At 42.3% G+C, this 142621-nt stretch overlaps 11 protein-coding genes across 17 annotated transcripts in view; 3 read left to right on the top strand and 8 right to left on the bottom strand.

Annotated features, from left to right (window-relative positions):
* Positions 1-6783, bottom strand: part of actn1 (actinin, alpha 1) — a 55746-nt gene extending 48963 nt beyond the window's left edge. For 2 of the 5 annotated variants that reach the window (XM_056426043.1, XM_056426047.1), the window contains exon 1: positions 6343-6782. In XM_056426043.1, coding sequence (XP_056282018.1) covers positions 6343-6453 — 111 coding nt within the window. In that variant the 5' untranslated portion in view covers positions 6454-6782. Of the gene's footprint in view, positions 1-6342 lie in introns of all 5 variants that reach the window. The other 3 variants (XM_056426044.1, XM_056426046.1, XM_056426045.1) reach the window with 3 other exon arrangements.
* Positions 6784-14279: 7496 nt separating this feature from the next.
* dcaf5 (ddb1 and cul4 associated factor 5) lies at positions 14280-28303 on the bottom strand. Its single transcript, XM_056426051.1, is given in 10 exon segments — positions 14280-15880; positions 15882-16187; positions 18209-18336; positions 19105-19171; positions 21700-21913; positions 23579-23708; positions 25798-25937; positions 26060-26096; positions 26680-26823; positions 27893-28303. Coding segments are annotated over 10 exon segments (2322 nt in total). The 5' UTR covers positions 28101-28303; the 3' UTR covers positions 14280-14932.
* A 1444-nt stretch (positions 28304-29747) lies between these two features.
* On the bottom strand, positions 29748-86570 carry pacs2 (phosphofurin acidic cluster sorting protein 2). 2 transcript variants are annotated; one of them, XM_056426048.1, is made up of 25 exons: positions 86202-86570; positions 50768-50855; positions 50254-50343; positions 48942-49067; positions 47056-47218; positions 46703-46776; positions 46445-46525; positions 45456-45515; positions 44846-45000; positions 43838-43928; positions 43357-43428; positions 42789-42913; positions 41749-41881; positions 41399-41503; positions 41075-41181; positions 40792-40946; positions 39941-40051; positions 39010-39118; positions 38306-38338; positions 34734-34776; positions 34556-34598; positions 34255-34390; positions 33685-33905; positions 33266-33379; positions 29748-32121 (listed from the first exon to the last, which is right to left on the bottom strand). In XM_056426048.1, the coding sequence occupies exons 1-25, from the start codon at positions 86318-86320 to the stop codon at positions 32003-32005; spliced, it is 2673 nt and encodes an 890-aa protein (XP_056282023.1). In that variant the 5' UTR covers positions 86321-86570; the 3' UTR covers positions 29748-32002. The 2 variants fall into 2 exon arrangements, with proteins under 2 accessions (XP_056282023.1, XP_056282024.1); XM_056426049.1 differs by lacking the exon at positions 38306-38338.
* Positions 86571-88572: 2002 nt separating this feature from the next.
* srsf5a (serine and arginine rich splicing factor 5a) lies at positions 88573-94291 on the bottom strand. The gene is made up of 8 exons (XM_056426052.1): positions 94195-94291; positions 93100-93231; positions 92941-93011; positions 92497-92661; positions 91819-91897; positions 90394-90467; positions 90199-90303; positions 88573-89754 (listed from the first exon to the last, which is right to left on the bottom strand). Exons 2-8 carry the CDS (start codon positions 93223-93225, stop codon positions 89430-89432), a joined length of 945 nt encoding a protein of 314 aa, XP_056282027.1. The 5' UTR covers positions 93226-93231; positions 94195-94291; the 3' UTR covers positions 88573-89429.
* Positions 94292-96009: 1718 nt separating this feature from the next.
* Positions 96010-103982, bottom strand: LOC130201240 (deubiquitinase DESI2). The gene is made up of 5 exons (XM_056426053.1): positions 103189-103982; positions 100157-100229; positions 98791-98884; positions 98559-98700; positions 96010-97799 (listed from the first exon to the last, which is right to left on the bottom strand). The coding sequence occupies exons 1-5, from the start codon at positions 103225-103227 to the stop codon at positions 97560-97562; spliced, it is 588 nt and encodes a 195-aa protein (XP_056282028.1). The 5' UTR covers positions 103228-103982; the 3' UTR covers positions 96010-97559.
* A 1167-nt stretch (positions 103983-105149) lies between these two features.
* On the bottom strand, positions 105150-110705 carry synj2bp (synaptojanin 2 binding protein). The gene is made up of 4 exons (XM_056426054.1): positions 110533-110705; positions 109722-109858; positions 108670-108765; positions 105150-107151 (listed from the first exon to the last, which is right to left on the bottom strand). Exons 1-4 carry the CDS (start codon positions 110594-110596, stop codon positions 107008-107010), a joined length of 441 nt encoding a protein of 146 aa, XP_056282029.1. The 5' UTR covers positions 110597-110705; the 3' UTR covers positions 105150-107007.
* A 578-nt stretch (positions 110706-111283) lies between these two features.
* On the bottom strand, positions 111284-115622 carry lgals3a (lectin, galactoside binding soluble 3a). The gene is made up of 6 exons (XM_056426280.1): positions 115497-115622; positions 115062-115079; positions 114143-114973; positions 112837-112925; positions 112495-112651; positions 111284-112343 (listed from the first exon to the last, which is right to left on the bottom strand). The coding sequence occupies exons 2-6, from the start codon at positions 115074-115076 to the stop codon at positions 112188-112190; spliced, it is 1248 nt and encodes a 415-aa protein (XP_056282255.1). The 5' UTR covers positions 115077-115079; positions 115497-115622; the 3' UTR covers positions 111284-112187.
* Positions 115623-116349: 727 nt separating this feature from the next.
* On the top strand, positions 116350-122810 carry gmfb (glia maturation factor, beta). 2 transcript variants are annotated; one of them, XM_056427212.1, is made up of 8 exons: positions 116350-116539; positions 118491-118587; positions 119687-119736; positions 119889-119938; positions 120071-120153; positions 120256-120329; positions 121115-121212; positions 121342-122810. In XM_056427212.1, exons 1-7 carry the CDS (start codon positions 116537-116539, stop codon positions 121184-121186), a joined length of 429 nt encoding a protein of 142 aa, XP_056283187.1. In that variant the 5' UTR covers positions 116350-116536; the 3' UTR covers positions 121187-121212; positions 121342-122810. The 2 variants fall into 2 exon arrangements, with proteins under 2 accessions (XP_056283187.1, XP_056283186.1); XM_056427211.1 differs by having other exon boundaries at positions 116356-116539; positions 121115-122810.
* Positions 122811-124883: 2073 nt separating this feature from the next.
* Positions 124884-130844, top strand: cnih1 (cornichon family AMPA receptor auxiliary protein 1). Its single transcript, XM_056426884.1, has 5 exons — positions 124884-125056; positions 126151-126219; positions 128798-128910; positions 129009-129152; positions 129936-130844. Exons 1-5 carry the CDS (start codon positions 124976-124978, stop codon positions 129961-129963), a joined length of 435 nt encoding a protein of 144 aa, XP_056282859.1. The 5' UTR covers positions 124884-124975; the 3' UTR covers positions 129964-130844.
* Positions 130845-131014: 170 nt separating this feature from the next.
* On the bottom strand, positions 131015-136155 carry cdkn3 (cyclin dependent kinase inhibitor 3). Its single transcript, XM_056426883.1, has 8 exons — positions 136084-136155; positions 135099-135195; positions 134757-134812; positions 134598-134642; positions 133644-133866; positions 132614-132645; positions 132404-132507; positions 131015-131669 (listed from the first exon to the last, which is right to left on the bottom strand). The coding sequence occupies exons 1-8, from the start codon at positions 136097-136099 to the stop codon at positions 131580-131582; spliced, it is 663 nt and encodes a 220-aa protein (XP_056282858.1). The 5' UTR covers positions 136100-136155; the 3' UTR covers positions 131015-131579.
* A 907-nt stretch (positions 136156-137062) lies between these two features.
* LOC130200970 (uncharacterized) overlaps positions 137063-142621 on the top strand; it is a 6633-nt gene continuing 1074 nt past the window's right edge. Inside the window, exons 1-13 of the mRNA XM_056425525.1 lie at positions 137063-137186; positions 137514-137628; positions 137928-137972; positions 138721-138885; positions 138973-139067; positions 139743-139876; positions 140438-140558; positions 140675-140813; positions 140919-141023; positions 141109-141198; positions 141316-141458; positions 141621-141701; positions 142049-142621. The exon at positions 142049-142621 is cut by the window's right edge and continues 85 nt beyond it. Of these exons, the coding sequence (XP_056281500.1) occupies positions 137931-137972; positions 138721-138885; positions 138973-139067; positions 139743-139876; positions 140438-140558; positions 140675-140813; positions 140919-141023; positions 141109-141198; positions 141316-141458; positions 141621-141701; positions 142049-142621 (1688 nt within the window). The 5' untranslated portion in view covers positions 137063-137186; positions 137514-137628; positions 137928-137930. The remainder of the gene's footprint in view (positions 137187-137513; positions 137629-137927; positions 137973-138720; positions 138886-138972; positions 139068-139742; positions 139877-140437; positions 140559-140674; positions 140814-140918; positions 141024-141108; positions 141199-141315; positions 141459-141620; positions 141702-142048) is intronic.

Here is a 142621-nt window from a genome sequence, read left to right as displayed (position 1 = left end):
CCCCCCCCCAGAGCTCCACCCACCCCTGAAAGGAAAGGTGTGCATGTTGCCTGCTCTTCTTTTTTTTTCCTGCCACCGGTATCCGTTTACTCAAAGCCGCTTTCGCGTACGTGAGACGCGCCGCAGCTGCTCTCCTGCGAGGAGGCTGAGAGCTCTAATGCACTCCCGCGTTCGCAGACCCTCCAGAGTGCAGAGCGCAGAGCGACCCCTCCTCCTCCTCCTCCTCCTCCTCCTCCTCCTCCTCCTCCTCCTCCTCCTCCTCCCCCCTCCTCCTCTCTGGCTTCAAAGGGAGGCTTCACATGCACTTGAGAATGCGCGCGGCTTGATTAATAGCATTAGCGGGGAGGAAAGCGCCGGCTACATCCTTCCCATATGGTGCGGGAAAATTCCTCGTGAACATGCAGACGGATCCGTCTATAAACCCCCCACCACCCCCACCACCCGGGTCGTAATGCCACTGGAGACATGTGACCAGAAGTGTGTCGCGGCTCCAGACATGTTGGAGCATTAAGAAGTTATTGTTGTTTTTTTCTGCTCCACAGGAAGTGCACCGTGACCCCAACTCCCACGGTGGACGTGAACTTCCCCCGTCTGGAGTCTCAAAGCTGCCACCGAGCGAATATAAAAACACGATGAGACCGACGACGCAAAGCAGTCAAACGTATCCAACGAGTGGTTCGTTTCGTCGCGCCGTGGGCCCGTTTTAATGACCTAGAACTCACTAGGTTTCTAAATGTGGAGCTTGAGCCTGAGAAAATAAGCTATGCAAGAATTTCCATCGGGCCTCCGGCATTTGGGAGCCGCTCAGATAAGAGCCTGGTAATTGCTCACATTTGACTTTTTCAAACAGTGAATGCTAAAGAAAAGAAAACCGATGCTTTGTGCAGCTTGATGAGAAAGAATTAGCCTTCACCTTCTCCAAACAAATAAAGAGGGGGAAACTATTCAGAACGGCCGCTTCGGCGTGGAAATGCTTCCCAGAGCGAGAGCGGGTGAGGAGTTCAACCGCCTCTCTTTGGGCACAAACGGGATCGAGTCGGGACTCTCGTTCTCCATCACTGGCACGGAAACACAAAAAGAGTTGTGGCGCAAAACTCCGGCGGAGGCGCAGTTTACCAAAACTCAACGAGGACCGGAGGGAGAAGTTGCGTCGCGCGCGTTGAAACGTGTTGCACTCGACGATTGAATAGCTGAAGATGGAAAAACAACCTGCAGCCTCAGCGTTTTAGGAGAATCCATTATTCTGCAGATGGAAGATAGCAACCGATCCGATAAAGGTTTGCAAGTGTTCTTTTTCCCCCCTCATTGATCACGATGACATCATCAGGATTGCTGAAAGGTTATCGTGTTTTCTAACGAGACATCGTATCTTCAGTAATAGTCGTGGCTCTGTGGGTGGACTTTGGCCCAGTGGTGGTTTGAGCTAATGTGCTAACGTGCTAACATGCGCTCGATGGCAATAATGTGCTGATGTTTAGAAGGTATAATGTTTAACGTCTTAGTTTAGCATGTTAGCAAAGTAGCATTCGCTAATTGGCACTAAAAATTACAGCTGAGGGTGTTTTGTTTTTTTTGCCCTGATGAAAGGATCAACAAAAAGGTGTTGAAATCCACCCTGAAGGGGACATGAATGTCTCGACCATTTCCATGGCAACCAATAGTTGTTCAGACATTTCACTCAGTCAGGGAAGTCTTTAGGTTACAAAAATCACATGACAATCCAGGGACCGACCGTCACTGCCATCGATGGAGCCAAACGTGGAGCCCGGATAAATAAATACTAATCGAATTAACGTGTAAACACAGAGGGAAAAGCTGGTCGTTTCCCCCCCGAGGGAACTAAAACAACTCCGTGCGAGCGTCCCGTTGAAAGATTCTCACCAGCGAGATGTTTCTGTTGGTCGTGAAACGCGCTCGATCGAAACCATGACGACGGACAGATAGCCGAGGAGGGACCGGATGAGGGGAGAAGGTGTCAAAAAAGCGAGCCGGGCGCAGGTTCGAATCCCAACGGGGACGAATGACGACCACAAAAAACACGTTCAAGTGCTCCAGTCGCCTAGTCGTTCAAGTTTTTGATTGAAATCATTTTATTTATTCGCCGAGGTGGAATAACATCGATTGCATCACTGTGAATCGTGTTAGAAATTACCGATGTATAATTATTTATTTTTTTAACTAAAAAGGCCACATTTTCAGCAGCCGTTACATTTGAGTCTTGAATCACGTGAAAAGGGTTAGATCTCATTTGTTTTATTTAGTTTTAAAGTTGACTTGCTTCCATGTTGCATTCACTTCTATTCGAAACCGGAACATTTCTGGGTGATGACAAACTTTAGAAAGACAGCGGAAGTCCATAACGGTGTCAACTAAATGCCGATTCAGGGTAAATCTGAGTCTCCATTGGACGATTCCAGAGTCGGGCTCCGCCTCCGACCGTGGCCCCCGTGGCCGAGCGGTGAGCACGAAGCTTCCTCCCAGGGGACGGCTGGACGCTCCTGGGCCCGCTCAGCCTCTGACCTCATCAATCAGGACAAACGAGACAGGGCCCTGACCGGGGGGGGGATCGGTCCGCCAGGGAGCTCCTGTTAGGATTTACAGCGCGGCTGTGGACACCAGATTATTTATCAGCACGCGAGACTCTGCATTTTCTTACTATTTCACAGACGACTTCGGCCTCGTATCCTCGTGCATGGATTTGTAGTATATCTCACAACATTTTTTATTATTAATATACGTTTTCCTACAATTGTCCAGCAACACGGGCGATCGATAGGAGACAAAGCTTCTTGGGTCAGGAAGTTACGCGACAAATAAGTCCACATTTACTCTTGGGTTTCACATCGGACGTGTGCCGCCGTCTCCTGGGTGAAAGTCGTGTGCTTCTAGTCCCGCCCAAACCCCCATCTCGTCCTCCATACGCAGACTATGTCGCTCTTTACCTGTCAAACTGCTGGCTCTAAAAGAAGCGAGGTCACCTTCTGGGAACCGTTGCAGCTGAAATAGGGAAGAGGAAGTGTTCCCGGCCCATCTCATTTTTCCCGGGAGACGTGATGACCCGCAGATCACTGCTTCCATCGCGAATACATGCCAAAATGTAATTATAGTGAATGAAAAATAGATAATGGGAGACTAATCAGGGGCTCTATAATAAGGGTAGACGTCACATGACACAGCCAGGCAGTTCAGTTAATTGAACACACACACACACACACACACACACACACACACACACACACACACACACACACACACACACACACACACACACACACACACACACACACACACACACACACACAGCCTTTATCAGGTTCGAGAGCGGAGCCACCTGTCACAAAGAGAGAGAGAGAGAGAGAGAGAGAGGAGAGTCACTCTCCACATTCCCCGCCGCTCTGACGTTACACATCCTATTATGCAATCCGGTAAACAGCCGAGTTCAAAGGGTTCTGAACACAGGAGCGGGGCCACGTCGTCCCCCCCCCCCTCCCCGAGTATTGATACGCGAGCAGATGCAGTACGGGGCGTTTTACTCCCGGAGCGGACGAGGGCGTCACTTTAGACGCCGGTCAGGACGCCCCCATCGTTGGGAGGCACGGCGACAGCCCCGCCCGAAAGGGAGCGCCGATTAGTCAAAGTGTCTCTCAGAGGACGCTTCCTGCTCATCGGTCCTGAACCGGCGTCACGATTCCTTGACATTAATTGACCGACACACTTCTTCTGTTCAACGCCCAGACCTCCACCGGTGTCCGAGAAAAGGAAAAACAATCAGCCATTTCATTAATGTGCTGCTTTTTTTTCTTCTTCTTCTTCTTCTTCCCTCCCTTCGTGTGTCAGAGGGGGAGTGAACTAATTATCAGACGGATCAAGAGTGAGTGGATCTCATCTGTGACCTGACTCGCACAGTCTGAGCAGGGGAATGTGTGTGTGTGTGTGGGGGATGTTTGGGAACACTGTGGTTGTGGTTGTGAGAGATGGGAAGTGGGAGGTTCACATGGGCCTGATCGAAGGTACCGCAGCTCAGATCCTTATAAGGACAAGAATGGACAAATTAGCCACAGCAGTTATCACCTGAACTCCACCTTCCACGTGCGATGCTGCCGCTTTAAGTACCCGAGACACCTGGAGCTGCTAAAGATTCCAAGATAAGAGGACGCCAGCGCCTTCATGCTCGGGGCTCAGGTTAGGACTTGCATCGGACTCGACACATTTTTTTCAAACACCCTCCGACATGCCGGGTTTCCGTGCGTCAAAAAGGGAATTACGAAATGGAGCCAACCCCCCCCCCCCCCCAAATTCCAGGTAGGCAATAAATACTATTCTGATTCTGATTCTGAGCCAACCCCCGCCAAAATAATTCCTCACCTGTGCAATTTATACTTTTCGGTTCTTTCTTTTTTTCATAGTCGTCATTATTTTTGAGAGACCATTCCTCCTCGTGTGACTCAAACAGGATTACTGTGATGTTCAAACATCTGCTGTCGCTCCTTGGCGGATGAACGAAAGTCTTCTAAGGCTGCAGGTAAAGCAACGAGGACACCGACGGAACCAAGAGAACATCGAAAAGGATTCATCGTCACACTGAACGTGTCAGAATTTTAAAAAGTCTCCGTGACAATAACAAGAATGCTTTTCTCGATGGAGAAACAATCAGCGAACGTGAAACGTCTGCGAGGTCATCGGCTCATCAGCAGCAGAGCTGATTGCCGAAGATCGGAGGCATAATGGACGCGTGTGTGTGTGTGTGTGTGTGTTGCTCCTCTCTTAGACTCTGATTGTGTCGTCTAGATCTCAACATAAACACTCATCGCTGCTCTCTCTAAGGAGAGAGATGAATAAAACATCTCCCCTCGCTCTCTGCGGGATGATTAGATCGATGGGGGTCATCAGAGGGAAAGTACACTTCGCTCGTGATGGAAGATGAAATATCATGAGAAGGTCTGTGATCCAGGCGGGAGGAGCGGACGTGCGAGCTTAAATAAAAATACCACGGTTGTCACGTGTGCACACACACAAACACACACACTTTCCCTTCATGGAGCGTTCAAGGCGCTGGAGAAGTAGCAGCCAGCCCCGCCCCTGCTGTCTACACCTGACATCAGGGCTGCATACCTTTCCCTTTAATTCGCCTTCGACCAGTAGCAGCCCGCCGATGACATAATCCAGGAAACTAGAAATGTTGAGAGCTCGCAGAGCAAAAAGGAAGAAAAACTCGGCGGGCGGGGGCAGAAGGGGGAGAAAAGTTTTCCAACGGCAGCTAGAGGGGCCGATTATTACCATTTTTGGGCACGCTTGCTCCCATGCAAGCCCAGCCCAAACCGCAGCGCGGACTCGGATTCCACAGAGCGTTTTATTTTTTTTCAAAAGGAGAGGAAAACGTTTAGGAAGCAAAGAAAAGAAAAAAGAAAAGTAACACCCCTTTTTTTCTCGAAACAGACCATTCATACGCTTGTCTGGAAGTGGAGAGAGTAAAAAGAGCAGCAGCTGTTGGACGCGTGTCGGTGATTCGGGGTTGTTTAAAAAAAAGTCAATATGGGTGTTTCAGCGCTTTATTATGAAGGTGACCCCGGGTTATGGGGCTTTATGTTTATTCGAGGGGGGGGGGGGGGCTATTCCGAATTTTAAAGAAAAATTAACTCCCAGCCTGTGGCCATGATGCATCAGATAACTTCCACGTCATTTACGCACAATCCGCGCGTAAACATTTGGCCCAAAACAGTCCAATTACAAGGAGACGTCAAATGAGTTATTGGGGGTTTAGTGCCCCACCCCCTCAAACACCCAAACACCCACTTCACCCCCCGGATGTTGCTAAGCATGGCCTAATCCACGTCGCATCATGAGCCAGATGACAGGAGGGGCCAGTCACACACACCATATGCAGTCAAGCGCATGGCTGACATCTGTTGCGCTGGAGAAGGTGGGCGTCCTGTCCAGTTTGTAATCGTGTTTCTGACCCCCCCCCCCCCTGTTTTTTTCTTTAACCCCTCCATCTTCTTCTTCTTATCTGTCCCTCCTGCTGCAAGATAGTTCATAACGCTACACAGAGCGAGATCATGGGGGTGAGAAAAGTTGTGGAGCTCACGGGGCTGATGGTAACAAAAAAACAAAAAAAAGTACAGCGGCGGAACCCCCCCAACAGGTGATCACGACGCGATAATGAGCTTAATAAGTAAAGAACCGGTTGGTGCAGTGACGTCGGCTGCCTCTGAACACGCCAATCTACGTTATGTGTGATAATAGGCTACTATGAATCAGCTTTACCAGTATCATCATCACCACAAGCAACAGCCACACTTCCGCACCTCTACACCAGAGCCGTACAGGGAAGTCACGTCTCACCTTTCTCTGCTGCTTCTCCCATGCAGGATCCAGCAGGAGATCCCGATCCCAGTCATCTTCCTGGTGCATATAAGTAATTTCTTCATCATACTCATCCATATTATTATACATCTATCTATAAAAGCTTTATATATATATATATATAAATATCTGTCTTCTTCTCTCGAAGGCTATGTCCACCCGGGTCCTCGGCGCGGTGATGTTTTGCAGCGGAAAACGAGCTCGATCCTCTGTCCGCCACGCATTCAAGACGGTGTGTGGATGAAATTAACGGTCCACCCCCGGCTTCCCTGTCTCTCTCTCTCGTTCGCTCACTCGCTCTCTCTCTCTTTCTCTCGCCCTCCAACTCTGCCTCTTTTCTCTCTCTATCTGCTCTAGTTTTCGCCCGGTGCACCGCGGTAGGCAGGTCTAGCAGAGAGCAGCGACAGACGCAAAAACTTTGCTTCAGACAAATTTAATCGATAACCGACCGAGGGATCTGATTGGACGCTGCGCGGGCCCACATGACCCGCCTCCCCCGGCAGCGGATTGGCTGGTTCGGCTGTCAGTGCGCAGGCTTAATAGCCAAGGTTGCCTGCTTAGGTTGATCCGACTGTTTGAGGATACTGTAACGGTAACGCGTTTCTTAGAAAAAACAAACAAAAATCTACGTTAATATTTGCTGTTTGATTTTTTAAAAGTTCAGTAGTAATTGTTTTTTACTTTAGTAAAAATAACATGTTCTCAAGTACTCTAATGTACAGAGTAATGTATTTTGTATTTAGTTATATTTATTAATACAATGTGTACATCAATTACGTTGAAGCTGGTACGGTAGGGCTAATTTTACTTTTTTTCTTAGTCTAAAATATAACATAATATATTTGTTATATTGTTCATATTTATAACGACGGTTACAAAATAAAAGTACTGGTGTAAAAATTACAATATTTGCATCTGAAATGTAGTATAAGTTGCAGAAAATGTAAATATTCAAATAATGTACTTAAGTTGTTACTTTCCAACACACAGAATCAGATAAATCTCTTTCAGTGGTGGAAAATGAAAGAGTATTCTTAAAATATTATAATTGTATGCTACTTATACAACAATAAATGTCAAAGGCAACTATTTTACTTATTACTCCACTCCATTAATCTGACTGTTGGAGTTACTTTACTGATCAACTGTAACTTTAAGATAAACTAATTTAAAGGGGGCCGTGTGTAGCAGGTGGCGCCATCCAGTGGTGAGGTAGCAGATTGCAACCAACTGAAACTTCTCCGAAGTGTCAAGAGTGGAGAACTATGGTGGCTGACACGAAAACACAATAAAAACACACAAATCCTGATTAGCCCTATCTAGAGCCAGTGTTTGTAGAAACATGGCGGCCGCGCTGTGAAGAGGAACAGCTCCATATGTCGATATTAATGGCTAAATTTTAGGAAACAAAAACACAATTCTCAATTGTAGGTGACATATATTCTATTTATGCCAGTAGATCCCACAAAATGCTACACACTGTACCGTTAAGTACATTCAGCTGTAAATACTTGAAGTGAAGTCTTAAATGTAAGACACTTAGGCCTACTTGCCACATATATATATTTTATTTCGTGGCATCGCTATTTTTACCTCAGTAACGGATACAAGTACTTCCTCTACCTCAGATTTATATATGCACAGGCCATTGAGCTCTTCCATCCTGTGTGAAATGCAGCATTTGCATTGCACATGCTCACAACAGACTTCCAGTCATTCAGAAAAGAAAGGCGAGTCAACGAGGCTCCTGTAAACATGTGAAGGGAATGCCAGGTCCGTCTGCCTTGTAAGGTAAACCGACTCTCTCCCTCTCTCTCTGTCACACACACACACACACACATTTACAGTATCTCTCTCTCTCTCACACACACACGGGATAGCCCCGGCAGTCAGAAGAAAGTGGAGCGCTCTTCCATATATGGACAAACTTGCCAGGGTGAATGTTTGGGAAAGTGACGTCACGGACCGGGAGCAGGCTGCCAGCTCGCCGCCCGCCCAGGTTCCGACAGGCAGCCGGCCGGCGGTGATGCGAGGCGACCGCCGAACAAAAGCAAAAGTAGCTGACTAGCTGACCGCAGCTGCTTCGTAATGGAGCCTGGAGATAATTAGACACTTCATTGTTCTACATTATAATTAAACTGCAGAAATCGGACAAAACAAAGTGATTCAACTTGACATTTAAATTAAAACTAAAAGATGATGCAATGTTCACGATATGCGGCAATTAGTCTTTCCCATTTAAATCGTGTGTCTTTAACCCTTGTGTTGCCTTCGGGTCATTTTGACCCGATTCAATATTTAAATAATGAATGATTTAATTAGCTTAGAAGTGGATTGGCGAAATGCAATGGAACCGCGCGACTACAGCCACGCTAGAAGCTGTCCTGGTACAGAGCATGTGCGTAGCTAACGTCGCAAATTAATCGTTACGGGTTAAAATGACAGAAAGGCGAAGGGAGGGGAACGATTACGATGCAGTTTGAGCTACATGCTAATGTCAGTAAGCTAGCAGCAATGGCCACCGCATGAACCATCTTCTTTTAATGTGTTAGCATGCTAACATTGGCTGGTTAGCCGTAAACAGAGCACACCTGACGATGATTGGGCTGGTTGGGTTGATGGGAATGTCATTATTTTTTCCGGTGTTTTGTCATAAACGTGTGGCGCAGGAATGACTCCTAAAAAACCCGTTAATCAGTCCGGATTTGTGCGCTTCCTGTCCCCTCGCCTTGAAGTTAATGGGTTCCCTGAAACGAGGTCTGTGGTTAACACAAGCTGAGGAGAATTGACGAAGCTGGCGGCGCGAAGCGAAGTAATCGCACCGTCATCTCGAGCAAAAGAACTCAAAGTGACGCAAAGCGGAATTTCCCTGGTTCAGGCCAAAAAAATAAGGTGAATAGCGTCATGTGTTGCTTTGAAGAAGCTTTCGATAGATTCAAAAACATAACTAGAACGGGCACTCGGTAGAGCGCATACCTTCGCATATCACAAGATTGGGCATTGAATTATGAACATGTTGGCATTAGTTGCATGCCAATTGGATAGAAATTGACCGCGCTCTGGTAAAAAGAAGATGTTGACCTTTTCATGACCGTGACCTTGACCTTCGATCGATCCCAAAATCTAATCAAATGGTCCCCGGATAATAACCAATCATCCCACTAAATTTCATGCGATTCGGTTTAATACTTTTTGACTTATGCGAATAACACGCACGCATACAAATAAATAAATACACGCCGATCAAAACATAACCTTCCGCATTTTCAATGCGAAGGTAACAACCCTGATGACGTCAAGAGGTTTTAAAAGTGGGCTTGAACTTGAGATTTCACATTGGTAACTGAAAGCTGGAGGTGTGGGGTTTGAACAAAGGGAACATTTAGGGGAACCAAGACAAGTCACCGCTGAGTGGAATTACACGTAGGATTCAGTGTTTTGGGGGGCGTGACCATATAAGGGACTAAAAGTCCGGATATTTCGGCCCCTGCTGCTTCAATCCTTTAAATCTGTCTTCGAGTTCCCAATTACATGAAAGCACAACACTGAAATGTTGTAGTAAGAGATCCCATATTATTACAATTCATCCCGAGGGAAAAGCAAAAAGACATTTCACGGAAAACCTCACGTTTCAACGTGACGCTGGTGGCACCAGATGAAAACACGAGAGGATCATCAAAGTCAACGTGGAACCCACGAATGTCTGGACACAACATCCGAGGTGATTCATCAAATAGTTGTTGAGGTATGTCAGTGTCCACCAAGGGGGTGGACCAACTGCCATACAGAGCCTGGCCTCGAGCGTGGCTCTAAAAAAAAAGCTTTTAATTGTTACTCATGCATTTAAATTGCTAATGACAGGGTTCTTACACATTTTGACCAATGGATTTCCATGACTTTTCCAGGACTTTAAACCAAATTTCCATGACCAAACTGAAATCTCGATATAAACATGAACATTTTTGAAAATTGTGCGTATTGAGAGCCGGCTTATATTTTGAGCGTCTTTCTTTGAAAAACATATTAATTATTTCAAACTCGGTGTAAATGAACATGTGATCATAACAAGTTTCCATGACTTTTCCCAAACTTTTATGATTTAAGTTTTTTCCATGACTTTTCCAGGCCTGGAAATGACCATTACGAACCCTGTAATGATTTTTTATTTTTATTTTCATTTAAAGCGCACAACAAAAAACTAAAATTAGGTGCAACCCACAGAGCAGAAACAGGATTTCTAATAAAAGAGTCTCTTCCTCTCAACACTGCAAATAGCGGCTCATGTACTGCATCAATGAACTCATTATAGCCACTCAAACGGTTAGAACTATTCTGGTGGCACACTGCAGAGCGGCAGTTGGTTTCGGGGAGATCGGAGCGATTTCGCCCCCGGGTCCAGCTCGTTGACGTCGTCATAATACCATCCAGCAGAATCCCAGAATATCTTGTGAAGAGTCAGCGGTGCAAAGAAACTCTTCTTCTTTCTGGAGGCCCGCGGGTCATGTGAAGGGCCGGTCCACGGAGCTCTGCCGGGTCTCTGGCGAGTTCCCAAGGTATTCCAGTGATGTAGGGAGGGGAATTCTGAAATAGCTGTCCCTGCCGTTACAGCTAAACCATGTATGGGATACTGCGGCACAAACGGGGTAGAATCCCGTGGAGTCGTACATGCGTTTGGGTTTGTGGTCAAACGACATCTGAGACCAAAGAGGAGCCGGCTGCGTGAAGAATGTGAGGACTCGATCTGAAAAGCAGCGGTTCGCTCTCGTTGCCGAAGACGATGCAGCAGTGAACTCAAGCCCCTGGAAGTCAACATTGGCTGGGCCTAAAAAACAAGTTAAAAAAACCAACTCAAATAATCTGTTGGTGTAGAGTTAACCCTCCTGTTACCTTTAGGGTCAATTTGACCCCATTCAATGTTTAACGTCGGTGTTCTTCGGGGTCAATTTGACCCCAGGCTGTTTTTCACTGTGTCAAACATATAAGAAATATCAACTTTTTTATATATTTAAAGGGCTATTTAGGTAGTCAACAAACAAACATAAAGTAGCTCACACTTAAACTTGGGAAACAATATTAATTCTAATAATTTTCTGGAGGTTTTAATTGCTGGGGTCAAATTGACCCCGAGGGTAAAATATGTTAGTAAATGTGAAGGTAACAGGAGGGTTAAAGAAGTGAGCTCAACAACAACTGTGGGTCAAGTTGCATTGTGGGTAATGTAGGCGCTAGGTTTTGACAAAGTAGAAGACTATGGAGTTTAAAAAAAAGTGGATATCTCTGGTTGTTTGGGATTAATTTGGATACTCTGTCCATTGCGAGTCTGTCGATGTTGGGGTGCAATGCGAAAATTCTTTAAGTGTTTTCATGCAACAAAAGCTTTTTAATGACTAAATACGCGTGAATCCGATTGGGATTTCAAACTAAAAGCAACTGCCTTCACATTTTCATTCAAATATCGCTAAATCCTGATTGATGCATGAATGTAATTTGGTCTAAACTGAGCCCCAGAACAAGGTCAAAAACAAATCTCTCGTAAAATAAACAAAACTCCTCTAACTCGGGCAGAGAGCAGTGCGTTTGTGTGAGGTCACAACACTCAAAGTAAGAAGCCGATTGATGAACGTGTTTTTCGGGGCCTTTCAGAAACTTTTTAAAAAAAAGTCTCCTCCCAAACCAATATGGTGTGTTTGACTAAACCCATGCTCGCTCTGGTGGAAACCCTCAAGGTCTGTGGTTGGGCCCCTCCCAGTTGCGAATGTGACCCGTGTGGTAGGGTGTTGCTGCAAAAGAGCACACAGAAGTATAGTTAACCTTCCCTGAATAAATAAAGATTGGTAGTTCACTAATGGGTTCTCTCTTAATGTAACCAATATATTCTTAATTATTTCATGGGATTTGACGAATAAATAAAAATAAACTCTAATTATCCTTTTGATTAATGTTGCGGCCGTGAAACTCTCCGACTCTCTCGTTGTTCACCTCTGCATGTGCAGCCCGTCATCAATCATTAAACTATAAGCAGCCGAGCAGGCGCACTCCGGTCAGAATGTAAACAAGCCCACAGCACACAATATCCCGATTTGAATACGTGTCCCCGGCTGGAAGCGCAGAGGTGAAATGAAGGGTGTCTAAGGAGAGGACATTATTTTTGACAAGAGAGCAGTGCAAACAACTCAATAACCCTCAACTGCATGCGTGCCCGCCCTCAGATTACCGAGAGGCCGGGATGCCATGCGGTCGGTTTTCTTTCTTTGTAATCTTTTCCGACGATCCACCGGAATGCCCTCCGGGAGGCGGCTTCGTCTGGAGGGGGCGGGCCGGCACACGGGACTCCACCGGCGTCGCCGCTTCCTCCGATGGGAATGACGTCATGTTATCTGAAGGACGCACTCGCACCTATGAGGTCAATATCCTGTCTCTTTTTTTTTTTTTTTAGGAATAATGTTTTTCCTTTTTGGTGTACTTTTATTTTGAAATGTACTTGAGATTCTTGACACATTGTGATTTTAAAGTAAACGAAGCCCAAAAGTGGCACAACCATTTTCTCCATAAAATGTATCTGAAGAGAAAATTGCAATTTATTACCTTCGCATTGGAAATGCGGAAAGTTATGTTTTGATCTCTGTGTATTTGTATGCTTGCGTGTTATTCGCATAAGTAAAAAAGTATTAAACCGAATCGCATCAAATTCGGTGGGATGATTGGTTATTATCCGGGGACCATTTGATTAGATTTTGGGATCGATCGGGTCAAAGGTCAAGGTCATGGAAAAGGTCAAAATCTTCTTGAATCGCATGAAATTTGGTGGGATGATTGGTTATTATCCGGGGACCATTTGATTAGATTTTGGGATCGATCGGGTCAACGGTCATGAAAAGGTTAAAATATTTTTACCATTTTATCCAATTGGCATGCGACTAATGCCAACATGTTCATAATTCAATGCCCAATCTTGTGATATGCGAAGGTATGCGCTCTACCGAGTGCCCGTTCTAGTTTGACTTAATATAATCAAATTGGCTTTGAGGTTTATTATTACTACTTTTGTGATATAAATAAATAGAGAGAGGATTTGTAATGCATCCAGCAGAAGTTTCTCTGACTGTGTCGAGAGCTTTTTAACGAGTATTTAGATAAATGTGTTGCTGGATGATATTTACAGAAAATATAATTGATCAGCTGAGAAGTTCCTTTTGTCGTCTGATCAGACATTTAAAGTCGTGGCGACGTCTCTGATTGGGAAATTCACCGAACATTACTGAAAATGATTTGGAGAATAATGTTTTCCTGTATTTCTGACAGCCTCTCCGCCCGAGAGGTCGTCGGGTGCAACGAGCCTCGAGGCCACTTGTTAAAATTATAAACACAAAAACAGGAAAAGAAGCCAGAAGGCAAAAGGAGGTACAAGTTGAAACTGAAGGATCTTTCATCGAACTAAACAGGCTGTTCTGCAGATTTGGATCATAATCACATGATCGTGCCCGGCTTGTTTGGTACTGCAACATTCTCCTTTAAATATAAATTTAAAATCACACATTTCTCCTCAGTAGAGGACATTAACTATTTCTGATATCTGAATCATCCGTTTATTTCTCAGTGATGTTTATGTTTCATCCGGAGTGGCTGGCTGATAATAACCAACACAACTGGTCTCCTTATGAAAGCAAAGAAAGCTTTTCAGATCAGTCAATAAAATATTCTCCTCTGGACGCAATCGCGGCCAGCTGAACGGACTCCTTTCACGGGAGAATTGAAGCTGCGTTGCCGTGGCAACTGTCAAAAGTATTTGGTTTAGTGCCCGAATCTGCGGTGAAATAAACTCAACAAAAAATTTAGACAGCGGCAGAAACGGTCAATATTTCACGGATCAAAAACTCTACTGCGAGTCAGCGGTGCCCCGGGAAGAAGTTGCGGTATTGTCACTGGAGAACAAATTATTCTTTAATTGCAAGGAAACAAAAGCGAGCACTGGCTTGTCATGGTACCCAGAGGCTGGATAGTGAGACAAAAACAAATGGCGGAGACACTGAAAGCATCATTTCAATGCACGGCTTAAACAAACGGCACTCCGGAAGATTTCACACTCAATTCTTTAGACACCCTGAAGCAGTCTGTCAAAAAATCACTTGAAAAAATCTAAAGTGTGACAGTCAAAGTTAAGAAGCTGCAAAGCTTTTGTCCTCCTCCATGTTTGTTGTCGTGTCGGCGGGAGGAGGAGGAGCTTACTGCCGCCAGAGAAAGAGACGCGAATGCCGCATGAAAACAAATGTTACTTTAAACTTAAATTATTAACAATATTTAGCTTTTCATACTTCCATCTTTTATTGTCATCTTTGGTTTGACCAATAGAGCGACGACATTGTCCGATTCATTTGTTTTGGTAAACAACAACTGACCCGCACTTCCAGCTCCTTCAGGTCTCCAGCACGACTTCCTGCGGCGCGTCACATGTCGCCGAGACGCAAAATGAAAAGGCTGAGCTTTAAAAACCCATTAAAAAATTTTAAAAAACCACCTCCTAAATGACGCCCGTTAACAAATTATTTATTTCCGAGATGAGAAAGCAGCCTCATAATATTTTTAACTTCTTCCCCGAGGGGGAGGAGCCTGACTCGACCTCCTCTGACCCCACGCGAGTCCGTTTCAGGGCGCTGGGCGCCGCCGGGCCTTTCTCTCTCTGCGGCCCGGCGCCTCCAGGCGGGACGCCAGTCTCTTCCTCCGATCCGGAGGAGACGTGGAGGTTCCCTCTCACGTAGGGCGCCGCAGTCCGGTGGCGCCCGTTGACTCCGGGGCCGCGTCCGTCTGGAGGATCGCCGTCCAACGCCGCCGAGCTGCCGCAAGCCTCGCCGCCGCCGTCGGCGTGTCCTCCGGTCCTGCGGCGGGCCGCGGCCGGACGTCTCTCCGGCTCAGTCCTGTTCCTCCCGTCCTCGCCGTCGGGGCTCTCGGGGGACATGACGGGGCTCAGGCACACAAAGTCAGACGGGCTGAGGCATTTGTCCTCGTCTCCGGCGCCGGGCCTGAGGGAGTTCTGTGCCTCGGCGGACGAGGAGGAAGACAGCTCGTCGATGAGGATCGACGGGTAGCTGCAGGAGTCCATGGCGGAGAACAGAGCGCGCCCCGACGCGGGTCGGGCCCCGGCTCTGGAGACGACGAGCGCGCGCCGGCGCCTCACGACGTTGCGCCGCCTCACGGCGCTGCGGCGCTCCTCGTCGTCGCTGCTGGAGCTGGAGGAGGAGGAGGAGGAGCTGGACAGCGTGGAGTTGTCCCTGGGGCTCGGGGAGCGGGGCCGCGGCACGGGGTCCAGCCAGAACTCGCTGGAGTCAGAGTCCTCGTTCACCAGGAAGCCGGACTGGTGCCGCTGGAGCCGGCTCCGCCTCCTCGGCCGCTCCTCCTCCGCCTCCTCCTCGGGCCCCGCCGGCTCTTCTCCCCCCGAGGCGTCGGGGCCGGCCAGCGAGGAGGACACCGACGACGAGATGTCGGAGTCGCTCTGATGATCGGCGGCGGCGGCGGCGGCGGGGCGGCGGCGGCGCGGGCCTCACGGTGCGGCGGCCCCGAGCGTGGAGCTGCATGATGGCCTCCTCGCTCAGGTCGCTGTCGGAGTCGGAGCTCCAGCCCTCGATCTCGCGGCGCACGAGCGAGTCGAAGAACGCCATCATGCGCGGGTCCTCCTGGATGGACTGGCTGACGTAGTCGTGCGACAGGCCGCTGCCGCTGTTCAGCACCAGGCTGATGTACTCCTCGTGGGTGTAGAGGCTGCGGGACTTGTCCTCCACGCGGCCCTCCAGGTCGCCGAGGCTCTCGGGCTGCTGGTAGGGACTCCACATCTGAGACGACGACGGAGGGAGAGGATGGAGACAGAGAGGACAGGAAAAGACAGATTTAGAACTGGACGGATGACAAATGGACAGAGGCGTGAAGAAGGAGGCGGAGCCCAGGTGCAGGGTTCTTACACATGTTGACCAATGGATTTCCAGGACTTTTCCAGGACTTTAAACCAAATTTCCACGACCAAACTGAAATCTCGGTATAAACATGAACAATTTAGAGAATTTTGTGTTCAAAAAATGAGAATTCCAAAGCATACAGTTTACCTTAAATGAAACAAACGAATGAGAATAGTTGATTAAAAGAATAAACATTTCTATTCATGTTTATTCCTTTAAACACTTATATAAATGTTTATTCTTTATGTGCAAATCCATCTGTTTATATTAATTATTTCAAAGTTCATGTGAATATACCAACATTTCCATGACTTTTCCAAAACTTTTGTGATTTAAGTATTTTTCATGACTTTTCCAGGCCTGGAAATGACCATTTTAAAATTCCATGACTTTTCCAGGTTTTCCATGACCGTACGCATCCTGCCAGGTGAGTCCGACAGATTCTCTGATATCGATACGCTCTTGTTACAGAACAGCTGGAGCCGGATCGCCTTCCACCGCGGACCGTCAAATGCACCAAGCGCAGCGATTGTGTTACCGTGCAGACAAAGAAGAAGCTGAATCTCATTTTACCGTTCTGAAAATGCTCTCGTGTGGACCGTTTCACCTCCGGACACGTTTTAAATGACGTCAATTAAGCAGGAAACGTTTTTTTCTGATAACATCGACCTCAGAGAGAACGAGAGGGCGTCCGTCTTTATCAGCGCGACAGGAATGACGACGCGATACCCGCGTGACGCATCGGGCTGGTTGCGTCGAGTCATCCATCATGTAGAAACAACGACTGGAAGCTTTTTATTGAATGAATCGGCCCCTTCTCTGTTATTAAGAGGCAAAGAGACGGAAAACCAAAAAGCCATCAATTTAAAATCACAATGTGCAGAAACTTCTTTCCGGTTTATAATATTAATTTTGAAAAATATATGTGGAAAATATTTTAAATGTTTATATTATGCCTGGCAGAGGGAACAATTCATGACCGTAACCATGGCTTTTGCTTTTTTCTAATCACACATTAAAACAGTATTGTTCTTAAATTAACTAACAAGCGAAACAACAAACTGATGAAGTTCAGTCAAAAAACATTGAAACAATCAGGCAACTTAAACTGCTGCCTGGTTTATTCATGCAGGACCCCACAGTGACTCAGTCACTCGGGTGTTTTTGTTCTTTTTAAACGTCAGATTGTTGTTAGTGAAGTCAACAGATCAAAATAAACTGCTTTAATTCATCATTTCTTTTACAAACTACAAAATAAAGCCGATGTTGCAGCCTGTGGTCTGAATTCAGAAACACTGAATCTAATGACCCACTCGTACTTCCCCGTGACCCAGTCTTTGAACACACCGTCATCCGTGACAGACGACAGTCAACATTCGGGGGGGAATCCATCTTTTTTTTTCATTCCTCGCTGCAGCTCAGTCAGTTGCTGTGTCGTGTCACCGGAGATCAATGGCTCACTCAAATATAGTCCGTCCACTCAGACTTAAAGAGACAGGCGCAGAGCGTGAATACGGGCATATTCACACCGACAGTGTGAGAAAAAGAATGTGTCTTCTGAACATTAAAGTTTGTTATATATATATATATATACACACACACATATATATATGTGTGTATATATATTGTTTTTAATTGTTTTTAATTTTCTTTGTTATTTTTTCTTTATTTGATATTAATTTTCTGATTTATTTGATATTAATTTAGGATAGAAATATATAAGCATTTTTTGTTTCTACCTATACATTTTCAGTCTTTCCGTTTTGTATATTATGTAGAATAATATGGTATTGTATTTGATTTGATTGACTGAATAAAATACACAACAACAACAAGATTAAACTCTCTGAAACGGACCTTTAGGGCACCCAGAAACACAGCAAAGATATTCCTTCACTGACCTTGATGACTTTCTCCACGCCCGAGGAGCAGATCATGTAGGTGTGAGGGTTGAAGCGGACCTGGTTCACGATGGAGCGGTGACCCTTCAGGACCATGAACGCCCCGTTGACCACTCGCCCGGCGCCTCCTTGAAGGGAGAAAGCCGGGTTAGTTTGGATGTGACGGTAGCGGAGAAAACACGCGAGCTCAGAGTCAGAGACAACAAGTCCGTGACGAGTTTCCATTCAAACAAACACGCACAGAGAGGATTATTTAACCTGCTTCGGAGGAGCGGAACAGACCGTGCAACGCGTCGGCAATGTAATCCTCATAATGTGCTATTAGCTGACACCAAATAGCCCCGGTGCACATATTTTCAGTGTGAGTAACTCCGGGGGAAAATAAAATCCATAAATGTGTCAGGTGGTGTGCAGCAGAGCTACAAACGGCCACATTCCTGGACGGCTGCATTTTTGGGATTTTCTTCCCAGAGTAAGTAATTTGGTTTCTGTGAGCCGCCGTGGAGCGAACCAGAACCACTCGATGCCGTTTGGAACAAGCAAGAACTTATACACGACTAAGAAGACAACAAAAGAAGAAGGTTGATGTCATATATCCGAGCTGGAAAGTATATTCAAAGCAGTCTGGGCTCAACGGAAGGAGCACGGCGGCATCCATCATTCTTCCTGGAGCGAGAACGTGCAGACGAGAGGTCAGGCGGGTTTGTTTTGCTCTCCCCGGCTGACGCCACGGAAAGCTTCGACCCGGCACGAGTCTCCAAAACGCAGTCCTAAAAACAAGATGCTTAAGACTTCCCGATGAACGGCGTGAACTCAAACAAACAACACAAACACGCCGACGTCAACTCGGCCCACACGGCAGAGTACTTCCACGCGCAGGAGATCCAGTTACTCACCTGCTCCCGGGTCCTTTGGGATCCTCCACATGTAGAGGTTGAAGTCGTCCGACCCAGACAAGATGTACTGAGGGGGGGGCAGAGGGATGTTTAGAGATTTAAGTCTGCGCCATTGCTTATGAGAAAACTCTCCATCAGAGCAGAGGAAATCAAATATACACAGAGACACAAACCCCGGGGGGGTGGGGACTAGATCTCATCGCAGCGCTTCGTCTCTTGACGTGACAGTCCGAGCCGCACACGACTCCTGCTCCTCGTCTGAACTGTGATTAGACTTTAAAAACAGATGGTTCCACTTAAAGCTGTCGTTTAAGGTATGATTTGACAGAGCCAGTGGGGTGGGGTGGTGTGTGTGTGTGTAAGTTTTTCCACTGACAGTAAAATCCGATAGAGGTACCAGGCGGCTGCAGAGCGTCCGTCTCTTCCTACAGGGCTGAGAAACGAGGCTCCCCAGAAGGTTCCTCCTGAAGGGCTGAGGTTCTGCCCAGAACCGTGTTCTTCTAAAGAACCGGTTCTTTTTAAGAACACGGGTTCCTTTAAGAAGCTCTTCGGGGATGTGCGAATGCATGGATGTTAAATGCTCCTCCACTAAAGGGTTCAACAGGTCCACACAGGTGGAATTAGAGCTGGACAAATTATCCCCAATATTAGATCAATATTGCTGATCGCAGATCATAATATTGTTGTGTGGATTAAACGTCGTGTTTTCCTGATTTTTAAGGACAATGTACATTTAAATGAGACTTCATTTTCTCAGCTTTAAGACGATTATTTTTCCTTTACCCACCGAGTCATAATATCCACATGACTGATGGTAATTTACACATTTTGAGAGAGCAAAAAATAAAGATATTTCAAAATAAAAGTCCATCTTTACGTTGATGTCGTAGCGACAGCGAAAGCTTCCCAGACGGAGAGAGTCTGCTGCGGGCTTCACTCGTCCATATACGAGCGTTTGGCCGGATGCTGCGTCTCCACGGGACTTCAAAAGCATCCACAGACAAATATTTAGGTCCAGAATGTTCTCTTCTCTTCAAATACTCATTCTCCTTTCTTTCCTCCTTTTTTATTTACACTCCACTCTCTTCTTTCACCGAGCACATTTAAATGTAACCGGAGTGTCTGCGGTGCCTCACTTTACCATCTGGAGGCACATTTTTTTGGGTCAAATCATATTTCATTTGTGTTTTAAAAGGCCTCGTCGTGGACTTCTGACGAGTTTCGAATAATTTGTTGTGCCGTTGTCGTTTGCCCCCCCCGATTGAAACAAATGTCTTCAATTTCCTCTTCTGTAAACATTCTTCTGGTCTCGGAGGGTTTCAACTTTTTTCGGGGTATTTTTTTTGTTTTTTTTGTGGGTCTTCGTGATGAAGAATCAGAAGATTGTTCCTCGTACGGCGGCGGCTCCGGGGCGCGCGAGAACACTCCACCTGTGTGTGCTCCGCCTCAGGCTCCCAGAGGACACGTCAAGCAGGAATGTTCCACCCACGGCTCCCTCCCTTTCCCCAGTCCGTCGTCTCCGTGCGGCTCGCTGCCGCTCTGCGCCTCTGCCCTCGCGTCTTTCTGAGACAATCCTCTGCCGTCTGTGGCTCTGTGTGAGAAATGATCTGCCAACTGTTGCTCTGTAAAGCTCGTGGTTGACAAGCAAAAACATCTTCTTTTTTTCTAATCGCAGCCTGTGTTACGTTGTGGTTTTTCTTGGGAAACAGTAACCCACCGGCCCCCTTTTCCTTGTCGTCTGCCTCTTGCTTATATTAAATAAGGCGTGCGGTTTCCACGGCGCTTCTCTTCCTCCCCGAAGAGCTCGGAACACGATGGCAGACGAAAGCAATACTTTAGAAGCGTGTGTTTCGCCGCAATTTGAACGTCTCATTTTCATTCATTCATTTTTTAGACCTCCCCGAGGATTCAGCCACCAGACTACTGATCGATTATCACTCTTAAAACCCCAACTGATCCCAATAACTGCACCCCCAAAGCGCCATCAGTGGTGACATCAGTAATCGTTGTCAAAACAGGTTAAACTCTTGAATTATTACCAGTGGAGAGACGCAACAATGCAGATTCCCACCAGCAGCCTTCCTGTGCCGCCCTGACTTCTGTAACCACCTCCTTGTCCAGAGGAACCATTTTATTAGTCTTCATGAGCTCCACTGACACCTGAGAATAATCGTAAACATGGCTGCAGAGTGATGTCACGTCTGAGGAGGACCAACGGGGGGGAACCGTTGGCCCGGTTCAGGGGCTTCTGGCGCTCCTCCAACACGGACTAGACCCAATTACACAGAAGGAACTAATGCGTTCTATTTTTACTGTGATTGGTCCCACATGTTTCCAATATTCTTTCTCCTTGCATTTTTATGAAACCACCAAAGTCAGATTGTGTGCTGTTTGTTACGACACATAAAACCCCTCGAGTCATATTCAATCATATGAAGAGGACTTTGCTTCTTTGGCTGCACATGAATATAAAAATGGAACATTCCAGACATCTTTTCCTGTCAGTGTGGGGGGGCGGTGGGTTTAAAAAAAAAGCCTTTATGAGCCACGTCTCTCTCTCTCTCCTCTCTACTGGCGGTCCGTCGGGTGACCCACCTGATCCTTGTCCCCGGCGAAGCAGCAGCTTTTCATGGTGCAGGAGTTGAAGTAGCCCTGGTTGTCGAACTGGAAGCTGGGCAGGCGCGAGTGCAGCTCGTAGAGGACGGGCGGCAGGCGGCGGCGCAGCGCCAGCAGCTGGGTGCCGGTGCTGTTGAAGCGGACGCTCATGGCGCTCTGCAGGGACATGCTGCCGCCGTACCGGAGCAACGAGCTGGGAGGCGAGAGGGAAGGACGGTCAGGAGACGGGTCATCTACGCAAAAACATCTCAAAGCGATGAGCGGCCCTCATCTCCAAGATAGTCGAGCTTGTTGTTCTCTCCAGATTCCCACATGTGTTCGTATTTGGAAACTTGTACATTGAGACTTTGTGACGACACAGATGTCCAGTTAACAAGAAAACTCAAGTTTCTAGTGGGAGAAAATCATAAACTTTTGGAAAAAAATGAGAGAGAAAAAGGAAAAAACGGACCAAATTAACGTGGCATAAAAAATGAGTGATGAGTTTGATATTACCAAATGATCCTTGAGAGAAGTCAAGTAGAATATTTACCTGATGACTTGAAACTCAAATATTATGATTGATGATACTAAACAGTCATAACCACATGATCACATCGCCAGCCTTTTAATGAACGAGAGAATTACTGAGCGTTTGAAGACGAGTGGGAACGTTCAACCCGACTGGTTTTCTAAAGGGTTTCCATTCAATTTCTCTTCACTATAAATATACAGCTGACACTTTAACGACGTATTTTAACACTCCTAATTTGTTTGTTTTGTTTATTCCAATCGAAATGTTCATATTTTTAAATGATGTCTGACACTAATGCACCGTGTACCAAACACCAATAAATTATAATGATTCATGAAATGGGTATGTCATTAAAATAAATATAAAATAAACTTTAACTGGAAGCTATAGTGAAACTAAATAGTCCAAAAAGAAACACTTATTTAACAGTGTGACCCTTCCATCCCTCTACTACTGGTTTACCCTTGTATTGTCTCTTTTTATGTTTGTCTGTCATGGAAAATCTATAATAAAATAGAAGGAGAAACACGTAATAGTAAATTTAGGGAGTTTCTAAGTAATAACTGTAAACATGTCCATACTGCAGAGAGGCAGAGCAAACAGAGGAGGAGAAATAACTCAGAGCTGACTTTTATTGGACATTTGTGAGCTAGAAACCAGAACCTAACCACACCGGAGTGTGTGTAAACACACACACACATGTAAACACACACTCAGCCCAAGTGTTTTCGCAGTCATTTTACTGGGGGGGGGGGGAGAAAACCATTTGTTTTTTGTGAAGTTGGCAGAAGACCAGTGGCGATTAGTTTAACGGTGTGACAACAGCGCCCCCTGGTGGATATGGACGGGACACACGTGCGTCACAAGAGCTGATGAGGACATTAAATTAGTTTGATTCAACCAATTCATAGACGGACTATTTACAAATCACATACGACACATGTGAAATGACCATTGGAATATACAGTGAAATGGATTAAATGCAGTCTTGATCCCACACGACTAAAGAAAATAACAATGTGACTGAATTCACAAAAACAAATATTTGTATTGCCACTTCCCAAACTACTAAAGTGAAGAGATCTTCAATATATTTAACTCACAATTATGTTGGTCTATTTTACTCCATACTAATTAAATGCGTTTACTGCTTTAATAACTCTGAATAATTATTGTTGTTGTCCTCTGTGCATCATTTCCATTCTTGTAATATTTCTCAGCGACGCTGCAATAAAAAGCTCATTTCCCCACAGGGAAGCGCCCCGTTAAAGCTCCTCTTGAAAACTGGGTGGAGAGATAAAAAACGTAAGAATATGGGAGATGAATAAAGAAAGGAAGTCTAACCTGCGTGGCTTGCGAATGTCCCACAATCCAACTCCCTCCTTGGAGTTGGCCGTGGCGATCAGCCGCGGCTCCACCGGGTTGAACATCACGCTGTGGAAGGCCGAGGGGTAGCTGGCCAGGCAGAAGGGCTCTACGGGAAGAGACGGGGGTTTAATGAATTATGAGCACATGATTATTAACACTCGTGTTATTGTTTTTACAGCTACGGCTCTCGGGATGTCAGCGTCAGCTTATTTTTTGACCGACATTCGTGGAGTCCAGAGGATGTTTCCGAATGACTTTGAGGATCCGGTGACCTTTCATCAATCACCGAATGACAAAACTAATGACTTTCTTATCAGCCTCAGCTGTGCTGTGTTTGTAGTGCTAATTAGGAGACGTTGGTACACAGACACACCAGTGAACATGATGAATATGACCATACATGCCAACACACAAGAAGCTCGCAGAGCTGCGAGCGTGGACGCTTAGTCTCGTTTATCTTTGTGAGTGGCGTAGCGGAACGACATGAAAAGCCTGCTGGCAGACATGGAATACTGATTGCTGCTTAATGTATTATTAGGCCCGCTCGGTCACAAGGACGGCTTCAAAAATAGAAGGATGTAGACTTCATGCAAGATGATCCACTGTATTTTAAGAAAAGTTAGCAACAGGTCTCATTAAGTCTCATCTTGAGGGCACTTTGCACCCTTTTCAGTCCAGCAGTGTCCCTTAACCCTCCTGTTACCTTCACATTTACTGACATATTTTACCCTCGGGGTCAATTTGACCCCAGCAATTAAAACCTCCAGGAAATTATTAGAATTAATATTGTTTCCCAAGTTTAAGTGTGAGGTACTTCATGTTTGTTTGTTGACTACCTAAATATCCCTTTAAATATATTAAAAAGTTGATATTTCTTATATGTTTGACACAGTGAAAAACAGCCTGGGGCCAAATTGACCCCAAAGAACACCGACATTAAACATTGAATGGGGTCAAATTGACCCTAAAGGTAAGAGGAGGGTTAAAAACATCTGGGGCAAAAGCTATAAATTATAAAATATACAGATGTGCGTTATTTTAAAAACAAACATTTTGTGTCCATTTCTCCCATCCACGTTGGCTTTGGGCCTAATAGAATCTCTGGTGTGATTGTGATCCACAGCGATAACTTTATTATGTTATAGATAAAGCAGCTTGAGACTGGGAAGTTTAAACACAACATCTGGATTTATTAGAAAAGTGGCAGACCTGCTACTGTTCATTTTCTGAAAGATCGATTACTTGAAATGTAGGTTAAAAATCCAGATGCATTTTAGGTAAAATCATCAGGTGTAAAAGTGGCATTAACATTCAAACTTCCCCACGAAGGGGCGAATAAAGGATTGTCACATGTTATCTAAACAATATTTCTAATTTGAGGTCAAACGCATTCATGTTGAAGAATAGTATTGTAGAATACAAATAGTTAAGTGCGTAAATGGTAGTAAGCATAGCTTAATCCAGTGGTTCTCAAATGGGGGTACGTGGAACCCTGGGGGTACGTGAGATTTTTTCAAAATATATTTTCAAAATATGTTAAATTAAATTATCCTTTTTTTCCAAAATATATACAAAAATTATTTATATTAATTTATCCTTTAAAAATTGTTATTCAATAAATATTCAATTAAATATAAATGTAAGTTCAGAAACTTAATTGTATATATATATTGGGGTTTTTTCAACCCAAAACGCGCTGGTTTGGGGGTACTTGGCTGTAAAAATAAATCACAGAGGCTACATCACTGAAAACAGGTTGAGAACCACTGGCTTAATCAGTGTTACGATTATAAGGGGGTCTTTGGCAAAAATACCTTTCTGTAAGGAGACAAAAAGTTTGAGAACCCTTTAGAGAAGAGTGTGTGTGTGTGTTTTACCATCACTGAGACCACTAGAGAAGTTCATTTTCATAAAATTAAGCTACATTTACACAATTTATCCAGTGTATTTAATCAATGCGATTAATTTATCCACCAGTGCAGGAAATTTAGGAGGCTGAGGCAACAGAATTTGTATATACAACCACTTCTTAATGCACACGCGCACACACGAAATCCTATCCACGGAGTTATCGGACTCATCTTTTGCAAAGGGCTTAAATCCTACATGCCTTGCAGCCCTGAGCGGGGAAACACAGCATCCCAATATCAAATGATTACTATCGTCACAGGAGCTCACGCGCCTCCTCCGCTTACCCGTGCTCGGCGGCTCGCGGGTGTCCCAGATGAGGACGCGTCCGTCGTCGGACGAGCTGGCAAACACGTTGTCGTTGACCGGACTGACCGACAAGCTGTACACGGCGTCGATGTGCAGAAACACGTTCAGCGTCTCCCTTCTGTGGGAACCACCATCATCCAAACGTCAATTGTTTTGAGGATGTGAAACACAAACACAATGTCAGGCGGCCGCGAGCGCGGCGAAACGTTCCGATGCCGCGGCAACGAGTGTTTTACTCACCTCTCCACATCGTGAAGAATCACCTGCTCATCGTTTCCTGCAAAACAACAGAGAGACAAACGGTTCACACGGTGACGGTGCACAGGATTAAAAAAATGAAGCACAACCAGCTCGGCCTTCGGGTGTGCTTTAAATGCTGTTGGTCAACTAAATCTTGATATAACGTTATTATATAATTTCCTCTCGACTTATTTGCATGACCGATTAGCAGTGAGCAGCATTCCCCACACGACTGCAACGCAGAAGTACTTCGCAACCCGAGCATGAGATGATTCTGATTTTCCCATTAATGTGTCATTAATGTGCAATAAAGTATCTACAACAGTTCTGCGAGCAATTAAATACACAATTTAAAATTTTACCGGATCTAATATTTTGCTTTTTGATGATGTAGAAAGTAATAAGGTTTTTTTCTTGCCCCTTCGTTTATCTTTTTACATTAATTTAACTTGATTTTTAATATTAAGGGAATTCCCTTTGTTGATGCAATCTATTGAAGGTTTCTCATGTCATATCAGATCTACCTTTAACCAACAAGTGACAAGCCACACAAACACCTGCTCAGGTCAAAGGTCAAGGAGGAGGAATAAACCTCATTGTTGTGCAAGTTTTGCTCTTACCGCCAGAGAAGACCCTTGTGTTGCTGCTGTCAAAAGCCAGGCAGAAGATGTTGGACAGGTGCTCGCCTTTCAGTTTCAGAGGCTTGGATCGAGCATGGATGGACTGTTCCATGTGCCACAGGAGCACCCGGCGGTCGTCTCCTCCTGAAGATGAGACGGATCCACAACTTACAAACATGCACAATAGTCCAGAGCCGCGGTTTCCAAACGTGTTGAGCTATGACTCGGTCACGGGTTGCAACGGGTTTGGTTTTATATGGTTATAAACCAGTGGTGGAATGTAACTATACATTTATTTAAGTACAAGTAGATATTTATTCTACTTTAGTCAGTAATATAATATACAGCTGTTATTTTTTCTAATATTGGACAGAATAATGTGCATAATAAATACTTATGTTTGGTCCTTTAAATATACTTTAATGCCAATACTTTTGGCATTTTTAAAAACTTTTAACAGAGTATTGAGAGACTCGCTACTGTGATATTGACACTGAGGACTTATTTTAAAACCAAAATAATCCTTTAGGGCCATCAGTTGGCAAAAACAAGACATTGGAAGGCATCACCTGAGACGGTGGCAAAAGATGATGACATTTCATGGAATAAATGATAATTGATCTAAGAACTATTGCTTAATGTGAATTATTTAGTTGTCGCCCGCACTATAGTCTGTCAATAAAGTTGTTAACAGCTGACATTTAAAGTTAATATATTGTATAAAGAACATGGTGCACATCTTGATCAGGGGGTCATTTTCATGATCATTTTATTGACCTCCCAGTCATGAAAGTGGCTGATGAGCTCCATCTAAACTATGTCACTTAAGTTACCTGGCCAGGTGGAGTCAAGCCCATCAAAAGACATGTATGAAAAGTGAAATGAAAAGCTTCAGGTAACGCGAGTCGTACTAAGCTAGGCCAGATGATGGACATAGCGCTACATGTCTTTGTGGTTCCAGGACTGGCAGCCATGATAACATGCATGTGGTGGGGGGGCAGTGACGAGGCTCTGGAGCCCCCGGACCATGTCAGGGTCCGGGTCTGCTGCCCCTCTGAGCTGCTGGCTTTGTGTGTGTGTGTGTGTGTGTGCGTGCGTGTTGGTTTTGACGTTAGCTAGCTAGCAAGAACGGCTAAGCTAGCTTAGCATGCTAACGCAGCGTAACAGTGTCGGGGTGGGAGGGCGATGGGGGAAGAGGGATTTGTCAACTTACCGGACACGAGCCATTCTCCGCCGTTGTTGGAGAACTCAATGGCGTTGACGCAGCCGAAGTGGCCGAGCATGTCCTTCTTGAAGAGGCTGGTGCAGCCGGCCATCCGCCGCCGCTGGAAGTCGTCCTTCAGGAGCGGCTGCCCGGTGAGCTCCCTGCGGGACAGAAAGCCCACCGAGGAGCGCATACCGCAGCCCTCTTGCTCCTTCATGGTCAGCCGTGGGAAACGACAACGACGCTAATAAATAGAAGGGGAGAACACATATAAAACACACGGCTCTCGTTTCTTGTTGCCGTTATTCGCCGCCGCGCCCTCGACGTCCAGTCGCGTCGTGGTCGGGTCGGAGTGGCACGCGGCTGTCGCTGCTCCGTTTCGGGCTACATGATGGTGGAAACCCCGCAGATGGCGACGTTGTGTTCGTACCTCCTCTCCGTCTTCTCGGCAGTCCCGGGAAGCAGCTTCCTGCTCCGGTGGAGGCTCTCTGTCTCTCTCGCTGCCCGCCTGTCACTCATCACCGGCCAGGACTCCAATCGCTTTATTTTTTTCCTGACACACACATGCTCTCTCTCTCTGTCTCTCTCTGTCTCTCTCTCTCTCACCTTTCACTGAACTCAGAGGATAGGAAATAGCGACTGCCAAAGGTCTGAATGAAAAAAACACCTACATTCACCACCATTATTTGTATTTATGTGGTATAACACTGTATTTAGATCCTGGAATAAAAGTATTAATAGCACACTGTAAACTATTTACAAACCTATACCTATTATAAATAAAAAATAACTGCATTAACAGGTGTGTACAGTAAGTATTGGAAAATTAAGTGTGATTATTGTATATAATGTTATTAGAGTATCATTACTCATACATTCATGCAAAAGCACAGTGTTAATGTTTTTTTAACCATTTTTGTTTTTGGGCTACAACTAATTATTTCCCTCACCATCACAAAATCGAGAAATGCCGTCACAATCACCCCCAAAGTCACACATTGTTTGGTTTGTCTAACTAGATCGTACGGAAAATATTAAAACATTTTAAATTGAGCAAATCTTCATAATTGTAAAGAACAATGTAATGGTGATGCATTAAAACTAACTTAAACAATTACAAAATAGTTCCCAAATTTATGTATCCTCTGTCTTATCGTTTCAGATTTACTTGGATGAACTAGGTTGGGTTGTTTAATTTACATGATGTATTGTAAGTTGTAACATATACTGAAATCTTTTTTTGCACCTTAGCCTTTGTTTCTTAAAAATGTAAGTTCAAAGTTCATTCTTAACCGTATCAACAGTAACTGAGTCCATTTAGTGTGTGTTATGTGGATGAAGATCATGAGATATGACTGACAGCTCAGGACCTTGTGTGGAGATGGTTTTCTCTACATACCTCAGGAAATAAACATTGTTTTTAAAAGTACTTTTTTTAATTGGTTTTCATGCTTATTTTTCTTTACTGACTTTAAATTTACATGTAAACACAGGCGGAAAGAAAAGTACATTTTAGTGTGTATAGTAGTTTTATTACTCCAAGTTTTGGGATTACAGTGGTAGTCTTTAGGGGACTTTCAGTTTCAACACGCCTTTCTCTGAGACAACATGAAAAACCGAAACATCTAAAACATTTTAAACAAATGTCTGCTCAACACAAATGGCCTGGAGTCTCCTTGTAATTGATTCAAAACCATGTTTTGAAAGTCAACTGCAAAATCAATTCACTGTATTTAGATATTTTGTTGTTTTCCGACCAGAATCAGCACCATGTTAGCGAAGAACAAATAATTTCTGTTGATTTGTCAAAATTAAGCAATTTAGGCACTTATCAAGAAATTCATGATGAAACTGCTACTGAAAGGAATTTTACAAGCAAAATACTTTAGTTTTATGCTTAAAAGTAAAACGATTGAGCAAAAATCTACAGGCAGAATTTTTTTTTACAAACACATAACTTTACAGAATATCAAACGAAAATCTAAAATCAAGGAGGCCTCACACTGAGCATAAAGTGATATCACACAGCACAGAGGATACAGACGCTTGTTTTGCTTTGCATATAAACTATGCCATGTCACCGCTGTTTGTGCTGTTGTTTAGCTCAGATATAATGGCAGACACAGTGTCCGTCTATGTGTGTCTGTGAACCAGTCAGACGTACCTGCAGGTTCCCAGGTAGATTTAACACACTAGTCTATCATGGACAAACATTTAAAAGTGCTTTACATTAAGGTACCTTCAATACATTCACCTCTACATTATGAAGTCTTCTATAATACCGCACAGGTAATGAGTGGGCTGCAGTTGATGAGTATTCCTTTGGCAAAAGTAACATTTGCATTTTAGCAAAAGATATGGAGTGTGTCAAAGGAGTGTGGGAAGAAAGGTTCTTTCTAAAATAAACATTGTAGGAGAAACCACTCTGTAAAATGTGTATCATCTTATAAAACAAGCTTCAAGGAACAGTGAGACATTTTGGGTGAAACAATATATTTGCTTTCTAAACAAGAGTTCGATGGGAGGATCTCTCGTAGCTACAGCTACCAGCCGATTAGCTTAGCTTAGCTTAGTTTAGCACAAAGACTGGAAACGGGGGGGAAACAGCTAGCCTGGCTCAGTGTAAAACCACATGTAATTTTAACAAAAGGTGATATAAAGTGTTAATTGGTGAGCTTTACAGATGCTGGTGGTGGATTTTTTTCGAACATAGCTAGGCTAGCTGTTTGTCAGCAGCCAGTTAGCTTAGCTTAGCATGCAGACTGGAAACGAGGGAAGGTCCACAGTTTGGGCCGTCCGGTGTTCACTACATGATTCTCAAGGCCAAAATAATCCACGATCACGATATTATTGCAACAATTACAGAAAATGTAAAAATCTAGTAAAACTATCAATACAATTCATCTTTAACTTGGTTTGTGTGTTTTGTCTCTTTTCTGGATATAAGTGTATAAGGCGACATGTTGTGTTTTTGGGAGGGGTTTTGTGTATTTTCCTTTAAATCCCAACATAAATTAACAACTTGTCTTTATACACTCAAACAAGGCCATTCATGTTTACTGAAATGAGATTAAAGAGGTGCTGGTAGGCCGATTTATATTACCTTTGGACAGAGCCAGGCCAGCTGTCCCCCACTTTTCAGCATTTATGCTAAGCTAAACTAAGCGACTTCTGCTCAGATATTTACTGCAAAAACATTAGGGTGGTAACAATCTTCTCATCTAACTCTCAAGAAAGAAAGCAAAATTCCCGAAATGTCAACGTATTCCTTTCAGTCCGGACTACCATCTAAAAAGTAGTTAATTTTGTGCTGTTTATAATTTCCTTTTTATGTCACTTTTGAGCGAAACTGTTCAAACCTCAAACCAGCTGCAGAAAATAGAGAAGAAAGGGGAGTTGAACATCACGACTATGTGCAGTGTGTAATCCTCCATCAGTGCCAGGTAATTATGAAGACTCACATTCACACGGTTTTCAGTCTATTGCACATAAGACTCATAGTTGAGTGCAGAGAGCCAAAGCTCGGGAGTCGTTTACTTTTAACTTCTTCCGGATTAAAACAACAGTCTCCCAATTTCTTAATCATCTTCAACTTCATTACTATAATATCTACATATCTATAGAAAGATATCTATCTATATAGATATATATTGTTGATTAAATGTCCCAGCCAAGTGATTAAAACCAGTCTCACCAAATGAAAAGAAGAAATGATGGTAGAGGGCGAAAACATGGGCACTAATACAAGTATGTTAAAGATTAAAAGTAATGTATAAATTATTATATAATTTGATTTCCCCCCTCAAACGTCTATAAAAACATCAGCAGGATCTTTTTTTTTTCCTTTTAAAAAGCAGAGTAAAGAAATATTCCCGTGGCAGCTTCGCCTCAAGACATTTTTACCATAAATAGAACATTTTAAAAAAGAACACGCAAATGATTAAATAATCGGACAAATGCAACAGGTTGAAAGAAGGAGCTTAAATCAAAAACAGCAGAATAGAAGAAGTGTGCGGAGGGGAAGTAATAGGGAGAGGTTAAAAGCTGTTGGCACAGGGGAAAGGGGAGATCGGGGAGGGGGGGGGGGTTGTCCTCAGTGTTTCAGTCTCTTAAGTGCTGCTAGTACGGGCCTTTGGTGTGCCCAAAGATTCCGATGGGGAAATGTTTCACGTGTGATGACCACTGAGCCGCCAGCTGGAAAAACTTGACGTCGTTCCATTCGACGCCGTCAATCAGTACTGCAGAGGGGACGCAAAGCAGACGTACAGTTACACTTTCACAACAGTTTACGTTGTTCTGAACAACCCACAGTCCCAACTGAACATCATCCACACATCTTTATGTTTGTTATCCTTTCAGCGGCATGATTGATCAGTTTATTCTTATTTTTTATTAAATCCATGTGTATAAAACAAAAGGTAACTGGTAAAAAAATCTCTAATTTTTTAATAAAAAATACAATATATTCGGATGGAGTGTTTGGATATGCATTATTGCAGATATGATGTAGGAAATAAATAAAACATTATATTGTGCATAATTACATTGATACTGATATTGCACAGGAGTCAATGAGTAATTTGCTGTTTGGTTAGCAGTACTTAGTAACTTACCTTAACTTAAATTACTTCCCAAAGAGTTGTTGATTTATTTTTTTAACTAACCTAACTTTAAGTATGAAGAGCCTTTTTTATGGATAATTATACAACTAAGCACACAAGTACAACGGTACACAATATGCAGGTTAAAGTTAAATACTATTCTTAAACTCGAATTGATTTGTTCTCTTTGTGTACTTTATGTACATATCTGCATCCTGATCCTACCTCTTTGGTCTGTTTCTTGTTCTACTTTTGTGGCCTAGAGATCAAAAAGCTAAAAATAAATAATTAATAAGTAAGTAGTGAATATAAGATATATGAGAAGTATTACTGACACCCGTGTATGTAATAGACTCATTTAGTTTCTAAAAAGTACACTAAAATAGAAAATGAATATTACCCATGATATTGAATATTTAGTAATATTGGCAATGATATTAAAAACAAAAGAAATAATACAGAAAAATAAGTAAATTCAATTATAATATGTTTTAGGTTATTCAGTTTGTGTTTGAACATTTAAGATTCATCAGGTGTCACATTTGAGTTAAAGTGACTCGTTGAGTATGAATTACAGAATTCTCTACAAGGCCAATTACTGTCATGGCCCTGAAAATATGTTACATCTGGTCCAAATCTGACCAGTCGAGACGTTTTTTTATTAGTTTCTCCGTGTGAGAATCCACATTTACTGACATCTTTGGGTAATAATGGAAGCTGCACTGAGCAGAAGAAGCCAGTGAGACCAGTCTGAGGAGGACATGGCACAAGGTCTGTTTACCTCTCAGCATGGTCTGCTGGTGCTTGGCAGTGCAGATGAGCCGGCTGATGCCCTCGATCACTTGACTCTTCGACTCCACCTCCTTGTCTTTGCTCTTTTTTGGCAGGAACATGACTGGCAGAAGGGAACGACAGAGATGCACGCAGCGAGTAAATGAGTGATTGAGAATCTTTCTGGTCTCCGGGGGGATTAGAGTGGAGCGACATTTTGGTGCAACGCTGGAGGTCGGATTGCAAGAGATTTGAATATCCTAAAATATGAGTCTTCCACACTTTTCACCCCTGAGCTCAGCGGCTTTAAAAAGCAACGTAATGCCCTTTTTGAGGTGACCTATTCCTTGACTTCAGGCAGAAAATAACACGTCCACAAAAATATGCACACACCCGTTCACCTTGACAACACAGGCGTGTCCAGCTTACCCTTCTTATTCTTCTCCTTGGTCACCACAGTCATGGACATGATGGGCTGGGTGCTCGGCTCTGCGCCCCCCAGTGGCAGCCGGCTGACCTGCAGCGAGCGGAAATTGCACTTCAGAGTGTTTTTGGAGGAGGTGTCCCGCTTCTCCATGTCTTTCTTTCTCTCTGTGGGAGCCACCCAGTAGTCCACCTGAAGCCCCATCAGCTCCACCTGACCTACAGAACTACAGACAGGCAGGGAGGTGGACATTGTGGAAAGTATCTCTCTTATTTTAATAGAATAACTCACGGGATAGTTCAAGGAGTTAAATCTGAACATGTGAGAAGTAGATAATACTGCAATTTTAAGCATTAGCTGGGCTATCATGATCTTACTATTATTTATAAAAGGAATATCTTAACATGTTAGTAATATATATTTATTTAATGGCCCAAAACATTACAAAAAATATTTTACATCATTAATATTTTGCTCTGGTAGAAAGATACAATTACATGCTTTATCTATTTACTACACATGCATAAGTACTAAAAGAAATAAAAAGACGGACACATGATTTCTTCATGGCGTACCTGTAAGCACAGAAGCTGGTGGTGACGGATGGAGAGGAGGGCGGGGTGGGCGACGCCTCTTTGAGAGCCGGTGATACTTGTGGAGGGGTGGAGGAGAGCAGCGAGGAGAGCAGAGGTGATGCGTCGTCAGAGTCTCCTGAGGGAGGAAATGCTCCAAAATTATTATTTACTTCCAAAATAAAAAAATACTGTGGTGGAGAAATCGGTTTCTTTGTTTGTTTGTTTTTCTCAGATTAATTGTCACTTTTTTCTTTCTGTCAAATGTTTTTTTTTTAAATGCTTCTACAAACTTATTGCTTGCCTGACGTTGCGGATGTTTGCTCCACGAGGCCAACTTTCACCATCTGCAGAATCCAAAAGCACATAAAGGATTATTACGTGTATTACAACAACAAATCACAATTATAAAGACGCTGAAAACATCTAACAGCTGTGTCAGTGTCAAACATGAGCTTATAGCTAATAAAGAAGCTACTTACCCCGATGAAGGGGATGAATTTCTGACACGAGTCCTCATCCGGGCTGTGGAGAGGCAGCACAGGCCAAAAGAGAGTTCACGTGAAAAGGACACAAGGAAAGAATCAACGTGTTGTGAAAAGAAAGGAAACAAATGATGCACATGATGAAAAATGTCATTGAATCAAAGAGGACTGACTCCTACACGCATTTCCAAATGCTTGTGAAAAGAAAAAAGATCATTGAAGAGTTTAAAAAAGAAATCTACAGAGAGCAACACTGAGATCGAGCAATTAGTTCGATCAGGCCGATTTCCAATGTTTCACATGTGGAAATACTGTAGTCTTCCATTGCATAGAAAGATCAGTCCAAACAGAATCGACTGCGCATGCTGAACTCGCCGCGGAGCTTTAAACCTCCACTAAAAACAGATTTAGTCCCCTTGTTGAAGCAGAGAACAAAACATGCAAAGTCAGAGGGGGGGGGGGGCCTCCAACAAAGCCATCCAGTTATTGCAGACGCAGGCTGGATCTACAAAATCAGAAGGGCATTCAAGGGGGAAGCAAGTCCATCAGGGGAACAACGAAACTAAACAATCATAAAAGAAGTGGATGAGAAGGAAGAGCATCAACCATAAAGCCACAACTTCTCCGGCTCCATGCGCTACCTGAGAGCGCTAACGCATGGCGAGACCCTTACAAGCCTTCGCTGAGCTATTTTTCCCTGGCAATGAGTGGGAAAAATAGTCTGAAGAATGTTTAGTTATTTTTTTTTCTTTTTTCTAAATGCAAAAAAAAAAAAAGACGTTGGTGATGATGTGAAAAGGTTGTTGCTCTTGCCTTGAAAAAACCTGCCATCGCCCCCCCAGGGAAGAAACAGACAGACTACAGAGAGAGAAGGAGAGAAGACAGAAGTCTGCAGTGGGTCACAGTTTGCACATGGAGGCCACGTTCTGCTTCCCCAACACAACAACACATCGGTGCTGTCGTCGGGGTTTTACGGAGCAGCCAGGGAGAGAGAGGGGGGGGGGGAGAGAGAGAGAGAGAGAGAGATAGATGTCTGCCTGGTATGTGAGTGTTACACGTTCATCTGGCCTTGCAGGGGATGGGTTATGGCAGAACACATGACTTCTGTCCGACGTGTTTGAGCCACACGTTATCCCAAATATATTGTTAAAAGATGCACATGGATGTGGATCCATGTGGATGGACGTAGAACTATGAACACACATGGGCTTTTCAGTCAAAAAAGGGAAAGAAGTGGTTTTAACCCTCTTGTTACCTTTACATTTACTAACATATTTTACCCTCGGGGTCAATTTGACCCCAGCAATTAAAACCTCCAGAAAATTATTAGAATTAATATTGTTTCCCAAGTTTAAGTGTGAGGTACTTTATGTTTGTTTGTTGACTACCTAAATAGCCCTTTAAATATATAAAAAGTTGGTTTTTAGCTTAGGGTAAGAGGGCCGGCCTCAACCGCAAGGGTCGGTGGGTTCGATCCCTCGCTCCCCATTAGCTGCAAGTCGTAAGTGTTGAGAGCAAGGCTGAACCCCCCTGCTTCCGGGGCGGCGCTTCCAGCCCACTGCTCCTTAATAACTAAGGATGGGTTAAATGCAGAGAACTAATTTCCCCTTGGGGATTAATAAAAGTGTATATTTAAATATTTCTTATATGTTTGACACAGTGAAAAACAGCCTGGGGTCAAATTGACCCCAAAGAACACCGACATTAAATATTGAATGGGGTCAAATTGATCCGAAAGGTAACAGGAGGGTTAAGTGTCTTTTCAACATCTGTATTGTACTTTATTGACGTTATTTTTATCTTCCATTGCATTATTTATTGCATTTCTGTTTAATAAGAGGGGCCTTTTTATGAGTCAGTGGCTCCTTTAAATATCTTCTTAAAACGGACCTTTATTTTCACAGAAAAGTAGTTGATTAGTTAATAGCCGTTCAAGTCATTATCTATGTTTACGTATTGGATTTAAATTATTTTTCATTCCTTATTTTATGACAAGGCACTTTGTAACTTTGTGAAAATGTGATTCCCGATTGTAAATATGTCCATTTATACACCTTCATGGCATGTTTTCATTGAGCAGTTTCTACACACTAGTATTTAGTATGAGCTTTAGTCAAAGAATCTTAACACTAACTTGCAGGTCCAACATTGTCTGTGTATTTTCTTGAAATAACTTTATGTCAGTAATATAGTACTAACTATAGGGGGCACGAGAAAAGCTTAATTTGCTGAAACAAAATACCTAAAATAAAACTTAACCAACAGTTTGTTCCACCTGCTCGAAATAGACATTGAGCATTCAATATTATTCATGAATATATTTAAATATACATATTAATATTTCTATTTAAAGGGCCCTTTGGCACTGAGGTCGGTACAGGTGATGGATGGTGACGTCACTACACGTGTTAATCACAATTTGACGTCGTCATTTCACTGACACTGTGCAGGTTTTCTACTTCTAAGTGAACACCAGCAGACAGGTCAAAAAGCACGATGAGCTCGTGGAGGAGGAGGAGGAGGAGGAGGAGGAGAAGAAGAAGAAGAAGAAGAAGAAGAAGAAGAAGAAGAAGAAGAAGAAGAAGAAGAAGAAGAAGAAGAAGAAGAAGAAGAAGAAGAAGAAGAAGAAGAAGAAGAAGAAGAAGAAGAAGAAGAAGAAGAAGAAGAAGAAGAAGAAGAAGAAGAAGAAGCAGGGAGGAAGAAACCGAGGGAACGCAGAGCTGATGGGATTTGGTCTCTTGCCACTTGACCAGCACATTGTATTCTTCAGTCAGCCCTCTGATATCTTACCAATGATGAACGACATCTTTCTTTGTCGTTCATTAACGACACAAACAATAATGTTGACAACAGGAGGACACAGATGACGGCTTGAGACTAGAAACTCGTCGTTTAGAATATGTGCGTTCGACTTCTGCATGAAGCAATAAAAGGAATTGAGGAGTTCAACATTTTGGGAAAACACTTATTTGCTCTTCCCTGTGAGTCAGAAGACTGATGATTGACTTCATTCACGGGTTTATCATGTAACACCCTTTATTACTCTCCTGTCTGTGCAGTAAATATGAAGCTACACCCAGGAGCTAGCTTAGCCTAGTTTAGGCTATATTCTGCCTAGCTAGGCTAATCTGCCTAGCTTAGGCTAAAACCTCGATGACGTTTTCTTTATTCATACAACATAACATGTTATTCGTGCACTTAACTCAATGTCAACTGGACAAAAAGGACAAAGAGTGTCTTCATAGCTATACAACACTGCGTTGAGGCTGATACATTTATTTTTGTTCCAAATAAAAATTAAATAAATTCAAGAAATCTCAAACTGCGTCTGTGTGCTCGTGTTATTTACAACTGCGACCTTGTGGTATGGATAGCTGATCTTATCTGAGTTTATGGCTCAAGCTGTTAATATATATAACAAATAAAAAAACAAATAAACATTTTAGACAGCTGTTAAAGTGGCAAGCTCCCAGAAAGGCTGAGAAAAGTTCAAGGGGATAAAACAGCGCTAACGCACAGAAAGCACACGAATCACCGGGCTACATGAGAAACTCAATCGACCACAATACCTTACTGCAAAATCAAAATGAAAGCTCTTTTTCCTTCAAAAAAAGAAAAGAAAAAAATACAACAAATATTTCTTTTAAACATGTTATTAACACACGCACACCGTGATGGAAAGACAGCAATGTTTAAACGACAGACACTGCCACGCCCACACAAACCTCACAACGTTAATGACACTTTAACCTCCAGTTTGTTCTTCAAAATGGGTAAAAGAATATATTAATATAAGCGTGAACAGATTGCACCACTGTTGTATTGAATGTACACTTTTAGTATTCCAGATTGTATAAATTATTCTCACAGCAGCAATTGGACGAGTCTGATTTATCCCGTCGAAACGTAAAATCGCATTTCATGCGTTTTGTTTTCCGAAAATCCTGCCGATTAATATTCTTTGGCGAGCAAAATATATGTTGTCTTCTCTGAATTTTGTAAATTACATTTATTTATTTTTGTGTGCAAACTAAACAGTGACTGCATCAGGTGAATTGTTCAAAGAGTCAGCTCAACTTTCAATCCCCTTTTGAAAAACACTTCTGAAAGCTCTGCATTAAGAAGCATTTCCTGTTAGACGACACCCACGGGACTTTACGAAATTCAAGCTTCTTTTCAGTTGAGCTCACAAAGAACCTGTTCAAAGTCCCGCTGCTGTACAGCTCAGTGTGAACATGTTCTCAGGTTACTAAAGCGAGGGATGACAACATACCTCTTCTGTTTGTAAGTGAGCATGGCCTCTGCGATGGGGAGCTGGTGAGCGCCGTTGGCTCCCACCATGTACTGAGTGACCCTCGACACCACGTCTGGGTTCTGCTGGGCTGCACAGGACGCAGAGATTCATTAACTCTCTACGGCCGACAGTAAACATTGACAAATACTCAGAAACAAAAATGAAGATGTTCAAATTCATTCCTAAAAATGACCACTTTTCCTTATTGTAGGTGTGCTCTCTTAAAAAGGAACCATGTGTAGGATTTGGGGGTACATATTGGTAAAAATGTAATAGAATATTCATGTTGTATATTTTCGTTACCTTAGAATGAGGCATTTATATCCAAACATAAGGAGCCCTCCAGGTTGCACCGCCATGTTTCTACGGTACTTTCTTTTACCAAAGACTTTATTTAAGAGGACAGAGTCGTGGAGCCGTCATCCATTAGTTTTTTTAAGCCTTTAGTTTGGCATTTTGGCCGTCGGCCATCTTGTTGTTATGCAACCAGTCAACAGAAGGACCATATTTGGAGAGGGGGTCAATCACAAGGTAGCCCCGCCCTAAATCATACCTACCGTATGGTCTATTTTACTCTAAAAGGGACCAGAACTTAGTAAATGAACATCATGTGGTATTAAAGAAGAAGTAAAGAAGTGAAGTCATTTTCTCATAGACTTCCATACGATCTGACACACAACAGAGGAGTTGCCCCCTGGTGGCCATTAGAGAGAATACAAGTTTGAGGCACTTCCACCACAGGCCGGCATTTGGTCTTTTTAACAGTATCTGAAGGCCACTGTAGTTCTCCGGGTATTCAGGTGGTTGCAATCTGCAACCTCACCACGAGATGCCACTAAATCCAACACTGCACCTTTAAGACTTAATAAAAACTGTAATAATTCAAAAGGTCAGTAAGATTAAAGCCCACCAATAACCGGAGCCTCCGGCTTGTGAAACAGCTCCCTCCAAGCAGCATCTTGGAACAAACTGTTGTATCGATAGTCAATAGTGCCGAGATATTTGGAGACTGGATGTGCACCTAAACCAATCAAAGACAAAGAGTTGCAGATGCATCGTTAAAGATTTAAAGCACGAATACCACAAGAGTCTACTAGAAGTCTCCATCATTATCTGATATACTACCGTTCAAAAGTTTGGGGTCACTTTGAAATGTCTTTATTTTTCAAAGAAAAGCACTGTTTTTTCAATAAAGATAACATTAATCAAAAATACACACTATACATTGTTAATGTGGTAAATGACTATTCTAGGTGGAAACGTCTGGTTTCTAATGAAATATCTCCAGAGGTGTATAGAGGCCCATTTCCATCAACTATCACTCCAGTGTTCTAATGGTACATTGTGTTTGCTAATCGCCTTAGAAGACTAATGTCTGATTAGAAAACCCTTGTGCAATTATGTTAGCACAGCTGAAAACAGTTATGCTGGTGATATAAGCTATACAACTGGCCTTCCTTTGAGCTTGAAGTTTGAAGAACAAAATTAATACTTCAAATATTAATCATTATTTCTAACCTTGTCAATGTCTTGACTATATTTTCTATTCAATTTTCAATTCATTTGATAAATAAAAGTGAGTTTTCATGGAAGACACGAAATTGTCTGGATGACCCCAAACTTTTGAACGGTAGTGTACATTTTGAGTAATTACAGCATTTTAATTTCATACGCTCTTCTTTGAACATATGTATAACCTTTAAATATAGCAACAACAACAACAACAACAAAATATAGCATTACGGTTAGGCTGCGACAAACCTAGAGGGATGATGAGGAACCTGATGTAGCCGAGCCAGTCAGGGGTCTTATGGGAAAGGTGTTCCACAAACAGCCTCAGAACAACACTGAGGTAGTGCTGCGCTCCAGCCACTGCGATCTTTATGGGAATGGGCGTCTGGGAGTTACAGTTGCAACTAGGAAAGATAATAAATAGACGGCGTAAAGTTTCACGATCAATAAGACCACATTTGCTCAACGGCCTGTGTGTGAAAAAGTGCAAAAAGACAGACAAACAAATTCAGCGTGTGAGAGGTTGACTTACAATCTCTGTATGCGGGAGACGATAGTGTTGAACGCAGCTTGTATGTCGGCTGTGGTGCAGGTGCAGACCACTGGGAGGTGGTGGTTTTGCAGCATGTCTGAGAGATACTGAGAGGGAAGGAGAAAAATAATCAGATGTTGTATTTTATAGGTGGATTTGCTTGTTTTCATGTATAACTACTAAAGTGCTGTATCTGTATCTTCCCGTTTCAGCCGACCTCAAGGTTCAGGATCGTCACAAAAATCACAAATCCCACTAAATTGTACGAGGCAAGTGTTGAGACCAGAGCAGCCATGTTCAGCTTGTCGCGCAGGTGTTTCTCACCTGGCCCTGCCAGTCTGACGTGTTGATGAGGATGATGCTGTCGGGGAGGTGGTTATCAGACACCAGGATGTGGTTGAGTTGGTCATACACCGTCTTTCTCGGAATCTAGGCAGGAAAATTAAGAAACCTCTGAGTTAAAATGAAGACCTATATCTTTTTCATTTAGAGGCCATAAAATATAATTTAAAAATTGTGAACAAAGAGTGAACAATACTTTAAAGTGACCGAGTTGTTTTTTAAGATAAATATATAAATACATAATGGAGTGTGGGGAGGCTACGTTCAAGTATTTTATGTTGCATATAAAAGGACTGTATTTTGTGGATTCCCCTGCAGTGCCCTCCTCCTACCTGTAGGTGGCAGCGCGTGTCCAGGGACCTCTCGTTGTCCAGGCTGTTGGCCCTCTCGTTCTGCGGCCTGCTGGGCTGCCGCTCCTTCAGAGATGTGCTCCGGCCTCGTCTTCCTGCCAACTTCGGTTCCTGCCTGAAAACGAAAAAACAGCAGAAGAAGAGAGGTGGAGGACTGGAGTGCCAGAAGCAGAGGCAGTGACATAATGGACACGACTCGAAGCATAAAGCCTGTTCTGATCTGGAGGAAGCACACATCCACTCATATATATGTATATATATATATATATAGAATGATAACAATATTTATATATATTAATATATATTTATATACAAAAAAAACAAAAAAATCATTTCATTACAACATCTCACAAATCAAAAATAGCCTTTTAAATTTTTAATATTATTGATTATAGCTTACAGCTACAGAAAACTCTAAAATCCTATCTCATATAAAAATTAGTATTTCCAGAGACAAAGTAAAAAAAGAAAATAAGCTGCTGAGTGTTTGTTTGCTCAGGGAAACCCTTGCAGGTGTTTGAGTTAATTAGACAATTCAAGTGATTTGTTTAATACCCTACTAGTATACTTTTTCATGATATTCTAATATTTTCCTGTTAAGCCATAATCAGCAAAATAAAAATAAAGGGCTGCAAAATTTCAGTTGATTTGTAATGAAGAATGAATGAATTTTTTTTTTTTTTTTTGCATTGCAGAAAGAAAAGACTCATCTCATCATAATAATCTTCTTTTTCAGAGTCAGTGTATATTAATAAATATATATTTATATATACACATATAAATATATATTTTTTATCATTTTACATATATATATAAATATATATTGTTATCATTCTATATATATATAGAAAATTTGTTTTTACTATTTTGCCCTTTGAAAAGACAATATTGATGCAGCGGTCATGTTCTTCCCTGTGACTTTCTTTTCCATAATAACGATTTATGTCAGTATTGATTTACATCCTGCAGATGTAAGTCAATGATGTATAAGGAGTGTATTACTGATGTTTATGTGTTTCTACCGGTTGGATGAAATGATGAGGGACTCTGTCTTGGTCATTTTGCCAATCGGTGGCAGTCGCTCTAGAAATGTGTCCATGTTGTCCATCTCCAGCTCGGTGGTGGGAGTCACCGCCTCGGGCTGCTCCTGAGAGGAAACCGGCAGCAGGGTTTACGACCGGCTGGCAGACGTGTTTACGCAGCTATGCTTTTCAAATCAAACACATTTTCACACAGTAAATGTTTCAACTGTCATATACAGTGTATATATAACTATATATATACATACATACATATATATACTGTATAGAGAGAGAGAGAGAGAGACTAGTGTGAAAGAGGGAGATATTATTTATATATATATATATGTGTATATATATATAATAATTCAATAATTTTATATGTAAAATAATTCTATAATTTTAATTATATTATTTAATTATATATATGTATAATAATTCTATAATTTATTTTCTTTCTTTTTTTATAAAAAAAAGAAGTAATATTTAATAGTCACCCTGATATATATACACACACATGGTGTATGTGACTGAATTGTCGATAGCAACAAAAAAAAGAGTTGATACTCACAAAGGAGACGTTATCACACACACCGTCATCTGGAAACTTGGCCCCGACACACTTGGTTTTCTCCAGGTCGATCTGGAGTGAGGCGGTGAGAAGGATAATAAACATTACCTGGTTTTGATGGAGCCCCAGGAACTTTGATTTCACATGGAGAATCGTTTCCATTTCAACATCTCGTGATGGATTATTGGTTCAACGGAAGCCCAACAGGTTCACAAATAAACTCACTCTGCAGCCGGTTTGAACCTGCAGACTGATGGGAAAATCTTACTTCTACCCCTCCGTCTACCTCACTAAAAGACGCTCTTGAGAAGAGCGATTGGCGTCTTTCTGCTCATCGGCTATCGGTGCAATTCAGTACACTGATCGGCTCCGGATGTTTCCTCGTGGTATCAGTGACCCAGATTGTTTGAGTATACGTAGAGTGAGGCAAACAAAGCGTGAGGTCGTGCGAAAGGAACTGAAGTGGCACGTCGGCTCTCACCGGGCTCGGAGGCTCCCGGTGGCTCCGGCTGCTGTGGATGCTGCCGATCTCCGTTTGAGAGCTGGAGATGGAGAGACCCTCGAAATATGGCCTGAAACACAGCAAACAATCCCGACTGAAGTGAAGGAAACCGATCGGTTTGTGTTAACATGACTGTTGACTGGCGTGAGGAGTCTCCTCAAGGTCAATAAATGACATGTGCAGCCAACGACAGAAGACCCCGGCACCCTGCGTTGAACATTCATGCATCATGACTTCTGCAACAAACAATTCTTGGTATAAAGAAAGGCACAAAGACCGGAAGATTAATTAGATAAGATTATTCAAAGAATTGAAGAGCTTCATTTGATCTTTTTATAGATTAAAATGTGTGTCAGATGAAGTCTGATTATCTAAAAGTGTCCTCCACTGCAGTAAGTATTAGAACCAAAAGAAAAATATTTTTAAACAGTGACATTGAAATGTCATTGCCACAGAACATTAGTGCAACATATTGACTGAAAACAGTTTCAATAACTAAGATAACATTTAAAAGGAAAGCCGCCTGTGGTTCTGACATGCGACCGCCTGCTGCAGGTTAAAGGGACGCTTCACCCCAAAATCAAAAATACACATTTCACCTCTCACCTGGGGTGCTTTATATCATTCTCGATTGTTTTAGTGTGAGTGTTAGAAATACCGTCTGTATAGAGGTCACCCTTCTCTCCAATATAAAAGGGACCACATGGTACGAGTACGAAATGAGACCGAAATGTCTCTTTCCATAAATCATGACCCGGTTACTAGACATAATCAACCTGGTTATGCGACGATTCATGCAGGAACTACAGCTGAAAGGTAATAGGTAAATAAATCTAAATAAATAGGAAGTCCTACTTTTAGGAATTTTAGCGTTACAATACAATTCCGAAGCAATTTGACCTCATCATCACCATCATTTTCTGACCTGCTGCGATACGGTCTGAATTAAGTGTCTCACAAATACACACAAACACGGGAAACGCTCACTTGAGTTTGGGTTTCGGCGTGCTGAGGACGCTGTCGTCGTCGTCCAGCTCCGGGCCGCTGTCGCTCGGGTTCTCGAACTCCACGCTGTCCAGGTCCAGGTCCTCCTCCTCCACCTCAGGGGTCGGCTCTGCAGGGTCCTGCTCCGAGTCCAGCACCTTCACACACACACACACAGTTACACACAGTGGCTCAGCTCTGTCAGTTGTTGTCTGTCTGTTGTCCGGTCTCTGTATGTCTTGACTTGCTGGTCGGCCGTTTACTCCACCTGCGTGTCTTCTCTTGTCGTTCACCTGTTTGCAGTTATATATCACATTTAGTCTGTATGCTTTTACGTGGTATCTCTGACATTATGTTTTTATTCTGTCCATTTTAACATTGTTCACCCTTATTTTATTTGCTTTATCTGTGGATTGTATTTGTAATCTTATGTTTTTAGGTTTGTTCTTAACATCAGCAACATTGGGACTACAGATGAAAAATAGCCTCTTGGCTAACTCTGGCACATTTACTGCAATGTTTTTATCAATGTGCACTGTCCCTTATTAAATAAACCATAAAAAAAATAAAAAGCAGCTCCACAGCAGACACAGCACGAGACAGAAACACTCACCTCATCTGAAACCCTGAAGCGCTTGAGAAGAGCCACCACGCGCTGCTTGAAGTTCTGCTGCTAAAACACAGGAGAGCAAACACACAACCAGTCAGTCAGTCTGGGAACCAGTTGGGATTTACTTCAGAGATTTACTCCAGAGCTGTCGGGCAATCCAATACAGAGAAAACAGCTCCTTCCACTTTAGTCATTTTACCGGCAGCAGATGCACTCGCAGTTTTGGGCTGGGTATCGATTTTGCGCGTGAGCTCGCAGGGATCAATAGTCAAGCAACCTGACGCGTCACGTGCTTTCTGGGGCTATCGTCTCGCGCTCCGGTGTACTGCGCTCGATGAAACCATGACACCCACGAGCAACAACACATTGAAACTGTTGCACTGAAGCTCATTGAAAGTGACCATCTGCGAATGAATGAATGTATATGAGGGTGGTGTTTATTTCAGAAGGAGTTAAATATATATATTTAAATATTTCATTCTTAAGATTGTGGAAAGCTAACCAAAGAACGGAAACATTTCTGAAGCACTGGCAAAAGTGGTGCAACTATGTCACAGATAAATGGCCTGACTGTATACTCTATGGAAAATTATTTCTCCCTGATTTATTTATAGTTTTGTTACTATGGTGGTGTTTTTGTTTCTTTATTTGTATTTTTTTTTACATTGAATCTAAAAAACTGAAATATGTGTATGTGAGATTCTGAACACTACTAAAATATAAATTCAAAAAAAAAAATTTAAGATTGTGGAAAGCTATTGAGTATTTTGAGTTAAAATCCAAGTCTAGGTGCAGAGTCTTCAATGATTTTGTCAAGTCGAGTCTAAAGTCGTCGTCATATTTGTGTCCAAGTCATACGAGTCCACGCCCCAAGGAGCAGCTTTCCCTGGACACAAGGTTTCCCAAAAGCAGCAGGAATACTACCGCGAAGCTGGAGGTCCCTGAAGTAACTAAACACTTTCTTTATCTTAGAATTGGGCCTTGTCTCTTACTCGGGTGATGGAGGCGGTCCTCACAATGGACCTCCTCTGCTTCTTTAGCTTTCTCACATCGTACTCGTCATCCTCCAGATCCTAAAAACAAAAACAGATGCAATTTGAAGTGTGAATTCAGCCTCCAGTGAAAAAATTCAAGAAATGTAAATGATAAAAAAATTCAATGCATTATCTACACTCGTCTCTCTTGAAATTCTACTAAGGAGGTTAATCGAGTCGCTTTGCATCCCGCCCCCTGAAGGTCACCTGACTCACCTGAACCTGCACGGCGTCGTCGCTGGCCTCCTGCTCCGAGGAGAAGCTCTCATACTCCTCCTCCGAGTAGTTATCTAAAGCGGCGGACAAGTCGGGGGATTAAAAGGCGTGAGGAAGACGCCTCGTACAGATGTCAACGAGTCTTTTAAATACGACACGCAGCCGGGATTCAGATGAACAGACAGCGCTCTCTGCGTGCGACCTGCACGTGAATCGCTTTCTACACACTTAGAGAGAGAAGAACGGCCTGAACCCTGCGATCCCTGGAGCGCATCGAGCCGGGTGATTACGACGGCTTCCTGCCGCGTTAACCTCGGAGCACGGCGCGGGAGAAAATGAGAGGCAAAGTGTACCGGAGCATTTGATCTTCTGTCCTCCCTGCAGGGCGGCGTCCTCGTGGTCGATCGGCTGGCTGGACAGAGAAAAGATCCAGATCTCGGCCACTTTGCCCAGCAGCTCTTTCTGGTTGCTGCAGAGAGGCAGAACCTGGCCGCCGTCCGTCGGGTGTTGCATCACCTGGAGGAGAGGAAGAAGAGAGGAGAGGAAGAAGCATGAGAGAGAGGAAGAAACGAAAGGAGAGGATTTTTTTTCTCACTTCTCAGTTGTTTTATTTCTTCATCACCCAAAAAAATACACAAAATATCCACCTTTTAGGGGCATTAATACTGTCGACGGACCATATGTCACACATGAAAGGTCAAGGTCTCCTCCCACCTTAAGCCCTATAAACCCATCATTGATCGCAGGTGCAGAGATCGTTGAACGTTGAACAATCAGATGTTACCGTTTCGCTATTCACGCGGTTTTAAAACCACGTAACGGCTTGAAATCAAATGTCAATGTATTTTTGGAAGCAAAAAATCCTATCATGTCTAAATAATGTGAATATTTTGTCATCCCGATTCATTTCATTGGGTAGTTTCTTTCCCTCGTCCGCTGCTCCCGAAACGTTTCTTGATTTTCCCTCACCTCACCTCTCTGAAACGAGAAGTTTGTGATATTAAGCTAGAAAAGTGAAATGCACTCGACTGCAGGCTGCTTCTTTCATCTCATCGACACAAACATGCCCGCTCACACCCGGGGAGCCGCTCGGCTTACCCACCCGCCGCTTCACCGCCATTTGAAACCGAGGCTCCACTGAAGATGTATTTCTGTTGTAGGAGTCCAATTATGGAATAATGTTGAAAGGGATGTAAGAATGGTGAACTCCTTTTTGGTTTTCAAGGGAATTATTTATAAAACAATTCTTGAGAGTTATAAATGTCATTAAAAACGTATTAATATGGAAGATGTATGTGGTAGTATATATAAAAGTATTTTTTTATTATTTTTATTGTTGTTGTTTTTTGTTTTGTTTTTTTCTTCTTTATTTTATATTAATTTTCTGATTTATTTTGATTTCAATTTAGGATAGGAATTTATAAGCATTTTTTACTTCTACCTATACCTTTTCAGTCTTTCTCTTTTGTATAATATATAGGATAATATTGTATTGTATTTGATTTGATTGACTGAATAAAAAATATAAACAAAAAATACAAACAAACAAGCAGGTGGGTGTATTCGCTCAACAGCATCCGCGTAATGTCTTTCATCCTGGACACACGTTACACTCCAGGTGAAGAGTCGTGTTGTGTGAGAGCCTCTTTGTATCCTTGAGTTGATAAAGTAGCTACAGCTCTGTATATTCTTCCTTTTCCTCACAGGCGCAGAGATGTTTTATTTCTTCTCGTAGCTCGGCTGCTGAGATGCGACCTTGAAGAGCTCCACTGAGCTTTATATGCGAAAATCCTGAGTGCATCAGCGTCATGTGCATGGACACTTTGATACTCGTCTGAAGGAAGACTTCACAGGAGGTTTTCTTTTCTCCACTCCATAAAAAACTAAAAGCACGGTTTGGACCGAGATAAAGTGAAATCATCTGAAGCCTTTCAAAGGCAGAGGGATTATTTTCCAGACTAATTAAAGGGCAAAGGGACTTTTTGAGGCACGGCCAATCCCCCACTGGTGAAGATGAGGAGGACAAAGTCTCCTGATGTCAACCTGCAGCTTCATCATCCACCATTTTCTCATTATATTTCCACTAACAGCGCGTTACCGCCGATGCACCTTTGTGCTCCCTTCTCTCCCGAGACTTCAAGACTCAACAGAAAGGTACGACTGAAGTGACCCCGTTATCCTACCCACACACACACACACACACACACACGCAGGATGCTGCAGCGTGCTAAAACGGTACCTCGGCCATATCGATGGTTCCCACTGCCAGAGTCTTGTAGCCCAAGATAGTCCGGTTTTTGTATCTCTTCCGCCTTTGCAGCATGATCTGCAGCTTGTTTCCTTCTCGTTTTAGGAAGTGAGGATACTGAGGAAGAGGAAACAGGGAAGAACAAAACAGAACAAATCATATAAAAAGACCAAAACCATCAACTAATTGAGACTTTTACAAATATTTACATATATAAATATCGTATTCCTTTTCCCGGTTGAGTTCTATTGTTACACAAAAACAAATAATATTACAAACACACAAGTGAGCCACACTGTTAGATGTTGCTTCATTATAATAAACTGCAGGATATTTTTGACTGCCACTGTAAATAATAATAACCGGAGCACCAAATCAGGGGCTGAAATAGTCCTAAAACTAGAATGGGCACTCGGTAGAGCGCATACCTTCGCATATCACAAGATTGGGCATTGAATTATGAACATGTTGGCATTAGTTGCATGCCAATAGGATAAAAATTGACCATGCTATGGTAAAAAGAAGATTTTGACCTTTTCATGACCTTGACCTTTGACCCGATCGATCCCAACGTCTAATCAAATGGTCCCCGGATAATAACCAATCATCCCACTAAATTTCATGCGATTCGGTTTACAACTTTTTTTGTTACGCGAATAACACGCATACAAATAAATAAATAAATAAATAAATACACGGCGATCAAAACATAACCTTCCGCATTTTCAATGCGAAGGTAAAAAGGTATTTCTCTTACACCTTGAATATCAATGACTAAAGAACAATAGAGTAAGTAAACTCAACAACAACAAAAACAAGACTGTGTCGCTGTGTTTTACTATTGAGTGAAAACATAAGCACCCCACCCCTCATGTCTGTTTTTTTTTAGTGCAGCTAACTATGTGACATCACCTTTTCAAAACTGAGCCACGACCACGAAAACCGCCGTTCGTCTGCCAGTTTGAGGAAATTACTTCCTTCTCTAAAAATGAAAGGAACTTTTTGGGACCTCTTCAATGGGAATGAGGTTAGGGAATTTGGCAGAGCGACGAGCACTTTGTTTGTTTCGATTTTTGTCATGAATTTTTTGACAATAACAAAAAATCTTTTGACACTGAATCCTTTGTGCACGCACAAGAGGAGACGCACCTCCAGTTTATCAGCAAAATACAAAAAGAGCATCACATCTTATTGATATGTAACTTTGAGCAGTTGCCATAGTAACATGTGTAATGCAACTCATCCCACACATACTTTACTCTATAAGGTCTCATCCAAATGAATAATTTTTGTATTTATTTACCTGCAGCGAAAAGGTGAGAGCCAGATCGGTCTCCACAGACCCACTGGGGGGCAGCACGATCTCATGGGACCTCAAGATCCGTTTGGAGCCCTGTGAAATGAATGGTTGGCGTTTAATTCAGCGGGAGCTCTTCTTCCCCGGGACGTACAATACATCTCTACTGCTGTGTTTCACTCTGCAGTCACAGTGAAGAAACTCAACAGGAATCACGCATATTAAATAAAATATGTGGAACATTAAATGTAAAACACATGTGCTTCACAGAGATGATAGAATTTCACAAAGCAAACTATTTTACAGTACGTTTGACCTTTTTTTTGTAATAACGGATTTGATTCTTGTCAAAGTTGCATGGGAACATATCTTAAACAAAAAAATGTACGATATGATGTTGAGTATACTGGATTAAGTGTCCCTGACTCAGCGACTGAGATTTAAAGGGCCGGAGTACGCGTTATATCTACTGTTTGTTTGTGCACACCTGTTGTGTTGTGTCCGTCTGTGTGCAACATACCTGGATTTTAACTGCTATGACCACAGAGATCAGCTCTTTATCAAGTTCCCTCATAACAACCAGCTTCTTCAGAGTCAGACTGCACAATCTGAAGTGAGAGAGAGAGAGATGGAGGAGAAAAAAACCTTTAGATGAGCTCCGCTGGAGTGCTTTTTAAAATGCACAAACTGTTGATTCATTAAACTGTTCACAGCGAAGCAAACGTGGCATCAGTCATCAGTCAATCAACAGATTTAATGGTCTGGTGTGATAACTTCACGAAGACAGCAGGTGTTAATGTAACGCTCCTATGCTGAGGTCAGTGTTTTACCAGAGTCGACCAATAGATAGATAGATAGATAGATAGATAGATATATACTTTATTAATCCCCAAGGGGAAATTTGTCGTAACAGTAGCAGCACCAATAAACTAAACACACGAGAATAAAAAATAAAATATAAATATAAAAAACAGGGATGAAAGATATAGATGTATACAAGTGAAAGATATAGATGTATACAAGAAGTATACAAAGTAAAATATAAAATAAAATATATATGTATATATACAACATATATGCATACACAATACAATACTAATGACTGCAGTGTAAAATTAAATTAAATATAAAAATATTAAAAATAATGCATTAGCTCGGCTGATATTGTTAGCTTATAACGGGTGTATTGATATCTGTGCAGGCTGATATGTCAGAAGAAATGACAGGAAATAAATGCCTCAAGTATGTTTGAGGTAATGCAGATGTTCCATCCTGCAGTTTGTCCAACAGAGAGCACTGACGCGTGTAAAATGTCTGTGGTTTTATTCGTAAACAAACAGAAAGACTTCCCGTCACCTCTACATTTCGGTTTGTGTATTAAAGGAAATACAAAATATATCAAATATTTCAATGGTTAAAGTAAAGAAAGGTACTAGTGGGTGGGTTTGTCTATCTTTTTGCCAGAGCCAGACCGACCAACGCATTAGCGAGGTGCCGACAGTCTTTATATGCTAGGCTACCTTACGCTACGCTAAGCTAACCAAACGATGTCCGGGCTCAAGCTTACGTAAAGATACAGGGAAGTCAAGTTAGTAAGTCATTTTAAGCTGTTTACCTTTCTGTGGTCATCTGTTTCATTTTTAGCGAACCCCACAAAAATACACTTGATTGTTAGCTGGCTCGCAATAGCTAGCAGAGCAATATCATATCCGGAGGTCTGAGAAACTTTGTTTAGGTTTTTTCAAAAGAGCTCAAAGGACTGTGGAGGCCAACAGCAATATGATTTAAATCACTCTGATAACTGTATAATGACCCCATACTGCTCCATGCATCACCATGGGGAGGCTAAAGTAAAAAAATAGAAGCGGGATATCAATCTATTTTCAAAAATGTCAAAGTACATCCTTTTAAAAAGTTGTTTTCGTAACAAATATACGTTAACTTTCGCAAATGTATTGTGTCCTTGAGGTTATGTTCCTCATAAAAAACATTTCCATGCCTACTACTCATTATTCATACATTTCTTCTGTCATATTCATTGAATGTTGTAACTCTGTAACGCTGTTCATCTGTCCACATGACATCTATTGCTTCTGTCCATCCGGTCCTGGGGCAGGGATGTCGTTTGTGTACAGATTTTAAAACACAGGAATTTTTTTTATTCGTGATCGTGGGCTATACAAAATAAACAGAATTGAATTTAGTAAGTCTCATCCAGTAACGAATACTGGATGAGTCAGCCGCAAGAAAAACTCCAAAGAGTACCTTTAAAAAACAAATATTCACCAATATTAATTAGAATCGGCCTCAAAAGTCATGGGGGTGAACCAGGCTCTTTATTTCTATTTAAAAAATGTAATTAAACATTATGACCTTTCGTTTATGAGGCAGCCAATTTTCTAAATAAAAAAAGTCCTCCACTTGTTAGCCTGCCTTAAAGTGACAGGCCGAGCTAAACCCTGTGACCATCAGTCTGTCTGAGTGGTCCAGCAGACGGGCCACTGTGAAGAGACACTGAAGCTGGATGGTGGCGGGGCAGCAAGGGGGGGGGGGGGTCATTGTTAGCACAACATGGTGGTTAAATGGGGGGGGGGGGCAACTTTAACAAGCCTGTCACGATTTTTTTAAGACACTACCTCAAAAGACGAAATTGAAAAAGAAACTTTTGTCTTTCGAGGCGCTCTTTGGTTCTTTTGACAAACAATCAGGAGAGCCGCTCTGAACAGGCTCACGGTCTGAAAGGCCGAGTTACTCCAGTCGTTTATCATCCAGCTCCGCTTCATTAACGTTGGAATGACATCACTCCGCAATTATTTCGGGGGGGCGCAACGACGCGGCTTCGGCAGCAAAAGTTTCTCGCGAGACGGAGAAAGAGACGTGGGTCAAAGCCACCGCGAGTGACGGGAGGAGAGGGAGATGTGCTCGCCGCATCAACACGCCGATATCGCGTGTCACTTCGTGAACGGACTGAGGGGATGACCTTGCCTGGAACCCAACTCCTCGGCGACTCTCCTATTTTGAGATCCGGAGGCAAAACACTGGCGGCTCGGTGGGGCCTGAAAACCAGGAAAAGCAGCAGCGCGACCAAGTCGAGGGCCTTCAGTGACAGAACGCTGCACGTCTCCGTAGCAGACGGGCATCAATCGGCCTCGAGAGACGGCGAAACGTCGCGACGCAGGGAGGAGAAGCGTCGACAATGGCAGGTTTGAAGACCCCCCCCCCCCCCACCCGGCAGGCTGAATGAAGACCTTTCTCCTCTTCAGCCGAGCCCAAGAAATCTCAAGCACAATGCACACAAGCCAATGAATGTCCGGCATTGTTTTCTGCTCTCGCGCAGACAATACGCAGCATTCTCTGACTGCCGTTCCGTATTCGGAGCCCACAGCACCATCTATTTCAGTTATGCTAGGTGGCTGGATGTTGGTTTGCGCCGGCGGCCCAATGATATCTGCCACACAGACTGCTCTGCCAGTAAGTCAAATGTTTTTATCCCCCCCACAATGGATTTGTCATAGTAGTGCTGTGTGTGTGAGCGCTCCAGCAGCGCATCTGCCTAAAAGAAACGGCACGGAAATGATATTTCTTATGAAAACATCACTTCATTTGTAAGAGGATCTGTGCTGACCCTTTTCTCTTTGGTGAGTAGCAAAATTCCTGATATGGTGGGAGGGGATTTTTGATTTTTATGGACACAGCAGTAACATTTCCCCACTAAATGTTCCGTCTCATAAAAAAGATTTGCCCTACTTTAAAAGCGTCGGTACACTTCGAACAAAGCACTGCTTTTCATCTGCTGGTACAGGTGGGGCCCGTGTCAGTCTAATAGTTTTCAGACTTTATATTTGTATAACTTTTTTAAACAAAAAATGACAAAAAAAATAGACAGGGTTTGAATTCCTCTCTCAAACGCTCTCATTTTTCTCAAATGACTTCAAATAAGAGAAATGCCTTGAACGAGAGATTGCGAAATGCTGTGGCTATGAAAAACCTTTCCTTTCAGATATTTACAGAACAAACTCAATCACACACATCCAGAGCTTACTCAAGTTACATTTTCTCTGAACAAATGTAAAGTGAGGCCGGCGAAAATCCCCAAGCAGAATAATAACTTGTGCTTAAAAAACGAGATGGGATGATAATGCACCAAGAGATGGGATGATAATGCACCCAGAAGTAGGATGAGAATGCACCAAGAGATGGGATGATAATGCACAGAGAGATTGAATGATAATCCACCCAGAAATGTGATGATAATGCACCCAGAGATGGGATGATAATGCACCAAGAGATGGGATGATAATGCACCAAGAGATGGGATGATAATGCACCAAGAGATGGGATGATAATGCACCCAGAGATGGGATGATAATGCACCCAGAGATGGGATGATAATGCACCCAGAGATGGGATGATAATGCACCCAGAGATGGGATGATAATGCACCCAGAGATGGGATGATAATGCACCCAGAGATGGGATGATAATGCACCCAGAGATGGGATGATAATGCACCCAGAGATGGGATGATAATGCACCCAGAGATGAGGTGATAATGCACAGAGAGATGGGATGATAATGCACCCAGAGATGGGATGATAATGCACCAAGCGATGGGATGATAATGCACCCAGAGATGAGATGATAATGCACCCAGAGATGGGATGATAATGCACCAAGAGATGGGATGATAATGCACCAAGAGATGGGATGATAATGCACCCAGAGATGGGATGATAATGCACCAAGAGATGGGATGATAATGCACCAAGAGATGGGATGATAATGCACCCAGAGATGGGATGATAATGCACCAAGAGATGGGATGATAATGCACCAAGAGATGGGATGATAATGCACCCAGAGATGGGATGATAATGCACCAAGAGATGGGATAATAATGCACCAAGAGATGGGATGATAATGCACCAAGAGATGAGGTGATAATGCACCCAGAGATGGGATGATAATGCACACATAGATGGGATGATAATGCACACATAGATGGGATGATAATCCACCCAGAAATGTGATGATAATGCACACATAGATTGGATGATAATGCACCCAGCGATGGGATGATAATGCACCAAGAGATGGGATGATAATGCACCAAGAGATGGGGTGATAATACACCCAGAGATGGGGTGATAATGCACCAAGAGATGGGATGATAATGCACCCAGAGATGGGATGATAATGCACCAAGAGATGGGATGATAATGCACCCAGAGATGGGATGATAATGCACCCAGAGATGGGATGATAATGCACCCAGAGATGGGATGATAATGCACCAAGAGATGGGATGATAATGCACCCAGAGATGGGATGACAATGCACCAAGAGATGGGATGATAATGCACCCAGAGATGGGATGATAATGCACCCAGAGATGGGATGATAATGCACCAAGAGATGGGATGATAATGCACCCAGAGATGGGATGACAATGCACCAAGAGATGGGATGATAATGCACCCAGAGATGGGATGATAATGCACCCAGAGATGGGATGATAATGCACCAAGAGATGGGATGATAATGCACCCTGAGATGGGATGATAATGCACCCAGAGATGGGATGATAATGCACCCAGAGATGGGATGATAATGCACCCAGAGATGGGATGATAATGCACCCAGAGATGGGGTGATAATGCACCCAGAGATGGGATGATAATGCACCAAGAGATGGGATGATAATGCACCCAGAGATGGGATGATAATGCACCCAGAGATGGGATGATAATGCACCCAGAGATGGGATGATAATGCACCAAGAGATGGGATGATAATGCACCCAGAGATGGGATGATAATGCACCCAGAGATGGGATGATAATGCACCCAGAGATGGGATGATAATGCACCAAGAGATGGGATGATAATGCACCCAGAGATGGGGACTCGAGGCTGCGACCTGGATGGATTGAAAAGCCCTGAGGCTAATTTGTGATTTGGGGCTATACAAAATAAACTGAATTAAATAGTTGTACAACTTTTGTAGAAAAATGCCTAATATTGTTAGCAATATTTCCCATTTTCCCTGTGTAAGTACCCAGGGTGTACCTGTATATTCAACATTACAAGGGAAAATACTGATGGAAAACTTTCTTACAAAGTTAAGAGACTTGTAAAATATAACTTGTGGGCATCTCTGTATGCAGACTAGAACTGAACATCAAGGATCCTCTCAACCGAGAAGATTGCACATATGCAAAGAGAGAAAAGTCGCCTTTCATCTTTTCAACATCTGGAATGTGACATCAGATAACTATCACCCATGAGGCAGGAAGCATCTTAGACTCATTGGATTTAAAAAGACAAGATCTACAAGGATATTAACCCTCCTGTTGCCTTAGGGTCATTTTGACCCGATTAAATATTACACCCTCCCGCCGCCTTAGGGTCATTTTGACCCGATTCAATGTTTCACCCTCCTGTTACCTTTATATTTACTAACATATTTTACCCTTTGGGTTCAATTTGATGCCAGCAATTAAAACCTCCAGAAAATTATTAGAATTAATATTGTTTTCCAAGTTTAAGTGTGAGGTACTTAATGTTTGTTTGTTGACTACCGAAAGAACACCGACATTAAACATTGAATTAACCCTAAGGCGGCAGGAGGGTGTAATATTGATTCGGGTCAAATTGACCCTCAGGCAACACAAGGGTTAAACCGATTAAAACCATGAATTAGAAAGTTTTTTTCCCCCGACGCAACGACACACCTTATTAAAATGTTATCTCATCAAAAAGTTGTTCAAGCCGAGAGAAGTAATCAGCAGTAAGTGAAGCCTCGATGTCCTCTCTTAAACCACAAACAATCACATACATCACACACCACGTGCTGCGGTTTCACTCGACATCTGCCGCTGCACTTTTACTCTCGGAGCTGAAGTCGAGGACTCGCTCACTGAACCAGCTCATGCGTTCGTGCACTGAGCTTCTGTCTGTGTGTTCGTGGACACGCATGCAACACACGGCGGCTGCAGGTTTGTTTCCCGAGGTTCTGACCCCTCGCTGCAGCGGCCAAATCCTGATCCAGTGGCACAGATGCGCTGGCAAAGTCTGGGTGTAGTGTCGGGGGGCAATAGGCCCAGTAGGACACTGCGATAGCGCCGTCACAATAACTTTGTCTGCCAAGAACAACAAACCAACAGCGATTTCGTTTTGGTGTCACTGATGCAGAGCCGTGTCCACAGAGGACAGCAAACACAAAGCGGAGGGACAACTGGGTGTGGACTGTAGCTTACGATCTAAACGCAGGTGAGTTCTGTAAGTTAAGTTCTGCTGTGGAAGTTCATTGGAAAGAAAAACGCTGCCAATTATCACTCAACATAAAGTACTGCAGAAGTTGATGAGGATATAATTAGGAAGTCTGCGCCAAATATTATGGCAATCCATCAAACAGTCGGGTTCGGGTTCAATCAATTAAGTTTTAATTATATTATTCAAATGCAATTAAATGTGCTTTGCAAATGATTGAGAAGAAGAAAATGAAGTTGAAGAGACTAATCATGCTCACAAAATACTGAAGTGAAATCATGGCAAAGGCATTTCTGAGAGGTTCTCTGTTCCAAGGCTGTGTAGCTTCTTATGAAATAACATCATCTGAGAGCCACGATCAGCAGAGAAGAGGAGGCGCGAGCTGGAGTTACAAGAGATGACACTCGACACCCAAATTAACGCGAGCATTTTCCGCTCATTGATTTGATTGTTCCTTGACATGCTGACACTCGAGGAACACAGATATTTACAGGATATTTCATGACCGACAAGATCTGAAAACAAGTTTGACATCATTCGGGGTGCTAGAAAAAAAAATACTGTTTTTAATATTTAAATTACACATTTAGAATAGTTTTTCGGGAGGATGCAAGAGAGTGAAGTCAGTGAGGAGAAAAGAGATGTCGACACTGAGGAGGTCAGATAACATAAATATCCGAGGTTCGGTTTCAACTTCTGGATTTGCTCCTACTGTTGATAAGAGTTGGCCAACCGAACCCTGGGGGGTCCGCCGCGCCGAGCCGCCTCCGTAATGAGATTTACATACTTTACATTGCCACTTCCTGCTCAGGACCACAGACACAAACACACACACACACACACACACACACGCCCTTAAAATAGATGCTTGGACACGATGCAAGAATTGAGTTGATATCAGATATCATCCTGAGATCATTAGAGGAGCGATCGTAAAGCTTCCATTAGATACTCGCCCGGACGTCGACTATTCCACCTGAAGACGGAGACACTTTCAAGACTTTTAGCTCGGAAGCTTTTTTTTTTAAACGCATAAAAAAACGTAATTATTAAGATGGCCGAAAAGCAAATCCTCCCATCTAAAAAAATCATATTTTTTGAGGATAATAAAAGAAATATATATATTTTCTTGTAGAATGCTTTTTGTTTAGGATACGCACAAATATTACCAAAAAAATACAAAAAAGAAAAAAATACAGAAAATAAAAATGCCCCAAGTGCAGATGGGACATTTTGCGCTCTGGCCATCAAAATGCATTATTTTGTAGTTTGTCACAGACAAGCTGGGACACAGTTTAAAGGTGTTATTTAAAGTCCCATCATCCCTCAACTGTAGTGCTCCGTAGTAGAATTGAGGGACAGTCAGTGCGCTGGTTTAGTGCAGGCAAAAGGGCATGTTGAAGGAAACTGAAATTCAGTGATAAAAAAATGGAGAAAAAAACCATTCAATATCACCTCCAGAGATTGGATACGTCTTTGAAAGAAAATCAAATTTTCGAAATTGGATTCAGGCCGACACGGCAACCTTCAACAACACTTCAGAGCAGAGCAACAGAAGAAGAAGAAGAAAACCATTTCAAAGCACAGCAGTCATGACTCTCCTGACCTCCTGACCTCCGTCTGGCGGAGCTAATCTTCTGTGCCAGCTCATCCAGACTGAGGCAACTTCATTGTTATTATTCTGTCCTGAATCTCATCGCGTTCATTAGCGCTTCACAAAAAACGTGTCAGTGATGTCTCCTCGGAGATTGATATAAAACGTCTGATCCAACTTTATACGTTTATTTCCCAAAAATGTCTCCTGCATATCTTTAAGCAGAGCAACCTTCTGTTTTCTGGCTCTAAACTTTTACTCTCATGGATTCACACCGGAGAACGTCGGGTCGCTCCGACATTACCACACCGGCCGGCCGAGTCCGGATCAAACCAAGAGGAGCAGGAGGATCCGATTACCTCGAATATTTGAAACACAAGACGAGCAGTAAAATCGACAGATGCTGCACATGAAGCGCACACACACACACACACACACACACGATGGGAAAGGCTTGGGGTTCCTTGGGATTTGATGATGTGAAGAAAGTAAATGAATGGGTCCAAACTGACCACTATTGTTTGCTGCTCACACACACTGCCTGAATTTCCAGGGTTGCCATGGAAATCTTTTTTTCTTCTTCTCCTTTTCAGATGTAGGTTAAACATCAGTTATGTATAAAGCAGAGCGTATTCACACCGTGTGTGTGTGTGTGTGTGTGTGTGGCTGATCTCCTGAATGCATTAAGGAGAGCTGCAGCATTGAGGGCTCAGCAGACACGTCTCGCTGCCTCATTTATTCGTCACGGGTTCTTTTTTGTTTCTCTTTTGCAGTCCAACTGCGACTAACTGACATCCAGCGACAACGTCATTTAGTGGGAAACCTAGAAATGTTTTCCGTCTGCGTTCACAATGAATATGGCGGCCTCCCAAAAGCTCTCCGATTGCAAACACACTAATACAGCACGTCTTTGGGCTGGCTGCGGCCCTGATAACGGACACACGCCGCGACAGTGACTCGACAAAGCGGCCCCACGTCGGTGCTTCTGCTTCCTTCCCAAAGCGGTTCAAAGCTGTGTTCGGCGTGTAATTATTGACATTTCCCTTTAATGTTCCTCGAACTCTGACTGGATGACTCCGGCACCGTGACGAGGGCAAAATGGTGCAGCGAGTAACCCGTCCCCTGGACTCCCTCCAGCCTGCACATTTGTAAACGAGTCCAGTCCCGGTTGCATCATCTCGTGTCGTTTGTACCGCGCTCGGACGGCTGAGACCTCCCGCTGTGATGCATTCAATGCTGGGATTCCTGAGAGCAGACAAACGGTGTCCAAATACAAAACGGTGCCGCTGTAACGCTTCTGTTAATGTTTTCAAGACTCAGCTAGTGGTCATTAACCAGGACTGGAAACGTTCTCTGTTGTTATTACCCCCCCTGGAGCGGGAAACCACCATCGTATAAAAGTTATAATTGCGGTGTCGTGGCAACCAGTGACCACCCGAGTCCCTGGTGTCACGACACCACGGTTATAACTTTGATACGATACCTGCCGTAAATATCATGATGCCCGATACTTACGATAAGATACCAGAAATCGATACGATACTACAAATACGATACCTGTGTATTTATTACCATCGCATTGAAAATGCGGAAGGTTATGTTTTGATCGCCGTGTATTTTTTATTTTTTATTTTTTTATTTATTTGTATGCGTGTTACTCGCATAACACAAAAAGTATTAAACCGAATCGCATGAAATTTGGTGGGATGATTGGTTATTATCCGGGGACCATTTGATTAGATTTTGGGATCAATCGGGTCAAAGGTCAAGGTCATGAAAAGGTCATCATCTTCTTTTTACCATAGCGCGGTCAATTTATATCCAATTGGCATGCAACTAATGCCAAAATGTTCATAATTCAATGCCCAATCTTGTGATATGCGAAGGTATGCGCTCTACCGAGTGCCCGTTCTAGTTTATAATAGTAATACATAAAATGTCTGTATGGATCCCTTTTTTCAACAAGACGCGTAACAATAACAAAAGGCACAAAAGGCTCAGCAGCTATAAAGTCTCGGTCTCTAAATCGCTCCCCGTCTCAGGTTGTGCCATTTTAACACATATCGGGCAGCAAGATATGCCTCGTCATCTTCTTCTGGATTATTGGGTTCATTAAACTCTGTGAAATCAGGGATTACAGAGTTGCATATGTGAAAAATAGTGTGCCTTATTTCACTTAGTTCGTCTTTATTTAGATTATAATTTGATGACTCGGCAGTATTGTTAATATAGACCATTACTATGGTGACCAGCATTCATGTATTCCATGCCCACTGATTTCCAGGGTACAACAGTACTGATGCCATTCGTTACAGGTCCCATATTGCAAAACTTTAAAATAAAATAAAAACACAGGTGGAGGTGCTCGATTAAAAACTGTGAAAGTATAAAAACATATAATATATGTAGGAGAACACGGCGTCCCCATTCAGACAGTGTGGATGTCACGACTATACAGTAAATGAGCCCCAGTTTATGTGAATGACGTCAGATGACCGCAAGTAAAAACATGGACCCAAGCTGTTGCCTAGCAACACAATCCCATTTAATACAGAGCGTTTTACACGGAGGGTAAAGGTATAATATATGCTTACGCACAAACTGAGAATAACATGTCTCCTCATTGTAATGTTGATCAGCACTTTGAGTGCTTTCAGTAGTTATTGCATCATTGAAAATGAAAGCAAGTTGAACATGATTCTAACGCATTTTGAGGATGACTTAATATTTCAGTTTGACAATCTGTTTTTGCACGTTTGAACACCTTCGTCTATCTGGGAGAAAATGGGATGTTTTTTATTGTCTATATGCATTTAAATACGACATCCGTCGTGTGCATTCATCTATTCTCGGACATTTGAATATAATCATGTTTAGTATTCGACATCGTCTCGCTGACACCCGCCTCTCATGCAGCGCCGATGTTTTCCCAGTTGCATGAATGTTGGACGAGTTGAAGTGACCTACATTCTCACATCTCCTGGGCCTCTCTCTCTCTCTCTCGCTCCCTCTCTCTCTCTCGCTCTCTCTCTCCCTCTCTCTCTCGCTCTCTCTCGCTCTCTCTCTCTCGCTCTCTCTCCATCTTCCACAAAAACAAGAAAACCTTCTGCGACACGTTGAAAACAACTCCTCACCTGCAGAAAGTTTATTGTATTTAAAGAGATGTCATTTCCTGATAGACGAAGAGGAAACTAGGAGCATGTCTGCAGTATCGTTCCAGATCCTGTCAGTGAATTAAATATGTCACATGGGCACATAAAGCTTCGAGGAGACTTCTTTCCTGCAAATAGTTTAGGGTATTTAACCAAATATTTCAGAACTGAGGTTAAAAAAAAAAATTAAGAAAAAGCGCAAATGACACATATGTAGAAGACAAATGAAAGCTAAACGATTCGTCCACTTCGATAGATCACCGGTGTGGACAGATTGTTTTTCTGGGTGTGGAGGAGAGCTGCTGCTGCGGACGTCCAGTTCATATTCATCCTTCTGGCAGGCGACGGGACAACCTACGACCTTTAAGCCCTTAATTTAGCTTTTAATCACTTTGCTGTGGCAGTTTATATCTCCATCAACTGTTGAGTTGTTAATTGTTAATTAAAGTGAACCCACCTTATCACTAGATTGCTTTGAATGACTAAGTCTCACACACACACACGCACGATCAGCTTCATAATCGTTTCTCCGGCGACCTGCCGAGCGTTTAAGAAGTGATTGTAATTGCTGCGTGTTTCTCTCTCATCGCGGCGGCAGGCTGCTCACACACACCTGCGCCCCCCCCCCCCCTCTGTGGCGAGGCAACACGACCTCTTCGTCGAGATGTTGGCGAAAAAACATCTATCCGCACCTGTCGCACAGTGCGGACACACGGGGCAACGGTCACTATGGCAACCGGTGTCACACATGCTGCAGCTTACTGTGCACAAAATACTGAAAGGAGATCTTTTTGCATGCTTTGGAGAAGAAGAAGAAGAAGACATAGGGAGAAGGAAAGAGAAGAAGAAAGGAGAAGGAAACAGAAGTAGAAGAAGGAAACAGAAGAAGAAGAAAGGAGGAGAAGGAAACAGAAGAAGACATAAGGAGAAAGAAACAGAAGAAGAAAGGAGAAGGAAACAGAAGAAGAAAGGAGGAGAAAGAAACAAAAGAAGAAAGGAGGAGAAGGAAACAGAAGAAGAAAGAAGGAGAAGGAAACAGAAGAAGAAAGGAGGAGAAAGAAACAAAAGAAGACATAAGGAGAAAGAAACAGAAGAAGAAAGGAGGAGAAGGAAACAGAAGAAGAAGAAAGGAGGAGAAGGAAACAGAAGGAGGAAATAGAAGAAGGAAAAGGAAACAGAAGAAGAATACACTGCATAACAGCTATTTACACACACACACACACACACACACACACACACACACACACACACACACACACACACACACACACACACACACACACACACACACACACACACACACACACACACACACACACACACACACACACACACACACACACACACACACACACACACACACTCCCGCCCAGCTGGACTGAGCAACATGCCATCCCAACACCTCCTGGACCCCCGCAGCCAGAGGATGAGGTTATAGAACGAGACGCGAGGGGATTCTCTCTTCCAGACGTTTCTGCTTTGTCAAGCATTTCAGAGAGAAGAGAGGTGGAAGAAGAAGAGAGAGAGAAGAGAAGCACCCTGCCCCGTGGTTTAGTCTCAACGGCATTCTGATGGGACACGCGCGAGTCTACAGGAGTTGACGAGCATTATTTCTCGTGAAAATATCAAAACTGCAACGTCAAAATACTTCAAAAGAAAAAGTTGGGCGTTCAAAATCCGACTTGAATCTTAAACAACTGTTTGTTTCTTTGGCTGCGTGGGTGAAGCAGGAAGAAGCCTTGACAACAACACTACATATGACCACCTCTTAAGTTCACAACCTGTTGGATAATATCCATTGTTGAATAAAGAAATATTGATTATTGCAAATCCTAGAAACGTAACCCAGTTCTTAAATTGTTATTTTCTTGGGTAATAACACAGATTTTGGAAGAGAACTTGCCCGATTGACCTCAACATACATTTGTATCAGCTATTAGCGTTTCCCAACACTGAGGTCATGACCTTTTGACCTCTGTTGAAATCAAACCTCAGTGTTGAGACATTCCTGCTCTTAACAAGGGCAACATAATAGGCCACTGCACAAAAGACATTGCTCTGTAAATGTCATCTAAGCACACCGTACATTAATTTAGAGTTGGATGAGACACAATAAAAACATACAGTATGTCATTGCTTTGTTGTTGTTATTACTTTCCCTCAGGCTGAGGAACCCATATGTACACTAAAATGTAATTGTTATTCTGTATTCCTAAAATAAATGACGAGGCCAAAAGTGCTGAATTTGGAAAAGTTGGAAAATGAATCGATTCCTGTGGAAAGGCTTGAGTGATGACGAGGCGCTTTTCTTGTTGTTCTTCTCTCCTGAGTTAGTATTATCCTGAAGGAGAGAGGTCAGCAAGCCGTAGGATGGACACACACACACACACACACACATCTAAACCGGCGGTCCTACATCCCCAAGCTCAGCTTCAATCCACGAGGTTGCAAGTTTTTCGGGTGAGAAGAAAGAGACGCGGGCGGAAAACAAAGCAGAAAGTCACGAGAGCGTGAGTAAGACCAAGAAAGTGAAAGCCACATAATGAAAGAGCGTGAGAGCGTCGAAAGAGAAAAGAGAGAGAGAGAGAGAAGCGTTTGCACGGTCACAGCCCGATGCAGCGATTTATTTTAGACGGCGCAACAAAACAAAAAACAGATCCGACAGCCAGACATTTCTTTGTCCAGGACTTCGGGTTTCAGGAGCTGAAATCTGTCAGCTTTCGACTCCCAATTACCGGCCTGGAGGAGCAACCTCACAGCGGGAGACGCGCTCCGGCAGGAGAACGCTTGTTTTTATTCACCGATGGACTTTATTTTGTTCTGGATCACTCTCCCCACTGTAGTCGTGGCACTGAGGAGTTAAAGAAGGACAACAGAGCACAACACAACCTAATGGCAATGTGAAGTTAGTGTGTATTATAAAAAAATTATTTAAAAAGGTATAACTAGAATGGGCACTCTGTAGAACACATACCTTCGCATATCACTAGATTGGGCATTGAATTATGAACATGTTGGCATTAGTTGCATGCCAATTGGATATAAATTGACCGTACTATGGTAAAAAGAAGATGTTGACCTTTCCATGACCTTGACCTTGACCTTTGACCCGATCGATCCCAAAATCTAATCAAATGGTCCCCGGATAAAAACCAATCATCCCACCAAATTTCATGCGATTCGGTTTAATACTTTTTACCTTCGCATTGAAAATGCGGAAGGTTATGTTTTGATCGCCGTGTATTTATTTATTTATTTATTTGTATGCGTGTTACTCGCATAACTCAAAAAATATTGAACCGAATCGCATGAAATTTGGTGGGATGATTGGTTATTATCCGGGGACCAGTTGATTAGATTTTGGGATCGATCGGGTCAAAGTTCAAGGTCAAAGGTCATGAACAGGTCAAAATCTTCTTGAATCGCATGAAATTTGGTGGGATGATTGGTTATTATCCCGGGACCATTTGATTAGATTTTGGGATCAATCGGGTCAAGGTCAAGGTCATGGAAAGGTCAACATCTTTTTTTACCATAGCACGAGACATTTTTGTCCAATTGGCATGCAACTAATGCCAAAATGTTCATAATAACTAGAATTGGCACTCGGTAGAGCGCATACCTTCGCATATCACAAGTTTGGGCATTGAATTATGAACATTTTGGCATTAGTTGCATGCCATTTGGATAGAAATTGACCACACTATGGTAAAAAGAAGATTTTGACCTTTTCATGACCTTTGGCCTTGACCTTTGACCCGATCGATCCCAAAATCTAATCAAATAGTCCCCGGATAATAACCAATCATCCCACCAAATTTCATGCGATTTGGTTTAATACTTTTTTAGTTATGCGAGTAACACGCATACAAATAAATAAATAAATACACGGCGATCAAAACATTACCTTCCGCATTTTCAATGCGAAGGTAATAAAGAAAATACAGAAAGGGACAGGAGGAAAACTAAATTACTAAAGTAAGAATACAAAACTTTACACAATAGAGGAACACATTGCATTTACTTTGCTACATTTTATGTTGATTTACTTCCATTTATGCTAATTTATACTTCCACTTCCAGAGATGATGTACTTTTCTCTGTATTTAAGAGCTTTGTTTTTTGGATGTAGCAATCGATCCTCGAGAATGACCTGGCCCCGCCCTCCATATCACTAAAGCAGACATCTGGATCTGTTAGTTAGAAGAAAGCCAAGAGTCAGAATGGAACAGGAGGGCGACCGGCTCCCGGCTCCTAACAAGAGGAGCACTTCTCCTTCTTCTTCTTGTTCCTCGACGAGCGCAATAAGGAAGTCACCGGACTCTCGTTTATCACACGGTGAGAGGTCCAGAGGTCCATCATCGCCACACACGGAGAACGTCGGCCACGGAGGGACGAGAGACTCGAATGACTCCTGTCCTCCTTTTATTTTACATACAAAGTATACAATCAACTAAAAGAATGTGATTCGCTGTTAGACATTACACTACCAAAAATATAGGAAGTAGTTCAAATGAGCTCCACCGTGACCAGCGACAACATTAAAGTGACTCCGCTATATTAATTCATCAATTATTAGAACGATAGCCGGAGTTATTTCCCTTGTTTATATTTCCATTCTTGTTAATATCTTCTATATTTATTTCCTTTTTTCTACTTTACGATCAACTTATTTTTCAGACATACACAAATTGCAGGAATGAAAAAAGTATGAAAAACGTACATATAGATAGATAAAATAGATTAGACAGATAAGAAATAGAGATAAAACATGGATAAAAATTGATAAAAATACGGATAAAACTGCTGATCCAAAAAACACGGATAAAAAATGATGATCCAATTTAACAATTAATTACAACACTGAAAGAAACATTTTGTTGCTGATACTTTTAAATACAGGACTTAATGTTGTCATGCAATATTTATATACTGCCATATATTCTAGTATTGCTACTTGTCCTCCACTGCTCATCCATATATTCAATATTAACAAGAGTTCTGCGATGAATCCGACCTTGAGGAAGGTCATAATGTTCAGACGGCGCGAGGCGTCGATTCTGTCCGACTGATTGGTATGAAATGTTGAACTCGCTCTTTAAGACGCGTGCGGCCTCACGGTGGCCGCGCGGTTCAGTCGAAAATGAGCTCATTAGCATAAAGTTGGGAGTTGACCCTCATCCACGGCGGTACCGGTACCAGGATCCAATCACCGAGCGGCACCCGACAGGCCCGCTAACAGCCCGGTGACTACGTGTCGGAATGCGTTCAAGTTGGAGCGGGGGGGGAAAAGGTCCAATGCTGTGGTAGTCACACACACACACACACACACACACACACACGCGTCTGCCGTGGTTCCTTCCCATTATTCAGACGTGTGCCAGGGGCTCTGCAGCGCTCAGCTGCTCATGCAATATTCAGCTATGGGATTTACCGGCTGGCTATGGAGACGGTGTAGTGGAGTGACAGAGCAGAGCTCTGTGTGTGTGTGTGTGTGTGTGTGTGTGTGTGTGTGTGTGTGTGTGTCGTCATGAGCCCTAAAATAGATTTCAGTTGAACCTGTCAAGTGAGGGCGGCTTTGACAGGAAGAGAGTGAATGAAAATGTGTTGAAACACACACACACACACACACACACACACGCACCCAAATGGACATTATTTATCTCGCTCCCATTGATATTTAAACTGCGAGGCTCGCCTCCTAAAGCGACGCTCATTATAAATGCATAAACCTGAGAATCGTCGCGTTCACTTGACGGTGACGGCCGTCTGTGCGGCGATGGGTACGTCGCCAACAGCTGATTCTGCATCGTTAGAATTGTGTTCATTCAAGAGCATTTCACTAAATGCTAAATCCTGAACCTTCAACATGCTGCTGCGACCGACCTTTGACCTTCCACCTTCCTCATGTCTGCTTCTCAGAAAGAGGAGACAAATGATCCTGACCTCCTCCCCCCAAAGCTTCTCATGTTCGGTGCGTGAAGGTCACAAGAGGTCACGCGACTACGGCAAAGCGCTCGGGCGTGAACACGCACATGCAGTCACTCACGCGCGCGTACGTAGAGCGCGTCCCTCCAGTCGCTTATGAATAATAAGCGACTGGAGGCAAAGTCTAAACGCCGCTCCGAGCGGTGGCCTCGCTTCCTATAAATCACGCTCGTGTTTGCTCGTTGGACGTGTGTCAGTAGATCATTAATGAGCTCCGAAGGCCAACTGAGCGATGGGAGATAGAAGCCGCTCCGCTCCACGCCGCTTCACGCCTCTCCCACAACTCCTTCACAACAGACAGGCTTTCATCATGCTGGGAGGTGAGGGGGTGAGAGGGGGGGGCAGGAATCCCATAACTTGTTGGGCGAGAGGAATACAGACGGGGAAAAAAAAGATGCTTCAGTGTTTTATCTTTGGCGCGCAGACGGACGACCGTAAGCTGAGATTTCTCACACACACACACGCGGTATTTCCTAATTGGCCTTAAAGGAAGGAAATAGATGCATGAAAGGAAGCCAAATAATGAATGTGTGCAGATGAAGGAGCAGAAAAGAGAAAGACGTACGACATCACATTTGTTCAGATGCAATTTGCATGTATTAATTCAAGAAGAAGAAGAAGAAGAAATCAGCTGTATTTTAACATTGTTTGGTGGTGACAACATGCAGTTGTGTGCATGTGTGGGTGCATCTTTGTTTGTTTGTTTGTTTGTGGATGAGACTGTCAAATAATTTACAGAATTGTTTTGCTCCGCAAGATAATAACGAGCAATTGTGCAAGCTTAAAAAAAAGGAAAAGGCCTGGGGGGGGTGTAACATAAAAGGAGTCTGAAAATGAAACCACAAAAGGAAAGACGAAAACAGCTGAAGTACACAATGAAACTCAAATTGGGTTGCACGGAGACTAAAGGATCTCAACCTGAACCCAAACTCAATGTTTTGGCAGCAGGTGAACACAAAAGTTTCTCCTCAACAAATGGAAAGAGGAAAGCTTGCAGGTCGATTGAAGGATGACGTTTCACCGGCTCATACTTTGTGTTTTTTCCACAAGAAATGGAGAAGAAAAAAGGAAAAAAAGGGATGGACAGATAAAGAGGAAACAGGGGATGACAAGGTGAATTATAGATGGAGGGATAAAGATAATAAAAGGTGAATTGGATGGGGGCGGTCAGGTTCTCCTGGGGAACATCTCGACCCCGAGGGTACGGGGCGTCCCTCCTCCACTGAAACTCAACCGTGAAATTCCTCACAGCGACACGCCTCCTCGACTCCCCCTCCACCCCCTCCCGCCCTCCGCCCTCCGCCCTCCGCCCTCGACGTCGCTTTGACGGCTCAATAATTGACTGCTTATCTTTTATTAATAGAGGGAGCCATTAAGCCCGGATGGGGGTCTGGGGTTGGGCCCGCGTTGGCTCCGAGACAAAGCGCTGCCGGGCCCTCGTGCCGGACGCCTCCCCGTTATCTTTGTCTCGTGCATCACGGCTTCACCCGCGATGAGCCAGGTACACGGCGGAGGTGTCCCGTGTCCCGTGTCGCGTGGCCACGTTACGCGGGAGGAAGTTGCTTCCAATCGGCAAGCAGGAAACGAGGGTGTTCTTTTAAAAAATGGCTACTTCTGGACCATTTCAGTACCCTGTGTGTTTTTTTGGACGTACCAGACATTCATACCGTCATAAGTTTGGTTCTCCAAAAGACATTTATGACGCCTGTGTGTCTCTGGGGGTGAAAAGGAACAAAATGATTTGCCACAATTCGGGGGAGCAGGGCTTAATATTACAAACTGACATTATTGGGGAGGAGGGGGGGGGGGGGAGGTGCTTTCATCTTACATGTTGCAGCGGATGAGAGGCCACTGGCGTCTTCAAAGAGACTCGATATGTCAAACCACAACAAAGAGTTTTCACATCGAGGGGAAGAAAAAAAAAACGTCTCCAGAGATGCAAACGTGATTGGCTCTGTGATGTTGCGACACTTTTAGTCCCACAAAGACAGCAATTGATCAAAAGACTCAAGAGGTCAGCGCTGCCGACAGGAGAGATCAGACCTCTAGTTTGAGGGATGAACCGCTCTCTTAATAATGTGGTTTGTTGAAACGACGCCTCCTTCATGATGAAGACGACAACATGTCTTCTCTGACTAAACAAAGCTGCTTTGAGCTCGATGCCAACATCGACACGCTGATTTGGAGCACTTTCCTCTTAGTTATCGTTTATCGCGTTAGCATGTTAACATGATCATGAGCACTAAACACAAAGTACGGATGAGGCTGGTGGGAATGTCATTAGTTCGGTCAGAAGCCAACGGACTGAAGATATAACTTCTTGACCCGATGATGCGGAGGAGAACATGAATGTGTGCTTTATGTTGATCAAACTCTTGAGATATTTCACAAAGAAAACAAAAAAATTGAACCTCTTGGTAATGTTGGTTGAAAATTCTGAGAATTATTAAAGTTGGTTATTTTTAATGTCTTGCATTCTCTCTGCTGACCAGCAGGGGGCGACTCCTCTGGTTGGAAAAATAATTCCGATTGTATTGAAGTCTACGAGAAAATGTCTTAATCACCAGTTTCAAGTCTTCTTCAATACAGCGTGATGTTTCTATAAATGATGGTCCATTACTGGTCAACTAGACCATAAAGCAGAGGATGTTTAAGGGGCGGGCTTCCTGTGATCGACAGGTCGCTACGACCAGAGCCGCACAGACGTCTTCCGTTTACTGGTTACACAAAGTCAAGATGGAGACAAATATAATCCTGAATATTATATTCCAGTTCTGCTAATAGATCTCCCGTATTGCTACACACGCTATCTTTAAAAACAACAAATGTGTATAATGAGACATTATGAACCCATAAATAGATTAGAGATGAAAGATGTGCAGCAGCTGAGAGGTGGACTAATGCATAATATTAGACCCAAATTGACTAGTTTCCCAACTGACCAGCAGAAGCCAATACACTTCTGTTTATTAGTCAATCTAAACTACAGTGGTAAGTACTTTCTCAAGACCAATACCAGTCTCCCTCACTATCTCCCAGTCTGTGTGAACTGGAGTTGAGGCTGGTGGCTGTGGTTTATGGACTTTACTGCTGCTGAATGACATCTAAAGCAGTGAAGTGAGAGATAAGAGCGATTCAAGGTGAACTTGTGCAAACACAAACCTTCAGCTTTGTGTTTCTAGACGTTTTCTTTCCTGCAGAGACGTCCTCGACCTTCTGCGGCGGGCTTCAAATAAAGGCTTTAATCTTACGTTTGATGTATGAATTCTGAGGAAGTGCTGCAACGTAATATTCAATGTCGACGGTTGTTTTATAATATATCAACTTGACTTGTTTAATTGGCTCGATGGTGGCACAGTCGGCCACACACTCGGGTCCAAAGTGAAGTAAGTTGACGACTATTGGACGGACCGCCGTGACATTCGGGACGTTTCACAGATGCATCGTCACCGCGTCAAACCTGATGTGTCCAAAACTTGTCTCTGTGCCAAACATCTGCAAAACTAAAACATCCCAGCAGCCGGTACTTTGTGTGCTGTAGGAAGGAGTCCTCAAACCAGGAAATGAGTCACAATTTCTACACTTCCGTTTCCCTTTTTCCGGAAGTCAATGAGACGACTAAACGAAGTACAGTGGATGAATCCCATTGGTTTTTGGTCTATATGCTAACTTCCTGTTGGGCACAGCACATCAACAACCATAATCATGATAACAATAACTACGGTATAGTTGAAAGTGGAAATGGAAAGTAAAAGGGAAAAAAGGAAAAGCCAGAAAGGTGCTTCACACATGTCCTTTCTAAAAATGTTACGGACGGGTCCTCGATCTCACCAAACACATCTCCTCATGATAAAGTCCCTCCAGATGAAATGCATTTGACATTTCTTTCAACCACAAATCATACCTAGAGAGTCCATCTTCCACCCGGAGAGATTCACTTTTGTTTTGCAATCACCGTTCCAATCAAAACAGCCATTTTTATTGTTCTTGTTGGCAAAACATAAGGAGCGTGTTGAGTTCCTCCAACGCTTCCCAAATGCTTTTTTTCAATGCGTCTAAAATTGATAAAAAGACCAGAAAGACTGAACAGTGGCGTTGTTTTGAGGCACTTCTACATTCCAGAAAAGCCACACACAGTCAACATGACACGACGCCAGCAACTCATCGGTATTGTTCCATTTCTGCAGGGTCGAAGGAAATCAACTCCAGAAAATCATACATTTTCGTCACAAGGCTACTCGACTACTACTGTCTCCAGTGAGCTTTTTGCAAAGCTCACTGGAGACAGCAAACTGTTCTCTGTACGCACAAACACACACGGAGAGCCGTTGAAGGCTGAACGTCATCCACAAAGAGACTTTAAGAATGAAAAGTCTGCACTTCCTCCCGGGGCCAGGTATTTATGTGTGGCGGGAGGAGAGGTAAAAGGGGAGAAAGCACTGAGACGTAGAGCGACATGCACGAAACCAGGAGAAGAAATCTTCTTTTATTATGTATAATGAATGCAACCATTAAAAATGCATGACAGGGAGACGTGCATTACATTTCCCTCATCAGCTCAGAGTTACAGTGACCTAGAAACAATTACAAAACCACAATGGGCCCTGAAATGATTCATCTCCAGGGAGACTTGTATGCATCTGCAGTGACACACACACACATATATATATAATATATACATATATATTTATACACATATATATACACACACACATATATATATATATACACACAAACATATATATATACACACAAACATATATACAGGACTGTCTCAGAAAATTAGAATATTGTGATAAAGTTCTTTATTTTCTGTAAAAAAAACAAAATGCATTCATTACACAAATCATAAAACATTATCAACTGAACTTTTTTTTTTTTTTTTTTATTTGATTATATGGCTTTACAGTTTAAAAACTCAAATATATCTATCTCAAAATATTAGAATATCATGAAAAGTATACTAGTAGGGTATTAAACAAATCACTTGAATCGTCTAATTAACTCGAAACACCTGGAAACACATTTTCAAATGTTTGATTTTGTTTTGCTGTTATAAATCTTTTTTTTTTTACTTGGTCTGAGGAAATATTCAAATTTTATGAGATAGGTTTTTAGAGTTTTCTTAAGCTGTAAGCCATAATCAGCAATATTAAAAGAATAAAAGGCTTGCAATATTTCAGTTGATTTGTAATGAATCCAGAATGCATGACATTTTTGTTTTTTTAATTGCATTACAGAAAATAAAGAACTTTATCACAATATTCTAATTTTCTGAGACAGTCCTGTATATACATATATATATATATACACACACATACATATATATATACATATACACACATATATATATATATACACACATACATATATATATACACACATACATAAATATATATATATATATATATACAGTATATACACACATATATATATATATATACATACGAGAGGCGGACGCCGTAAAAAGAAAGATACTACTGCAGATAGTGTTGTGAGTCAGCAGCGAGGTCTGCGGTTAAACCAGCTGACGCAGAACAAAGAGACATCGCGCAGCAGCCGGCCGCGAGCGGAGCTGTTGCTTTATGTTTCTGAGAGCGACGAGTCTTGAGCACCAAAGAACTCAAAATGATGCGTGCGCTCGGAGAGCCGCGGGGGGTCCGCAGCCCGAACCGGAATACAAATGAGAGCTTTGTACGCAGCGATCTGCAGTGCACCGCCGCCGCTCCACCCATGATGCACCGCTGCACTCACCCCCCCCACACACACACACACACACGCTTTAAATCAACTCGAGGACAAAGACAATTCATTTTCTTTCTTTTTTATATCAAGGACCTTCGAAATAACTACGAAGCGAGATGTTCACCTGTGGTCACTTTTGTGGAAGCGGAAAACATTTAAACCGCCCGATGGAAATACTGATGTACTTCTGCATGTTTGTTCCTGAACCGGCGGATACAGGAGTGTCTGACTAAAGGAGAGAAAGTGATATGAATGAATATTTACTACATTGCCCAACTTTGGGTGGCGTTATATTTGCTCCCATTCAGCGACACGAGCATCAGCGAGGCCCGACTCGCAGCTCATCCCACGTTTTAGAGGTCAGAGCTCTGTGCTCTGGTTTAACTTCGCCCACCAAACCCAAAAGAAAATGTCTAAAATATGATCGGATGCTGTCGCAATAATATTTCCCTTAATTTGAATCTAAGCAGACAAGTCCCGACTATGACAAACATTTTGTGAGAAAAGGCCGACAAAGTTCCGTCTTTCAAGAGTCATAAAAACTTGTTTTCGCGAACAATTTCAGGCAAATTTCAAATAAAACATTTAATTCAATTTTTAAAGAGCAGGTTTTGCTGCTGAATTGCTTTAAAGTTTGAGAGAAAGACATTTTAAGACGTCATCACTGTTTTTTTAAGGACATTTTAGAATAAGTTGCGGCCCTAAAATCGACCTCAGTCGGGCCAATCAGTCCATTTCTTACATTTAGACTAAAGGTGGCTGAAACAAGCAGCTTACGCTTCAGATCTCATGACAGCAGGATCAGAAGTGTCCTACATCAATTTTAAAGAAAAATGACTGTAATTGCGAAACAAAAAGAACGCCGTCATCGCTCTTTTGTCCGACTAATTATAGAGCGGTGTGCAAATTAACTCTGCAGTCATCATAACAGTGAAACCACACGTAGGTCTGTCAGGTTTCTGCTCAAAATGGACACGCAGAGCACTCTGTCCATTTAGAAAAGTATGTACTGATTGAAGTGTCTGAAAGGGTCACATGTCAGCCTCCCACAACCGTTTTAATCCCACTGTTCAAGCTCTTTATGAATGAAATGCCGGTCTGAATGTTGTGGTTTAAGTGGATTAAAGTCAGTAAAGCCCCATTTTAAAAAGGACGACTTCATCATCAACTACTCACCACCTGGAGCCTCAAACGGTGGCTCTGAAACACGTGTAGCTCCTTTAAGAAGGACGGCAGCTTCGGAAGCATTCACGTCATCACGGAAAAAGAGTGTCAGTTTGTAAACACCTTTAAAAACCAGAGCAGTCTGTAGGTTCGCCGTAAGTTCAAAGTCAAGGGAGAAAAAATAAGAATGAACCCTTTTAATGTAGTAGAGCTGCAGCTAAGGTGACCAGATGAGAATAGATCCAATTTGGGGGTGTGGTGTCAAATTTGGGGGTGTGGTATCAAATTTGGGGGTGTGGCCTCCAGTACATTACACTGAGTGTAAACAAACAGTAGTAGTATTAACATCAGAATAATTCTTCCCTGCAGTCGTGCTTTTGCTCTCTGGCGGGACGTTGAGGTCTCCATATCAGTGACGGATGGTTTAATCTCCCTCTGTAAACATCAACAGCGTCACAGCTATGTGACACCGCTATGCGTAGTACACGGGGGGGAAAAGACCACAATAATTCATGGAAGCGATCAGGAGGCCCGTTTGATATTTTATGAGGCTTCAACAAATCAAAGCTGTGGTTTAGATTCATGTTCAGGAAAAACAGGATTCTGAGTGAAGGACAAATGCTCGAAGCTCGGGACTTCTGCAACGATAGTCGCCTGATCCATTAGCGCATCACCGGAAACATATTCCGGAACTATTTTTAGAACCTGTTAATCAAATTACTTTTTCATGCAAAAATAGAGGAATTATTGTTTTAAACCTCTCAGATATGGAGATTTGCTGCTTTTCTCCGTTTTAAGTCACAATAAGATGATTATCTTTGGGTTTGGGACTGACGAGACATTTAGAGACATTGGATTTTGAGAAACTTGGATGAATATTGTTCCCTATTTTCTGACATTTTCCAGAGCAAACCATTGATGTATTCTAAAAAAAATGAAATAAATACTAGTTTTATTTATGAATAATGACCAGAAAACCATTCATTCTCTCGTCTCAAAACACCCACAATGCTTTACAGATATGCATGGACTTCTGTTGAAGATCTTCTGTGATAACACTTCAGAGAAACAAGCTGTTTTACTCGAGTGGCCATCTGTAGAGCGCTGGGATTCACAACACTTTGATTCAGATAGTGTCGCTTCACGGATCTTCATAGCAGAACCTCCAGAAACCTTCTTTTGTTAATGATATTTCAACCTCGTCCACAGCTGTTGGAGCTTTTTTTAATAAGGGTCACACATCACATGGGAACCCATTCCGCCCGACTATTCTCTTAGCTGGAAGCGGAGCTTTTAAATATCCGCTTTCTGCTAAAACAATTATGGATTAAAGTGACGGTGAAGCTGCATTTTAAAAAGACGGCACAGATACCAAACCTCCCTCCCGTCTGGATCAAATCGGTGCACTACCGGAGATTTAAGCACCCGTCTCGACTGAATGAGCGGTCTGTCTCGACGAGTCGCTTTTCATTTTGAAAAGGTCCACATCTATTCGTCTGGACCACCACGCTGCCGCGGCCTGCTCGCCATCTGGGAGGCCGCGGAGGTTACACGCTCGCCGGCTTTGAGAGCGGTGCCGATAACGGGCGCTCATCTCGACATCCAGGAGGCAGAGATAATAAAGACGTCGGCCGGCGACGGCAACCTCGGCATTTTCTCCCCTCGTGTCCGGCCGAGACATCGAGGAGGAGTCCGGAGGAAGCGTGGAAGAGGGTCATGTGACTCAGCCACCGAGGAGCGAGATGTGGCACGGCGGCTTTCCTAATTACTACAATATGTGAGAGCTTCTATAAGCTCTCCTCCCGGCCGCAACTTTTCTAAAAAGGAAGCTGACCTACATTTCTCCTCCATGCCCTGAATGCAGAAACAGTTCTTTAAGCCTCAGCGAGGGGAAGAAGTGAAACAGAGTCTCTCTCTTCACACCTGCAGTCGCCAGCCGGCGATGAACCGATTCTACCAGAATGAATAAAAGGTGTTTTCACAGGAGAAACGAGGAGATGAGTGATTTGGAAACAGATGAAGACATGAGATATCAAAATATGTAATAAACGGCGCCCAATATTAATAATCGACGCCCGCCGTCAGGTAGACCGGATGTTTTTTGGACTTCACCACCTCGCCACGGTGCAACGCAAACACAAGCACCGTTGCTATGGAAACCAGTCGCTGATGTCTTGCGAGGATTTCCCTGGATGGAAGTCGATGTTTTGCACACACACACACACACAAATCAACGCCACGGTGGCAATATGACTGCCTCCAGCCACAAATTACTCTACTCTGCGCAGGAAATTCCCATTTCCACCAGCCAGGAGAATCAATGCGAGCGCATAGGCACAAATCAAGATGTCCGGAAATAAATAAAAACACGGCACTCTAGGTCACAAGGAATAATACGGCGAGCAATACGCCTCGAGTGCCAAATGGAGAATGGAAGGAAAGTGACAGAATTACTTACCCACCCCCATTTGAGGTTGGATAATTCAGCAGCTCCATCTCTAGGGAGGCAGAACATTTCATTTAGGACCGAGACGATCATCGAGGAGGAGTTAGTTCCCGTCATTAACTTGGTTCACTCCATCCACAAGGATTTAGATCTTTTACTGATGTAAAAGTAGCTTTATGACACTGTGAAAGTGCTGTGTAACAAGTAAAGAGTCCTGCTTTCATATTTTACTGAAATATTAGGAAGAAGTTAACTTTAAGTCCTCATATCGGCAACAGATAATCCCTTTTCCTTAATTAATGTTAGTTGTATGTACTATTATCAGATTATTATTACCGTACCACTACTATTAATGTTGTACCCTGTTAATTACAATACTTTATAAGTCACTATTTGGTCGTTAAATTCTATATTCACCCATTTTATAAACTCATTATAGGTTTCCTGTGTCTGAAAAGGTTTTTAGATAAATAAATTGTCGTATTTTTCCCTGTGAAATGTAGAGGAGTGGAAATTTAAATGGAAAAAAAAAGGTATGTTGTTACTTTACTCAACTTTGTCCTACCTATGAAAGATGGAAAATGACACAATTGAGTTTAAAGTGAAGAGAAGAACCGTTCCCCAGAACTCATTATAAAGCATTCTCCTTTCATACGTGAGTCACTGGACTAGACATCAGGGACATTTTATTCAGGGACGGATGATTCAATGAGGAAACGTCACATTTCCTTTTCACTAAACCTCCAGATATAATCTCATGTGCATCTGGCACAAAGTTTTGACAAATCTCTTTATTTTTTTATTTTTTTCAGCCCTCTAACCACATCTATAGCTGTATAGACCCACTCGGAGACGCCGGAACAATTGAACAAAGTAAACAGGAGCCCAGGGTCACGGAGCTATTTCCATCTTTTGAACTACTTTTGAAAAGAAGGTTCGCAGCTTCACACACGACGCTCTTCACAAAGGGATTCTCTCCATTAGAGAAAGAGACGGAGCGGACATTAATCCATTTTTGCCATTTATGTCGACGGTTATATTATTGATGAAAGTAATTAGCAGTTCAGATGTGGTAAATTGAACGAATGTAGGAGAATAAAGTTCATTCTTTACCTTTTTGAGCATTAATTCATGCTTGTTTTCTTCTTTTGAGCCTCGACAAAGTGAAAAGAAACACTAGAAAAGTGCACTCGGGGATTAATTAAGTATTATTAGTATCGAGCCTGACTTGAGTGAATCATTTCATATCAGGTATGGAATTAATCTGCAGAAGCTCCCGTCCTAAATAAAGTTAAAATACAGTTTTCTATTGATGTGACTTGTTGAGCCGACATGCAACGCACGGTGGGGCTCGTTGTTGGACCGAGTCGATAGCTGGAAATAACTTTTTCTACTGAAGACGTTATTAATCACCTGTCAGTCAAAAACGTATAAACCACCACTCACACGTTTATTTTAGGGCCACAATTAAGGTTTTTTTCATCAATACTTCATGATGAATCAATGAATTGTTTACTCTATAAAACAAACGCAGCAAAACATGTCCATCAGAATTATCTCGAGTCCAGCGTGACCTCGACAATGTCCGCGTTGACTAACTATCCCCAAATTATAAAATTACAAACAAGGAATCGTAACACATCCTCACATTTACGAGGCTGCAACCAGTGAATGTTTGATATTTTTGCTCGATAAATGAGTTAAAATAACTTGTTCTACTACTAATGAGCAACGGGTCAAGCTGTAAACACAACACTGACATCTTGTCACTGTTTACACATGACAAAATTAACGCGCAAACATTCATTCAGACATTCACTGTCTCCGTTTTCGACTCCTAAATGAAATATCTGGCTCTTAACCCTCCTGTTACCTTCACATTTACTAACATATTTGACCCTCGGGGTCAATTTGACCCCAGCAATTAAAACCTCCAGAAAATTATTAGAATTAATATTGTTTCCCAAGTTTAAGTGTGAGGTACTTTATGTTTGTTTGTTGACTACCTAAATAGCCCTTTAAATATATAAAAATGTTGATATTTCTTATATGTTTGACAGTGAAAAACAGCCTGGGGTCAAATTGACCCCAAAGAACACCGACATTAAACATTGAATGGGGTCAAATTGACCCTAAAGGTAACAGGAGGGTTAAGACGCTAAGATGCTACTTTTTAAGGGAAAATAAAAGCGCTGACGAGAGCGGTGGGAGTGAATCAAAACAGGAAAAGGTGCATAAGACCAAACGATGAGCTGAAAGACGCGAAAATCCTGAAAAATAAATCTGTTTTTGTCCCTGCAGACATGCGGCTGAAGCTCCTTCTGGAGACCCGAGCCGAGTTTACGCCTCACTATCCGCTGTCGTCCTGCGTGTCTGCTCCCCGTCTCCCGGAGGTCCATTTAGACCGGAGGACCCTCTGAAGACGGCGTTCTTCCCTCCGGACCGAACACTCAAGTGACTTGTGCACCGGCCGAGCTCGGTTCAGCTTTGCTGCACCTGAACTGGCATCTTCCCTCCCAGGAGTGAGCGTGCTGAAACAAACGTTCTCGGCTCCGCATCTCAAGCGGCGCATGTGCTCGTCCCATTTTCCAATTTGGGCAACGTATGCCAAGAAAGAAAAAGAAAAAAAAAACTCGGCGCTGATGATCCGTGTCGGATATTTCACAGTAATACTGTTTTAGCTCCTGAGCCCAGAGGTATTCAAACGCCTCAGACACAAAAACAGGTCTTTCAGCAGATTTCACAATCTTTATTCATCCGTAAGAAGATTCACTCCTCCCTCTGTGCTGTTTCCTGGTAGCTGCTCAGGCACACCTGAATGCATCCACGACGTCACAGTTTGGGGTTAAACGTGGCTATTTATAGTAATCTGGTGTTTTTCCTCGATAATACATTGGCTGCATGATATCCGTCGGACTTCTGGCCGCCTCCAGCCGAAAAGCATAGCGCACGTAAACCAGTTGAACTGGATGTTAATGATCTCTGTTGGGTTTGTTCAGTATTTCAGGTTTCTGTGAACATATACAGGCTCTCCTCCAGCAGCATGTATTCCGAAAAGTATACTGCAGAGAGACATTGGATTAAAACCAAAAGCTGAACAGATATCATCAAAGATGGTTCTTTAAAAAAAATCTAATATTGTCTGTGGGGAAACAATAGCAGAAAACAAGAAGCAGGCGGTCGGGCGCGACGCAGAGCGCTGGAGTCAGCTGGAGGCTGAATTGATCGGCATACAGAGTCAAAAAGCATCTCAAATGTGTGTGTGTGTGTGTGTGTGTGTGTGTGTGTGTGTGTGATTGCCCTTTCTCGTCCTGCCCCGTCTGTCCTCCAGAAAGCGCTGCATCAGCAAGATGGAGGATATCTGGATATCTTACATAAGGCCTTCACTTCAGAGAACAAAGTGAACACAGACGAACACCAGTGGGACCGTGAGCAGCTGCAGTGGTCCACCGCGTATGAACTGGTGGACACCCGGATGGCTTTTCTCCCATCAACCTTCGAACCAACTGTCTTCAACGGTTTCTACTCCTAAACCGTCGACCCGTCTCTTGGACCCCGTCCCGACGAGGCTGCTTAAAGACGTTCTGCCTTAAATTGGCAGCTCTCTATGAGATATGATCGACGTGTCTCTGCTACCACATTCCTTCAAAGTAGCTGTAATTAAACCTCTCCTGAAGAAGCCCACACTCATGGACCCGATGAGACGTGAAGTGGAGAGGAAGTAGAGTCAGTAATGTGCGATGGAGAGCTGTAAATTCATCCTTAAGGAGAGAGAGAAGAGGAGAGAGGTGCTCAGTGTATACTATAACGCCCCCCAGCAGCCTGTCAGCCTATAGCAGCATCTCTAGGGGCCGGACCAGGTGACCCTGATTCAGCCCCAACTAGATAGATAGATAGATATATACTTTATTAATCCCCAAGGGGAAATTCGTCGTGACAGTAGCAGCAACACACAAGAGTAAAAACAAAACACAAAATATAAGAAACAGGGATGAAAGATATAGAAGTATACAAGTAAAACAAAAGTAAAATACAAAACAAAATATATATGTAAATATACAACACACATGCATACACAACACACAACAACACTGACAAATCAAATACACAAAATATTAAATATAGACAGAGTGCAAAAAGCAAAGTGTGTGTATGAGTGCAGAGCAAATGAAATGAAATGTGTGTGTATGTGTGTAGTGCAAACAAATGAGATGTGTGAGACTAAAGAGGAAAGTCTTCAGTCTCCTCCAACATGAGGTGACGGTGAAGAAACTAGCGATTGAGGCCATAAAGCCACGTTCACATCGTTTACCGAGGTAATACGTCGAGTGAGAGGTAGAGTCATTTGCTCCTAGAGGTCTCTACTTCTTTTTGAGGACACAGCCTCACGGAGCTCTTCGTCTCGCCAGAACGTCATCGGCACAGAGCAGTCGCCGAGTGCAGGACAACAAGAACAACAAGGACAACAAGAACAACAAGGAGGACTCGGGACAACGAGAGGCTTTGACCCGCCTCTCGTTCATCCTACTCTAAATTCCCGCAGTGCGAGCGTCCCGGGCAGCCGGGGGGGGGGGGGGGGGGGACAAAGGAGCGAGTGTGTCTCTCTGCTGCTCGAAGCGACGTCTCAGCACTCTCGCCTCCAACGGGCCCAAATATGACATCCTACCGGGTCCAGCTGCCACTCGAGGGGCCTCGTTCAATCACGCCTCTGTCTCGGAGATTCCCCCCCCCCCCCTTCTATCTCTCGCGGCACTTATCCTCACACCTCTGGGCCGATGTGCAGAAATGTAGAAATGTGACCGAGATGTCCCACTTAAAAAAAAAAAAAATACCGGAGATGAAACGCGGCTCCTCGGCCCGTCAGGAGGCCGAGGCGTCCCGCGGTCGGCCCCCCGGCGTGGTTCATTCTGAATGCGGGTTAGGGAGGTGCAGAAGTGGATCTTTGAAGACGCGACCGTCTTTTGAAATAAGTGCGCAATTATTGAAGAAAAGGCATTCCAGAGTGGCTGAAGAGAATGAAAAGAAGAACGAGGCGCTCATTCAAAATGGCTCTCGCGGTGACGTGGCAGAACGTGAGAGTGCGTCCTCCACGTACTTTACATCAGCAGCCACCTTCTCATAAACCCTCGAGGGGGGGGGGGATACATGTACATGACATTTGCATTTCCAGTTCCTGAATCCGACGACTGGATTTCCAGACCGCAGGTAATTATCATTCGAGCACCTTCTTCAATGCGATTCAAAGCCCCTCCCTCACCTGTGGTTGGTGATTATGAAGCGTGTCCTGAAGCGACTCTGTGGGAAACGTGAGATCAGCGCCGAGGCAGCACTTCTATCCGCCTCTCCGCCTCTCCGCCTCTCCGCCTCTGGGCTTCAGAGACCTCCGAGTGATGTGCGGAGGACACGTTTATACATTCAGAAGAGGAACACGGTGCCATTCGGCTTTAACAGAAAAATGCTACTTGGTGCCCGATGACGTACATTTAAGATTGTTTGCTGAAATGTTTTAACTCAAGCGAAGAAAATAAATACAACAAAACCATACTTTCCACCTTGGCTGCATCGCCCCACGTCTTCACATCTCATCATACCGGAGCCTTAAAACACTCGCTTCCATCTCGCGTTTAATCAAATCGCCTCCCTGCCGAGAGAAAGCCGACAGCACTCTCACGTCCGCGGAGTTGACCACGAGGCGAGATTAGCTTCAGTTAGCTTAGCATAAAGACACACGTGGAGTTAGTCTTTGAACACAACAGTCGGGCCGCTGCTCAATGACTTCATGAATCACGTGTATTGCGGACAATGTGCTTTTGATGAGCGTGTGACTCAGAAACTAAATGAAATCTTCATTACTGATTTCTAATGTTTTGCCAGAATCTGCAAAAAAACACATTACCAACGCATCTCTCCTCTCTTTTTTTAAAAAGGTGCCCTCAGGAGTATTTCCTGTTAACAAAGAAATACATTATATTCAGCGTTACTCGCCACACACATCACGTGTATCCCCGAGGTCTGATGAACATGTGGGATGAAGCTTCCTGCTGGACTATCTCTGCTTATTGCACATCGTCTTTATGCTCAGATCTTTTGCACATGACAGCATCTTTGATTGAACACTGTACAGTTCTTATTTATGTATCTTATATATTTATCCCTGCACTTCTCGCACTCTCCACGTCTTCTTGCACTACTGTTTCACAGCTACTGTATATAGCCATTCCGCCTTGTATTTACTTTCTTAAGTCACTTTCTTAAACTTCCAACACCGTTGCACTGTTTGTTTTGTACTGCACCGTTTTGTTTTTGTTTTGTATTGTATTGTGTTGTAATGTAAGCTGGGTTGTGTTGACTTGAGTCTTAGTTTTGGTTTTATTCATGCTGTGATTTTGTTTTTTGTCTTTTATTTGTCGGTCACTGTTTTATGTTGTATTGTATGGAACTTTGTGTGACGTGCTACTGCTGCTGTCTTGGCCAGGACACTCTTGTAAAGGAGACTTTTAATCTCAATGAGGCATTTCCTGGTTAAATAAATTTAAAATTTAAATTTAAATTAAAATAAATGTATATTTTGTGTTAGAACAGAGTCACTTTACCAAGCCAAATTCCTTATTTGTGCAAACTTACTTGGCCAATAAAACCTGATTCTGATTTAAAATATATATACTCAGCACGTTTGTTGCTCTATTACACTTAAATGATTCTTTCCTTTTGCATTTTTGTCTCTTCTTTTCTCCGACTAGATGTTTTCTTTACACCAAAATATGAACGCAAACTCCTTGAATGTGAAAAATGACAACTAAATTCTGAATCGTCCAAAAATACATAAAAATAATAAAAAAAGATATATATATCATTTACGTCCATATTTGCTATCTGGCAGTCTTCTTCTGCAGAAACTGAGGGGCCCGCTTGTGTAAAAGTGCTCTGTAGCGCTACTGGAGGTCAGAGAGTCCACAGGGCACCTTTAAAAGAAGCAAACAGCACACGGAAAAAAGAACAGACTGACGGCGGTCCGAGTGTTCATCCGCCCTGAGAGGCTGAAGGAGACGGTCCGTTTGACATCTAGCTAACAAGCGGAGTGCCTCCCCCCGTCTGGACTCTGATGAACGGCGGTCAATGGAGAGCTTCAGTGATCTGGATTGACTCGGCGGGATTGAACCCGCCACCGGAAGAAAAAAAACTCTCCGTCTGCTGCGTAACAATCACAGTTACGCTATTCCTGGAAATGAGTTAGTCTTATTTCAAGCTAAAAGCCGCATAATGCCCACCGATGGTAATAACTTAAGAGGATATCGAGAGGCCAAGGAGAGTCATCACTTTAAAATAAATAAATTAAAAACACACAACCCCCCCCCCCCCCTACCAGTGCTCATTAATTACAGCTATTTCTGCCTCCGTTGTCCGCCGGCTGACAGCTGCTGAGCAAAGAGGGACAGCAGGTATTAGTCAAATGGAGTTTAGACCACTAACTCTCTCAAATGTATTTACACCATTACATCACAGTAGAAACGGGCTTCTACTTTGTCCATGACGTCAAGAGGCTTTCATCACATCTCCAGAAACACGGACAGTAAAACTGGTCGATAAGAAGAAGTTCTAAGAACATCACGCCGACTCCAAACCACAAGTTCATTTACGTGGATAAAGTTTGTGGATCTTTACGTCGGGTTTGTTTTCAATTCTCCGTGGAGACGGTTTCCAGCCCCCTTCATGTTTTTATTGAAAGTATTTCACAGTGAAACTTTTCTCATCCACACTCTTCTTTCACAATAAACTATAACAGTACTTCTATGCAAATGAAACCGGTTTTTTTTAACAATAGAAAATCTCAAATAAAGTCAATAAATAAACAAACAAAAGAAAAGAGGTACAAAAGAAGGACAGGTAGAGATGTGCTGGGAACAGACTGGAATCGACAGTGAGCTTTTCAAATGTGGAGATTTGCTGCTTATCGGTTTTAAATGGATTTCGTCCTGTTGTTGTGGCAAAACGAGTCCTTTAAAGACTCGATCTCTGGGAGAAGAGGAGGACCACGATGAAGCCTTCATCAATAGATGAATCCATAATGAAGATAATAAGTTGTGTGGCAGCAGGGGAACACCTGCCACGCTCACATGGTGAACCAACAGCCGTGACGTCATGATGGAGGCCATGCGTGTCTCAAACGCCTTGGAGAGGAACCCAACGTTTTTGGATTGTTTTTGTTAAGATGAATCAGAACCAATCAGAGCCGAGCAGTGGACTCACAACACGACCTGCAGCCGTGGTTATCCCTCTATATGCTGAGCGGATGAGTATGAGCACTTTCAACACACACACGCAATTTGTTCACGAGTTGTTTGTGTTGATAACCACCTCCAACGACACACTTAATTAAAGAACTTGATTAAAAATTATATTACATTTCAATGAAATACATGCCGGTGTCTGCGCCCCGCTGCAGGGAGGAGGGGGGGAGGGGGAGCCTCCCCGGCCTCCCCCCCCCTCCTCCTCCCTGCAGCGGGGCTCCCACTTGGCATGAGGATGATCTCACACAGCCTCTCATGGCGCATCGGAGCCGCTGCAAAGTTGACGCCGCCTTTGGAGCGCCTTACCTCGGGATGCAGTTCGGGGAGGATCCGTCTATCTCCCATGTGGCGAACAGATTCATGGGCACCGGTCTGTTGAGCGCTCCGCTCCCGGGGAAGCTCAACCGGCCGCTTCTCTCCGCCATGGCGCGGGGGGCTGCGGCTGGGACCGTCCGACACCGAGCTGGTGGGGTGGGGTGTGTGGGGTGTCTGTAAACGGCAGACCGGTGCACGCGCGCGGTGCGTGTGTCCGTTGAATAAAATAAAAAAGGCGTGACACGCTCACGTTCGTGCGATGTGGACGCCGGAGGACGAGCTCATGTCCCCCCGTCCTTGTCGACGGAGCCGGGGGCAGGTCGGTGAGGTCCGTGTGCGCCGCGGAGGAACTGCAGTGGAGCAGCGAGCCGACCGACCGCTGAGCTTGTTGTGCCAACCACGCTGCTCCGGCAGTATGACAGGTGATTAGTGCCGCGCAGAGAGAGGCGGAGGACAGGCATGAAAAACCAGCATAGCCACAATAATCTGGGTTAGAGTAGGTTTTCCAGTGGTTTCTGATCTATAATGTCATTCTTCATTTTCTCCTCTTGATTTATTAGTATTATTTGTTTTATACTTTCAGGAAATAGTGTTGTTTACTTGAACACGAATATTAATACCACCAATGTAGAAGCGTGCATGCATTCAAAGCTTTATGTAAGTAAAAGTTCAAAAGTATTAGCTTTAAATCAGTGGAGAACAGTTATTGATCTGTTAATGTAACAATCCCTCATGTAGCAGCTGGAATGGTGAGGATTAATTTAACTACTGGACTCCAGGAGGACTTAATAATAAATGAATCATATTTGTTTATGATAATCAGACTCTGATGCTGTAGTAAAAACTTAAATAGCCTCCAAAATGTGAGTGGAAGTATCAGATGGCACAGTATGGACATATTAAACTAGGTAAACAAAACAGGCAAAACTAGAGCAAATGTGTCAGAAAAGCCTCCTCTTATAATAACTGTCACATTATAATAACAAACTGAGCTGATTTCTTTCTCACGGCGGCACTAGTAGTGACACTGTCCTCAGCCTTGTCGGGCACTAACCACCTTTCATACACCCCAAGGAAAGACAACGTCATTGACGGTCTCTCCAAACTGCATTTTACCCATTTCTTTGGCAGGTGCAGCGGGTCTGGGCGGATCCATGGACACGAGCCGTGTCACCAGATCGATTCCCACATGTGTGGTTTCACTGCACATTCCTCAGGCACGTACTGCAAAATCACCCTCCTGTGATTGAGCAATGTGGTGTTTATTTATTTATTTAGAAATGTATATTATATATGTGTTCAGAATCTCACACACACATATTTCAATTTTTCAGATTCTATTTATAAAGAGAAGTACAATAAATAAATTTTAAAAAAAACACATACAAATAAAGATACAAAAACACTACCATAGTAACACAACTATAAATAAAGCGGGGAGAAATAATGTTCCATAGAGTAAAGAAATAGTCAGGCCATTTATCTGTGACATAGTTGCACCACTTTTGCCAGTGCTTAGCAATGTGGTGTTTATAATGACGTACTTTCCTAAAGTATACTGTTTCCACACCAGACAACAGTTTTCAAATTATGAATGGAGTAAATTAATAGGAATTACAAAAATTAAAAGCGATCGCTCATATTTCATAAGCACACACAGCCGTGTATTCTGTGGTTTGAGGGCCAGCCGCTGCTGCCACCGTGTGGTGTTCAGGGTCGTAGACTCCTTTGTTCTTAACACAACTTCACATAACATAATTAAACCTGCAACATGTTTAAAACTCTATCTTTTTGGATTCACCGTCCAGGTCTACGGGCACTGCGTGACATGGACTTTATCACTTTAAGGATTATTATGAGCTGTTTGATAAGCTGTTATCATATTAAACAGCAGATAGCTCGTTATAAGTATCTTTATACGAGCCACTCCTCTTATCCTGCCTGTAATCTCCTTGGGTTACTTGTTCTTAGTCACATAAGAGGTTGATCACGTCATGTTCACCATACAGTCTAAATACAAGAAAGAATACTGATCCATCTCCAGTGGTGGAGTAAGTTATGCTTTGAAAATGTCTTTTATGCAAGAAAGGAAGTGAATGCAGAACATGTGACAGATTAAAATACACAGTCAGTCATCTTAATCAATCTATTGTTTCAGCTCTGATTTAGTTAAATTGGTTAATATTTAATTGGTAACTTACGGTTTTGTTTGCAAAAATCTAGTGAAGGCTGTCAAGACGGAGTGTAAAATGAATCAATTTACAGCTAGAAATCTCAGAAAATACAATCTTTATAGCCGATGGATTCCTTGAGCAAACAAAGTGTATTTGATTGTGTCGGCAAGAAATAAATCAACAATATCTCATAGTTAACAGTTTGTGAAAGTTTTATTTGGTTGACTTTACTGTGAGTCTCGACCTGTATTCACAAAACATTTTAAAAAATCAGTTCTTTCTGAACATTACTAAAAAAAATAAATGACAATATGCAGTGAGAGTTTTATTAGTATCAAATGAATAAACTTATTTTGAGACACTTCTTCCTGCTGGAACAGACACTAGAGTTCAAGACCACAACGCGCTTCAGGCCGAAGCTGCAGGCAAAGTTAATAAAAAGCAACGAAAGAATCACAACACGAGGTCCTGATGCAACAATTGAACGAAATGAATGCCAGATTCCAACATAATTACACAAGAAAGCTGAAATACCAACCGAGATACTTGGTTTTTTTTTTCGATTTACATATCAGGGCAGTGAATGCAACTCGTGTAGAAGCAGAAACATACCGTTTGACACTTTGGGGAACCAGTAGCATTCCCACCTAACCAGTAACTGTTGTGGAAACTCTCGGAGCACAGGGGAGTGATGTAATCGAAACATGGCAGACGGCGAGGACGGGCTGCAGGATGCGATGAGGATCGTCACCGATCAAAAGGGGTTCTGTCGCTCAGCATTTCAGCAAAATATAAAGGGAGTTGATGAGGGGGGCAAAAGAAATTAAAATTAGAAAAAAACATTTCCCGGTGGAAGCACATCCAAAGTAAAAAAAGAAAGACAGCCAATGAGGGCACATTAATGACTTATGATCTTATTTCAAAAGAAGCCATGTAAATGGAGATTTCCTCCCCTTCATTAAAATGAAACAATAAATCATATGTCACCATACAGGCCCGTGGTGAGCAACTATCAGTCTATTTTATGGCCGACAGTGCCCCGGTCTCAGTGCTTGCTGTCTGCAGAGGCGGAGCGGGAGCGTGAACGAGACCGGGAGCGAGACCGTGAACGGGACTGCTTGTTCTGAGCAGGGGCAGGTGAGCGGGAGCGAGACCTGGAACGGGACTTGGACCTGGACCGGGACTTTGAGCGAGACTTGGACCTGGACCTGGACCTGGATCTGGAGGGGGATCTGCCCGACGCTCTGCCCCCTCCGGACGTCTTCTTCTCCGGGGTGCGACTCAGGGACCTGGAGCGGCTCCTGGAGCGGTTGCGGCTCCTGGAACGACTCTTTGAGCGGGAGTAGCTGCGGGAGCGAGAGCGGCTCTTGCTGTGGATGTCGAAACAGAAAAGTCACTGAAAAAATGCTTCCTGTGCGTAAAATTGTAACATAATAATATACCAAACTGTACAGATGAGGAATTTTACAATAAGAGTTTGGAATTGACCATCCTAAACTAGGTCAGGTTCTGTTTGATCACAAAATAATGTGAGGGAATGCCCAGCGAACTTTACATTACACGTCATTTAGCTGACGCTTTTATCCAAAGCGACTTACAATCCTGTTCCATTCATCCACTGTAGACGCAGCTACAGGGAGCAATTCAGGGTTAAGTGTCTTGCTCAAGGACACATCGACTTGAGCGGGGATTGAACCTCCAACCCCCGGATTGAAAGACGGACCTGGTAACCACTGACCCATAGAACTCGTTTTAGGATTCAAGGTAATGCCACACGAGTGCAACAAAACACGTTGCAGTTTTTAACAACTCACCTTCTGCTGTCCTCAAAGATCTTAAGCTTGCGTCCATTCAACTCTGAACCGTCGAGCTTGGAGATGGCATTCTTCAGGTCACTGCGGGATGCAAACTCAACCACTCTGTTGTATAAAAACAGAAACATTCATTAGGCCCAAAACACAGAGGAACACAATTATTTGAATAGTTGCACGAACGGGAAAGAAACTCACCCTTCATTTTTGTTAGGCCTGTGTGCGTCCACAAAGGTAACTTCGCCTGCTTTTCTCATCAGGTCTTTCAGGTCCTGTTTTCAAAGCATAATGTGAGATTAGTGACAATGAACAAAACATGAGATGCCGGTGAAAGCCTTTTCAGACCTGGGGGGAGATAAACGAGCAGGCAGCAAAAAAACCAGCACACTGAAACTTGAGTTATCTAATGATGACTTTTGTCCATGTGATAAGCTCAAATTTCAGTGGCGGGCATGTAAACAAAAGAGCTACTGCAAGTGTTGTGTGGACAAGTGTTGCCTTTACTTAAACAATTTAAATATGCCCATTAATCTGCAAACAAAATCAACTCCATAGTGGAACGCCTGACAGGTTACAACATAGGATTGTGTGTATTAAATTTGATACGTGACGCATTTTTTCCGAGTATGTGTGATTAACCTGTGGTCGGATATCAATAGTACTCTGGGTAAGTGAACAAGAATGTTGTTCATGTGACTTACAAATTAAGTGTTTACATAGTAAAACTGCCTCCTTCCCATTTGAGACTAACTCTACACCCCTTTACCACCCGACACTAAACAAACCCAATCACATGAGTTTTATGCTACTTACCGCTCCATACCCAGGAAGATATTATCATAGAGCCACTTGTCCAAATAGCAAATGGGAACCAATGCAGTGTTAAGCCCTTGAGAAACGACCTCGGCCTTGACCAGCATCCGGCCTCCACAAGTAAGGAACCACCAGAGAGCAAGTAGGAGGGGTGTGCGCCCGATTCAACACCTCCCCCAGCTCCATCAGCAACAGAAAAAGACCCAAACGGGAGCGTAGGAACCATGGATTTGAGGAGTTACAGCAGTCGGGGGTGCCAGCCCACAGAACCTCCAGACTCTCCAGACTGTGGCTACGGACCTCCTAAGGCTACCGTATCCTGCGCTAGACCACTTTCACCCGCTACGGGGCCCAGCCAAGACCTTAGACCGGCGGCAACTGCGTGTAAGGAGAGGCACCAAATGGACACTATTCAGAAAAACAACCAGTAGAGGGCGCTACACACTTTGACACCTCCGTGGAGGATGTGAATTTACCTGATTTAAAGGAAACCATATCAGAGCAGCTGTTAAAAACAGTTAAATGTTTTTTGTTGAGATTGCCTATCAGCAAAAGTTAGGTGCTTTTGTCTGAAAAAAGAATTTGGAAGGAAAATAAACAAACTAAAACACTAGGGGCTTTCTATTGTAATTGGTCAATTACCTATTGAGTTTGTATTCAAGTAATATGAATAGACAAAAATGGACCCGGGCCTGATCAAATGAATGCTGCTCCATTAAAAAATTTATTTAAAAAACAGGTCCTTTAAAAAAAGTGATATCTACATAAAATGTGTTATAAGATAATTAAGAAAGTGTAGTTATTGCTTACCTGCCAGCTGATTCGTGAAGAGAGGTTCTCCACAATGAGTCTGTGATCTGTCCGCACAGGTGGGCCATACCTGTCCAGTCTACGCAAAACCAACAAAAAAAGCCTTCAATACCAATCTTTAAGTTACAATATGGGACCAATGTATCCTCGCATAACAATCCGTTTAGCTTTATGTTCACCTGTTGTATTTACACTACTACTCAATATTGTAATTAGATACGGTAGAACAGGTTCACACTATATACCTGATGTTAGTTTTAAACCTGCACATCTTTTGTACATACAAACTTAACAAATTAAGTTTTACGAGTTTTGTACCTGCCCAGTTACACTTCACCAGGCTGTATTCTGGAGTTTGGCAAAACCAGATGCAACGAAAGATACATATACGCCCTCACTTGTGGAATGTATGATGAATATTCAGAAATGAATGGAATGTTCATTTAAAATGGGGCAAAATATGTCTTTTAAGAGATGTAATCATTATATTAACATTTTTAGATACATGCCTGCTACTCAATTTGGCTGGGTGATGTTTTCTCATGAAAGTTCTAGAAACAGACACTAGATTTGCTATTTAGAGACTAAACATATTCAAACAATAGGGAGCAGTTTGACTGAAACACAATCAAGTAGAAGCTTCAACTAACTAGTAAAGGTTTCTTAAGGCAAATTTACCTGGAACCACTGCTGCGAGATGGACGATAGCCACCGCCTCCACTGCTGCTGCTTCCGCCGCCGCCGCCTCCACCCCCACCACCTCCTCCGCCACTGAAACGTCCTCCCATTCCTCCGGGGCCACCACCTCTCCCTCTTCTGGAGCGAGCATGCTCAATAGTGACCCTGAAAAGAGAGAAATTATTTTATTTGCTATGTTATCGTACTTGATATTGCGCTTTTATAGACACTTAAAGACACTCATTTCATATGACGCTATTATTTGTGTGCCGGCAAAATAAATAATAGATTCGAGTAGTTTTAAGTGGACAATGTCATATTAAATACATCAGGCAAAAAAATTGCCATCTCATTGTGTGACAGTCACAATAGTCAAACCTTTAATATCACTATCAATGTGTTTGTTAGAAGCTATATTTGACTTTTCCCACATAGGATCCTTACCTTTCACTGCACAATTCTTTGCCATTCAACTCGTACACGGCATCATCTGCATCTCTGTGGTCATCAAATTCCTAATAAAATATATATAATCAAAAGGTGACTCTCTAAACAAAAACAAAATGGTAATTCACACAAAGTAATCACTAGTCAGCCACTCACCACAAAGCCAAATCCATTCTTCAAGTTGATTTCCCTAATCCGGCCATAGCCCTTGAAGAACTTCTCCACGTCCCTCTCCCTGGCATGCGGGCTCAAGCGGCCAATGAAGACGCGACAACCACTCATTGTAATCTGAGGAAAGAAAAACACGGTAAACATTAAACCAGCCCAAGAGGCAGAGTGAAGGAGCTCAGTATGTTGACTTCATGAGCCAAAGGTTAATTATGGACATTCACTTACAGTACAGGGTCCACGTTTAATCAGTAATTGGTTCAAGACGTTTGATTTTGAGCATTTACATTTCTATTGATAGTCCTCGCTACTATTTTTTTCGTGAAACTAAGCAATTCGGATCAAGCGCAAACAAGTTTCACTGCAATTAGTCAAACACCGTTTGTTCTCAAAGACAGAACTGTGCACACGCTAATACTTCAACGGTTAAACAGAAAAATATGTGTGCAACGGTTGTAGACTATTTTAAGAAAGACAGTAAGACATTTAACGTTAGGTTTTAAATAGCTATATGTACTGAGGGAAAATGACTTGTTCATAATGACTAAACCCAGATTAATAAGAAATGGGTATTTTTTTCAAACATCTCACTAAACAATGAACACGAACTATTTACAACTCCCGGGTATCGTTCACGTGGATCAATGACCAACAAGTTATTTTTAATACAGCTAACGTTAGCCAGCTAGCTCGGTTGAAATAATAGATTTGGGCCTAGCTAAAGCGTGCTAGCAGTGCATCCTCCACGACGACACCGCGCTAAGCTAGCGTCTAAACGCTTGAATTAAACATTACGCGCAATGTGTCGCTGGAAAAAAAGACCACAAGCGGTTAAAATTATACGAACCATAATTTAGCACTGTAATATGGGACAACTGTGATCGTGTACTGGCTTTAAGATAATTTAGCTTCTAGCTCGGCGCTTTTCTTAACGCTAGTTCGCTGCCTCGAGGTCGCCTCCTGTTAGCTTAGGCGAACTCGCGACAAAGACGTAGGCTAACTATCCGTTCAGAAAACGACATTCCCGCAGTTAGTTCGTAAATAAAATACAAGTATTTAACGCCATGTTTATCCAAGTCTCACCTTTTCTTTCAATCAAAGCGTCGCTGGTTTCGGCGTGACTTCGATGGAACGCTGCAGCGATGTGGCGTGTGGACTCAGCCCTGCTCGACTATATCAAAATGGCGAGTTGGTCTCACGCCAGAGCCGCGAACCGGAAATGCTGCTGCCGCCTTCACGTTGCCAGTTCGGGGGTTGATCATTAACCCGCTCAGTTAATCCGGTTGGTTAAAGTTAACGGTTTGGGCTCCTTTTTGTCAATCACACAAGTAATGTCTCAGCTGTGTTAACGTATCACGATGAAGTAAAAAAATCGCTTTATATATAATATATAATATACTTTTATTTTTAGGTTTTTGGAATCCTCAAAGGGGGATAAAACACGGATATGGCAACAACAGGCTGAAAAGACGCGAGGAATCCAGTTGACTCATTCGTTCACATCATTGCTTTTCGTGATATATAATATAGTATAGAATAATATTAATACGTATATGTTGTTCGTATTTTACAATGTAGTCACAGGGATGCTTTCTGCTTCGTCAAATCAATTGTCTCTTTGATCTCAGCATTATATTATTTTCTACATATTTCATTTTTTACCAAAAAACTATTACTTTTTCGTCCTTTACTAAATCACACCTTTAACATCCTTTATAAGATTACATTAAATTTGCAGAGACAGTGTCTTAGATATGTACCAAGCCATACGTTTTACAGTTGAATAATACAATTGTCAGTGCTCTTTGATTGGCAAAGCTACTTTGAATGTACTTTAAATACATCTTTAAAATGGGTCTTCTGCAATGTATTCTTAGTTATTGGCCAACATATACAATGACATGGTACTGTCTGTTATTATTTATCTGATATATTGGCCCAGTTGATTTATCGGTCGAGTTATATTTTGAGATCTGGAATCTAGAAATAGTTGACTATAAACTAAAATGGTTGTACTTTAGGCATTTTAGGTCAAGTTAAATACAAAATCAAAGAACTTAAAATAACTCATATAATCTGTTTACTCAAATTACCTACCCCCAGCCATGGGCTATCGAAGAACCCAAACATATCTTTGTTATTCTGTTTCTTTATTCTAGAACTATATAATCATTATTGAAATCGTCCTGGGATAATATAAATTAAAAAATTTAAAAAATCGTCCTGGGTTAGGAAAAGGAAAACACAGGGTTACAGTTGGTAGATAACGGAAACATTCCTGTCTGGTCTGCTTTTTATAAAGTGCCAAAGACATCTGAGCGTAGATAAGTGATCACTGCAGAGCTCCTGTTGACTCAAAATGTACTAAAAAAAGTCTGAACACAATACATTTGGTGAAATGCTAGACTACATCAAAAATAAATATGATTATAGCTTATTCAAGAGCATGGAGAAGAAGTCCAACTTGCACTTAGTTTTAACCCGATTTAATTAACAAGGTCAGCGGGAATGAGATGACTGCCACTGTTACAAGTAATGTGATTTCCTTCCTGAAAGGATATATCCAGTCCATGAAAGCACTGCATGAGGAGAGACAAGACTAGAATCACATGTGGCCGCCGGGTTCACTGAGCTTTTGCATTTAAAAAAAAGCAAGCTACATGAATTTAAATAAGCAAAACTACCGGGAGCCGATGTTTCTCATCATCATTATCATCATTATAATCACCACCGTCATCACTATCAGAGGTGTGTGTGTGGTTGGTATGGTTTACTTTAATGTATGCTAATTACAAAAAAATGAATGACATCATCTTCTCCCTGCAACAAACCACAGCAGTTTGTAGACTATGATTAAAATGCTTTGTGTCTGTAAAAATGTCACAGTTCAGTTCACAGTTGAAATAAATCAAACACAAAATGATTTTATATTTTGGGAAGTACACTTATCTTCTTGCAGTGTTAGATAATACATTTGTTACCATATCACCATGTCTGTAGGATAAATATGACGTTTCATGTAGCATTCAGTTATCTTATAAAGTCTTGAAACAGGGGAAACAGCTAGCAGGGTAACACACAAAAAAACTTGTCAAATTTTAATTTAAAAACTTTGTTTGCTTTGTTCGGGTTAAACAAACAAGATGTGATGCGTTCAGTGGGGAGTTTACAGTCTGCTGGTGGAAGGATTTTTCCGTCTTTAAACAAGACCAGGCTATCTATTTCTCCCTGCTTCAAGTATGCTAAGCTAAGCTAACCAGCTTCTGGCGGCAGATTCATATTTACAAACCCCACATGACAACGGTATTCATTTTCTCATCTAACTCTCGGGCGAGAAGGCAAATAAGCATATTTCCCAAAATGTAGAACCTGTTTCTTCCAGGACTTTTGTAACTTAAAGGCGAATACTGATTCTCTGCTTTTCCCTGTTCGTGGCTGCTTCTTCAACATTGGTTCAATGGTGAACAAGGCGATGAAACCAGTATCACAGAGGACTTCTCTGGGTTTAAATGTACATTTTCCTTGCCTCGAAGTGTCGAAGTGTCGCACTGTTTTTATATATAAAGATTATTTGTATATAAAAGCGTGGACACAAATTGTACTGGATCACAAAGTCAACTGTCGGTGTAGCAGCTCGACTTCCTTTGTGTCTCTGAGATGTTCACAGATAGTGACGGCATGGGCTGCATAAACAGCGACATTTAAAACTGAACAGTATTTGCCCTTGATTGTTTACAACTGTCCACCAACTGGTTACACTGGCAGCTCACTGCCCGGTTTATTGATTAAAACGAGCTTCATTCGTTTTTACAAAAGGAAAAAAAGGAGAAGAAATACTTGATATGATTAGAACGGTTTAGTCCCGGTCTTTCAACATGCAATATTTGTTCACGAGTTCAGACTGAACTGGAGGAACAATCAAATCCTCTTTTAACCCTCTAAAATGGCCAACGTTAACTACTGAGGTTCCTCACGATGATAGCAGAGTCAACGATATCAACTGAAGGCCACATAGAGGTTATTGAACGAGAACTTGTTGAAATTGAGCTAATAAGCAGTTTCCTGGTAACGCCACGATGAGTAGCCTCAGGTGTCTATATAGTTATTCTACAAAAGCAGCTCTGAAGGCAGGGCAGGGAACAAGGCTGACAAAGGTTTTAAAAGTTCATGGAAAAGACGAATAACAATGTTCTACAAACTTCAGCTCTACAAGTGGTTGTGGTGGAGCTTCAGGGCTCAAAGTCAAAGTTTGTCCTCCTGCCTGCAGGACGGACCGGGTCTCTGCAGGTCGGAAGTCTCTTTTCATGAAGAGGGGACTCTTCTTTTCCCGCCTCTTCACTCCGAGGACAAACAGGATGAGGTCAGCTGGTTGTTTAAGCTTACTCATGCCACGGTCACGGAGCAGAGGTGGCAGGGTGTGGTCCAGAGGTCAGCCGATGTTGGGCAGGTCACACCCTCGTGTGGCGACAGCTGTGGGAGGAGCTGGCGGCGGCGTCTCCGGACGGGGACGGGGGGTCGTCGTCGCTCGACTCGTTGTGCTCCTCTTTGTGGAGGCCGAGGCTGATGTGGCTCTGCAGGGCGGCCGGGGTTAACCACTCCTTGGGGAGGCAGCTCTGCAGGAAGGGGATGCAGGAGCTGAAGTACGCCAGTCTGTTGACCCAGCGAGGGATCTCATGTCCACACAGCAACTGAAAAAAGTCGGAATACGTTGGTGTGAAACTTATCGTCTTTATTTTATTCGCATCATTTAAAAAAATAAGTTGACCAGAAATAAACAGCGAAATAAACCAGAAGATGTGATGAATTTGTGGATATTTGTATAAACAGGAAATGAATATTTCACACTTCAATTCAGTTGAGACTCTACAGTCCCGAACAAGCTTGATCCTACATTTCCCATTCTTTAATTTCAGGCAAAATGTTAACACAGTTCATCATCTTCGTTCAGGATGTTAACATGCCAAACATTTAAGTGCTGCTGAGGCTGATGGGAATGTAACTCGTCTTACAGGTATTATGTTGTGAAGAATGGAGCAAGAGAAACAAGTTAAGCTTATGCAACCCTGATGACATCAACAGTTAGTTTTCACACCTACATAGTGAATGTCAATGGCACCTGAATAGCCCTTACTTATGGTATTTTTGCAGTTTGGCTTTCCCTGAAGATATGCTACTTTCTTGATTCTTGTTGTTCTGAGTTTGTACTCACGGTTGAATTCACTTATTGTAAGTCACTTTGGATAAAAGCATCTGCTAAATGACATGTTATGTAATGTAATGAATGTGGTGGAGTGCCCCTTTAAGTCTCTGGACAAACTTTCACATCAAAGTATATTTATGTCGAACTTATATTTAGCTACATCAGCACTGCTCTGTATCTTATGTTTTCTGTAGAATACGTACATGTAGGAACAGAAGAAAACACTTAGACACAGTATCAGACTGACCTCAGACAGCGAGGAGGAGAAGTGGTTGCAGTTTTTGTGCATTAGATGGTAGGCGTTGCCTTTGAAATCTTTACCCAGCTCCTCCATGATTTTATCAATGTCCTCCTCTGTAAAGTCGGTGGTGCCCAACACAATGGCCTCCCTGTTTCCAAAGCAGAAAAAGACCCATCAGCACACATTAACATTAATAACCGCTGAAAGCACTGTATGCTAAAACGAAGCAGGCACTCACTTGAATTTGAATGTCTCTCCCAGTTCGGGGGCGTTCCCCGGAGTGATCTCAAAGATGCCACTGAAAGGGTACGGGTGACCCCCGTATGCAAATTCTGTGAGGGCAAAGATGCAAAATACACATTAAGTCCTTCGAAAATAAGCACCAAACGACTGTAATCACACATGTAATCACACATGTAATCACATGTAATCACACATGTTTAAATCATTAGGTCGGGCTAATCACAGAGCGCTCTGCTCTGTGATTACAGAAGCACAACAGAAAACAGAGGTGCGCTCTGGGGCACATTGAAGAGAGCCCTGTGCATTGTGAGCTCACTATATTCTGAATTACATTTGAATCCATAGATTTTGACAACAAACCAACATATGGGAAATCCTCAAAAAAACAAGGATGAAATAAACACAGTGATTTGATAAATCATATGTTTAAGCTCGTCTTCTATTTAGATGTATGAAGATGTCACTGTTGGAAAATAACATTTAGACATCTACTGTTCTCAAACTGGAGATATTTCTATTTTACTGGAATATTCCCAAAAGTATGTCTTCTTTTCCACTCCAGTTCCAAGGGAAATATTGCACTTTCTACTCCACATTTGTCTGATAATTGTACTTACTTTACATATTAACAATTGATGATCTAATACAATATGATGTACTGTTACAGATTGAACTAGTTGACAGTATATAAATATGTTTTTTAAAAAATCCAATTTCACCATTCAACAGTAAAATGCTATTCACAAGTATCGAAAATGATAATGCATAATAATACACAGTTAACACTCACAAGGGCAATTTTTCAGCATAATGAGTATTTTACTTTCATACTTTATGTACATTTCGCAAAAAAGACGTAAAGATGGGAGACCTTTGTGCTTTTAGCTCTCATATAGAGTCTTGTGATGGTATTCTAAATTCAACATGATTAAATCCATGCAGTTATTCTGCAACAAAAAAAATGCTGCAAGGACAAAATCATTTGCTAAAATTAAAAGGAGAAGTGATTTCTGGCATCGAAAAGGAATGCATTTTCACAATCATCATATTTCACAGAGCGCAGAGGATATATTTCTGGTCGCATAACAGGATTCCCAGAGATCTAGTTTCACGGTGGTTTCTGCTTCCCATTTTTCACACCCACACACACACGATAACTAGTGAGCCTATGGTGACACAACCCAGAACAATGAGGTAATGTAATCAGGAACAATTTTCCAAATTCCATTTTTAAACCCGGACTTCATTTGCCTCGTACAAACCTCCCAATCAGAGGCGGAGCAGGTCTGAGATCAGCCAGCTGTGCTGCTCTGGCGAGCTGTAAGGGGATTATAAAAAGAGAAACTAAGGAAAGGTCTTACCTCTGCCATAGATCTCAATGCCTGAGTGGAAGACTCCAATACCCAGATTGGAAGTGTATTCATTTATCCAGTACTGCAGAGAAAGAGAGGGACAGGTAGAGAGAGTTCATGTAGGATCAATACCAAGAGTTATTTGTGTTGTATCAGGATCAACAACACAGCAGCGCTACAGGAAACACTGGCCGTGGGTCAATTCAGTCATCATTTAATTATATATAAAGAAACAAAACAGCAGTTCTATAGGAAACTATGGCCTTCCGACATCAATCAATTCAGTCTCAGAAAAATACTTGATTGTTAATGAAATTGTATATAATACATATGATCATAATATAATACTTGAACATATTAGGCTGTGCAAATAGGGGGTTACAACATTATTTTACCCCTCTTTTGATATAACAACTTGGCTTTAAAGGAATAGTTTATTTGTCTTCAGGGATCACGTAGCTTCTTTCAGGTGCTATTTTAGGTTGTTGTACTCAAATTAGCATTTTGTTTTATTCAGATTTCGTGAGGCGGCTGTAGCTCACTCTATGGAGCAGGTTGACTCTTTATTGGGAGGTTGGTCATGTGACCCACCAGCTCCTCCTGAGAACACTGAGGATGACTATCATGTATCTTCTTCTTCTTCTTCTTCTTCTTCTTCTTCTTCATTCTTTGTGTTGTGTTGTTTTCAAACTCATTGTTCTTCAGTGCAGAAAAACAAGGGTTTTCCTGGTTGAATAGATTCTAAATCAAATACTAATTCACTTGTTTCCTCGACTCATGGCGTCCCAGCATGCACTGGGCAAAAAAGACAATCAAAACAAGGGAAACACCCAGAACTGATCCATCGAGAGGGCAGACGAACAATCGACCACACAATGGGTCTCTGATCTGTTCGACCTCCTTTGATTGCCGGGGGAAGATTCACACGTGAGGAACGCCCGAGGTGATGCGTGAGCCACCTCGTCGGCCTTCACTGCAGACACTCCAGACATAATTCATGGCGGGACCACAGCTCCTCAAACCACCAGCGCCCCCCGCCGACACGAGACACCCCTGAGGAAACGCGCTAAGAGCTCTGCACGCGGCCCCATATTAATAATAGAGCACATGTCAGAGCGATAGAATAAAAGCATATCCAGCTCTTTACTCTGTGTCAACAGTCAAAACCTCGACGGTGACTCCCACCCACTTCTCTCACCGGGGAACACGATAATGGAAATCTCAGTTTCCTGGTGAGAAAGAACAATGCACGAGAACAAAAGGCTCCCAGAGAAGTGAAATGAGATTGAGCTGACTCTCAAATGATGATGTGACTTTTGCCCGGTAAAAAAATCACACTTCTCTGATGATGATGACTCGTTGCCGCGCCGACCAACTGCTGCAACAGTCTCCCCCCCCCCCCCCCATCATGTGGACATCCTCTTAAGAATACGAAGCTAACAGGTGCAGGGCATTTGTTGAGAATACTTCAGGTGAGCAAAAGAAAAGCGCCGATGATTCTGCTTCATGAAAATTATTCAATTGTCATCTGCACAATTTCTATAATTCTATTCATTGTACTTTTAACACGGTCCACGCACCCTTTACAGCGTGGTTGGAAGCACGTATTAGCATATTTTCGACGTTAACAACTCGAACTGCTCTGCTGAAGCCGGTGTGCAAACAAGATCATGTTTTGCAAATATAACACATTTGTGATCATGTAAACTGAGGAAGATGGTGTTTGTTAAAGGCTGATAAAACATAAATACTGAATAAACAACTATGTTAGACAGGCAATTTTTTTTTTTTTACAAATACTATCCTTATCAAACAAAGGAATCGAGCCAAACAGCATATTGCGGGAGAGGCTATATTATAGTCATTACAAAAGTTAATGGGCTTTTGAAAGAGGTTTTTTACTTTTGAAACAGATCCAATAGCCATTAAATGTATTTACAATCATTAGTTTCCTCTATATCGTTTTCACTGTGGCGGGGTTCGCCATTCCCACACGATTCAAGTTGTGACCACACAAAGTACCTCTGCATTCGAAGTACTTCACCATAATAACCAGCTCAGCATGTCTCTTGTACACTTTTCAACCCACGTGTCGGTGATTAGTACATATATGTATACATAACAGCTTAATACACGTGTTATAGTCGAGGTGTGTCATCATGTATCATTAAATACGATTACAGATGTTATAAGACACTTATTTTTACAGATAGAGGTTATAATTGTTGACAAATACATTAAAAAAGCAGTTATAACTTCTGTTTATCTGCGTAAAACTACATTAGACTGTTTTAATGTATTACATTGATATGTGCAATGAAAACATTCAAAATCTGGGGAGTTGAAGTAAAGTGTCAAAACAATATCACAACCGTGTCGGTGTAAATGGATTAATTCTGGACATGTTGCATCATATTCACTCTGGAGGCTGTTCAGTGAAGAGACCAGGCACATGTCTGAATGAAGACTCTTGTCCTTTAATGGGATGTGTGTGTGTGTGTGTGTGTGTGTGTGTGTGTGTGTGTGTGTGTGTGTGTGTGTGTCCTGTGAGCTGTGGGTACAGTGACAGAGAGGTTGAGTGAATGTCTTGTTTCAAAGGAATTACCTACTTTCTCATCTTTTTATGTTTTTAAAGTCCACTTGACATTCCTGTTGATACTCAGATCAGGACATTGTCACTGGACACATCACCGCTTTTCTTCAGTCTTTGAATTTATTTTGAATTTAACAATCTTCAGACGTCCGTGGGAGTAGAATGAAAGCAGCATTGGAAGATGATTGACGCCCAACTGTGGATTTATACAAACAGTCTCGTGCTGCAGGCAAATCACGAGCTACCTGTCCTTCGTGTTCTGTTCAAGACTTCTTCCAGCATTCAAATGTAGCTGTGGAGTGCACTGTGAAGTGCACTTGAGTGGACCTGCTATTTCTGGTGGTGCATTCACTTACTCTGCTGGTGTCAGATGACCCAACTGCTACACACACACACTGGAAGAAAACATTTGAATATAAAAATTAAGCAAGTTGAGATGGGTTCTTACCATATCGTAAACGTTAAGGATGACAGGTGCATTGGCCATCGTATGGCTGTCGGGACCTCCACACCCCTCTGAAGTCACACGGTCACCCCGCGGACAGCGGTCTGCTGGAGGGGTGGAGGCTGCTCGTTCCCCCCCCAAGCGAGACAAAATGTCCCGAAAGAAACCGGACAACTGCAGCGGGCAGAACCGGAGCCACTACGGCATGTTCGGTTTTTTTGGGGGGGGGGGGCGGAAGCGTGAAAGTCGAAATACCCGGGTCCCTAAAAACACCCGTGTGTCAGGAGAACCGACGCCGGTAAGAAAAAGTGTTTGAGAAACGTGTTTCTTTAAAAAAATTAAAAAATTGATTAAAAAAAGCAACCACAAACAGCTCAAAATGTCATGTCACAAAAAAAAGAAAAGAAGATTTTAAAAAACCGCGTTAGAGGTGCAAACATGATCCACGACGGACACGAAGGGGCCTGCGAGTGTTGCGGCGCGAGGCGGGCGCCCTCCCGTCGCCACGGGCGGGAAGGCGACAGCTAGGGCGGACCGACGTCGACGATGGAGACGGGGAGCGGGACATCGTTCACCCGGTGGATGTCGGTGTAGCTGCGGGAGAGGACTCCTTCGCCATGGCGGTGAACTACAGTTGATGTGGAGACCGGAGCAGGAGGAAGAGGAGGAGGAGGTGGAGGAGGAGGGGGGTCAAGTTCAGCAGCAGCATCCCCGGCCGGTGCTGCTCCCGCGGACCGTCCGCATCCAGCAGCCTCTTCTTCGTCGCGAGGAGGGGACGAACCTCCGCGGCATGCCTCCTCCACTCAAACTGCTGCGATGGAGAGGCTTTTTTCTTCTTCTTCTTCCCCCCACCCCCCCCTTTAAAAATGTAATTAATTAGAAAGTGCCAAAGCAGCCGATACCCACCCGCGTGGTGCGGCTTGTTGCGCAACTCTGCCTCCGTCTCTCTCTCCCTCCTGTCGGGACGGAAGCTTTTAGATTACATCATATGCCTCCGAGGGAGACGGAGCTGCTGGTGGGTGGACAGTCATAAAAACACTGCACTGCTTCTGCGAGCCGGGGCCCTGGTGAGATGTGCTGACGAGGCACCTCCGTGCTCAGTCTTTCGCCCCTGAAACCCTCCGTTAGACATCATGTCACGTTCAACACCGGCATTGTTATTTATTTGTGTTTGTGTTTGTTTCGTTTGTCAAAGTTTTTTTTGTTTTTGTTATGAGTACAAATGGTAAATAAATATATAAAAAATTAAGTATAATGCGACAACAGCTTTCCAGGTATATTGTGTGATATCAAATTAGGAGAAGAAATAAATTCTTCACCACAATTAATTTTAGTCGTTTAGTTGTTTATATTGCATTTATGCCCCCCCCCATTGAATATTGATACTATTAAGCAGTCGTACGTATACATGATGTGGTATTATATACTGTATACACGAAATACTTTGTCGAAATTGTCTACATTTATTTTGAAGGTAAAGTGCAACATCCGGTTGTATGCTATAGTTTGCTAACTTTACAGATTTATGAGTGACTTGAACATTTTTTATTTAGTATTAATCGGAGTTATGAGATGTATTGAATCACAACTACTGTCATTCTTAGGAGAATATGTTTCTTATCTAATAAAGTTGACTTCTATATTACTATTTACACTCTTAATTTTGATTAAAAACTTCCTTTTTTGAAGAAGTGCATTTCAAATCTTATCTTATCACTTTTTAATACATTTCTAATGTGGGTCAGTTGAAATAATATCAACATGGTCAAATTTGACTTTCATCATTTCTATTAATCGTCTTTCTAATATTGCGACTTGCTATCAATATTTTGACCTCATATATCTGAATATTTTTATTTTTCCTAAATTGTCATATTTGATAAAAAAACATATTTAAAAACATGTAATAATGTCAAATATTCTCTATTCTCTGAAACTAAATAAAAAAGAAGCCTCAAGCAGGATAATGGAATAACTTTTAATACAGTAGGTGCTTGGATGTAAAACACAATATTTTACATCATTCATTAGTGCCTCGGATCTGCTTTCTTCTGGTATCCTGCACATATTTCACAATCCTAATCAGCAGAGCGACGAGAAATGTATTTACAGACATCAAGAGCCACATAGAGTCACACAATTTGGTTCTACGGAAGTTCGAAGATTGTGGCTAGTGCAAAAAGTAAAAAAAGAACAAAAAAACATTGCTGACAGCAACTTATTTCTTTAAAGAAAACTTCCCGTTACATTGAACTGGCACAAAACAGATTTTCAGTATAAAACTGTTGATCTGTGGCACAATTGAACTAAATTATAACATACTCCAATTCCTTAGCAGAAGGTGCGATGTGACGATGAACACTGGCCTCGATGCACGATGAGAAGAACGTCTTCAAGGCTGCGACATACAACCATAACATGGCAGCGTCTCCCAACGCAGTCTTTGGCGGCGGTTAAGAAACAAGCCGCTCACCACATGATAATTATCTGAGTAATGACTTGTTTTAGATTTAATGGATCACCCCGAGTGACCCTGTGACTCTTAGAATAAACCCTTCAAAGTGAAGTTAATTTAGTTCAAAATACACTTTGAACAAGCGTATTTTGCTTTAAATGGATACATCGGATGATAAGCACATTCCATTTAAAGACCCAAACCAACAAAATAATAAGTAGCGAATGATATATTGGCGCAACAGAGCTCCACTGTTGTCTAAATAAATATATTTAAAACATTACTGAGCCACAAGGTTGCACTGGGTGACATGTTTCTTCATTACAACGCTGGCACTGAAGTCTGCTGCCCAAACGACTCACTAAAGCAACGAATATGTATTAATTCGCAGCTGTAGTCCAACAAATGCACTTTATTTCCTTCCCTTTGAGTAACGTCTGCTAAACACAACGGTGCCAAGCTATTTTAGGATTTTTTTCATAATGAAACTACATATTTGTGATTTGTTTTTTTTAAAGGATTCACATGTTTAAATAAATGGGAATGAACAGGAAGTCGTAAAGTGTCGAGAAACTGAGTAACTCACTGTCGGTTTCTGGCTTTTTAATGTCATTGTTTGACAAGAAAATAGAGATTATTGCCAGCAACATCCTTTAATTTAACGTATTAATAGACGTATCGGGTTGATTTGAATTTTGATCACAATTGAGGACCAACAAGAACCAAGCCTTTACTTGGAATAGACAGAAAAAAGGCACTCCGAAGTCAATGACAAGACACAATTTTACACATTATCATTTACCACTCCTCTCACGATTCTGTGCAACGAGGTGCAAAAAAATATGAAATGAAAAAAAATTAAACCCCTCGGTCACCTTCACATTTAAAAACACTAGAGGAACTGAAAGTAAAGTGGGTTCCCCTCACGTCGACGCTCAAGACAGGTCTGCCATTCAGGGATGGAGGTGCGCAGAGGCCGGCGAGTGACTGACCACAAACGCCGTCTTTCAGTTCGCAAATGGACCCTGAAGCTCGAGCCAGTCTGACCCGACCCGAGGATTTAACAGTATTCTGTGTACGAGCCGCCGTTGGTTTCTGCCCGGGCTCAGCCCCGCAGCAGGAATATACACATCCTTCTTGTTCTCCAGACGATCACACAGTTATCTATTAAGAGAGCATCCTTTTGCATAGGAAGGGTGTCAAAAGCTGCCATTAAATCACATTATACATGTGAAAATGGAGAATCTCATCAGTGACACCTGAACCTACTGATAAAAAAATAATAATAGTAATAGCGTCTGCTGATCCCCACCCTCTTTCTTTGGCCTTTAGCAAAGTTTTTGATCTTAAAACAGACGTCGGCTTCGTTAAAAGTGCTTCCTCGGGAGCCGCATGTAAATATACGCACAGAGCGCTGCGACTCCGGCTAAAGCGACCAGTATTTCCAGAAGAGACACGGAAGATTTGGGCTCGGGTTGTGAGCCCGTCGGTCCGTTCCCGTGATTAGGAAACTGCAAGACACAGATATGAAAACAAGAATAAACATGACAGCTGAACTGGAGGTGATCTTTATGCAGAGATGCACCCGTTATCCGTTTAAATCACAAATGCAGACGGAGAGAGACGTCGCCCGGTTGTCTACATTACATTCTGGTGTCGGTCACATTGTAGTTTTAATAAATAGTCCAAGAAGTGAGAAATCAAATTTTAAAAAACGACTTGATGTTTATCGTTTGACTCAATTTAAACCTAAAACACTTCACATTTAGTTGGATCTAGTTGTTGTTAAAGATAATGGAGCAATTTTATAACATTTAAGATCACCATCTATTAGCAACGAGTAAAGGCTGAAGTATACTAAACATTTTTATGAAATATCATCCACCGTATCAGTCATACGGAGGGGGTGAGAGAACAACTGTTAAAATGGGGATAACCACGCAGTTGTTTCTTAAGTACACTCAAAAAAACGATTCAAGCCCTTCTTAGAGGTGACACATTTAAATATTGTTTGATACATTTAAATAAATCAATTACAAAACGAAGATATTTATATTGAATGGGTGTAACACAAAATGTATGAATACTTTCATTTATTAGATTTATTTAGGTTACACTCACAAAAACAATTCAAGCCCTTCTTCGAGGTGACACATTTAAATATTGTTTGATACATTTAAATAAATCAATTACAAAAATAGATATTTATATTTAATGGGTGTAATACAAAATGTATGAATACTTTCATTTATTAGATTTATTTAGGTTAGATGGTGTGCATATCAACTCAAAATGAATGTGTTTCATTGAGGACTACCCTTTGCGCATGCGCTTTCTGAAAATCAGTTGTTTACAAGGTGAAGACACTTTCAGGGCTGTACGGTGGTGTAGTGGCTAGCACTATCGCCTCACAGCCAGAGGGCCGTGGGTTCAATTCCCAGTCGGGGTGTTCCTTCTGTGTGGAGTTTGCATATTTTGTTAGTTAGTTTATATTTTGAGTTGGACAAACATAAATTAATTTAATGAATATCGTTATTTTATTTTAGATGTATTTGATACAAATGAGTTGGACTAACTTAATTACATTTTATTGCACTGATGTGCTAAATTTGAGTTGGAGTTGCATATAATTATTGGATGGAAAACCTGCCAACAATTTAATTGAGTTCATCCAATGAGTCATTTCTTTGAGTGTAGGACTTTGCTCACTGATATGACGTTATGTCACCATCTCAAGGCTCAAGTAAGACCTCCAACAACAGCATAAAAATCACTTTGGTGAAATAACACATCAGAAGTACAGAGGTGCTACTAGTTCGGTGCTCGGGTATTTATTTACTATTGTGCTGAGCTGTATCTGCTTTTATGTTCTGGTGACAATTTTCCATTGTGGTGGACAATAGGGCTAAAATATTTTTTTGGAAATCCCCAAGTGCTTAACAAAATGAATACAAAAGCACAAAAATCAACAAACCACTCAAACATTTGAACACAATGAAGCGGTCCTTTTAAAGCACCATGGTTCATACCCTTTTCAGAACACGGAGCTCCACGTCCTCCCCTGCAGCCCTGAACAGATCCACGATAACTTGGTGCGTCAGATCCTCAAGTTTGGCTCCGTTGATCTACACATCCCACAAGAAGAAGAAAAAACATGTGGTTTTTGATTTACCTTCACTCTAAATTAAAATGACTTTATTGACTTTGAGTATATAAAGACATTAAACTCTTACTCGCTGCACCATTAAAGTTTTCACCCCTCTGTAAATCAAATTGTGCAATTGAATAGTGTACTTCTGCACACTTATCTACAAAAGGCCACAGAGATGACATACACCAGTTTCTTTTTTTTTTAGTTCTTTTACTGGTTTAGAAGGCTCTTTATGCTCTGGAACCAGTCTGCATTACTGTTTCGTTGTCATTTTGTAATCTTTCACAGTCTTTTAGATCCTCAGCTGCTTGTAAATAGACAGCTCCTTAATAATGAGGGGTTAAATGCAGAGAAAACATTTCGTTGCCTGTGTACCTGTACAATGACAATAAATTGAATCCAATATATATATATATATATACACACACACACACACACACAGACACACTCACTATCTAAAACGTATTTAATCAGGACAGCAGGTCTCTACATCTTCCGTTGGAAAGTAAAAACACATCTTTTCCAACTTTACCTTGAATAAAAACAGATTAGCACTTTATTGGCACCTAATTATGGTATTTTTGTAGTTTTGCTTTCATGAGGAAATGTTACTTTCTTGATTCTTGTTGCTCTGAGTTTGTACGCATGGTTGAATGCACTTATTGTAAGTCACTTTGGATAAAAGAGTCAGCTAAATGTATTTATTCAGCCTTTACCTACTCGTGCTTCATTTTATTCTACATCTTTTAATGTTTTATTGTTCCCATGTTTTACATATTCCGTTGTTCCTACATGACCCTGTTCTTACTATATGTGCTGCCTCTTTTCTGTCGTGTATTATCACACAGTCTGTGGACGTTTCCTTCACTTCATTGCTTCACTTCCCTCCTCTGCATCCTTCACCCCCGATAAGAAGAGCACATGCTTTACCGCCAGGATCTTGTCCCCTTCGTGGAGTCTTCCGTCCAATCCTGCAGCTCCATCTTCTTTAATTTTGCTCACGTAGACGCCATTGTCGTTAATTAAGTACTGCTGGTCCACGCCCCCGACGATATTAAAGCCCAGGCCTAAAAAAACAACAACAACAGACACGAGATATGAGAGTAACAATGGACGCCATTTGTTTACCAAAGGAAAAGTTGCTGATTCAATCCCAACATTGATCTCAATGGCTCAAAGTGCACGACAGAACTGCTCCTCGGACACCTCTCACCTGCCACACAATAAGAGTGAAATCAGACACAACGTGTGTCTCATGAAGCTCAAATAAAGTTCCCAGGAGTCAGAGGTCAGTCTGTGGGAATCTTCCTGAATCCTCTCGGCATGTCATCTTCTAACAGACCACTGTGTCCTTATTGAAGTTTATAAACAGATTAATATGTAACGCCATTCAAGGGGAAGATTTTAATAAATTACTGTGTCATTATTAAAGTGTATAACAGACTCGCCGTTAAAGGGGACGTTAAATCTGACAGGCCGAGAAGTAACGTAGCTTTTAAGACTCGGACACCGGCAAAGAGCTTAAATGTCATAAAAATCAATTAAACAGTTTTTTTTGGAGCTCGGCGGGCTGTCACAGCCCCCCAAAAGCCCTTCTTGCGCTCCGTGAACACACACAGAGAGCCGGGGGAGGTTCGGTTATTTTTGATACGCAGGATTTAGCCGTTAGCTTCCAAAATGCACACGAGATTGACACGTCGCTAGCTAACCGAGCTACCGTTAAGTCAACCGGTCCTCTTACCGGCTGAGCCCCGCTTCAGTTTGATGTCCACCACGTTGGGCGAAGAGTGCAGCGAACCATTCATTTTTGTCGAGGCGACGAAACGATAAAAAAAAAAATAGGTCTCTCGAGGCGAACGGACAAACTATTTTATGTGAAGGTGAACCTCATTGAGGAGTTTGGATTTGCTTCCTTTCGACGCAGTTGACGGTCTGTGGTTGTTGCCGCCCCCTGGAGGCCCGAGGCGGTACTGCATGCCGACCTATGCTCACAGGACAGGAAGGCTAATCAGACATGACGTCAGGTACTTTTACTTTTAGTGGTACACTCAGCTGCACGTCTTATACAGGTTTCTAGACTGGATTATTTTTATTTTCAACATGTGTCATATCAGTTATTATTATGATTCTTCTCTCTGGAACAAGGTCTGCTGCAACTATGTCTTCTTTTTTTAAAAAGCCGAATATTTTACCGTATCGAGCGTTTTCTCAAATAATGTATTAATCCATCATATTTTGTAAACTTTATCAAACATTGGAAACTATCGTCAAAGAATGAATTGTAATTAAAAATCTACAAATGTGTCTTTTTTGTTTTCTCCAAAATTTCAGCGAAAGTCCAAGAATAAATTGTGATATAAAAAAAAATGACGACGATATACATTCTACCACTGTGATCAACAAACGCACAGAAGTACATCCTATAAAAATCTGATGTTTGACTGCTTTGATTAACGTTCTCCCCTTTAGGGTAAATAAAGAAACATAATGGGAACAGGGAAACTATATTTATTATGTGCACAGGCAGAAAAGTGTACAATATTCTGAATCAAACAGCATTTTCAGTCATTATTTGTTTGTTGCCCTTTATTTATAAGCATATAATCTCAAAATATTGTACCACTGTTATCTTTGGCAACAAATCAGAGATCTCATCCTTCTCCTATCCAACGATCAACTTCAAATGAGACTCACTTTTCACCATTTCTCTCCATTTGACTTCAACATGAAATCATAATTTGTAAGACACGACCTTCCAGTCTAAGAGCTCGGGAGGATTCACACTAAAGAAAGGAGGAGCTCAAAGTCTGTATATTAACACATTTTAAGAAACTTCATCATGCGCCTATGATTGTTAACAGGCCAGTGAGCTTTTTGGGGGGTTGGGAGGCTCAACCAGCACTGAAGAAAGAAGGGGAAAAGGAAACCAAGTTGATTTTCAGCATCACACTCATGCATTGCAAAGGTTTATCAAGATATTGATGACAGGATAATAAACAGACACGCACTGTAAACAAATTACAGCATACTAGTGAAAAATCTGTTTCACTTGGCCTACAATCTTATCATTAGGTATAAATTAGTATTTCCTTTAAACGCCTGTTTAAGATGCATTCGCTATTGTTAGGTCCTTAAATATTTTGTATTGTGAGTGGCAACAAAAAAAATAGATCTCATTCAGCAAAAAAAGAGAAAAGGATTATAATGTGCTGACTCTGGGTTAATTTGCCATTTGTTCTGTGATAAATGACAAAGTGCCACGTGGGCAAAGATTGCACTTGACTGACTATTATTGTGCCTCAGAAGCTCCACCGAGGTTTTGCGAAAGGACGTCACACACGGTGGTAAAGTGTGATGCCGGGTCTCCTGTCCAGCCCGGGGTTTGGTAGCCGAGCTTCAGATCATGTTCGGGGCCACGCTGTAAAGGATGACGTCTCCGGTCACCCGCAGCAGGTTCACTTCCTCGAGCCCTCCGACTCGGTGCTCGTACTCCAGCAGGTGGTTGCCGTCCACCGCCACTTTAAACGAGTCCTCCTCCACGAGGATCTTCAGCTGCAGGAAGGGGGAGGGGCAAAAGAAAGTTGATGCACAACATGCTCCGCGTTGACCCCAACGACGGCTTCAGACTGCAAAACATCCGCTCGACGACAAGTCGACCCGACGGGAACACAAAACAGTTACGTCGCTGAAATAAACACGTTACCTCAAAGCGGCGTCCGTGAACAAATGGGAAATGTCCTTCCCGCTCCTCCGGCCCCCAACAGCCACCGAGGTTGGAGTTCCTGACGACGGTTTGCTCATGAACGCGAGGGTTCAGGTGAAAGACGACATCTGGACCTTTGAAGAAGTCCACTTGGAATCTGAAAGAGAAAGATAAGGACGGACAACTAATCATTTGTTACAGTGTCGAATTATTACAAGATATATGCGGCTAAAAAAAAAAAAAAAAAAAGGTAATACTATTGGTAATTCATGAAGTACATTGCGATATGAGGCCTCCGGTTGTGTTCCTCAAACAGGAAGCAGAATTAGAGGACGAGTGTACCTGTCTGCACCGGGAACAAGCTCCCCCTCTATCGTGATTACAAGTTGTGGCATAATTCCAGCATCAAGTTGGAGATCATACGGCACCATCTGTGAGAAATTAATACAAACAATGTTTGGAATTGTGGCAAAACATTTACCATGCTCTGTTGAAATATGTACAAAAGTAATTTTAAAAAAGTAAAAATCAAAGCATAATGAGAAATTGTGATTTACTGTGTTTATTAGGGAAAAACACACAAAAAGCAACATTGTTTATCATGTTTATAATATCCCCAGTAACAGAAGTAGAATGACTCACATATGATCACTAATACTCCGAACTAAATATCACAAACTATCGAGGGGACTTTTAGTTAAACATTATTCAAAACTTTGACCCGGTCCACAATCCTAAAGAAACACCCCGATGAGTCATCCCCACCTTTTAGTTCACAAAGACTCATCGTGACAAGAAGAGAAAAGTACAAAACAAAAAGAAATATGAAATCAGTTTTCAACAGTTTTACCACAACAACAGTACAAAGTGTCTTCTGAGCAAAATCAGAGAAGACAAAAAAACACTTTTGAGACTTGTACATGTACAAAAGTGATCATACAAGATTTAATCAAACTGGAATTCCATCAGAGAATATAAATGTGTATTCATACATTAAACATGAGTTCCGGGTAAATGTGTAATTTTAAATCATATTGCACTTAATTAACTTAATACATTGTCCAGGCAGGTTGAACATATATCCTCACGGTGTACTGTGTATATAATCTTTCCACATGTTCACGTTGGCTAGTCAAACCATGTGTTGAATCTGGAAGTGATGTCCTTGTCCGACTGAAAAGTTGAGTTCATTGCTTTCAATTATATGGTGGATTATATCTGGGCTGAAAGACAAGAATACATTTTTGATAACTACTTCTGAATATTTCTTGATTCTGCTTCATGTTTTGCTTTGCGACCCAGCAGAGCCCACGAGACAGAAATGATCCCAATGCAGCCCTCGCTGAACATGTACCATCATGCAGTAAATCCCAACAAGGCAGGACACCAGCTGTCTTTGGATCAGCAGCAGTAGGATGACACCACAGCAGACACACGCAGCATTCTACAAGAAACCCTGTGCTAGAATATCCATGTAAGCCGGAGACCTGCTAAGGTGGCCGGCGGTGTAGCTGGTGGTCAATTCCAAAATCCCACTGACACCGCCACCCCCAGAGAGATGCCCCACTGCCCACCGGAGCAAAAACACAGCAAAGAAATGCAGAAAGCAAGCAGCACAATGTTATCTGTGAAGAGTGTTGGTACTCACCATCATGCCTCCCGGAGCGGACGGCCCACCGTACGGACCCATAGGCCCAGGGCCTGGACCCATAGGCCCAGGACCCATAGGCCCAGGGCCTGGACCAAAGGATCCAGGGGCCGGAGGGAAGCCCCCCCCTGCAGGTGGTCCCCATGACCCAGTGGGAATTGGGGGGAAGCCTCCAGCAGCAGGGTATGCAGGGAACGCACCAGGGCCAGGAGGAGAGAATGCACCTGGACCACCAGGTCCGTACATCCCGTTGCCTCCTCCTGGCTGACTTCCTGGGTAAGGCACATTTGGATAAGGACCAGGGGGAGCTCCGGGGCCAGAAGGAAATGGTCCAGTTGGGTAAGGACCGGGGCCTCCAGGTAGTTGTCCTGGAGCTCCTTCAGGAGTGTACTGCCCAGGGAACTGCCCAGGGAACTGCCCTGGATGCTGCCCAGGGGCTCCGGGGAACTGCCCGGGGGCTCCGGGGAACTGCCCGGGGTTCTGCCCAGGGGCTCCAGGGCTGGAGGGAAACTGCCCTGGAGCTCCTGGTGCAGGTGGGAATTGTCCAGGTATTCCAGGACCAGGGGGGAACCCGCCAGGTGCTGAAGGAGGTCCAGGGTATTGCCCTGGTGCCCCAGGACCCGAGGTATATGGGAATTGCCCTGGGGCCCCAGGGCCAGATGATCCACCAGCAAAGCCACCCGGAGCGTTGGGCTGGGTGGGAGCTCCTGGGGCTGCAGCCGGCCACCCTGGATTTGCCGGATGTGCAGGGTTACCGGCGGGAGCAGTCGGGTTTGTGTTTCCTATTTTCTTTGCCTTGCTCGGAGAGCTGTCGCCTAAGGCATCTGACAGCTGAGGGAGAACAGAATGGGAAAGTGACTCACTGAACACATCTGAAAATCTGTTTCACCACTAAAACTGCGCGATCCTTTGAACTCACCGAGAAATCTGACATGATCTGAAAAAGAGAGGAAAAAGACAAGACACAACTTTCAGTATTTCTACATCAGGAAGTTTACAGCAAGCTGTCATTAAGCACAGAGGGCTCGTCGCATGGAGGCTCTGAGTAATAGCACGGTAAATATTTCCATCCCCGACTGGTGACTAACAAAATCCATTTTGGGCAGAGTCGAAATCTCTGGATCAAACTTAAATAGCATTACGAGCAGTTGTGACTTCAGCTGCATTATTCACGGAGTCGTTACTTCTCACAGTTTCCAGTTCACCGCTGTTACCGAGTTGGCCGCCGACCGAGCTAGCAGCAGCTAGCTAACTGTTAGTCGGCGTTCAGATGGTTCACTTAGCTCGCTTGTTTTAGCTCCTCTGTGTCAAACAGGAATAAGTAGGAAACAAGTGACGTGTCACGCGACCTCACCAGAAGATGAACTCCTCTCAAATGATATGTGGGGTGACGGAGATAATGAATCCAGCAGTTGAAGCCAGTTAGCCAGTTAATCTAGCCTGCCGAGGCACACAACTACAAGCTAACGTTGGATCTGCTCTCGCGACTACAACTCTGGGCAAGGGAGGAAGGAAGGTGCGCGCGCATCGATGATGACGTTTTCCGGAAGACACACGGGCAAAATATGGAAGCGCACATAACATACACACAATCTAAAACCGATTTATATAGAAGTATAAATAAAATAAGACCGTGACGACCTGTGACAAATGTGTTTTGAAAATCATACATTTCAAAAAAATATAACTTTTACGATAATTGTAATTTTTTTAAAGATTAGACCGAGGATCTTATTATGATGTTATTCTACCAGGTGACATTTCTGTTTATTTTAGATGTAGGTACCTGACTTTATGCAACAGCTATAGGGAACGTGATTAAATAGAAATTAATTCAGGATCATACACCACTGTAGGCAGATTACCAGCTGACGTCATAAAATCGAAATAAGATCTGATGTGTTGCTCTTTGTCTCTCTAAAATACAATGTAGGAACAAAATGGGTGCTCATTAGTTCACGTGCAACCACTACACCTTAATTTAAAAAAGTAGATGAAATATTTGGCAGTCAAATCGAACATGTTTCATCTTAAGAGTTTTGTTTGGGATTGTTTTGTCCTCTTTTTTTAGAGGTGATAATATTCTTTCAATAATCCTTTACTTTGGTATGGTCTGCGACCCACCAAAAAAGCTGATTTAAAATCATTTTTTTCGGGTAATCTTATACCGTGAATATAAACCTTCTCTGCAAAGTAACTAGAAAGTTAGCAGTAACTAAAGTTTTCGTCTCGAGTAATTTCTGTGTATGTGTGTTTTGGAAGAGAAGGGCTCGTGTTTGATTGGTCCAACCAGTCACAAGATGATGGTAAGGAAGAAAAAAAATATTGTTGGCGTTTCTACCATTCAGAACAGCAGCTGCAGCTTCAGGGATTTTTAGTTGTAACTCTACGACAATGGTAAGTTGTGAGCTGAGCTTTTCCTCACTCGCCGTTCTGCTTTTTAATCGTGTGCTTCGAACAAACGTGAACTTCCGGAACAATATGGAGGAAAAAGTGAGACTGCAGATAGATTGGCAGCGTTTGCCTGCTAGCTTAGCATGAGTTCCACCCTCAGTCCATTGTGTCAGTGTCAAGCTAGTCACAATATAACGTCGGGCTTATCCGGTTATCGATTTCACAATAAAATAACTTTGGAAAATTCCATAATATTGTTTTGTAGATTTGCTGTGAATCACGAGTTCCAGCTCAATTATATTGTAATATTATATTATTTTTAAATTATATTAGACACACAACATCTGATAAGATAAAAGCATATATAATATTTCATGTAATAGTTTCCATTCATGTTATTAGATTGTCACAACATATATGTCTGTCATTGCATTCTAGTTATAGTTACTTTTTCAGACAAAATTTAAATAAATTAATGCTGTTAATTGAGAGGTAATTCTCTTCTCTTCGTGGCTTAAGTTGAAACAACAGTCCAAACCTAAATATATTAAATTGGCTATTGACTTTGATAGATACAAGCAACACATCATCTCACTGGAAACTCTTCAACCCAATATGTCGCTGATAACTTTTCTTCTAATGGATTTATCATTTCAGATCTAATATGATTCTTGCTCCACTTTTAAAAAAAAAGACGTCCATTGGTGTATGCTTTTATTTTGAAGCCCAAGCTTGCGGACTTCCTCGATCAGTGTAGCTAAGTCTCGTTAGCTAATCGTCGCAGGGGTGATGGGGTTTAATGTCTGGGTTTGGGGAGCTGTCTCATCGCAAGCTCGCTCATTGTGATGAACAATCATTTCCTCCGTTTTTAAAAACTTGACGGATCAACTGTCTTCAGTAACAAACACCATGTGTCTAATAAGATAGTAAGATGCATTCAATTAAATGTGAAGTTAAAGTCAGCTGACTCCTATTTCCTGGATGAACTGTGAGCAGAAACCAGCGAGCTAAGCTGTCAGTGGCAGAGACATTTAGAATTGAGAGCAGAATAAAACCTGTGGCCTTTTTTATTGTCGTGTCTGTTTCCACATTGTCTTCCTTTGCATCCTGTTTTTCCAACTCTCTCATTCTCCACCACAGACACTTAATCTTGAAAGATTTCTCTCTGAGCTCAGTGAAATCCTGACTCCCACCAGTGTGTGTGTGTGTGTGTGTGTGTGTGTGTGTGTGTGTGTGTGTGTGTGTGTGTGTGTGTGTGTGTGTGTGTGTGTGTGTGTGTGTGTGTGTGTGTGTGTGTGTGTGTGTGTGTGTGTGTGTGTGTGTGTGTGTGTGTGTGTGTGTGTGTGTGTGTGTGTGTGTGTGTGTGTGTGTGTGTGATATTCAGGCGAATACAATCCTGTTCCTACTGGTTTATGTTTTAAGTCTTTGTGTCAGAATGGACTTCTGAAGAAAGATGGTAAAAAGCAGGGTATTAAAATGTTGCTTTACAGCTTAGCAATAAAAAAATATGCATGAAAATCACTTGAAGCTGCAGTCTGTGACTATTTGTCTTTATTTGTAACCACAATTAATTTTGTTGGAGGGTATAACTGCATGCTCCATTTCTAACAAGTCCATATATATATATATTTCCACAAATGCAGATGTATTGCTTTACATTCTCAACTTTCTTTTTTTGATGACATATGAAGATGTACTGGATGGATTGTGAACATTTAACTTGGATCAAATCAATATGACATCAATGATATTAATTTAAACGACGTTAGATACGTTCTGTGTAGAGATGAATACATTTTAAAGGGTGATGATGAGGACAAAAATAACGAAATGAATGAATTCCTCTTAAATCCAAACATCCAGGCTTTGGTGTGTGAGCTCTGTTCAGTCTAATCTGTGTACTGATTGTAATTTATACATATGAGTCGATGTTTCTCCTGTCTTTTTTACCCAGAGTGAATCACTGGTGGTGTGTGATGTGGACGAGGAGCTGGTTAAAATGGTGAAGAAGTTCCGCTTGCGGAAGGAGACCAATAACGCGGCCATCGTCAGTGAGTATTTCAATTAGATGTTTAAATAATGTGTTTGTGAAAGAATGAGTCTCAACAAAACGTATCCAGTTCCCTCGATGTGTTGCTTATGCCTGAAATAAAGTCTTAAGAGATATTAACATCTTGTTCCACGATGTGGAATAAATCCGTTGACACTCCTCTCGTGAACTCTGAAGCTTGTATGTGTCTTAAAGGCAGTGATGTGTGTGTATATGTATATCTATGTATATATGAGACTACAAAGCGCCACCATGCCGCCGTTACAGCCTCGTTCTGTATTTTTATTTACAGCCTCGTGTTGGCTTTTTGCTTCTGGCGATTGCATTCAGGCTGCACAAAGTGGTTTTCATCTGGGAGGATTATCTTGCCGAGTGTCCTAAACATTTGCCACAGAGTTTATCTTCTGCAAAAATCCAAAGTCCAATGGAAAATTCCCAACCGGCTATCTATTCACGTCGTCCTTTAAACAAATAGCAAAAGGCATTTGTCCCATAACATACATTTCCAGCTTTTTTACAAACTCTTATGACATTTTTTTAAACGTATGTTTAGTTTAGCGCATTAGACGCACATTGTGCTGCTGGCAATCCGTTTGATATGGAGAGCGTAGGATATATGCTCTGTTTACATGGACCTCTCAGATCCTTACGCCTGCTTTTAGGGAAGCACTTCAAGCTATCAAATGCAGGGAGGATAAAGTAGATCCTGATTATTAGTATTACTTAACTCTGTGTTATGTTCACACATGGTGGTAGATCCAAAGAGAAACGTCTTCCGAACGCAAACAAATAAAAAATGTTGTGGTCGTCTCGTCATGGCGATTCAAATTGTAATCCTTGACTTTTAATACTCAACAACACGAAAGCAACTTTGTGCAAAAACATGGGGAAAGTGTTGAGTTTGCTGACTCTTAAGGTCACACACACTTTTTACACAAGTAAAATATATGAGCCGAACTATCACAACTTTTTGTTGTTGTATTTTTCCTCTTATATTTGGTTGATTTTCTATATTAAAAACATCTTAAAATGTGCTACTAAACTCATGCGATGGTTTAATATTTCTTTTTTCCTTTTCTTTTCTTTTTCTACCCCCTCAGTGAAGATTGATAAAGAGAAGCAGCTGGTTATTCTTGAAAAGGAGCATTCGGTAAAAAATAGTTCTTAAACCTGTCATTATAACGTGCCGTACTTTATTTATTCTTGTTCACGGTCAACTTTCACTTTAAAAAATGTTCATGCACCAAATGGAATTCTGCGATGATGAATTTGTCAAATGTATTTTTGTGTCTTTCTCTTCAGGATATTTCTCTTGACGACCTGAGTGACATACTGCCCGAGAGACAGCCCAGATATCCTTTTGAATAAGTCAACGTCTTATTTTAATAGTTGTAGTGACGTTTTTTTTGGTGTTGATTTCCAATCATTGGGTTTTGTATTCCTGTCCGACGTGAACGATGTTTACCGTCCTTAGCGCCGCCAACGTTTATCGTCTACAGTTACAAATACGTCCACGACGACGGGCGCATCTCCTACCCGCTCTGCTTCATCTTCTCCAGCCCCGTGGGTGAGAACACACACGGACTCGCTGCCCAGCGAGCGCATATGTTGTTTACTCCGCCGCTCCGTCCCTCATCCTCACGCTGCCGTCTGCGTTTGTGTCCGACAGGCTGCAAACCGGAGCAGCAGATGATGTACGCGGGAAGCAAAAACCAGCTGGTGACGACTGTCGGAATGTCCAAGGTCAGTGAGCGGCCGCCGACACTGAGCTGGTTTAATTCACGGGTCGAATTGTTTAATTATTCTAGATGTTTGCTGTAGATTTTAGTTCGTCGTTAAGTTGAATTCATTTTGTGTTTTTTTACTATACTTAGTTTTTTGGTTTGTTTGTTTATTATTTGGGTAACACCATATATATATATATATATTATAAATTTAAAAAATATATTTTTATATATATATATAATAAATCAAATATAAATGTAAAAAAATAAATATATATATAATAAATCAAATATAAATGTAAAAAATATATTTTTTATATATATATAGATATATAATAAATCAAATATAAATTTAAAACAAATATATATATATATGTGTGTGTGTGTGTATATATATATAAATTAATTAATAAAGAAGGCATGTAGAGGACCAGAATGCAGTGGGGTGGCCCAGGAGAGGGATTCTTTCTCTGCTCTTTTAATTTGCTCAAATCAAAACACACACAGACGTGTTGCATGGATAATGAACTGAACCACAGTGGATTTAGACTTTCAGAAAAATTGCCCCATTCATTGAGGTCAGCATGGAGCTCAAAGCACCGCTGTGCACAAGTGCTGCGAGCATTGGCTGTAGATGTGTATGAATGTGGCATTCATATACCAGATATTTGTATTATATTATCTACCATCTATTCCAGCTCGTACCACGCTTTACACTGAACTGCATCCTAAGACTTTTCCCTTTTTTAAATTGTATTAAAAGAAAATGCTACATCTTTTCCTTTTTTTGGTATGCTTTTACAGGTGTTTGAGATCAGAAACACGGAGGACCTGACGGAGGAATGGCTGAAAGAGAAACTCGTGATCTTCGGCTAAAGTAATCTCGTCCGGTGGTCTGGGATGTGAGGAGGATCCCGATTGCACAACCTCTTAGGGGAAGAACACACACACACACACACCACAGTTAATGTTTCCCTCCTCTCTGTACCAGACTGGATTTAGATATTGTTTGAAATACCTTCTGTGCTCAGTTTTAGGCCTCTTTGGTGAAAACCCAGTTTGAGGCGGGTCTGCTGTCGTCTCCCTTGAAAACCAATCAGCGTGCCAGTGTTGTGTCTGTAGTGAAGTAACACTCCGACAGCTCTTCAAGAAGACAGACATCCATTGGTGTCATCCACCCTTCCTCAGCATGTTCGTCGGGGAGAATTTAAAGACATTGACACAATAGTTTACACTTCTTTAGTTTAACCTTTTTTATGTTTAAAAAAAAAAAAAGATCTTAATTTGAGGGACTCTTTTTGTTTTTATTCCTGGTGTATGTAGGGTCGTGTGAGCATATACTTTTTATAGCAGTCATTTTCTTTTGTGGTGAAAAATAAACAACCGTAGTTGCAACTCGGAGAACAATACAGAGTGCAGCTTTAGTCAAGTCTTCCCTTTGGTTTTAATTTACTAGCATATGATTTAAGGTAAATAAAACCCTGTAATCACTCCAGTCCACAGAGGAGAATAACACAAAGACCTCAGGCCTCTATGAGATGTGTTGTTCCTTCTGCTGTGCACAATACAAGCTGGCAGATGTTCCCGCCGGTCCATCCTCAGATCTCCATCTGTTGAGAGAAATCAGGGTGACTTATGGGTAAAGCTGCATTCTGCCTTTTTTGGGCATTTGTCACAATGAGATTCCACTCCTAGAAATGATATTTCCACAGAAACATTCCAGACAGAGCAATTTATTATGACTTGCAACAAACGACTGTCTTGAAAACACTTCTCACTTTTTAATCTACCGGGCATCTCTGTTTAAGTGGGTCACCTGTTGGCTAATATTGTGCATCGCATTGCTGTTATTAGCGATTATGAATGCTGTGCTTCAGTCTGATTGCTTATTGCTGGTCGCAGCGTGACAATATTGGCTGTGACGTCTCCATAAATGCCAGTTGTGCTTAACATTCAGACTTGATAGGTACTGTACATTTCCATCTTCCATACACAACAGTGTAGCTTGTTGAAGGCTGATATTGATATTTGCATATTGAATGCGTTAGCAGAACATAATAACTATTTATACAATTACATTTCAAGTTTGCAATGAAGCACAGACTGAAGTTAACGTGACAATTTTTTTGTTGCTTTTTTACATTTCAAATCCAATGTGTTGGAGTGCAGAGATAAAACAGCGGCATGTGTCACATACACACGTGTTTTATGGGTATTTGGCTATTTTTCACGCCCCAAAGTACCAGGTCTTCCATGTTGTCCATGCTGATCCTCAACAACAGCATTTAAACCAATCGAACGCTCTAAAACGTCAAACCAGTTTCTGAGACTTTAAGGATTAGTGGCGACCAGCCTCGGATACTTAAAGCTACACAAACATGCACTTAAAAAACTGCAAAGAAATGATTGTATTGCTGGCGCTGCATGCTGTTTTTGTTGTGCGCGCTGAGAGAGAAACTTCCATTTCCTTGATCTGATCCTCAATAAAAGCTTAATATCAGCTCTGTTTATTGGTCTGACCTTAATAAAGAGTAATGGGCACACAAATCCACATTTGACACGATTTTTATTGAGAAACTCGTACTTTGTGAAGCATAAGGAAGTGTTGTGGATGATTTAAAGCCCCCTACCTACAGTCATTGATGATGTCATACTAGTCGACCATACCAATGTTGTATCTTAACTTTTGATTTTGTCGTATAAACATCTAAATAAAATTATGAGGCCAAAATATAAACGGGACACAAATAGATTTTGGGGGGAATAGAGGGTGATTGGACAAGCTTTGTTTGACTATATAGAATTCAATTAAAAAATTAAAAAATTGTAAATTCATTCTGGATTCAAAAAAAAAAAAACTCAAATATTATTCTTATTTTATTCTGGAGCTGATTATGAACAAAAACAGAAAACTCTAAAATCCTATCTTTTTTTAATATTTATTTATTTCCAAAAAAAAAAAGAAAAAAATTTATATGATAACAGCTGAGTGTTTGTCAACCACCCAGAAAGTTTGAGTGAGTGTTCTTATTCAAATTAGACAATTTGTATTAACTATAATTAGTATTTTTTACTTGATTATTTTATATTATAATAATGAGATTTTTGATTTTAAGCTTTCTGTAACATAATCCAATAAATCAATAAAAAAAGAATAATATTTCGCTGATTTGTAATGAATTGTAAAATGATGCATTTTTGTTTTTTTTTTTTTTGCACATTACAGAAAATAAAGAACTTCATCACAATATTCTAATTTTCTGAGACAGTCCTGTATATTATTTATTTAATTTTTTCGAACTGTCTGATCTGGATCATAGATTCAACTCAAATATCTGTATCCACAATGACACAATTTCATATAAATACTATATGATTATGAATAATGTATCATTACTGATTTGCATGTCGGAGCAGGAACGACAATCATTGATATATTCAGAGCTGAGATTGACACTGTCAACTTGATGGTCAGTATTATGCTGCTGTGGCAGAAAAACATTACTCCAACGTGGATAATAATATATTAATAAAGTTCATAGTTCTCCGATATCCTTTATGGCTAAAGAAAGTTTTATTTTAAATGTTGAAACATGCAATGAACTGATTTTGAAATTCTTAAAACCTCTCAAATGTGACCATATACTTTAAAAATAAAATTTTACAAAATACAACTTCTGCTTCTGCTCTTTATCATAGGGTTGTCATGAACTGTCCATTGATCATGTATGAATCAGAATCAACCCCCTCCTTATATGGTATAATCACTAAATGTTTATCTGTATCTGGTTTTGTCCTGTGTAGTCCAGCAGACTATGTGGTGAACCGTTGTATATTTTACTTTAAACTTGCAAATGTATCCTTCGGATTTTGTATAATCAAATTCTGTTTTCTTTCCTTTTTAACGAAAACACAACTGCCTCATGGCATCAATAAAACTTGATATTTGTATTTTCCCATACTTTATAAAGTGTCTATTATCCTATTGTTCAAATAAAAGTACAGTATTGTTTACCCCTCTGATTTCAGCAGACTGCTGTTTTAAAACAGACATGTATGGTGTCTGTCTGTGTGCTTATGTGTGTGTGTGTGTGTGTGTGTGTGTGTGTGTGTTTAGCTATATGCATTGACCAAATGTTGCAAAAGCAACACCATTTTTTTCAGAGTAAATACATAATATCTAATTCATGCACATCAGTGTTGCTTAAATTTACAGCCTGCTTTTAATTATTATATTGAACTATAATTTGTAAGAGCAGTAGATATTTTGGGATAAGGGACATAATCCAATATGCTGTTAATATTGTAGTCACAGGAGTGCCATAATTAATCGGTAAAAAAATGAAGTAAGTAAGTGTAGACCTAACGTTTATAGATATGTTTGATTTTTGATCTTTTCTGATTAACTGAGCAGCTTTCAGATCAATTAGATTACAACATGTTAAAGCCTTTGAGTTCATTATGAGCGTTTTAAAAACCAAGACTCGCTGAAGCAAGTACATTCCTCCACAGGGTGGCAGTAATGCAACAAAAAGGACACCAGTTAGCGAAACACCCATTGAAGAAGAAGAAGAAGACTAGCTGACAAATCTCAAATCTGTTGCGAAGCTGCCTGCATCATCTTCCAAGCGAGCCAGAAACCGACTCAGAACCCAAGGAACAAAAATGGCGTTCACATTCGCGGCCTTTTGTTACATGCTCGCGCTGCTGCTCACGGCGGCGCTTATCTTCTTCGCTATCTGGCACGTAAGTACACATTTGAACCGCCACGGATGAGACGCAGGGCCTGTCGCTCCGACGGCGCTGATGAAAGCAGGCGTTAAGGGTGACGCGAAGGCTGGCTAAAACCCGGGCTAAGACCCGGGCTAACGCTAGGCCAGCTTTGTGGCAGACTAGTATCCGGGACGTTTTAACGTCTGGACGGAATGTATCCATGACAACGCCATAGAATGCCGCGCGCGCAGTCCTCTGCGTATGTAACATTGGACGCATCCGTTGTTGAATGAATGGCACACACCGCGAGCCGTGGCTCGCAGCTACAGTTGGCTAACGATATCATCACAATCACTCACAGCAAATACTATTACGCCGTGTTATCATAATCACTCTAATATTATTCAACTGTATTTACCGTAGTCTGATTATAAATCATTACAATCTATCCTGCTTTTCAAAATACTCGAGTCCAGCCATTAGCGGACCAGCTTGTTAGCATGTTTAGCTCGCTTCCGGAGCGACCAGCCGCTCTGTGACGCGGCTGTCACCCGTTGTCACATGCCACGTTGCTTCGTTTTTATTCACGTTAGTTCTAATAGTCAAACTGTCAACGTTATGAGTGCAGATTGTACACTTGTAGGTGTTGTATCCATGACCCCCAAAGCGTTCGCTTCATCGTTACTCGTGTTTACCCCGCAGTCACGGGATCGATGTACTATTCAGAAGAATAGATGGAATAAAGTGGAAAGATAATATAAATATAAGTCCGTTGGTGTATCAGGAACAAACTATTCACACACGCACACATATTTTATCACGTTTATATCACATGGGAAACACCATAAAGGGGGCATCGCTTTGACAGTTTAACACTAAAAGATTAATCAATAAGTCAATTGTGATAATTCCTTCCAAGCATTCTCTGAAAAAAATGAGGATTTTCTTCTTCGAGCTGGTTTGTGTCATTCTGCAATTAGCCGGGACTGTTGGTCAAACTAAACATACATTTTGAAGGCTGTGGGAACTTGTATGGAACATTTCTTGTGTCATATGCTGCATTGCATTTAAACTGAACATCGCCATTGATCTGCTCGGTGTACATTGTGCTCGTCTTGTTCCCCCAGATAATAGCATTTGATGAGCTGAAGACTGACTACAAGAATCCTATAGATCAGTGTAACACTTTAAATCCGGTAAGTGACACCATCGTCCTTGACACACTTCACTACCTTGCCTCTTTGACTGCATGCAGAACAGCGTTGTCGAAAGTTCTCTCATTTACTTTTAGGATAACTTTGTCCGCCGATCTGTCTTTTTTCAATCATTTCTCTGCACTGTTATGCTAAATAACCTGCCTGTTATTAATTCAGAGATCTTATCAGCTGTCAAATTCTAACGCCTTTTTTTTTGTTTTTCCTAATCTGCTTCTGTTTTTATTTTTTTATTTTTTTACACTTTGTTAATGGCAAAAAGACAGTTGTAAAGGTCAAAAAGATTAGAAGGGTCAAAATTGCAATAAAGGTTTGTACCAATCTTTAAAATGCCCACTCAGTCTGCAGTCTTGTCATTTTGCATGGAGAAGTGTTTGCAAACGTCTTTTCAGTTAACTCATCTCAAGAGATGAAGCCAGAGTTCAGCCTGGGATTAGACAACATGCCACCTGTGCTTTGAGGCTTTTACTGTCATCTAGTGTATTGTTTTCTAAAGACAGCTTTTAAAAATACCTTTTGTGTACATTATTTTTTGACTGTTGTGAAATTAGTAAGTTTTTTACTTTCTTGGTGACCTTTTTTAGCGTGCAGAGCATCAACGGGAATATTAGTGTTTGCCTCATATTTTCCTTTTTTATAACCCATCTAACCAATTTAAATGGACTGTTAAGCTGTTTTATTTCAGTGTAGGAGCCACGGCGTGTCTAGTCGTGGACAATATCAGCTCGGATGAGATGTCCAACGTTACCAAGTAGAGATAAAGTGTAGTTGTTAACTGAAAAGACTTGCAAATGCTCGAAACATGCATGATCTTTATTACAACCTACCCTTCGTTTGCAAATAGTGTCAAAGTTACTGGTACGGTAGATTCTCAGTAAATTCGGGAGTGTCAGAAAACGAATCTAAAGTGTAATACAACAGTAACGCGACACCTTGCACTGTCCTGAAAAGCTTTCACACAACAGTCCGCAGAGTAATCATGCAAAGTCCCATCAGGTAACTGGTAGCTTTGAGTAGCGGGTGCTTTGATCGTCGAAGGGCGTGATGCTCGATCGGTGATGCGGGACATATATTTAATGTTCCAGCTTTTAAATCAACCTGGCATTCTGACACAGTTGCTCTATTCCTATGGAGGCACGAGCTGCAGTTTCAGATTCCGCCGTGAGCAGGAGTGAGCTCGGCGTTGCCTCCCGCCGACATCACCTGCGGTTCAGGCCAGATGGCTGCAGCGTCCCGACGCAATCCAACCTCAGCGATATTTTGGGACCACCGATTGGCTCGTGATTTCCGTGGCAGGAGGAGTTCTTTGTGCGACTAGAGAAGAGAGATTCCTCGTGATGCACTCCATAGTACTACGTGCAGTTTTGACCACGGGCTGGTATTTATTTATTTTTGCCGGCGGCTCAGTTGGCGCGTTTAGTGCTGCGCTCAGTTGTTTTTGTATTTGGCAGCACAGTGCAGGGTTTCAACACATTTATAGCCCCCCCCCCCCCCCACACCATCCTCTTCCAACATGCCCCCTCACCTTTCCATCTGTGGGCTGTTGGTCGCCCCCCCCCCTCCCTACCCTTTCCGCCCTCCGCTCTTTTTGAATGCATGGCTTCCATGTGGTGCCTCCATCTGCCCCCTCCCCCTTTGTACCCCCGCACCACACACTGCTCGCGCTCGCAGCATGGTCCTCCTCCGGCGTCTCCCCCGTGTGTCAGGAGGCGGTACGATCGTCCGCAAAAGACGCCGTGACTCGCGACTGTTCTCCAGCGCGAGTTGTTGATGGGTTGCCCCTTTTTTTTTTTTTTTTCCAGACGTTTGCATGACTCATAAACAGGGTGGGAAATTAACCTTTTCTATCCACTTGCAACAATGTCGATTTAAAAAAATAATAATAATAATTCTAAATTTCCTACAGCGCCCCACATGATTTACGGCCGTTCTGAGTCGATGGTTAAAGACTAAATACGATGCGTGACTTGGCCGCATCGCTAAAAAACAGTCTTGCATTGTTTTGCCACATTAGACAGAGTACATCTGAAGGTATTGCGTAACCCTCACAGTGGGGGGGATTTTAAGTCGGCCAAGAGGGGAGGGGTCTTTTTCTCCTGCGCGTTGAAAATTCACTGCAATTTTTCTGCTTAATTTCCCCCCTGTTCATCGTTCCGCTGTGTCGGTGCATGACGAGGCCCCGCTACGGGACATTTCTCTGCCCGTGTGATAATGTGCAGTAATTTGACATTTAAAACTGGGCCTGGAAGTTTGCCACAATAAGCTTAATGTTTTGTGTTTTTAGTAAATGCATTTATAAAATAAGCATCTCACTGTCACTAGTTAGTATTTCACTCTTGTCTTTGACTCTCTGTGTGGAGCTTTAGGCCATTTTTAGATGTCTGGCTCTTTAAATAGCTCTTTGAAAAAAAGGCTTAATTATTGATTTTTTGAGGCTCTGTAAGCGGCTTTAACTTCTACATGTATCCCATGTGGCGCCTCGCTTGGTAACAATGAAGTCTGACTTTTTTTACTGTGTGGATTCTGACATTTTCTCTCCACCTTTTTTTGTTCTTTCCAGCTGGTTCTCCCGGAATACCTCATCCATTTCTTCTTCTGCGTGATGTTCTTCTGTGCGGCCGAGTGGCTCACCCTCAGTCTCAACCTGCCGCTGCTGGCTTATCACGTCTGGAGGCGAGTACCTCAGCACACAAAAAGAAACGACACGCCGTCGCGCTTGTTCCATCGAGTGTTGTTCGATTTCAACGCGCCACTCTGGTTCTGTGACGCAGGTACATGAGCAGGCCTGTGATGAGCGGTCCGGGACTGTACGACCCGACAACCATCATGAACGCGGACGTCCTGGCGTTCTGTCAAAAGGAAGGCTGGTGCAAACTGGCTTTCTACCTCCTCTCATTCTTCTACTATCTCTATGGGTACGGATGCTTTTTTTCTATTTTTTTTTTATGCTTTGTTTTCTTTGTTGTGAACATTCATGTTTTGGTTGTACGTTTAAAAGACAAATGTGCACAGGACTTTCAACGTATAGTCTGTGAATAACCGCTTTGTAACAGTTCAGCCCGATGCCACATTCGTAAAGTAAGAAGAAAGAAAAGAGCAAATTAGCTATTCTAATTCTGGAAGCTGGTTCGAGATTAAGATACGTGTTAATTAGGTAGATTCTGTTCCCTTAACCCTTGTGTTGCCTTAGGGTCATTTTGACCCGAATCAATATTACACCCTCCCCCCGCCTTTGGGTCATTTTGACCCGATTCAATGTTTAACCCTCCTGTTACCTTTATATTTACTAACATATTTTACCCTTTGGGTTCAATTTGACGCCAGCAATTAAAACCTCCAGAAAATTATTAGAATTAATATTGTTTTCCAAGTTTAAGTGTGAGGCACTTTATGTTTGTTTGTTGACTACCGAAAGAACACCGACATTAAACATTGAATGGGGTCAAATTAATCCTAAGGCGGGGGGAGGGTGTAATATTGATTCGGGTCAAAATGACCCTAAGGCAACACAAGGGTTAAGGTCAGAGCCAAGCTAGCTGCTTCACCCCCAGTCTGAATGGAACTTATATTAGCAAGAAAGTAAATTCATTTTTTTCTTTAAGGAAGACTCAAAATCCAACGTGGCGCTGCGTGACATTACTGCTTAAACAGCGACAGTATTTAACTCATCCCACTTTCTCCTCTTCCTCTAAAAACAGGATGATTTATGTTCTGGTGAGCTCTTAAGCCGGAGGGCGGAGGACAAGGACCTGCCTGCATGTACAGTAGACGACCAGACGCTAAGTTCTTGGTGCTGGAACACTGGACCTGCTGGAGACCCGTTCAGCAACAAGACGCCATTTCAAGCGGACGAACCCCCCCCCCCCCATCCCCCATTTAGCCCGTATTAAGAGAATATCTCGTCCGCTGCGTTCCTCACAGCACTATAGTTTAAATGCGGACAAACCTGAATGGACCTTTATTTTATTTTATAAATTGTGTGATTTTTGAATGCTTGGAATTTAAATCCTTTTTTTCCCTCTCCCCCCCCCCCCCCCCTTGCCTCCAAACTTCTGCATCATCACACATGTAGGTAGACATTTCCAGGTGTGAGAATCTGAGCCGTGTTGCCGAACTGCATTTAGTTTTACCCGTGAATTTAGATTCTCTGGCTTTTTTGACGGCTAACGCATCACCTGCAGCGTGATTCATCATCATCATCACGAAGACGTACTCCACCTCCATTACGGCTCGCGGTCTTTAAAGTGGCGGGCGAGGGCTGAAGTGTGCGTGGGTTGTTTTCACCGAGTGAAAACGTGTTGCACGGGGAACAATCGGCCGGTCGTCATGTTGGGTTTCTAGAACCGTCTGATGGACTCGCTCCATACTTCAGATGCATCCATCATCGCAGCTGCACCACGTAATCCCTGTTGAACTCAATGGCAATATTTAAGTGTGACCCCGGAGTAGCCAGCAACGTGTAACCTGTACTCCTGTAGAATCGCTCTCGCGGCAATCAATAAAACTAGAAGGTAGACTCAACGGTACAATAATGTAGGAGAGCATTAGGAAGCAGAATATGCCATACTGTTGAATGTACCTTTAAAAAAAAAAAATCTTAACATTGATATTTGTGCATCTTGTTTCACTTCAGCACCAAATCTCCAACAGCATTAGGAACGCCAGTATTTGTTTATTCCATGTTTTTTTCAATTTGACTTCTCGTGTTTCCAAGATATCAAGCGCTCCGCAGTGTCGGGTCTTTTCCAGTCATCACATGAAGGCCGTTAAACAAACATGTTCATAAACACCAGAGTATTTATTGCCATTTAAGTGTATATTTATCAGGGAAAGCGATTGGTAATTTGTCACAGATAACATCAACATTTTTAATGTATTAGATTCCATCATTCCGCATCTAGGAAACAACTTTAGTTTATTTGAATCTAAATAAAACTCTCCCACTGTTATAATGGACTGGAATGTTGTTTTAGCTCATGTTCACGAGTGGCATAAATACATATTCTTATTTACCGTGCTGGTAGAGTCGCTAATAAACGGTGTTATGAGAACTAATGGAGCAGAAAAGTCGTGATTAATGCTGCTACAGCGTGAGAGGAAAGACTCGATGGACATAAACACACATACACAGAGCAGGAGACCTTTTCCCAGTTGACATCTTCAGCAATTCCAACACTTATGTAATATTAATGCCAACATGTAAATTTGCCAAGAGGAACTTCCTCAAGTCTATAATTGGATTCTAAGACGAAAACAAAGCAATATATTCAGAGTATTCCGTTAAAGTGCAGACATTAGAGAATACCATTACATATCGCACACACACGGGGGGGGGGGCGTGATCACCGGGACACCGAGCGCTCGATGGAAGCCTCTCGGCTCTCAAGGTACGTCGCGTACTTTTCCCGAAACTCGTGGAGGAAGTTGTATTGCTGCGGGGAAAAAAGTTGAATTACGCTGTTAGTTTTACATTTTAATTACATTTCTAAACAGTTGAAACTAGCTTGCTTGACATCACACTGGGTGGAATATTGTCACTTGTATTTTTATGATTGCATTAATGTTCAAGCCGTCTGGGTCCTTTTCAATCGGGACCCAGACCTCATCAGTCTCATCAATACTAGATTCAATACGCTTGTATTTGTTATGCAACAAACAAAGTAAGGTTTTTAACAGGACAACTTAATGTGTAGGATTTGGTAGCTTCTAGCAGATAAAGATTCATCTGGAATGCAATAGTATTATTCAGTTAGTCTTAAATGTCACTTTTCTCACAATACTTAATCTCTCTAATCTCATGTCGGAGCTTGTCACAGGGAAATCAATTACGGTATTTTTCAAACTTGTTTTCATAATTACTGAAAAAAATTAGACACTTGGACATAAATAATATGAGGAGGAAGAACAAATTCAAGAAAACCAACTGGCTGGTTATCAAGAGACTATTTGGAGGTCACTTATAGCATTAAGATCAAGAATATACTGACAAACTAAATTAAATGGAAGAATTTAAAATAGTCCCCGCTTATAACTTCATAATTTTTTTATATATATATCTTGACTTGAGCAAGTTTTCAGTGAGTGAATAAAAGGTTATGAAATCAACAACCCGTATGATATGCCATCTGCATTAATGCTATTCCTCGACATGTTTTGAAGCGCTCACCTTCACGGTCTGGATGGCTCCTCCTCCGCGGTGCTCCCGCAGGATTTCGATGGCTTTGTTTGCCGTCATCGTGAGAGAGAGCAGGAGCAGCAGGCAGGCAGCGACTGAGGAGCATGACACATCAGGCTTTACAAAACAAAACACTGATCTGGGTTATGAAAAATGACACAAGACAAACTTTCAAACAAAGGATAAGTCAAATATTCGTACTTAATCCGGAGCGCCCCAGGCCTCCATAGCAGCTGAAGGAGGAAAAAAAGAAGCAAATCACTCAGTTGTGTAAAGAGACTTTGACAGAAGTCTTTGTGGCGAGTCGTGCTACAGGGTTGTTTCATTAAAAATACGTTAAATAGGACAAAACACAAAGGGTAGAACTGTTGCAGGACGTCTCTAGAACCTCCCCTGACACGGTTTCTACGTGGGCATGCTTGGGTAGCAACGGCCCAGTACCCAGTCGGTTGCCTGAGGAGCAGCTCCATCAGCTCGGGGACCCGGGAGCCTCTCGGGGCCCTCAGCAGGTTTTACAAAGTCACACATGAACCGGCAGCTTTCCTCTGGCTGTAGTTGTTGCCACACAAAAAACATTTGACCATTTTCTCATTAAATCTGTGAAAAGATCTTGATGGAGCACATAGATTGATATCAAATTATTACATTTGTACAGGAACATTATTGTAAAATCAGAACGTTATGTTGTTATATCACAACATTTCTAAATGCTACTTAAAACCTCGTAAAAAGAAAACAACATTTCTTGTTGTCCAATAAGAACAAGGAGGACCAGTTTGTCACGTAATCTCTCTTTTTCATTACTTTCTACTTCATGACTCCTCTTGTTCATGTAGATCAGCTGAGTTCAGCTTGTTTATGGTTTATGAATGCTCTTATCCCCCAGGAAACCCCCATCGTTTGAACTTAAAATACAAACAGAAGTAACTTCTGTTCAATAGTTTAATTGAGGTGCTATGGTGTATATATATATATACGTATATATATACATATATATACACATACATATACACAAATATATATATACACAAATATACATACATATAAATATACATACATATATAAATACACATATATATTCACAAATATACATACATACACACAGAAGAAAAAGGAAGATAAATTGGGAAATGTAAAATCTGCTATGTGATTACAAAGTATTTTTTTGTGAATGTTTTGTTGCTTTTGAGAGACATTTTTATGAAAGTCTGAATCTCAAGCGGGGACTCACTGGATCACAGACCTCCTGTTGTTCTCGAGGCCGACCTGCAGCTCCTCGAGGATCTGGCAGCACTGCGGCAGCTCCGGAGCGTCTCCGTCGGGGAACGGCGTGTGGTGCACCGTGAAGCCCCGCTGCCGGTAGACCTCCAGCAGGGAGGGCACCCGGTACTTGTTGAGCTCTCCTCTGGTGCAGAAAACAAACACGTCCTGCACCCCTTGGTTTTGGAGCTCATCTGTTTACCGGCAGGAAAAACAGGTTCTTCAAGTTATCGCCTTTTTCCTCCAACGAGGCTCGTTAAAAATAAAATAGTTTTAACATGTAAAGGGCTGAGAACATATTCCCAGTAGAGCAGAGGGCTCACTCTCTGCACACTCCCATATGCATCTTCATAAACACAATGAGTTGAAGGGCTACTTTGGCCTCGAGACTTAGAAGCTTGATAATCCAACTGAAATATCATTGAAGTTCATTTTCACTCCTAAAATCTGAGAGCGAACGTGATGTCTGGAACATTATATCAGACATTTGCTCAACACGCACACTTAAAAACTGCTTTTTTGGTTTATTTATTAATGGTTGTAGCACATTTTCAAGCAAAAAATACAACAAAATTCCAGTTCTTGCTTCTTAAATGTGAATATTTTCTGACTATCTTCATTTTATGTGACACCAAATTATTAATTTGTTTTGACTTTTAGACAAAACAAGCGATTTGTAAGAGCTTCATTTGCCTTAAAGAAACTGATTGTGACAAATAAGACTTTTTAACTCAAATTAATTGTCAATAAAAACAGTTATTAGTGGCACCCTTCAGTGACAGTGTGTCATCTTCTTAAATGTCCTGCTCACACACACACACAACATGTTCCCAAATCCAATGCATTTCAAAATAAAGATATAATAAAAGATCTAACTGCAAATGTTAAAATGGTTTTATCCTGAGCATTGTACACGTTGTCTTACCAACATCCCTTTCCAGACTCCTGCGGATGTCCTTGTATTTGCAACCTGAAGTCAAATGAGGAAAACATTGTTTTATTTTCAGTTGCACAACAATCTTTCAATAAAGTAAAAACAGCAACATGTAGAAATAGAAAAAAATATGATAAACTAGAGTTTTACCTGGTAGTGCACATATCCCAAGAAATTGCGAGCACTCCACCATGGACAGAGGTAACCTAAAAGACAATCATTAGAACAAATATATATATATATTATTATATATAAATAATATATATATATATTATATATATATAAATAAATATAGAAATATGTAAATATATAATAATATATATATATATGTAAATATATTTATAAATATATATATAAATATATATATGTAAATGTAATATAATATATATATAAATAATAATATATATATAAATATATTTATTTACATGTCACCATTTACAAGCAAACTGATGCACACACTTTTTAGCAAAGGGAAAACTGCTAAAAAAGTACCAGGAAACTTGAAAAGGGGTCAGCTGCTCCTCTCCAACCTCCTCCTCTTCCGATGAAGAGTCAAACTCACTTGTCCTAATGGCTCCCGGCCAGCTGACTGTTGAGACAGGAGGAACGGGCGACATATTTTCTGTGAGGGATTCTTGTCAATCAAGTTCAGAGTCTCTGCTCCTCTGCTTGAGGCGATGACATTTTTTTTTTGGATCACGACTGAAAATAGTAGCATTTGTTTGTGTTGAGTTGTGGAGCACTGTTGCAGCAGCTACCGTTGCATTCGGAGGAAAGAATAAATGATGGATTTATCTTTAGCCGTTGTCGGCGTATTTATTTAGCACGCTTCTGACACATCAGTCTCACGGTCAGAGCTACTTCAACTGAACAATTTAACATATGGCACATTGGCCTTTATAGCCTGAGCCCTAGCGCCACCCTGTGGTGTAACCATATATACATACCAGAGTACAGCATTACATTACATATACATCTGAGTACATATCTCAACAGTTTGAGGACTTTTGTTACATCGTGCAAGTCTTAATTTCATTGTATGCTAGCTGTTACCCTGAACTGCACACTGCGATTTTAGTTTGTACGGGGGCTAAAACATGCGAGAACATGCTAAAACATGCTAAAACATGCTAACTATGTGTATGGTCTTTTAAATACGCGACCACGTCAGCGAGCAGCTAGGCTACACACCGACCTATAAACTATGAATTAAACACGCTATAGTCCGGATAGCAGATACATTTCTCTCCACTACCGAGGTATTAAGACTCAGATAAAGACAACATATGAATTAGAGTCATCCATGAATATGAATGTTGCTTGAAGAGACATTTGTTGCTGCTAGTAGCTAACGCTAACGTTAGCTGTACAACTTATCAGTCAGACCGATGTCGCGATACGGAAGACAATTACCACAAATATGTGTGTAACCTCTATTTGAAATAAGATAGATCAGTGCATAGTATTAAATAGGTACCTATATTTGGCTTCATTTGTGGGGCGTCTTTGTCGTATTCCTCAACAGTCTCGTCCTCCTGCTGTCGGCTGTTTTGACAGCTCCGTCAGCTGCTGCTCCGATTTTGAAAACTCATTGAGGCCACCAGCCAATCAGATCCGAGTACTGTCCCTTAACCACGCCCCTGTGCAAAACAAATAAGGCACGTGTGCGCTCGATTTATGCTGCGGACAGATATACACGGGCGGAGTGAAGAAAATGCTTTCTTTTATTGGGGGGGGGCTTGATTTTTTAAAATCGGACATTAAGTCAAAGTATAAAATTAAATTAAATTAAAATGTAAAATATATATATATATATATATATGTATATGCATGTAGTCATGTGTCACCTTCTTATATTTTGTGTTTATTTTTATTTTTTATTCTTGTGTGTTGCTGCTACTGTCTCGACAAATTTCCCCTTGGGGATTAATAAAGTATATATCTATCTATCTATCTAAACCCTGTGTGTTACCATACATTTAAAGTTTAAATATATATGGAAAATGTATGTGTTATAAACTTCTGAATATATATTTACATTATATTGTAAGTGTGTATTTCTGTATATATTTTCTAACATTATTCCCTTCATCATTCAGATAATCGAAGGCATTGCTCTGTGTATAAACGCATCTCTTATCTATAGTTTCTTTCTTGAAGTCAAATTATTATTTCACTCAAGTGTGATCAAATAAAATAAAAAAATAATAATAAAACGTGTTGGAAAAATAACAGCAGAGTGAATATAATATAGAAATGAATTATTTAAATATATATATAATAACTATCATAAAGCGATACTTCCATTGGGGCATCGACATGGTTCCTATGAGCCGGACTTCCTCTCCTCCTCACAGAGCAGCTCCCGGAGCGTCATCCGGGACATCTGCTGCCGCACAGAGCAGCGCGAGCTCAGCGCGAGACGTTCCGCCTTCAAACGCCGCAAATGACTGAAACCAAGTTTCTCCGGAGAAAAGGAAACAGCGGACATCTGAAGTCTTTTGAGATTCAGCTGCTTTTCTTTCCACACGTCCGGAGACATTAGCGAGCTTTAGCGAGCTTTAGAGAGCTGTCACCGAGGTGAGTCCTCCCGCTTTCTTTTATACCTCAGGGATTTTCATGTGTTTTTAAAAATATATTTGGAAAAATCACTTCATGTTAGGATTTGGTTTTGTAAATATTATAATATGCGTATAGTTAGTTATGACGTCATAATCTTGCAAACCGACAGAAAAAATGAGATTTCTGCATATTTTAAAAGTGTCATAAAATGATGTCATCTTGGTTTATAACTGTATTTTATCGGCTGAGTTTGCAGTGTGAAATATGACTGTCCAAATATTCAATGTTCCTTTTATTTGTTTTCTATTTTTTTTTGCTGATCCATGCCTGCCCTTCTGTCAACAGACTTAGAAGGAAGGGTTTTGGCTCCTGCAGCCTTTTCCCCTGCAGGGCTGAGCTCTTTGGCTGGCTCTCCACTTCCTTAGCAGAGAGGCTGCTGGCAGGGGCCACATCTGAGCAGGTAACCACAATACGGACATACCGTCTTTAAATCTGGTTAACAACGTTATTCAAACTCTCCTTGTAAATGATAAATAGGGTGAAATAAATGATATGCATTTGGTTAAAGATTTACTCTACGGAACAAAAACAGGTTGACTTTCCTGCTTTGTGTGAATGAATGAATGAATTACTCAGGATTGTGTGGTGGCGTTCACTGCATGGTGGAAATACCAAAACTTTAACTGTTCATCAGCTCGAACAATTTGTGCAGATTACTAACGGTGTGTTTGCAATGTTTGTGTGTGTCTCTCTGGACAGGTCATGAAGCCTCAAGAGGCCGAGCTCGTCTCTGAAATCTCAAAGGTACTCAGCACCTCATTAAAATGGAGATGAAAATGGTCAACTCATTTTGGGTTTTCAAAAGGATTATTTATAAAACATTTTTGAGGGTTATAAGTGTGATTGGAACATATGTATATGGACGATGTATGTGTATATATATGTATATATATATACATACATATATATATTCTTTTTTATTTTCTTTATTATTTTTCTTTATTTTATATAAATGTTCTGATTTATTTGCCTATAATAATTTAGGATAGGAATATATAAGCATGTTTTGCTTCTACCTATACCTTTTCAGTCTTTCTATTTTGTATATTATATAGAATAATATTGTATTGCAATGATTGGCTGAATAAAACACACAACAACAACAACAACAACACCTCATCAGCCATCGCTAAGCCTTTATAGGGCACTAATTGAAATACTTTGAAATTCAAAATGACAACACTACAGTCCTATTAGAGGACATAACAATACTGTTTAACTGTTGTTACATTAAAAAATAAATTTGTTTTTAGGTAGAAAATCAACATCAATGAAGTTACCATATATGGTTTCTTGACCAAATAAAGGGTGAAATAGACCATTCACCGTATATATATATACGTATATATATATATATATATATATATGGTGAATGGTATATATATATATATAATATATATATATATGTGTAAAACTCTTATTAGTGAGAGTAGTGTAAATGTCAATCTAAATGCATTTTTGAATAATAAAACGACACCCGTTGGTCGCTCAGCTGCAATGCATGGTGTCGGAGCTGAAGACGGGCTTCACCAGCGCTCTGCTGGAGCTCAATCAGATCCAGCATGGAGACACGTACCTGAGGGAGGAGCTGGAGGAGAACCGGAGGGGCTGCCAGAAGAAAGCTCTCCGTCTGGAGGCGCTGGTCGAGTCTCTGAGGGTGAGACTCACCATCGGTTCAGTCGTGGAGAAGATATTTCATCTGCAGTCGAATGTCTGAGCTTTACTGAGTCTTTGTCCTCCACAGGAAGAACTCGGAGGGATCCGCTGTCAGATCCTCCAGCTGCACAGCAACCGACTGAGACCTCCGCAGGATGGGAAGAGCTCCAGACACAGAGAGAGGTGAACAAACACACCACAGCACAGAGCTTTAGATGAGAAAAGTGTTAGAGATAGCTGAAGAAATCAGAAGACATGTTTCTGTGGTACATTTACACTTTTTTTACCTCAGAGGAGGAAGACAAAGATGATTCTCTTGATTTTATCATCTGAATTGACTTGAGACTGAAAGCTTTAAGCTGGGCCAAATATATTAGATAGATAGATAGATAGATATATACTTTATTAATCCCCAAGGGGAAATTTGTCGTCACAAAACTAAACACACGAGAATAAAATATAAAATATAAAAAACAGCGATGAAAGATATAGATGTATACAAGTAAAATACAAAATGAAGTATATATATATATATTAGGATATATTATATTATAGATTATATTATATATATTATATTATATATATTAGGACAAAACATACAAGAAGTTAAGTGCACAATTAATTTCTCGAATGAAATACAAACACTGTACGGACGAGTGGAACTCTCTCCTGGCCGGTGCTGTGGATTTCAGAATAAAACATGAAAGTCTTCTTCACTATCCGTCCGTTTTCCATCCGGGAGGAGCATGTTTTCTCGTTAATGTCGTCACTTTTAGCCGTCGACGTGCTATTCTTAGAACAGACGTGTAGAAGGAACCCGCAGAGCGACGTGTTGCCATCTGTCCGCCTGTCGTGCAGCAGCAGCGATGCAGAGGAAGCGACCGGCGACAGGAGGCCGGAGTGCGAGTGTCCGCCGGCCGGAGCGTCCCGAGGGAAGCTGCTGCTCCTCTGCTTCCTGCAGGGCCTCAAGGCCGGAACCAGCGACGGCACCGGTGAGCGCTCCAGACAACGAGATGCAGACGAGGGGAAAAAAGACACATTTCCTCACAATGTTTGACAACTTTGAACAGCTTGAGTTGGTGTTTGTTTGACCCTGAAGCCACCAGAGGTCAACGTGCCAATGTCCTGGTCGATGGAGAATTTCTGTTTGTGAAAAACACTGAAGTGTGCTCAGAGTTCTTCTTTTTGTTGAATCAGGTTTTTCAGAATCATAGATTGTGATGTTGGCCATTTAAAAAAAGAATTTTTTTTTTTTAGATCACAGCATGAGTTAAAACCAAAACTAAGACTCGTCATGATTACCCAGTTCACACAGGTGCACATACACCTCAGTCAAAACACATCTACAACCAGATGAACCTCCACTCAATCAATTTATTATTAAAAACACTTATAAATGGTATAAAAGAGCTTAATTTCTGTCTGCTTACATGATCAGATTAGAGAATAAACTTAAAGGCCCGTTAGGAAACTTTCCCTTTATTTGTTGACGTATGAACATTATGAGTGAAAAGGCATGTGACGTTTTTGTTGTTGTTGTTGTTGTTGCACAGATGCTCGACATCAGGTGGCGATGCAGCTGCTGCACTCTGAGTGGGAGTACGTGTCGGCCTTAAACCAGCTGTGTGATAAATACAGGACGCCACCAGCTCACCAGATGACCGTGGAGCCGTAGTAAGTGCCACACATGACAACAACAAACAAACAACAACAGCAGCAGCAGCAGCACAGGTCTGTGCTTCACAAAATATTAACCGTTGCTTATCTTCTCATTGTGTGTCGCGCTCCAGTCAGACTTCTGTGAAGTTTGTGGAGCAGCTGCTGCAGCGGCATCTGCTCTTCAGGAACAGCCTTCAGGAGCGGCTGACCGCTGAGCAATGGAAGTCTCTGGTGGGCGACGTCGTGGTGCAGCTGACCGGACACAACGATGTAAGTAGGAGCGCTTAAAAAAATAAAATGTAAACGACCTCACTCCATTTGACTGATGAATTTAAAAAAAGTCGCTCGCGACCTCTTTGACCCGGGGTCGTCCAGACGGCCTTTTCAGACATGTACCTCGGATACACCGCCACCCTGGCGTCGTTCCTCTCGCGGGAGTTCGACGGACTGAATCGTTCTGAGAAGATGCAGAACATGCAGGTATTTGAAGTGGCACGCGTCGACAGTCTTCAGGTCCTGAGGAACTGGACATGCTGATGGATATTTCCTGTCTCGCATTCAACAGAGCGTCCAGACGGAGAGAGAGGAAGTTAAACTGCTCTACCTGCTGCTGACACCCGTCTCTCGTATCCACGGATACCTGAACCACATACAGGTGAGTCAGCAGGCCTCATGAACGCATATGAGGATTTAGAAACACCTTTAAAAGGTACATGTAGTTTTAACTAATCCTTACTTTGTAGTTTAATGTTACTTTATTCTCCTTCTCTAGAACCTGCTGCAGTGGACGGGCACGGAGCATCCGGACCGCAGCCTCCTGCTGGGAAGCGAGCGAGTGCTGAGCAGTGTTTTGACCCGTTGTCATGTGATCCTGGAGGAAGATGTCCGGTGGGAGGAAGGAGGAGGAGGACAGAGGTCAGATGATCTACACAACGATCACAACTCATATTGATCCCTTTTTCACGTCAGATTAAATGTTCACGTTAATTTTTATTGCCTGCGTGTTTGTTTTTTTTGCCTTTGGTTTGTTAACAAATTCATAAATTCATACATTCATCTTCATTCTTTGCGTCACAGCAGCTGCACCGACGCAGTGGCTGGTGGATCCTCTGCAAAGTGCTGCACCAGGAGCCAACAGGCCGACGCGGCAGCTCAGAGGTGAGTGTCGCCCTCTGCTGGCTGCAGTGCGCACAGCAAGCGAAAGACGGCGCAAAGATAGGAACGGGACACCCACTCCTGTTCTTTTTAAGAAAACGCAAAGAAGCGATTGCAGGAAAAAGGAATTCAAGCACCACATTGATTTAATTATCATTAAAATAATGACAGAAGGGAATTAAATCAACAGAAAAAAGCGATAAGGAAAAGGGTGGAAAGAGGAAGTTAATAGATAATAATGAAAACCAGTAAAGGTGCTACAGATTTCCACATCCATCATGACACTGTGGCCCTCACGGTAACAGTGTGTGTGTCTGTGTGTGTGTGTGTGTCCACTCTCCTTCCCACAGAGACGACCAGCAGCCCGTCAGTAATGGAGTGGACGGATGTCACTCCATGCGTCTGGAGTGCTGGTCCTGCAGCCCGGTGAGGAGGAGGAAGGAGGTCTGTGGGAGAGACCGGACCCTCCAGAACCAGCCGGCCCGTGGACACGCCTGCTGCTCCATCCTCAGCCCTGACGCCGCAGCGTGGGGGGAGCACAGCGACTCGGGCCAGGGCTCCAACAGCCAGCTCACCGGGAAAGGCACCGACGGGCCGGAGGCCCCTCGCGGGCGCCACGGCCTCGAGGACTGCGAGACGGACCAGGACGACACGTCGGCCTTCGACTACTCCTCCGTCACCTCGGGCAGCCCCGACGCCACGTTGCGCAGGGAGACCACGGAGGAGGAGGAAGAGGAGGAGGACAGCCAGGTGCCGGTGCTGTTGAAGCCCTCGTACAGCCAGCAGCAGCAGCCGCCGCAGCCCCGGGAGAGGACCGTGTGTCTGAGGTGGCAGATCCCCAGGATGACCCCTCACCCTCCTCTGAGACGCGCCGCGGGGCTGCGTGCGGCGGACGGGCCGAGTCACGTCGGCTCCTACGGGAA

This window comes from Pseudoliparis swirei, chromosome 11 (assembly GCF_029220125.1).
Source record: "Pseudoliparis swirei isolate HS2019 ecotype Mariana Trench chromosome 11, NWPU_hadal_v1, whole genome shotgun sequence".
NCBI classification, from domain to species: Eukaryota; Metazoa; Chordata; class Actinopteri; order Perciformes; family Liparidae; genus Pseudoliparis; species Pseudoliparis swirei.
This window is presented reverse-complemented; position numbering and strand designations above follow the sequence as displayed.

Coding starts and splice junctions, on each gene's coding strand:
- cnih1 (XM_056426884.1), top strand. CDS start 124,976: ATGGCGTTCACATTCGCGGCCTTTTGTTACATGCTCGCGCTGCTGCTC. Junction 125,057..126,150: donor TCTTCTTCGCTATCTGGCAC/GTAAGTACACAT, acceptor TTGTTCCCCCAG/ATAATAGCATTTGATGAGCT. Junction 128,911..129,008: donor CTGGCTTATCACGTCTGGAG/GCGAGTACCTCA, acceptor TCTGTGACGCAG/GTACATGAGCAGGCCTGTGA.
- gmfb (XM_056427212.1), top strand. Junction 118,588..119,686: donor CAATAACGCGGCCATCGTCA/GTGAGTATTTCA, acceptor CTACCCCCTCAG/TGAAGATTGATAAAGAGAAG. Junction 119,737..119,888: donor TTCTTGAAAAGGAGCATTCG/GTAAAAAATAGT, acceptor CTTTCTCTTCAG/GATATTTCTCTTGACGACCT.
- srsf5a (XM_056426052.1), bottom strand. CDS start 93,225: ATGAGTGGTTGTCGCGTCTTCATTGGCCGCTTGAGCCCGCATGCCAGG. Junction 90,304..90,393: donor AGGCCTAACAAAAATGAAGG/GTGAGTTTCTTT, acceptor TTTATACAACAG/AGTGGTTGAGTTTGCATCCC. Junction 89,755..90,198: donor ATCTTTGAGGACAGCAGAAG/GTGAGTTGTTAA, acceptor CGACATCCACAG/CAAGAGCCGCTCTCGCTCCC.
- cdkn3 (XM_056426883.1), bottom strand. Junction 134,813..135,098: donor ACCCCTTTTCAAGTTTCCTG/GTACTTTTTTAG, acceptor ATTGTCTTTTAG/GTTACCTCTGTCCATGGTGG. Junction 132,646..133,643: donor AACAGGAGGTCTGTGATCCA/GTGAGTCCCCGC, acceptor TTCCTCCTTCAG/CTGCTATGGAGGCCTGGGGC.
- lgals3a (XM_056426280.1), bottom strand. Junction 112,926..114,142: donor CCGCTCCGGGAGGCATGATG/GTGAGTACCAAC, acceptor AATTTCTCACAG/ATGGTGCCGTATGATCTCCA. Junction 112,652..112,836: donor CTTGTTCCCGGTGCAGACAG/GTACACTCGTCC, acceptor TTTCTCTTTCAG/ATTCCAAGTGGACTTCTTCA.
- pacs2 (XM_056426048.1), bottom strand. CDS start 86,320: ATGGCGGAGAGAAGCGGCCGGTTGAGCTTCCCCGGGAGCGGAGCGCTC. Junction 45,516..46,444: donor GGACCGCCTCCATCACCCGA/GTAAGAGACAAG, acceptor CCTGTGTTTTAG/CAGCAGAACTTCAAGCAGCG. Junction 41,504..41,748: donor ACACGCGCTGCCACCTACAG/GTAGGAGGAGGG, acceptor TTTCCTGCCTAG/ATTCCGAGAAAGACGGTGTA.
- synj2bp (XM_056426054.1), bottom strand. CDS start 110,596: ATGAATGGTTCGCTGCACTCTTCGCCCAACGTGGTGGACATCAAACTG. Junction 109,859..110,532: donor ACTGAAGCGGGGCTCAGCCG/GTAAGAGGACCG, acceptor TTGTTTTTTTAG/GCCTGGGCTTTAATATCGTC. Junction 108,766..109,721: donor AAGGGGACAAGATCCTGGCG/GTAAAGCATGTG, acceptor TGGGATGTGTAG/ATCAACGGAGCCAAACTTGA.
- LOC130201240 (XM_056426053.1), bottom strand. CDS start 103,227: ATGGCCAATGCACCTGTCATCCTTAACGTTTACGATATG. Junction 98,701..98,790: donor GGAGAGACATTCAAATTCAA/GTGAGTGCCTGC, acceptor CTTTGGAAACAG/GGAGGCCATTGTGTTGGGCA. Junction 97,800..98,558: donor TCTCCTCCTCGCTGTCTGAG/GTCAGTCTGATA, acceptor GACTTTTTTCAG/TTGCTGTGTGGACATGAGAT.